At 49.9% G+C, this 130,453-nt stretch overlaps 6 protein-coding genes across 9 annotated transcripts in view; 2 read left to right on the top strand and 4 right to left on the bottom strand.

Moving 5' to 3' along the window:
* MOB3C (MOB kinase activator 3C) overlaps positions 1-23,369 on the bottom strand; it is a 25,195-nt gene extending 1,826 nt beyond the window's left edge. Inside the window, exons 1-5 of one of the 3 annotated variants that reach the window (XM_074598491.1) lie at positions 23,244-23,369; positions 22,540-22,600; positions 21,887-22,034; positions 14,105-14,605; positions 4,045-4,247 (exon numbers count right to left, since the gene is read on the bottom strand). In XM_074598491.1, the coding sequence (XP_074454592.1) occupies positions 4,045-4,247; positions 14,105-14,525 (624 nt within the window). In that variant the 5' untranslated portion in view covers positions 14,526-14,605; positions 21,887-22,034; positions 22,540-22,600; positions 23,244-23,369. Of the gene's footprint in view, positions 1-4,044; positions 4,248-14,104; positions 14,606-21,886; positions 22,035-22,539; positions 22,812-22,911; positions 23,082-23,243 lie in introns of those variants that run through there. The other 2 variants (XM_074598493.1, XM_074598490.1) reach the window with 2 other exon arrangements.
* Positions 23,370-29,966: 6,597 nt separating this feature from the next.
* On the bottom strand, positions 29,967-42,475 carry ATPAF1 (ATP synthase mitochondrial F1 complex assembly factor 1). The gene is made up of 9 exons (XM_074599239.1): positions 42,218-42,475; positions 41,023-41,131; positions 40,412-40,462; positions 39,640-39,702; positions 38,119-38,169; positions 36,276-36,323; positions 34,098-34,193; positions 33,425-33,532; positions 29,967-30,748 (listed from the first exon to the last, which is right to left on the bottom strand). The coding sequence occupies exons 1-9, from the start codon at positions 42,400-42,402 to the stop codon at positions 30,554-30,556; spliced, it is 906 nt and encodes a 301-aa protein (XP_074455340.1). The 5' UTR covers positions 42,403-42,475; the 3' UTR covers positions 29,967-30,553.
* An 18-nt stretch (positions 42,476-42,493) lies between these two features.
* EFCAB14 (EF-hand calcium binding domain 14) lies at positions 42,494-62,508 on the bottom strand. Its single transcript, XM_074599238.1, has 11 exons — positions 62,111-62,508; positions 61,108-61,256; positions 57,646-57,791; positions 55,623-55,721; positions 51,130-51,240; positions 50,297-50,377; positions 49,252-49,443; positions 48,486-48,566; positions 47,171-47,282; positions 46,185-46,316; positions 42,494-45,358 (listed from the first exon to the last, which is right to left on the bottom strand). Exons 1-11 carry the CDS (start codon positions 62,290-62,292, stop codon positions 45,183-45,185), a joined length of 1,461 nt encoding a protein of 486 aa, XP_074455339.1. The 5' UTR covers positions 62,293-62,508; the 3' UTR covers positions 42,494-45,182.
* A 122-nt stretch (positions 62,509-62,630) lies between these two features.
* On the top strand, positions 62,631-75,928 carry LOC141747658 (cytochrome P450 4B1-like). 2 transcript variants are annotated; one of them, XM_074598279.1, is made up of 12 exons: positions 62,631-63,453; positions 67,497-67,641; positions 68,297-68,341; positions 69,025-69,152; positions 70,707-70,831; positions 70,949-71,100; positions 71,670-71,776; positions 72,257-72,447; positions 72,968-73,101; positions 73,748-73,812; positions 74,354-74,436; positions 75,171-75,928. In XM_074598279.1, the coding sequence occupies exons 1-12, from the start codon at positions 63,274-63,276 to the stop codon at positions 75,337-75,339; spliced, it is 1,524 nt and encodes a 507-aa protein (XP_074454380.1). In that variant the 5' UTR covers positions 62,631-63,273; the 3' UTR covers positions 75,340-75,928. The 2 variants fall into 2 exon arrangements, with proteins under 2 accessions (XP_074454380.1, XP_074454381.1); XM_074598280.1 differs by lacking the exon at positions 69,025-69,152 and having other exon boundaries at positions 62,683-63,453.
* A 12,658-nt stretch (positions 75,929-88,586) lies between these two features.
* LOC141747216 (cytochrome P450 4B1-like) lies at positions 88,587-97,748 on the top strand. The gene is made up of 12 exons (XM_074597176.1): positions 88,587-88,948; positions 90,102-90,243; positions 90,949-90,993; positions 91,675-91,802; positions 92,683-92,804; positions 92,899-93,050; positions 93,257-93,363; positions 94,158-94,348; positions 94,619-94,752; positions 95,256-95,320; positions 96,043-96,125; positions 96,812-97,748. The coding sequence occupies exons 1-12, from the start codon at positions 88,763-88,765 to the stop codon at positions 96,978-96,980; spliced, it is 1,524 nt and encodes a 507-aa protein (XP_074453277.1). The 5' UTR covers positions 88,587-88,762; the 3' UTR covers positions 96,981-97,748.
* A 7,526-nt stretch (positions 97,749-105,274) lies between these two features.
* Positions 105,275-112,778, bottom strand: PDZK1IP1 (PDZK1 interacting protein 1). Its single transcript, XM_074597416.1, has 4 exons — positions 112,644-112,778; positions 108,433-108,541; positions 106,369-106,467; positions 105,275-105,825 (listed from the first exon to the last, which is right to left on the bottom strand). The coding sequence occupies exons 1-4, from the start codon at positions 112,714-112,716 to the stop codon at positions 105,753-105,755; spliced, it is 354 nt and encodes a 117-aa protein (XP_074453517.1). The 5' UTR covers positions 112,717-112,778; the 3' UTR covers positions 105,275-105,752.
* Positions 112,779-130,453: the final 17,675 nt, after the last annotated feature.

Genomic DNA, 130,453 nt, shown 5'->3' on the forward strand with positions numbered 1-130,453 from the left:
TAGCTTTGCGAGCAGTCCAAGGAAAGAGCATTGGCTGAGATGTTGAAAGATGCAGGTCCATGCTGCTGACTCAGCCACGGAGCAGCCAGACAAGCCAGTGCCATTCTCAGAGCCTCCGTTTGCAGCCGCAGAGGGAGACGGGACACGGAGCTGCTCCCAGCTCTCGCTCTGGGAGGTGACAACAGCTCACCCAAAGGACCTGTGGTTTTGTCAAGGGATCCCATGGTCACACTGCAATGCAAATGAGTGCTAATAACAGAGGGCTGCAGGAAACCTCCTGCGAGAGCGAGCTCTGTTTAGGGTAGAGTATGTTTTCTTTAGCCAGGATGGCGTCACGCCAGCTGCATTAGGAAGGTGCCCAGCTTTCAGCTGGTGGAAGATGGTATTTGTCCTTGCCTTGAGGAGCTCAACTAATAGCTTGCAAATCCCGTACATTGCTGCAGTGAGGAAACTCTGTGATTCCCTCTGGCTCATCAGGTTCATGGCTTGTGAATCTGCGTGTGCACACAGACCCCCTCACACACCCCAGAGAAAGGTTTGCACATCACAATGTACTCCCAAAATAGATCTGAAGTAGGACTGGTCTGCAGAGAAGGAAGGACAAAACTCTGAAAAAAGGAGAACTAGAAAAGCAGTATGATTCTTGAGTAACCCTATAAAAGGCCCTTTAGTGATATAATCAATGGGGACAGAAGCTGCAATCTCTGCTCCTCAGTGCTGAGAGCTTTGTTTTTAAAATCCATCGGGGGAGAGTGGCAAAGACAGGGCTTCTGTGTAGGAGTAACATGCAAAATCACTCGAGCGCAGAACCCTGCCGTCAAATGAAAAGCCGATGCTCTGCTACAAAATCACACTGCAAACGGGAAGTGTTTGCAAACATCTTGGAAGGACAAAGAAGAGGGGGGGTGAGAAGACTGTGAATATCTTCTTGCAACAGCATCCAGCCCACCCCCGTAGCACAGCACCACGCACAAAAGTAGCCTTGAATAGGATGGGTTGGGGTGGCCAGTGGACTGCCAAGCCACCCACGAGTTCCTCAGGCTGGTCCCAAATGTCCAAGGCATTCTTCACACCCTGGAAATCCCCACAGCTCTGGTTTAGTACGTAACCAGATGGACCTCTGCCAGCGCTGCTGCCCAGCACCATGACCTGCCCTTGTCAAGGAAGCAAGTGCACAGCTTCTCTCTGCCCCCATATTTCTCGATTTGTTAAGAGTGTGAATCACTGCCTTTTGCTCGTTCTGCCTGTAGAAAGAACTTATCTCGTTCTCTGTGCCCAAGATTTGCTGCTAAGAAATCACGTCCCAGAGAAGCTTGCCAAAAGGGAAAGCAGCAAAGGGAGATTCAGACAAAGGCAGGCTTAGAAACCAAGAACTCCTTCATTCCACAATCCCTGTAATTTTTCTAAGATATTTGGGCCTAACAGGATATTTTCTGGCTGAGGAGGTGCTGTTTTTTCTTTCTTCTACTCCTCACTCTGAAAACTCGAATCCTAAGTAGAAAACCCACATCTGGAAAGCTCCAACCATAATATGGCACTCAGACCTGCTGCCCTGCTCCAGATGTGCTCCCTGCACATGCTTGGTGGCCTTCCATAGTCACGTGCATGGAACAGGCACCTCTGCAGGCAGGAGTCTCCTCTGTCACAGGATTCATGTGGACTAACTTTGGCCATCTAAATTCCAGGTTAGGACAGTTGTCTGGGCTTATGAGGCAGTCAAGAGAGACTGAACCTCTCAAGGACAGTTCATCTCATCTCATCTCATCTCATCCCTATTGGGAGATTATTACCTTTCCACAAACCTTGAGAACTTGCAAAAAGTCTTACCTGAAAGGAAGGCAGATGCAATGCACTGTCCTTGCTTAAGTGTCAACCCAGCTGATGAATCCTTCAGGACTTAAAGACACTTAGGAGCCAGGAAACAGCTACAGTGCAGCCCAGTTAGAAGGGGAATGAGGAAAGCCAGTCACTGATGCTCTGTCCTAGTTTGGGGACAGTAATCAGCCACAGGAAAGTGGACTGAGGTCAAGTGGAAAGTGCTGAAGAGGTTGGATGTTACTATTTGTGCATCCTCACAACTGCTGCTGAAGCAAAGCCAGAACAGCATGAACACCGGGCTCCCCATATGCTCCGCAGCACAATGAACTGGAGCCACGCCAGGTCCCGGGGGCTTATTGAAAAGCCCCTGGAATGCTCATGAAGAAACTTCCCGTTATTGCTTTCCCTGCCTACAGCAGAGAGAAATGCTGTTGGAAGCTACTGGCTCAATCCTGATCCATGCAGACTTACGGACTGATGGCAGTGCCAAGCTGCAGCCTCCCTGGGGGAACAGCACAGCCAGAAGGACCACTTTCAGTTTTTGAAAGTTGTTCGTAAGCTGCAGCAACTTCTCCCTCCCTCCTCAGCTCAGCATTGCGTCCTGGACACAGCCATCCTCTAGTTGCAGGACACTCACACACACACACCTACAGCAAGTCATCACCTTGGGGAAGGATGTCTCACATGTGGTTACGTGTGCTGTAGGGCTCGGATGCCGGGTAATGGGCACACTAAGAAATTAGAGGTAAATGTGTCTCATTTCCTTGTAGTTTAACCCTGGTTGCATCACACAGGAAAATCTGTTCGTCTGAGATTCATCCAGACCCATAAATCATCCCATGTTACATGTGAGTCATTGGCATTGAAAGCCTATTTAGCAATGTCAGCCTCTGCTTTGGCTATTAGGTGTTAATTATTTACATTAGCAAGCATCAGTCAAAGGAGATGACACCATTATGGGCTGTATATCACTGCTAAAGAAGTTTGTCAAGAGGAGCGGTGGTAAGGGAGACTAACAGAGGACGGAGTGACGCTGAGTTGCCATTTTCTGGAGCTGAGGGCCATTATGATAATATAGGTCACAATCAAACTCTACCAAATAATGAATGTAGATGCTGCTGTCATTCAAGTCTCCCCTGATCAGATCATCATCTCTCCATCTCCCCAGATCACTATCAGAGCAGACAGGCAGAAAATTGACTGAGACAAATGAAAGCAGAGAAGGAGCAAAGCACTTAGCACTTAGGGGCAGGGGCATATACCCCCATCCTTCCCCCCCGATACTCCTAAGCAGGCAGCTCATGCTGGGACTTTTCTCAGCTATTTCTCTCTCTGGGATTAGATCCTCTCAGTCTTCCCTGGCTCTCTGCCGCTGCATACGGCCTTTTCTGTAACCCAGCCCTTATCACAGTGTGCTAACTACTGGGCTCCCTATTAATTCTTCCCCCCATTGCAACGTGTCCTCCCTAGGTCAGACCACACTCAACCTTGCCTGTGACACACTTGCTTCTCTTACAAAACTAACTCTGTGCATTTTCTAGTTTATGTGCCCGAGCTGTCTGGCCTCTGCTTCCCACCAGTCCTGCTGTTTTCAAGGACTCTCACTCTCTGCCTGGCTAATTGCTTCCCAAGGGAGGCTGCAGAGAAACTTGGAGCTCCAGGGGGGCCTCTCCAGCTTAGTCTCTGTAGCTGTTGTCTGGAGCTGCGTGTCCTGTTGGGGCTTGCCTTCCCGCAGCCTCATTGTAATTCACACCAGGATCTCAAGCAGGGACCTTTGTCCATTAATAAGAAAACTCAAGGCTGTGGAGAGGAGACTCGGGCTCAAATCTGACCCCTGAAGGCCACGTGGACACAACTGGCTGGAAACACTTTGATGTGCAAATTGCATTAGAGCTACCAAGACAGTATAGAGGGACACTACGTTACGGTGGTCCTGAGGATACTGAAGAGTGATTCATAGACATGGCAGCAGAGGCAAAGTTTAAGGTGGGTTTTCAAAGGGTTAACAGTTGCCTCAGTGTTGCTGGGATGTTCTTGCTCAGAGCACTAAGGCTGATGGTTACAGGACAGAAAACATGGGTGTGCTTCTGAGGTAGGGTGGCTGAAAGAATCCAGAGAGGGTGACTGCACTGCTCAGAGTCCAACCCCAACCTGACTCTACCCGTGCTGTGTTCAGCCCATGCCACTCTCACCCCCTCTTCCTCCCCATCCCTGGGGCATCCTTACCAAAGGCTCCAGCTCCCGATGGTCAACGAGGCTGAACTCCCTGATGAAGTAGTAAAAGTGCTTGTAGCAGGTGTTGACGTGAGCCTCAGCCCCCATGTTGATGATGCTGTCAAAGTGGTGGATGTAGACATGGACAAAGACACGGAAGAGGCGGGTGAGGATCTTAGTGCAAACTTGCTGGAACTGCTTGGGGAAGGGAACACCTGCAAAGTAGAAGCAAGTTGGAAGCCATTTGACCATTTCCAAAAAAAAACCAGCTAGCGTTTAAATGTCACTGTCACGCTTAACAGGCAGTCATGGATGAGGAGCAAGGACTCCTTTGGGTGATATCAAGAGTGACAGCTCCACCAGGGCAATGTGCCATCTAGCTCTCCCCACGTACTTCTTCATTGCCCAGCGAGCAATTTCACACAGGCGGCACGGTCTGAGCATTTGGGGAGTTGCCCTAGGAGAGAAAATTTCTCATCCAGTGGAGGAGACCACGTCTCTCCACATCTGGCTCTACCCAGAGCAATCTGGCAGAGCATCCTTCTGCCCTCTCTCCCTGCCTTTTGCCTGCAAGCCTGTGCAGGCACAGCATAAGTTAAATTCTATTTACACAGGTCCATGAACAAAACTAAATCTCCTCCCAGCAGAAAAAAATACCTTCCCTGGTCCTCTGAATCAAAAGCATGGTTCATACTGTTTTTCTTCCTCCACACACCCTCAAACATCACTTCTGATGCATCAACAGAAACGGGTGGGGTTTCTACCTGTTTTCCTGATCCTTCTTTCAATGTCTCATTGACAAATGTCTCATTAAAACAGGAAGAAAACTACCCATCTTAATGATGTTTAGGTTGTAATTTCATTGCACCTGTAAGATGCTCCCTCCTGAGATGTCCTCCTAGGTTGTTCAAGAATGGGACGCACCACACATTGCTCTACACTTTTAGTCTTGTCCCACACCAGGACGCAATTTCATACTCCACATTTCCATCCTTGTCTAAATGCGCTGCTATCACACTTGAGAATCTCAGAGGTGTGATACAGCCAGTGTCAGCAAGCTTGGGGTAAATCTCTAAAGGAAACATGGCTTTGAAACCCCGAACGCTTGTTTTTTTGAGAGGAGGAAAATGAAACAACTGGAATTTGTTTTCCTGAGGCTTCTTCCTCTCCCCGGAGCAATTCAATGCAAATTTGCAAAGAACAAAATAAAAACATCCCTTCCAACGGTTTACCAGCCTCCTCCCTTAGCTTCTTACTAATGCAGCACATAACCTCTTAAAAATCTTTCCGGATAATCTCCACTCAACCATGGCTAGCTCACACATTTTGTGCTGCGGAAAGCATCAGCAAATCTCTTCGCTAAAAAAATTAAAAATGGTAATTTTATCTTTGAATCTTCCTCATCAGCCTGGCTAGGCAATTAAACTGTTTTTCCCAAAGGCTCCTGGCAGTTTTGTTTCCCAGCAGGGGTGCCGTGCCCCTCTCCTCCGTGGGTGGCAAACACGAAGGATCTGTCCCCGCAACATCACGTGTGGAGCCTGTGTTTTCAATGCCCGCGGTTCAGTATCGCAGCACTCGTCACAGAAAATGATCTTTGGTGTGAACCAGCGTCCCCCTCAGCCCAGCCCAGTCTTGCTTTGCTTCGTGCACAGCGTGGGTGCGGCAGGCAGGGCAGAAGCTCGTGTGCTCGTGCCACAGGTGGATGTCCCAGCCACCACTTGGAGGAGGACACGTATCTCGGCTCAGTGTTCCGTGAACACCGAGAGGTGGTTTTGAGACTGAATCACGGCCGCTGCTCTGCATAACCCCCAGGATGCTGAGCCACAGGGCTGCCCCCACAGCAGGGACCTCAGCGTGACCTGCTTCACTGCCAGCTCTAACAGATCGCATTTTCCCATTTCTGGGAAAGGTGCTCGCATCTGGCAAAGGACTACCAGGTTGTCCCCATGCCAGCAGCTTAGAGACAGTACTGGAGATCTGCTTCTACCCTGCGCCCTTGACTGCAGATCTCTCTTTGCCTGGCAGTCTGATAAGGGCAGGGATCAGAGAGAGAATCTCCAGGTTTCCCTGCACTCAGGAGGTTCACAGTGCTTTATCAACAGCTTCATTTGAGCTTTATGCGCTGAGTGAGAATTTGCTGAGCAAATAAAAGCCGTAATCACCCAGCTGGGGACTCAGACATGCCGTTAGGGTGGCCCCTGCAGACCAGCTTTGAAGAACCATTCAAGAAACTTTTTTTTTTAATAAAGAAAAATTCATCACAGTAAGTAATTTCCGATGAGCGCACATGGCTGGGCCCCGGCTGGGGAATACACCCTGTTCTGAACAGCCTGTCTCCCTGGGAGCAGAGGTGAGCAGTCGCTGCCGGGATCTCAGCCGTCAGACAGCAATGCATTTGTCGCCTCCAGTTTGTCACGAGTCCCACTTGCCTAGTGCCTCCTCTGCTCAAAGCAGGCAGCGAGGAAGGAATCAGACCTGACCAGCCACCAAGAGTTTATCACCAAACTGCGAAGAGTGATAGTGAAGGAAAGCAGCAAACCCCAACCCAGTCGGAGCTGAGAAAGAAATAAGATCAGACAGTGAACGGCAGATCAAAAGGATCTCAGACTCCCAGGGCTGACAGCATCTATGGTTCAGATACTGCTGTAGATGAGCCACCTCCAGCGCTGGCAGATGGTGACAAGTGGCTTTCCACCACTTTTGTCCTGAGGTTAACCAGAAACCGTCTTGTCCTATGAATCAGTTACCAGCAAGTCTTCATGGACATGCTGGCAGCTGAGAGAATTAGAGGGGAGACGCCTCCAGCTATGTCCTGGGTTCTCCAAAAGCAGCTTCCGCATCAGGGAACAGAGATTTAGCATAAATCATAGAATCGTCTGGGTTGGAAGGGACCTTTAAAGGTCTCATCCAGATCTCATGGCCGTTGGCAACTATGGGAGCTGCTGAGCTATGCTGCACCTAATGATGCCTGGAAGGTATCACCAAGCTGCCAGGACCTACAAGTACCCTTCTTGGCTACCCCACCACTGTGCTTTCACAGGAACCCAGCAGCAGAATCAGCTCCTGGGAGGTGAAGCTGGGCTGCTCTTCTTTGTGTCCATCACAAGGTGTCAGTGTGTGGCCATCCCATCCAGACATGGCCAAGCAGTAGTGGTGGCTAGCAGTCACGGATGGACTTCTACAGGTCACGCCTCACCCTACCATGTCATGAAACCACCACCCACTGAGGTCCTTTGGGTCCAAGGACCACTGGGGTCTGGCTCTGGCTCTTTCTCGCCACATCACCCCTCTCACTCACACACATGCCCAGGGAAGCACGAGCAGTCCCAGCAGCGCAGGACACTACCCTGGGCCACTGAGTCCTGCTTCCCCTCCTCGTGCTGCAGCCACATCTGTGCCTCCTGTGCCAAGACCCTCCATACAGGCTACAGATGCTCGACTGGACCCTGCATCTGGCATGGGGGCCTGCACCAGTTGATCAGAGCGCTTCCCCAAGGGAAGGAAGCAGGGCGGATATCTGATAAGCAGGTTGCCTCCACCAGCAGCAGTCCTGCCTTGCTGCTGATCTCCAGTGGCTTGGAAAGCAACACACGGCAGCCCCAGCAGGCACTGGCCATGCTGGCGAGGAGCTGGAGAAAGTCCCCATCCCCTCGCCCAGAGCTGCAAGGAAAGGGCTCTCCAGTAAAGGCTGTATCTGAGCAAACTGGGGAGAGCAGCAGAAGGATCTGGCATAAACACAGCTTGCCCTGGGTCACGGCTGCTGGTGCAGCGGATGTCCAGCAGACAACGCATGTGACATCCTCTCCGGCACATGAGGGGACACAGTGAGAGCAGGCTGTGCCTTCTCCCTACAGCCAGGCATGCATTGCAGCCAGCACATCCCAGCAAGGGAAAAGCCCTGGGACAGGGATCTCTGCACTGGCCATGCACCTATCCTGCCCTTCCAGATATTTAGCTTTAAACCAAGCAGCCAGGTCCCCATACGTTCATGTTGGAGCCGTCCTGGCTGCTAGGAGACGTCACCATGACAGCAAGGAGGGAATCCATTCCCCAAGCGTGTGGGGCAGCAGGCTGCTCCCACCATGGCTCCCACCTCCCTGCCAGGCTGGGCCAGGCAGATTGGCGTTACAGACGGCGGTGGAGAGACCCCATTGGTGGCCAATGTGCCGATAAGCGACACTTGGTAACAGGGCAGTGGTGGCCCTTGCTTGGGGGACTTCCTCCATCTCGGAGATGGCGCATAGTGGCACAAAGCAGCAGGAGGTAGCAGCTTGGTGAGCCGAAGGGATGAGGCTGGTGGGACTGACTCGGCATGGCTGAGATGGCCTGTTAGCAGAAGTATGTCAGGTCAGGGCAAAGTCAGGATGGAGCCCCAAGTTTTGACAAACCACCCTGTCAGGGTGATGCTGCTTGCGTTTGCTTCAGCCTCCCAGCCCTACACACCTACAGGGATGCAGCAACACCATCCCAGTGCATCCCACCGATCCTGGTCCCACCTGCCCCAAGGGACAGCAGAACACCACAAAACCCACCTGGGCTGAACTAAAGGCATCGAAATTACCGTTACGTTTAATTCACAGACGCTCACCATCCAGCAAACCTGGAGAAAGCAGCAGCAACCCCACAGTCTAGCAGCCAGTAGCCCCCCTCCAACTCTTCTTGCGTGATAAATGATGAGGAGGGGACCATGGGATGCAACGTGAGCTCACTCAGATGCCGGCAAAAACATTTATACACAAGGTCACCTCTTCTTCTCCACCTGTGATCACAGGTATGTGCTACCCAGATGCTGCTTGCAGACCAGACGGCTGGCGGCTGGGAGCTCCTCCTGTCCCAGGGCAGAAACCCAGCCCGATCCCAGGAGGAGTGGAGCAGAGCATCCATCGACAACAGCGGAAGAGGGAGAACCTTATCCATGCTCCAAGCCAGGGCAAAAGCTGTAAGTACAGCAGGTACAATTTCACTCCCTGCAACGCAGCCAGGGTGCTGGCAAGTGGCGTGACTCACAGCCCTGAAATGAATTAGCACCTTCAGTTTATCTTGGATGTTTTGCTTGAAAACCCCAAGATGTGATTTAATGCTCCGAGAAATCTGTTTTCCCCTCTCTGTGCTGATTTTCCTTCAAAACATAAGGAAACCATGTGGGACCAAGTGTAAAAGGAAATGAAAATGAGACGTAACAAAGTGCTTGCACTTACGTTAAGGGACTGAAAATGGCTCTTGGATCTTTCCTGCCATCTCTCCTGTCCCTAACCCTCGTGCTCCAGCCAATTTAATTTTTTCATGATGAATCAGTACCGGGAAGCTATTTTGCTTCTTGGCAATTGTATTTTTTTCCTCTGCAAAAGCAGTAATTCAGTGGACTACGTGATGAATTATTGTTGTTGTTATTATTTCTCAATTCCATTTTGGCCACCGTGGTGTTCGGTGATTCATTTTTTCCTAAAAAAAGGTCTTTAAAGCCTTGGTTAAAACTAATGGCATGATGGCAGCTGCAAGCTGGTGTGGTGTTAATTTTGGAAGAAAATAGGCAGAAAAAAAAGACAAATCATATAAAAAAATAGTCGGCTGAAAGAACGGCAATAATTAGCTGAATTCTGAACATTTTTCTCCTGTTGTTATGGGGAGAAAGTATTGGATAATTTTGCACCAAGTTTTCTCTGATTTTTATAATTGCTTTGGGACCATGCTTGAAAGGCAGAGCTTGAGTTTTGAAAAGCTTTCCAAGAACTGTTCCAAAATCTCCTGTGACTGATGCTCTTTAGAGCCGCAGGCACATTTGGCAGAGAGCGCGGGGTGTTTCCGGCGCTGGGTCTGGTCCAAACCCTGCGTCCGCACTGAATTAATATCAGAGAGGTTTCAGCAGCCACGATGGTGCTGATGTCGGATGCCTGGCCTTGTGCAACCAGCAGCTGGCCTGACTGGTGCAGACACAGCCAAGTGACTGCCACGGGCCCTGCAAACCCCCTCCACCCAATCCTCCTCCCCAGCGTGCTGACGCCCAGCACCAGCTCCCTAAAACCAGGCACCACCGGGCAGAACGATTACCAGGAGTCGTCAATATTTTCCAGGTGGTAGTTTGTTCATGTGGCCACTCACTGAAGAAATTTACTGATATAGCTTTACCAGCTGCTAAAAACGCACCTGTAGAATCATTTATTCTTTTCCCTGCATGGGAACAATGCTTATTCTTCATTTAAATGTATTTTTCAGGGCAGCTACATTGGTTGGAAGAGTGGAAACAGAGCTCTAGCACATGCAAACTGATACGGGTCGTCTGGGAAAGCTGCTGCTGCTGTAGATTTATAGAGATCAGGTTGGCACAGCTCCCCCCATGCAGGGATTTGTCTCATCTTGACCAGCAGACAAACAGGTTTCCACTCCAGAGGAAGGATTATACAGCAAAGCCTTTCAGTGGGACCGAGCCCTGCAGGTGGGTTTCCCTGGAGAAGACGCAGTATCACCCCCTGCCCCTTGCTGTGGTACGCAGAGGGTTTGGCAGCCCATTAAACCACCATAGGGATTTTTCTACTGGTGCAAGCGTGCCGTCGGAGGGCTGCGGTCCTGCTGGTGAGCTCTGCCAGGTCACAAGCTGTCTGCTGGCATCAGGCTCCCTTGCTGCCGTTTCGGATGTCGGCTGCCCCTCCGGCCTCGCTGCAGAGATGGCACAACCTCTGCATCACGCAGTTTGCCTAAACCGAAGGTGTTTGTCACCCAGGTCACTCAGCTCCCCTCCCAACTCTGACATATGCTGAAGGACCAGATGCTTTAGTGGCGCAGATCAGCCCAGCTCCGGTCTGGACACTGGAGTTGTGCCCATGTAACCCAGCCAAGGTCTCCCCCGTGATGCCAAAGGACCCTGTGAGCCCACAAGCCAGTGAACCATCTCTGCTCATTTCCAGCTGAGCCTTCCACCTCAGGGTGAAGGATTTCCCCAGTCTGACCCCTGAAATACCTCCCCGTTAACTGTCAGGACAGCCGTGAGCCCTGCTGAATCATGTGCTGCTTCAGGCTTTGTAGCTTTTGGATGGAGAAGGATGCTGAGGTTAGCCTCAGGCAGCGTTAGCAAGTCTGGGGAACACTTGCTATTTCTCAAAAAAGAAAAAAAAAAAGTCTGTTTTGTCTGTGGTCAGGTGGCCTTAGCCACGGAAATCTTTGTGCTGGGACAGTTTTATTGCAAGTGGCAAAGAGGGGCCAGGAGGGAAAGCTGAGATGCACCACATCTTGAAACACCTGCCGAGATGGTGGTCAGCCGTGCCGGTGGACCTCTCTGGCATGAGCAGGAGTGGAACAAACCTTCATGCTAAATCCCATCTCTACAACTAATATTGAAGCGCCTCACCTCAAGCCCAAAGCATGAAATTTATTTTTCGCTCCATCACCTTGTCAGACTTCTCCCCCTCCTTAAAACAGCTGTCTTCTCCCCTGTGTCCTCTCAGTGTGTTATTCCCCTTGTCCTGGGTCTTTTCCCAAGGGGCTGGCTCTGTAGGAGGGAGGATGAGCATCTCCGTTATCTCGCCCTGGCCATTGTCCCTGAACCCTGTTTCCCTCCCGGTCTGTCCCGCAGCCTCCCCCATCATCCGGCAATGAGGAGCAGCCAGTCAGGAAGGGGTGGATGTGACATTTCCCTTCGGCCAAACACCTCCACCTTCTGAAATGCCAGAGCTGCCGAGCAATTACCCAGCGCGAAAGGCAGGCCAGTGAAAGGCAGTTAATTGGGGGCAGACTGACGACAAACTGCCATCAGCTCCCTCCTCCCCTTGCCTTCCACAGCAGCCTTTCATGTGTTTTAAAGTACAATCTCAGGCTAAGTTCCCTTTTACATGTCCGAGGCCAGAAGCACCAAGACACACCAGCAAGGGGACTGAAGTCACTCAGGGACATGAGGGTCACCCCTCGAGAAAGGGGCTTGGAAGAGGGACTCTGGGAACCGCTTTGGAAGAGAGAAGAAATGGGTTTGCCCCACAACCGCCTGCAGCCAGCCTGGATCTCACCCAGAACTACCCCCACGCCGAAACAAAAGGAGAAGTGGAAACCAGAGGTAACAGCCATCCCTCCCCACGTCGGGATGTGCTACATCTCGGAGGGAGAAGTGCCAGAAGTGGGGTGGAAACCAGCAGGACCACGACTGTACTTGGCTTTTGCACCTCAGAGGGAGACATGGGAGAGCGGAGGGTGCTGCGATGCCACCATCCCTCCATGGCTGCCTGCTTTCTGAGGTCTTAAGACTTTCAGCAGCTTTCAAGCAGCATCACATCCCAAATCCCACCTGAAAGGCACGAAATTGGACCAGGACACTCTCCTTTCTGGCCAGAGGCAAAACGGAGTAAATCCACGTCTGCGCCCCTGCTTTTCATGGCACACAGAGCTTCTCCTCGGGAACAAGCTGCCTCGGGAAGAGGAAGACCCAGCCTGTACCCTGTGGCTGATGTCTCGCCCCTTGGCAGCAGCGAGCCCGTGCCCAGCTGCAGCCAGAATCAACAGGGACTTTGTTGTCCCCAGCAGAGCTGGGGCTGCCGGCACGGAGCGTCCTGCACCGACACTGTCAGCTAGACACACTTCCAGCCTCCTCCATCCGCTGGGATGTGTGAAGCCTACTGAACCAACGTGGGCAGGATGCCTCCATGGCACAGGGAATGGCCACGGTGAATCCCAGCCTATCTGCCTGTCCTCCGGCACGAGGATCTGGCACTGCGCTACCCGGCCTGCCCCAGACAGCCGGCGAGGGGAAGAAGGCAGGGATTGCCTGCAGGTCTTGGCTTCAGGTGATGGAGGGACAGAGAAAGAAACCCCCGGAAGGCGAGTTGTACTACCCTAACCCCAGGCAAATCAGTACAGACAGGTCAGACCAGGGGTCTGGGGGATCACCCCATCCCAGAAAGCTGAAATTAAGAGTTTGGCACAACCTGGCCGCAGGCACCATCACCCTTTTTGCTTTCAGAGAGCTGTGACCCCTCCGAGCCTCTGAGGGCTGGAGACTTTCGCGGAAAAGACACACAAGCAGATGTTGCAGCACAGCCAAATGAAGTTATGACAAAAAGTGGCAGCCAGTATTCCCACACAGATCATTCTCTTCAGTGTTTCCCAGTGTATTAATGAAAATCCTGAGCCTAAACTGCACTGATTTCCTACGGCTCTCTCAGCTGTGCTGCTTGGGAAAACAGAAAAGGTCAAGCAGACTTGCAAAGCGAGGCATTCCCCCCAAAGCTCCTTAAATCTTATTTTACATTGAAGTAGTTTTGTGTTTCATCTGAAAAGCAATAGCTCCGAGGCATGACCTGAGGCTCTGGCAGCCCCACCAGCCAACGCATCAGCTCCAGCCCTTGAACTCATCTCCCCAGACTACAAGAAAGCAGCTAAGCAGCAGGGCTAATATCAGCCCCAGCAGCTGCCAAGCGCTGCAGGTCAGCAGCAGAGAGGTTAGTTTGCAAGCTGTGTTGCCTTTGGCAGCTGCTGCAAGCTCTTGAGGCCAAACTTTTTGAAGGGATGCATCGTACACGCTGCGGGTTGGCAGCTGGAAAGGTCAGATCCTGGGTCAGACATCTCTGCTTGGGCGATGCCTCAGGTGAATAGCAAGATGTGATGTGTAATCAGGGCTGAGATGAATTAGCAGAGATGGAAAGGGAGTTGAGAAGTGGAGCAGTAAGGTGGGACGAGGGTTAGACCTTGGGAACATGAACCTACCTGGAGAACCAGAAAGAAATTCACTTGGTTAGTCAAGAGAAGAGCACACTGCAGATGCGTGATGACCACCTCCAACCAGCCCTGCGGCTCAGCTCCTTGAAGAAGGGCAAGGAAGCTGATCTATCAGCCCTCATTTCTCACAAGCACAGAATATGGGGAAAAATTCAAGCACAGAAAAGGAGAACAGTGTTTTCAACATCTCCTATGAGCCAGACGAGGAATCTCAAGCTCAATTTGCAAGGGGGTGTGGGATGGACACTGAGGAGGAAAGGCCACTATCCTTAGGATTACCAAGTTCAGCAATACCAACCCTGAGGTGCACTAGTGGCTTGGGAAAATGAACTGGTTACAATCCCAGCCCTCTCGCGAAGAACCAGAGCACACTCACCTATCCTGGTGGGGAAGATGTCCTCATTGTTAATGAGCATCTCGATCCAGTCCATCAGCATACACATGTACTGCGGGGCTGACAGCTTGGTCGGCTTCTTGTATTTGCTATCGTCCTGCCACCTGTACTCGTACTTGAGCCCACCCGACATGATGGGGCAGCTCTTCTCCGTGCAGTACTCCGACATGGTGCCGTAGATGAGGTTGATGCGGTTAAAGAAGTCCACCACGTGCACGGCGATCCAGTCATTGATGCTCTCGCCGGGAGGCAGCTGCACCACCGCTTTCAGGTCCAGCCCAGACTTGAGGGAGGCCTGGGCTTTCTTGTAGAGCTCGAAGCGCTGGGTGCCCGGCTCAAACTTCTTTCGAGGACGAAACGTTTTGTCTTTGTTGAAGACTTGCTTGAGACACAACGCCATCATGGGCAGCGCCGGCCAGGGTGAGGGCAGAGGCTCGGTGCAACGTGAAACCCAAAGCTGGGGATCTTCAGGGTTGAAATTTTCTGAGAGGAGAAAGAGAAGTTTGGGTCACCTATGAAGGCAGCTGCACATGTGGGCATGCTTGGAGGGACAAATTCACACCAGGATGCTGGCTGGCCGTGCTGCTGCGGCAGCACATGGGGATGGAGATTCGGGGTGAGCTCCTGGCCCCTCCACACCCACCAGGGTGTCCTGAAGCAGCCGCTGCCACCTCACACAGCAGCTCCCAGCACTGGAGAGGGCGAGCGCAGCCACACATGCCCCGTGCAGAGCTCGATGTCAGACAGAGCCCTTCCCTCCTGCACGCACCAGGAGCTCACCAGGCTCCTGTCAGCCTCTTACCTCTGGGGCTTTTATCAGTAACTGCTGCGATAAAGTGAGAGCCACGATATCAGTGGAGCTCACCAGCCCGGACAGTCCCAACCTTGTGGCCCTTTCCTCTTCCAGTAAAGGGGAAGCATCTCTTCCCCAGGGATTTCTCACTACAAATAACCCCTGACCCTGCCGCAGCGGCTGGCAAGCGATGCCCTGGGGACCGCGCTGCGACCACAGCTGGCTGCTGGTTCACACAGCCCCAGCGCCGAGATCAATGGGAAAAAGCGGGGGGGGGGGATTTATTTTTGTTGTTCTGCCCTGTGTGTTTGTTTAAAAAGAACAAAACCCGCATGCAAAGAAGGGAAACAGCAGCCCAGCACAGTAACGTGACGTGCCAGGATGCGGCCATCCCTCCCGGCATGCACACAATGCACACAGGAGCTGGATGGGTGGCGAGTTGATGCTCCGGGTGACTCGGTCTGGAAGTCACCGCTCTGCAAAGCGCTGAGCTCACCCCTTCCTGCCCGGGGTTAGCAGCACAGACGAGGGCTGCGGTATTTCCCCTTTTTTTTCTTTTCCTCCCTGAAGCTCCAGCGGGAATCCCATCCAGCCCAGGCTGTCCCAAACAAGCTGAAATACACTTGTGCCTTTAGTTACCTGCGCTCATCACTGGTGGTGGTAACGCAAGATCAAGGCCCCCTTGTGCTAAATGCTTTGATAAAGTTTAGGGAAGAGAAAGGTCTCCAATAGCCTCCCCTTTGACGGGAGAAGATGGAGAAAGAGTTAAAAAAAGAAAAAGAAGAAAGATTCACGGAAAGGGGAAGTGACTTACCCAAAGTCACGAGAAGGAGGGAATACTGCCCAAGCAAAATGTGGGTGCACGTTCATCATTAGCAAGATAGCTTTTAACCAAAAGCTTGCTATATAAACTCTGTTTTCTAAACTCAGTCCTGAGCCACAAGCAGATCCTACTTTGTCCAGCAGAGACCCGTTAAACATCTTGCAAGAGAAACCCTATGCTCTCCTCAAATCCCACCCACGGGGGCATCACTGGGATGCAGCAGGACCTAGTGACCACCCCAAACACCAGCAGGATCTGCCTTGTGGGGGTTTCTACACCACAGCCAGCACGTGGCTGTGAGGGGAAAACCCTGGTGTGGGTGCAAGTGCAAACCCCGGCGTGGGTGCAAACCCTGGCGCGGGTGCGAAGCCCGGCGCGGGTGCTGTTGGTGCACTAACCACAGCCTTTCCCGCAGGCCGGAGCATTGCTTTGCCATCGATACGTAGCTCACAGCATGGTGGTACCAAACCCCGCCGTGCTCTGCCGTACCCAGGTACAGCCAGACCTGAAACCGTATGCTTTTAAGTGCTTTTTGCCCCAAGGAGGATGTCACAGCCATCACGCAATGTTATGCAGCAGACTAATACTGGGGTGTCTGCAAACCTTCCCCAGACCACATTGCTGGGTGGGATTATAATGGCACCAAGCCTGTTGTCCTCATTTATTGCCGAAGGGCAATGACTGGGGGATATTCCTTGGATGCTTTTTCCTCGCCTGCCCCAAGCAGCTGGCGCCAACCGTGTCAAAGAGCTTGTTCCCCACTTGGAAAAAAAAAAAAAAAAAGCACGAGCTCACCAAAATGCCAGTGGAGGGAGGGAGCTGGCGTCATGTCATGACGCCTACCTGTCCCAGGGGGAAGGGTCTCTGGTACGGCAACCCCGAGGGAGACCAGTGGAGGCCAGGGGACTCTGGGCACACAGAGGCTGTAAAGAAAAGCCCTTATCTGGGGCTTCCCACCCAGCTGTCACGTGTTGAAGGCACATCCTGTTGATAACACCTCTAAAAAAAGCCTCTCAAGGAGTTTGCATGCAAACAGTTTCTAAAATATGTACATATACATACATACATATTTATTCATATATAACTACTGCAATGGAGATCCTAATCTAGTAACGTAGGAAATGCTGGGACGGCCTTCGGGATGAGGCATCCAGCAGGGTCTGTCCGTAGGGAGGTAGGCGCGATGGGGCTGAGCAGTGCCTGGCCCTGCAGCCAGCGTGGGGAGGGAGGGGGCCAGCACACCCTCAGACAAGGATTATTTTTCCTCTCTCTCTCTCCCCTGTCACCAGCCAGCAGCAGAGGGCTCTGGTTGAAACATAAAAGCCCTTAAAACGAGCAAAAATAAAAAAATTACGCACCTAACAAGAAGTCAGGATTTCCCCATCTGACACTTGGCAGCTTCCCAGGACAAGGATGATGCAGCCCCCACTAATCCATCCTGCAGCTCCCTCATCCCCGTCCCCAGCCAGTCCTCGACCCCCGACAAAGCCGAGTAGCCCCTTGGCCCAGCACCCAGGTAAAGCCCAGTGACTGCCAGCCGCCAGGGCTGGACAGGCATCGCACAGCCCTGCGCCAAGCCCATGTCCTCGGTCTCTTTGCCGGGTAGACGGAGGATGAACAACTCAGTTATCCCCGTGTTATACCAGCCCGATCCCACCAGGCCACCCAGTCCCTCCAGGCTGACATCAACACAAGCAGCGACTGGGACCTGACGCAGGAGGTTTCCCTGGGACTTCAGCGAGGCAAGTTGTGCCAACTGGCATTTCACTGTGTCACTGTTTCTGCTGGCCTTGGCTCTATTCGCTCTGCTCCAGGAGCTATTGCTGTTTGCAGGCTCTTCCATGCAGAGACTGGGTTGTTCCGGGGTGATGAGAAGCCACCCTGGCAGATGATATCCCATCAAACACATCACTTGCAGGCCATCAGCAATGAAATCTGTTCTCTGTGAACACGGGGCAGTTCCCATGGTCCCGTGCCTCACGTTGAAAATCCTCTGCAAATATTGAGCCACTCACTGGGAAACAAACTCTGCGTCTCATCTCCCAAAGCCGTCCTACTGCCCCGTAACTCATCCCACAACTGCATCTCTGCATCATCCACAGCTGGATCTCTGTGTTACCCTGCAAGCTGCTCTTGCTCATCAGGCAGGTGGGAATGTGCTTCATGCTTCAGCACCACCACTAATAAAACATCGATTAACAAAACAAAAAAAAACAAAAAACAAAAAAGAGCAATAAACCTGCTAAACATCTGCCAGGTGTTTTCCTACCATGCATCTGTTAGAGATTCCCAGGAAGGGGGAGCAAAACCTGTTGCTGCCCAAGTGCTCGGAGCAGACCTGTCTCCCAATCCCATGGGATGCTGGCACGGCACCGCAGCCTTTCTGCTCCCCGGGCAGCGGTGCACGCCGGAGTAACACAAGTGGTTTTGCTTTTGAGATCCTCGCCAGCATCGCTACCAAATTACCAAGTCATTAAAAAGGCCTTGTGAATCTTTACTGGAGAAAAATGTTCTCCAGAAGTTAAATTTAACACAAAGCCAAAAACACATCCTGGGATTTACAACCCAAAGAAGCAAGGAGAGGTGCCAGGCCAAAAAACAAATTTGTTCTCCACCTCGCTCCAAAGCTTTCACTGCGGAGAGAGACCGATGTGCAGGGAAGGACATGAGCGGTGCAGGGAGGGAGCTGCACAGAGGCTGGACGGGGGCTTTAAATACCAGCTATGTCCCTCGTAGCTGGAACACTGAGATGGGACATACCACCTTGGAGCAAAGAGTCTCTGCAAAGTCACTAATGCCTCAGTTTCCCCTTGGTAAGGAATCCAGCCCCACCCATGCTTTCTGGGAAAAAAGGCAAAATCCTTTGGGAATGGTCCCAGATGCATCCTGAGTCTAATTGGTGGAAAAGGGCATCAGCAGTGAATGGAAGACCAAGTTTTCCCACTCTCCACCTTCATGCATCCAACCTGGCTGGTGCTCTTCCGTCATCAGCCGAGGATTTGGGACAGGTCCATATAAAGAGACAGAAAATGGGAGATCTTCCAAGGTTTAGCTGCAGTGCGAAGTTCAGCTGACGTTCAGGGCTGTCGTGTTCCTGGAAATCAGACCGTGGTCCACTGGGGCTTGGGGTGGGACGGGAGACCCATCCAAGTCCAAATCGCTGCTCATACTGCCCATTTTTGGGAAATCTGAAGGGCGAGCTGCCATTCAACAAGCTTAGACAGCAGTTTCCTACAACATGACTGCACACATCCCACTGCTGGCCCGTGCCGGCGGGGTCTGGACCGCTGCCGCGGTGGCAACCTGCAGGTCTCTGCTTTCGGTTCCCACGTGCGAAATCAAAGCTTTCCCGAGAGGAGCCTTGGCAAAGGCTGCATCCCTTGAACCCAAAGGCTTCACCGCGCCGCAGTTCCCATCACGGGGTGGTGCTGGCACCCCGGGGGCTCACACATCCTTTTCTGAAGCATCTGCAAACCCTCAAATCAAACCTCATCCTGCACCCAGGAGCAGATCAGGAGTGAAGCAGGCGGCCGCGGAGCCGGAGCCTTTCCCCGCTGCCACCCCGTGTCCCCGCTGAGGATGGTCAGAGGAGGATGAGCAAAGCTGCCGGGTGGAAAGAGGCCGCCGCTTCCCATGAGACATCCACGCCATGGTGTATTCGGTGCTCACCCCCATGCGCGAGCCCAAAATAGCCTTGGCTTTGCAAAGGGTTGGCTTCAAACCCAGCTGAATGGCCACAAAACCCCGTCCGCGGCTGTGAAGGCTGCTGGCATCAGTATTGCCCCTGTTTTTACCGGTGGCAGCAGAAGAAAAACTCAATTGGGTTTAGCAAGAACCAAATAAGCACAGGGTTAAGCTCTGCAAGAGCAAGGCAGAGCCACTGCCAGGGATGTAGCAGGCAGAGACACGTGAAAAACTGATTTCCTAGATTGCTGGTAGGTCCAGAGATGAAAGGAAATGAACTGGATGGGGAATATGTAAGTTCAGGGTCAAGCTAAGCCGCTAATTTCAGATTTGAGAGTTGTTTTGGTTTTTTACTTAAGCTTTTTTTTTTTTCTTTTCTTTTTTTATCATTTGAAAACCACAGAGGAACACAGCAAGGCAAAGGCTTTGTTGTAAATTAAAAACAACTCTGAAAGGTCTGTTTAGAAAATGGCAAAACAAAAGGGGAAAGCAGGCAGAGCGGCGGGAGGGGGGCTTCCTTCCCCGCAGTCCTACAGGCACGAGGCAAGGTCACCAACAAGAACTTCCATTTTTGACCCCAAATAAGCTTTAGTCAGAAACCCAGCAGGAAGTATCAGACACACTGCTGGTCTCCAGGGTGATGTGCACTGGGGATGGGCCTGCGCTCCCTGCCTCAGTTTCCCCAATTTCAAAACCCTCCCTCCCCACGCTGCCTTTATATTAAGGGCTGCAAAAGCAGAGGCTTCAGGGGGAAAAGTGCTTTGCAAGTGCCTCTGGGAAGCATTAAAGATTGTGGAGGGGAAGGAGAGGAGAAGGCTCCGACACCAGCACCTCCGGTGCCAAACGCATCCTCTCTGGATCCGTCCCGAGACAGTTACACACTCACACAAACATCTGACTGGAAACCGCAGGCGGCTGCTTTAGCAGCACGCTCCAACCCTCGCCGGTGGTGAAACAGCCAGGGAGCACAACGAGGGGTCCAACGCCATGGGCAATCCGCAGGGAGACTCCTGCTCTGGGAAGAGGCCACAGAGGGAGAGCGCAGATCCACGTGGCTCCAGGCACCGTAGAGCAAAGCGGAGGTTAAATACCACCAGCTCTACACATCCCCCTCGGGCTTCCCCGGGGCATCTTGCCTTCGGCCACCCAGTTGTCTACTTCTGCTTCCCTGCTTTAGGGGATTCCCTTCTCCCCACCACAGGCAGCGTAGAAGTCCCGTCGTGCCCTGAACCCGGTGGAGGAGCAGGGCAGGCATCAGCTCAGCCACCGTCTGCCAGAGCCCCGAAGCAGCCAGCCAGCCTCCAGATGGACAGTCTGACCAGAAACCAGCTGGCCCCGGGGCTCGGCTGGCTTTTCGCTGCTCTAGGAAGCATTACTGTCTGGCTGCTGACTCAACAGCCCTGTCTCTGAGCCCTAGATTGGTCCTGTTGAAAAGTTTGATCTTCAGTCTGTCCTAGAGCATCTTTGCAACCAGGGTTTCTTCTTGGTGGACGTGAAAGTACATCAGAAGCACCCCACAGGCCAAAGCTGCCTCTCCCGAGCATCCCTTGCGCTGCAGCCACCCCAACCCCAATCCAGCCAGGAGCTGTGGGCATATGGGGCTCCTAGAGAGAGAAAGTATCCCCTCTTTTCCAGCCTTTGCAATAGCCACGTCTGGTTTTAATCGCCCAAGGAAGGGGGGTTGCAGAAGGACAATGCTGTGGAGTACGGTCTCGGGGCGCTGGCCCCACTCCCTCTGTGCTTCCTGCTGGAGCCAAGCCCCAGCTGGGCTGTCCGTGAGAAACGGGGTTATTGGCTGACGATCCCAAATATAACCCAAACGATGGAAAATTCCAGGAAACGAGCCAAGACAAGATGCCGGGAGGGAGATCAAGGCCCAGCACGCGGGCTGGGGGAGTTGCGGAGAAGCCCTGAACTCTCGGCGGTATCTCCCTGCCGCCAAACCCTCCTTGTGCAAATCCTCCCAGTGCTGCAGAGACCCATGAGAGGTGCGAGCATCCTCCGAGACAGCCCCCAAACACCCGTCTCCAGAACAGCCACCCCCGCAGCAGCTGCAGGACTCAGCCCCCTGTGCCCTGGCTGGGGACAGCTGCCAGTGGGAAGCCACCCTAGTGCTTCCCCCAGCTCGTCTGATGCTCGGAAATCCCCAACTCGTGTGAAATGGACCCAGCATGGCTTCCCGGAACGGGACCGCACACACCTTGACTTTCCCCCTGGCCAGCCCAGCCCCACTGTCCCCTGGCTCTGTCCCACTCCTTGTCCTCCCTCCCCACCACGCCACCAGCAAAGCAGCAGCTCCCTGAGGACCATGGCCTGGCCCAAAGGCACCAAAAAAGTTTTTACTGAGTCACTCAAGATGCCTCCAAACAGAAAAGCAAAGCCCCATCTCTCCAGGCTAGAGCCAGCAAACCCAGTTCATTTTGGGGGTGATGCCCGTGTGGGGTTGAGGGCTCTTTGGGGATACCTCATTCCTGGGGGCTGGGATGTCGCTGCTGCCACCACTGACTTGCTGAGAGCCTCCACAGCGCCCGACTGCTCTGGTTCAGTCCCAACGGTGATCACTCCACTGTCAGAGCCGTAATCCCAAACACCGGGAGCTCCAAGCCTACGAGCTTGGGGAAGAAGAGGAGAGGAGACATGCCAGCTGCTGAAAACCCATCTCTGCTGATCAGTCTCACCCAGTTTCCCCCGCCCACAACTTTCTGCCCTCCCTCTGACACCAGCAAAACCACTGCCGGGACTGTCCCACCCGGGAAACGGGTCTCTGCCCCCACCGTGAGCTGCCGGCAGGGCCGCCCGTCCCCCCTTCCCCTGCGTGTCCCCCCTTCCCCTGCGCACCCTGGGCCATCTGCACTAATCCCCTGCCCCGCCAGCGGCAGCTCCCGGACCCTCCCGCATCCCCAAAACAGGCTCCCTCAGTATTTACACACTGGCAGCTGAGCAGAGACATGATGGAGGAAGGGGAAGAGCCTTCTGCAGGCGTCCATGCCCCGGCTGGAGGAAGGATTGCTCCTTCCCTGGCTAACCCCGACCACGTCTTGCCCAACCCGTGCCTAAAAGCACCCCAGAAGCATCCTTGGGGGTGCGGCACCGGCTTTTTCCACCCCCAGCACTCACCTCATCCCCCGGCACGCCTGGCTTCCAGCCTGAAATCCCTCCGCTGCACTTTCCGCTCTTACTGGGGAAAAAACAAACAAACAAACAAACGAAAAATTAGGAAGAAAAGAAGTCCAAGCCAGGCTCCCCGTCGGGACTGTCGGCGGTTTGGGGATGGCAGAGGCAGGGAGAGCCGCCGCGCTCCGGCGCTCGACGGGGTTTCGTTACAGAAACCCGGGGCCGAGGGTTTTTCTCCGGCAAGTGATGTCATGTCCTGACCCTGCCGTCAGCTCCAGCTGTCCCTGGAAAACCTGCTGGAAGCCGGTCTGCCGGTCCCCGCCACCCACCACAGCGGGCACCCACGCTCACGGGTGGGCACCCACACCCACGCACCATTCCTGGACGCTGAGGTCCCTTTGGCACACAGTCCCGCGCCTCTGGCTGTCTCCAGGCTTTCACGGGACAGCAGCGCGCTGGGGAAAAGGAGATAGAATCCTGATGTATTTTCCCCCCCTCCCGTCTTTTGCACAGCCCCTCTCCCTTCATCCTCCCCCGGGCTCTGCATGCACACAAAAATCAGCCGGAGGTTTCAGTGCCAGGCCAAGCTGGACGCCATCCAAAACAGAAAAGCCAGAGAGAGGGGAAAGAAAAAAAGAAAGGGAAAAAGAAAAAAAAAAAAACCAACAGAAAAACTTTCACTGCACGGAGCAACGGAGCAGACTTACTTTCTGTCGGTCTTGGAGGTGGGGTGAGCTCTGAAGCACGTTGCGGTATTTAAATACCGCTCAGCGAAAGCGAGCCTGCGCCGGCATGCTCAGCGCCCAGAGGGGCGGCCAGCCAGCGTGGGATGGCTCAGCGCGGGCTGGGACTCGGTGCCGGGGTTCAGACTCCCAGGTGGGGATTTAAAATTCGTGGAGCACCCCACGTGCGATGCTTACGGGTGTTGCAGCCAGGTGGGAGGCAGCAGCACGGCCCTGGTGCTCATGGTCGCGTGTCTTCCCCAGGGGAGCAGCCCGGCTCAGCCACGGTGGGATGAGATGCTGGCGTTGCCGGAAACGTCTGCAAATTCATAGAATGATAGAACTGTCTAGGTTGGAAGGGAGCTTTCAGATCGAGTCCAACTATCAACTCACACCGACAAAACCCATCACTAAACCATATCGCTAAGCGCTACGTCTACCCGTCTTTTAAATACCTCCAGGGATGACGACTCCACCACTTCCCTGGGCAGCCTGTTCCAATGCTCGATAACCTTCTCAGTGTAAAAATTTTTCCTAATATCCAATCTAAACCTCCCCTGGCACAACTTGAGGCCATTTCCTCTTGTCCTATTGCCTGTTACTTGGGAGAAGAGACCGACCCCCACCTCTCTACACCCTCCTTTCAGGCAGTTGTAGAGAGCGAGAAGGTCTCCCCTCAAGCCTCCTTTTCTCCAGGATGAACAACCCCAGCCCTCTCAGCCATTCCTCATAAGACTTGTTCTCCAGTTGTTTGGCCCTGGGACGGTTGTAGCGAGGGAAACATTTCTTGGCTTTGCTTAAATGTGTGTTGAGCTCAGGTTCAGCCCAGCATTTGCCGGTGATGGGGCGAGGTGGGGGGTAAAGGAGCAGCAAGAGTGTGAGAAAGGAAACCACAAACCCAGCAGCCCGAGGCGATGGGAGGAACTGGCCGCTGCACGAAGCAGGAGGGCTCAGGTTTGCCTCCCCGAACCCCACCGGGCTTCCCCTGCTGTGGCCATGGATTTTACCTTCCGACCCCACGGAGACTGTGCACCCCTGGAAGGATCTGGACTCCTTCCCTCGTAACGGGGCTTCTCAGCTCCGGGTGACGCCAGGGTTTGCTCTTGAGGAACAATGTTCAGAGACAGTCTTTGAAAATAAAGTTACGTGCCCAGCGATGGCAAACACCCTCCGTTTTCCAGCAGCCTCCCAGAGCAGACGGCCACGATGGAGCTCAGCCCAGGCCCTACACGGCATCTGTTCTGCCTGCGCTGGTTTCATGCAGGTGCAATAGAAGCTATTTGTCACCTGCAGCAGCATCTTAGGAGCAAAGAGGACCTTGAAGCACCCCCAGCATCAGGCAGTAGCAGATCACTTTTGGCCGGAACCAGAGGGAATCGGGGTTTTGCGCACCCCAGCAGCCCCTTGCGTTCCTGCCTGTCCCCATCTGGGATATGGCTGAAGGGCAGGTTGTCAGCCAGGTGACGGAAGGACACACCGAGGACATGCAGGATTCACCTGTGCTTGGCACCCGTTGCAACGTGAGACGGCTGAGATGTCTCAGACCTACAGCATGTTTCTGCAGAAAAGGTAAAACCTGGAGGCGAAGTGCCCTGCACACTCGGCTCCTGGGTCAGGAGGGAAGCACGAGGTGACAAATTCATCTGCTTGGCTGCTTCCCACCACCATCATCAGCTAATTCAGTACAACAGCTGTAACCCCGAAAGCTCGGCTCTGGGTGTACATCCTCCCCAGGACCTGAGGGCTGTCTTGGTGGAGGCAGAGCCTTTTCCACATCAGTCTGGCCCTGCTCCTGAGCAAATCCCTCATGGTCATTGCAGATGGTCTCAGGTCGAAGTAACACCCCCAAAAACCATGATCTGGCCCAAGGAGCCCAGCAGGCTCCTTCAGGCTGCTGGGGAACCAGCCCCATGCCTGGCTCCAGCAGGTTGAGGCAGTGGCAGCAGCTCTGCAAAGTCTTTTGGCACCTGGGGAGTGTCCCCAACGCTGGATGCTCCCTACTCGCACGTCACAGCTGCCCTGAGACCCAGCAAGGGCTGAGCAACGCTGCTGTCCTCCATCCCAAGGACCCAGCAGGCACCAGCGTCCACGCTCATCCCCAAGCGATGCAGGAAACCACCAAATGGCCTCAGACCTCGTGAGCAGGAGGCAGAGGTCTGCAGAGCAGATGTGACTCCTGACAGCTAATGCCAAGCCAGGAGGAAATTTTCAACTCAAACCCCAGCAAAAAACGGGCACAAATCCAAAACTGAGGGGGTTTGGCCTTATAGCAAAGATCCCAGAGGGAACTCACGGCCAGGATTTACATCCAGGCAAGATAGAGCCAAAATACTTCAAGGCAAGATGGGGTCCCTCCCACCCTCAGTGGTCTGGAGCCAAAGGAGAGGGGCCAGGAAAAGAGTACGAGGGCTGAAGTTGCATCAGCTGCAGCCCCGCAAGTTTGCAGGAGCGAGCAGCATCTCCTGAGGAGAATCAGGGAGATTCCCCCTCGCACGAGGCTCTGGGTTTTGGAAACCTCACAGATCAGAAAGCCTGCGGTCCCAGAGCTGCCTGGGGTCCCAGCTGTGAGGAGGGAGGGCAGGAGTCGCTTGGGAGAGAGGAAAAGGTCCAAGGGGCAGGTTTGGGGCAGGGTGGATGTGTTATTGTGAAGAGGGCATTTGTCTGCCCCGGAGAAAGGAAACGGGGGGTTGGCCCCACTCCTGCAGGCAGGTGCATGGCTGAATTTATCCAGGAGGAAGGAAGCAGGGAAGGAAGCGAGCCCGGAGTGCTGGATGGCTCCCTTGGACCTTACGGGCGGTCACGGAAAGAGGCCCAATGCGCGATGTGGCTTCGCACGGCTCGGCAGGACACAGCTGCACCGGGGGGTGACGGTGCAGTGAGCCCCCCAACAGCTGCGGTGCCAGGCCGGGCTCTCTCCGGCCATGAGATGCCCTGCAACAGCGTGCACCCCATCAGCACGGCACCCCACTGGCCAGGGGGACGTTTGTGCCCAGGCAGGGTTTGAAGGCTCCACGTGCCTGTGCAGACCACAAGACACAGCAAAGGGAGCAGTGGGTTTGCTCCGGTTATTCCCAGAGAGGCAAAGGACTTGCCCAGGAAAGTCTGCCTTGGCTACACAGCATCAGGAACAGCCGGTTCCCCCTCCCTGCTCCACCGAGTCCTGCGCAAGCTCAGAGATAGGGAATGGGAACTTCCTCAGCCACAGATCAGAGGAGACTGGAGTCTTGCTGTTTTCTAAAGCACAGGGGAAAAAAAAAAAAAAACCCAGGCGCAGATGAAAAAGCAATGGAGTCAGCATTTTAAGCGAGGGTAAGAACATCATCCTTCAATCTGCACTTCCTTGATTGCTGCGACAGCCACGTTTCACAAGCCAGGGTGTCTCCCCGGGGAGTGAGCCAGGCTCTGGGTTTCCTGCTGACGTGGGGGTACACCTCCCCGGGGCGACAGCGGTGGGTGGGCAAACCGGGTTTTTTTGCTAACAAGAGCCTCTGGCTGCAAAACTTGCTCCACCACTCCTAGCAGGAACCGCTGCCACATCCCTAGCCCCGGACTTTCCCCCAGCTGGCGGCAGGAGGAGGGAAGGAGGTGGCTCCTGCAGCAGCAGGTTCAGCTGTGAAGACCCTGGCCCACATATGGCTGGAAATGGGCAAAGCGACATGGAAAACTATAGTGGAATGTTTGCCCTCCCCAAGGCAGCTCGTCTAGGATACCAGGCTAGGGGAACTGTTGGTCTAACTCAGAGGAGCCCACCACGTTATTGACCATACAGGAGCAGCCTGGGCATTTAAATGGTTTTTAGCACAAAACTCACCCGGAGCTCACAAAGCTGAGCGGACAGGCTCCTGCAAACCGTGTGTGTGCCAGTAGCTCAGAATAAGGAGACAAACCTTCCCTCTAGTGGCAGTACAGCACGTAAGTCTCACAGTCATCTCCTCTCCCCATGCCAAGACTAACAGCGTTATTTTCACCAACTTTTAGGCTCAACACAGATCCTACGTGCATCCAGTGTCCCACAGACATGCCGAGGCCAGGCAGCCACCAGCGCAGCTCATGGACAAGTGCATCCCAGGCACCGGAGAAGCCCCACAGCCACGAAAGAACGCTGGCCTATTTCTGCAGCAAGGATGGTTTGTGGGGCCAGTTCTTCAGCTGAGTTACTCCCCCTTACAGCAAGCATTTAGTGGGATGGAGGATCAGGCCTGGAGTTTCTCCAGGACCTTTTTATTACAGGTCCTTATCCCAGTTTCAGCCTCATCGCCGCCGCAGCAGCAGTCAGAGCAGATCTCACTGTGCTGCTCAAATCCTAACTGCAGCGCAAGCACACACATTAGCACATCCATTTCCAAAAGGACTAAAGAGTTTCCACTTTTTCAAATTAGGGAGCATATTTGCACCCTGTCAAACTTGCAACCCTATAACTGGGCCACCGAATATTGAACGAACTCTGTTGTCCGTGACCAAGATGCTCTGATGGTGCAGCATCTCAGACTACAGGGCCATCTGCTGTTACAACCGGTACTCCTACACGACGTTATCATCTGTAGGAATACAGATTATAATCTGTATACAGATCATACAGCAATAGAGTAGGAAATAGCTGTCTGAAGCTTCCCTGCTCGCAACAGCGTTTCAGTGGCACAGTCCATCGGACTGGCTTGCTGGAGAAAACACAGCAGTAACATTTTCCCAACCCCGTCCCCAGCAGCAGATCTGGGAACACTTCCCAGACCGGTGTGCAGCTTTCAGCTTCATAAACCCTCCGCTATCTCCCCACTATGGCACACACATGCACGTACAAGTCTAGCCAGCTCTTTGCTCCTCGGAGAGACGCCATACAGCACCACCGACACCAAGTCAGTCATTTCTGTGCCAAGTGGTCTCACCCTGACACAAGAGTTAACATGTTATGGCGTGCACTCCAAGGCAGAAAAAAAAGCCCTTGTTCCCTCCATCAGTCCATTCCACCTCTGCCAGGGCCACAAAATGGTTGCATGCAGTACAATCAATTTTGCCTTTTCCTTTTGGGTCTTACTTAAAAACCCTTCCAACGCAAGCAATGCAAGAAACGTTTCCTTTTCTTGGTTTTGACATTTCTCTCTGTCTTAAACCCTCGTAGAAGTTCTTAGCTTGGGATTAATCACATGATGCGTTGAAAATAAACCACTCAAAATTACAGGTAGTGTGACTGCCACAGCCTTTACTAGAGATTTTTGTCTTTTAAGCTCAGAAAAAGGCTCAGGTGTAGGTTTGGAAGCTTTGAATTTCACTCCTGTTGCCTACTACTCTTATTATAGCTGATTTAAAAATGAATGCAGCAACTCTGACTTCTTCAAAGCAGGAAGTGAATAATGAATCAAAACTGCCCTTATTTCAGCTAAGAGAAAATGATAAATGGAGCACGAATGCTATAAAACAGAAGTAGAAAGGCTCTTTAATAAAGGTGATTTGCCGTTCAGATTATAACAGCCCTATCCACATCTCCTCTGATTATTCCCCTGCTATGCATAACACTCACAGACCCAACGCAATCGGAAACAAAAAGACGACATTACCAGGGAGCAAGACCATCTTCTTGCAGCGAAGCCCCAGGAGAAAGCGTGCCCTCTTGTAAAAATATTCTGTAATTCCCTGAATGGACAAGAGTTCACACTCAATGTATAGGAGTTGCTGCTGAAATAGACCCCAACAATAAAACCTCACTATCTACCTTTAGTGCTTAGCTGGACACTGTTCGTGTCCAAAGAATGGGCTGAGAAAGTATGGAGTGACAGCGAGTATACAGCAAAAGGCTTCTACAATTACACTGACAAACAGGTTGTGTAAGAGCCCTTTATAACTAACCGAACCTCTGTATCAGGTCATGGTTAAGGGTAGCACAGAAAATCTGTTACCAGCCCTGCCCAAAAAATTCGTTTTCCTCTAACAGACAGGTGGGTTGCACACCCTTCTTGCCTCCATTTCTTTGGCAAAGGAGGGAACGCTTACCAGCTTCAGCAGGCTGATATGGCCTGGACATAATGGATAATTAGTGCCAGGGATTCGATGTGGACATGGGAAATATTTCGGCGTTGCTCCTGCAAAGCTCCTAGCTGACTTCTGTTTACTTGTCTACCTGTGCAGCGGTGTTATGCTGATAATCCACGCACAGGCTGCACATCACTTAGCACTGCTGCAGTATGCCCTTGTCCACAGCCACGCTGCCTCTGCTGGGAATGGAAACAAGAGGAGCTAAAAGCACAAATGCTTTGGAATTCTTTTGTTGAAGATAGGTTTAGAAAAACCAAACCCGCTGTAGTCCTTAAAAGTCAGATTCTTACCAACGCTGCCGTGTTAAAGCTGCTGTGCACATTCACACCAATGCATTTTTTCATCAGTTGTCACTTAACAACTGAGAAGCCGGCTGGTGGCTGTAGCTCTGTTACTACGCTATTCCATCTTGCTTTTACTATGGATAGTGCCTTTCCTGAAATGGGAAAAAGAGCTATTTTCTGCCTTTTCAAATACCATTTGTCGAGTTGGCTGACTAGATGCCAGTCTGAGAAAAAAATAATTCTGTAAAGCATACAATAATTCCTCTACACTATTCAAAAATATACAAAACTAAACCCATGTTTATAATATCCTACTCAGGAAAAACATCTCTAAGACAGAAACACAGCAACAGGATAAAATCAATGTATCGGTTAAGAACAAACTTCCCAGGACAAATCTAGTCACTCTGTTTTTTAATCTTGAGGAAAACACAGGCCACAGTATACATCTGTGTAAGGAACCTCACACACAAAGTAACAAAGAGGAGTCTGTTTCAGCCCATCGGTCCTATTCTCTTTTCTTGATGGACAAGCCTGTATCAATTCCACACCGATGAAAAAGCACCGGACCATGCAATTATAATGGCAGAGGGCATTTAAAATGCCTTTACTGAGAAGAAACATTGATTGTTACCTCTCTTCTGATGTCAATATAGCCCACTACATAGCTCCCCTTCTGTCACTTTATTTCAGATTTCTAAAATACAACATGCAACAGCGAGTTACAGGACGGGAAAGTTGCTCATTCTGATGAAGTTGCACTGAAGTACGGGGCTCCATTTTGGCAATTAGTTATTGTTGTTCAAATGGCCTAAGTCCTCATCTTGCATCAGTGCCAGACAGGCTTGACTATCACACTCCCAGGATGTCTCCAGATCCTTTCTGTAGTCAAACCAAATTCCTAAAACAAGAGACAGGACCACTCCATCTAGGAAACCCCCTGCCTGCTGCTGGCTCTCTTCACCCTCTATGACTTGTCAGGTTCTACGACTTGTCAGAAACCTGAGCAGGTCTTAGTTCTCGTCCAAGTCCGCTTTGCTCAAGCTCTGCTATAACCGACATATATTTAAATTCACTAGATCTGTGGTTGAAGGTCTCCACTAATTCGTAGGTCTCGGAACGATCCGTCGCATAGAAAAGCTGCACCTGATTCGCCAAGCACTGTGCTTCATGGACCACCTGCAAGTTAAAACAAAGCATTTGTTACCATCGGGTTTTGCTGTATTTGAGTATCCCCTTGAAAAAGACTCTTCAGCAGCTGAAAGGCTGCAGTCCTACTCATCAAATGACTCTACTCCAAGTCACCTTAGTTTTGCAAATCTCTTAACAAACCACCTCCCTCTCGTTCCTGACCTACTTAGGCACTTCAAGCACTGTGCCTACAAGCTGCTCTCCTGCTGAGCACACACCTCAGAGGTCAAAGATGTCTTTCATGATCCCTGGCCACCCTAAGGCATTGGAGATGCCCCATCTTTCCCATCTTCCGGTTGACCTATTTGCAAAAATCAATTGTTTGCACTGAGATACAACAGGGCACACGCATTACCAGTCACTCCCCTGTACATAGTTTCGGAACTGGTGCAAAGTAGGTCAGTTAAAGGTGGGAAGCTTTAGTTATCTTGTTCCACCAGTATAATCCCTAGTGCTATTAGTCCTAGCACCGTACTATTACAGATATGCAAATAACAGCACACCCACACAGAGGGAGAAGAGCAAAGGCACACAGAAACCTAACATAAAGCTCCGGAGGTCTCCTGATTTAATGAGGAGTATTAAACTTCACTGTTTCACTTGTTGGCAAGTAGCAACAGCTATAATTTAAATTTGAATTTGCTTCCATTAATAAGAAAACCAGAAGCATTTCTATTGTTTTATAACAATAAACTATAATACACGGGGGGGGAGAAAAAACAAACAAACAAACAAAAGAATGACCTGAAATCACCAGACAGCCAGACTGATTATTTCCTTCTAGGTTTCCCTGGTATTAAGTATAGAATCATAGAATCATAGAATCATAGAATCATAGGGTTGGAAGGGACCTCTGGAGATCATCTAGTCCAACCCCCCTGCCAGAGCAGGGTCACCTAGAGCAGGTTACACAGGAACATGTCCAGGCGGGTTTTGAATGTCTCCAGAGTTGGAGACTCCACCACCTCTCTGGGCAGCCTGTTCCAGTGCTCTGTCACCCTCAGAGTAAAGAAGTTCCTCCTCATGTTTAGGTGGAACTTCCTATGTTCAAGTTTGTGCCCATTGCCTCTTGTCCTGTCCCCGGGCACCACTGAAAAGAGCCTGTCCCCATCCTCCTGACACCCACCCTTTAAGTATTTATAAGCGTTGATAAGGTCACCCCTCAGCCGTCTTTTTTCCAGACTGAAGAGACCCAAATCCCTCAGCCTTTCCTCATAAGAGAGGTGTTCCAGTCCCCCAATCATCTTTGTAGCCCTCTGCTGCACCCTTTCCAGCAGTTCCCTGTCCCTCTTGAACCGGGGAGCCCAGAACTGGACACAGTACTCCAGGTGCGGCCTCACCAGGGCAGAGTAGAGGGGGAGGATGACCTCCCTCGACCTGCTGGCCACACTCTTCTTGATGCACCCCAGGATGCCATTGGCCTTCTTGGCCACAAGGGCACATTGCTGACTCATGGTCATCCTGTTGTCCACCAGGACTCCCAGGTCTCTTTCAGCTGAGCTGCTCTCCAGCAGGTCAGCCCCCAACCTGTACTGGTGCATGGGGTTGTTCCTTCCCAGGTGCAGCACCCTACACTTGCCCTTGTTGAACTTCATAAGGTTCCTCTCTGCCCAACTCTCCAACCTGTCCAGGTCTCTCTGTATGGCGGCACAGCCTTCCGGTGTGTCAGCCACCCCACCCAGCTTGGTGTCATCAGCAAACTTGCTGAGGGCGCACTCTATCCCCTCATCCAGGTCATTGATGAATATGTTGAAGAGGACTGGACCCAGTACTGACCCCTGGGGAACACCACTCGTCACTGGTCTCCAACTAGACTCTGTGCCCCTAATCACAACCCTCTGAGCTCTATCTTTCAACCAGTTTTCTATCCACCCCACTGTCCATTCATCTAACCCACACTTCCTAAGCTTCCCTATGAGGATGCTGTGGGAGACCGTGTCAAACGCCTTGCTTAAGTCAAGGTAGGCCACATCTACCGCCCTCCCCTCATCTATCCATCCAGTCACGCCATCATAGAAGGCTATCAGATTAGTCAGACATGATTTCCCCTTGGTGAATCCATGCTGAGTACTTCTGATAGCTTTCCTTTCCTCCACGTGCCTTGAGATGACACCCAGAACGAGCTGTTCCATCATCTTTCCAGGGATGGAGGTGAGGCTGACCGGCCTGTAGTTCCCCGGCTCCTCCTTCTTGCCTTTCTTGAAGACTGGAGTGACATTGGCTTTCCTCCAGTCCCCAGGCACCTCGCCTGTTCTCCAGGACTTTTCAAAGATGATGGAGAGCGGCCCAGCAATGACTTCTGCCAGCTCCCTCAGCACTCTCGGGTGCATCCCATCAGGGCCCATGGACTTGTGAATATCTAGATGATCTAATTGGTCCCTCACTCGCTCCTCCTCAACCCAAGGGAAGTCGTCTTCTTTCCCTGTTACTTTATTCAATGCCTGGGACTCCTGAGGGCTGGGCCGAGCAGAAAAGACCGAAGCAAAGAAGGCATTCAGTAACTCTGCCTTCTCCACATCCTCCGTCAATATTAGGCTAAAGAAATATAGTAAGACCACTCTTTGGGACAAGGTCTTTTAAAGACCTCTACTTTGGTTTTAATGCAAAACTATAGGAGGAGTTGCAGCATAAAATGAAGAAAGCCAATGAACAGATTTCTCTTACCAAGAACTTTGAGTCCATTTCTGCTGTCATTAGTACTATCCCTTTTTCTTCCTGCAGCTCAGGATAATGGTACAAGACCAACTGGCTAGGAGCAGTTTCACCTTGAGTCTGAAGGAGATAAATATCCCATAAGTATCCCATAAAGAACTTCAGCTCTATTACAGATTTGCAGGCTTGACTACAAAATTTTTGAGCATTAACTGCTACGGAGGCAGTCATTTTTCAGGGCTTAAGGGCCAGTTCTAATTAAAAGGTCATTATTCCTGGTATTTACAGAAAACAAGGGATTTGCAGAATTAGGTTGAGTTTTTTCTTGACTAAAGACAATTTTGCATTTAAAAGAACCCGCAATTTCCAGAAAGACATTTCATCTTACAGCATCTACTCGTATTTTAAGTAGCTTGCAGAAACAGTTCTAAAAAGTTTGGCTCTTGCTTCTATTTTCAGACTGTTTGACTTCTACCTCATTGTCCTTTAGATTAGCGTCACTTAGTACCCATAAATTTATTAAGTACCCATAATTAATGGCAGTTTTTCCCTGACAATTATTTTCAAGTTAAGCTAGACAACCTGTTCATTAAACTATTTACAAAATATTATATATTGTAATAACCTGATATTATATATTTCTGGATGCTAAGCCATTTTTGGACTTTTTATTTCAACCACTCACCTGAATGTTTATTAGGGAAGTGAAGTGCAATTCTGTTCCCGACCACTGCCCCACAAAGAACTCATAGCCTTCTTTTCTTGGCAAAGCATACAGGAACTACAGAGAGACGATACAAAAAAAAAACAATTCTCCCTTTCATAGAACAAAATGATGCCTGTATCATACTGGCCTCCAGCATAAATGCTTTAGCGAGAGAACCACAACAGAAAAAGGAGTTTCTTTGCCCCACCAGGAGGGACAGGGCAGCACAAACCAGACTTCAAAGCAGACAATAAACCAGCATTACCTTATCAGTATTATTTTGTTAGCAAGTATGTTGGCATATATTTTTATCAGTATTATATGGAAAGGACCAAGGAAAGGATAGGTCAAAGGAAAGGACAGGACGGTGAAGCACATTCAGACTCTGATCTTTTTTTTCAGTTCTAGAAAATTAACAGCAGAAATGGTCAAATATAAGATAAGGAGTATTCAGAGTATTTAATCCTGTAATTTCACCAACTGCTCCAGAACAGGTAGCAACTATTTTCCCTCTACAGATTTACGGTCTGTTTGGCTCCATAAGCTAGGGACTTGCTCATTTTCCCACACCAAGGAAATGGACAAAATGGGAGCAGAAAAACAAGCAGGATACCTGACTAAATGCCAATGCACTGTACAGAAACGCACTTAAAGCTATAAATAACATTCCAAGCTCCAAGTAGCTCAGGAAGCCAGATATATTTCATCTTGCTCTTGCCAAGCGAAATACACAGGACTGATCCATCAATCCAGTAAAGTCTCCCATTCAGATCTACAAAAGCACTCTTCTCAATGCAGTGAAGTCTAGCTACTTTGTTTTCACAAAGGAGTGAAGCATTTCATTTCTGTCTCAGGACAGTGAAATTTGCACAAAGTCCATCCTTCAGCACACAAATTGCTGTAAGAACACATTACTTGCCACAGAAAACAAAAATAATCAAGCAGCATGTGGTACAAAACCACATAAAGATAACCTTCAGCTTGTTAGCTGTTATGCTCTTTTGCAGTTTAACTTCCTCAAAGCAACAACCTGCTCATTCACACAGGAATCTTCTAATTGAAGCTTACAAGATACCCACCAACCCACATGAGAAACAGTGAACCCAAATCTTGTGAATCCACTCTTATCTGAAATAACTATAGTAAACATTGTCAGTATTCTACGCTTTGCTGTGCTGGCGCACACCTAAGATACAACCCACAGAGCGTTTACTCTGTATCTGCAATAAAGTGTTTGACCACACCCAATTCCCCCCTTCCTTCCCCTGTCGCAGCTGTTGAATTACAATGCTCTGCAACTAAACTTACACTACGCCATTTTGCACTGCATGCCATACAGTCTTTGTTGACAACTCACACTCCCATAGAGACAGAGATGCATTGTTTACACAGCATACTGCCTACCCAGTTTGGCTTCCACACAAATACTCATATTTGCTTACCAATATTTACCTATCACAGATCACCAGCGTGGTGAAGAAAGCATGGCTACGCACATTTATGACCAGGAAGAGCAGACTAAGAGATTACAAGGTTCAGCTCATTCTGTGGACAGAACCTGACATACTGATTTCTTGCCTTTTTCCCTTCCAGGTACTCCTGCCTGTCTTCACTGCCAGTAAACAAACATAAAAAGAAGGAAGAGCAACTCACACCAACCATAAGACAAGCGAATTCACTTTCTCCATGTACATGCAACGTAACGCGATGGTGACACATAGCTATAGCTAACAGCAGTTCATCCAGGTTAAAGCAAGGATGCTTTAAGCAATCAGGAGACACACGCAGGAACATCAATGAGGCTGCCCTGCGAGGCTTGGCTCTTCACAACACTGCACAGAAGAGATATGACCACAAGACATCCACTAATGGAAACCGGAGGCATGTAGCTAAATCCATTCCCTGCGAGGTTCTGTGCTCTCGTTACTAAATGCTATGTCTCATATCTAGATATCTGATACCTAGATCAAACGGTTTAAAAGCAGTGGTTATTCATACGCATTATCTGAACACTAAGACAAGTATTTGAACACGTAGATTTTACTAATCAAGCTGAGTCTGAATACAGGAGGGTCAAAAGTTTATGAATTAGGCTTTAGAGAGGAGAAATGCATTACAGCTCTACATCCATGCATTGCGAGCCTCTGCCATACGTACCGATGGACATTTCTGGGCTCTCTTCCATATTAAATCAAACTTTTCTGCCTGTGGGGAAAGAGAAATTCAATTTTTCATAACAGAAACGTGGATGCAAAGTTATTCAGAATCATCTCATTAACCTTTACAGGGTATAACTTCTATCTACAGAAGGTCTCACTGCAGCAATGGCTAACAATGACCCCATGGAAAACTGCATTTAGTTCTTAGTTACCTAAATGTCATTGGTATCCTGTTTTAACAATGCCGTCTCTAAGATGCAGCAGCAAACTCCTTGGATCCAAAGCTTTATTCCTTGGAGGTGGGGGGCCCATGTTTTAGGCTTACCTTATGTACTTTTTCAATAATAGCTCCACTGCACCATGTGGTGTCAACACTTGAGCAAGTTGACATATCCCTGGCCTCGCATTGTAGATTTTATATCACAGTCATCTGTTCTTCAGTATTCAAATGCAGCACAGATATTTACTCAAATAACATACTTATTGCTTATTGAAACCACAAACTTATTTGGTCATCCCTGATGAAACCCGGCAATCTCATTCACGTGCCCTCTGCGTTCCCACAAATCTTTTGCCTGCTCTTGTCTTCCCAGCACCACATATTCATACCTACTCTAAGGTGTTCATGAAAGAAAACATATGCCATTCATCAACACAAAATTCCTTCATGTGTGCTTTTGAGCACTGGAGAATTATGTGAGGCCTTTCTTCCAGCCAACAAAAAGCTTCTGGCAAAAGACGTAGTTTCTTTCCCCGATGACACCATGAACTACTTCCTAATGTGCCTAGGATCTGGTTTGCATTAAAGCCTTAAAAACTTCCAAAGCTCCTCTAAAACAGCGCACCAAAGACCAGTGCCAGTCCCACTAATGAAAGACCTACACCATCTTAACTGAAGTTCCCGGCTTTGGCCCTCTGCTACAGTAAATGTAGCAATTCAAACCATTTTCACAGCATCCACATGTTGGGAAAGCTGAAGCACGAAGCTGCCTGACTTCAAATCCCATGCTGCCATTTTCAGAGCATACAGCACTTCACACATTTAGAATAAAGCCTCCCATCGACTTCAGTTGCAGCTCAAAGGGCCAAGTGCAATTGCAAATCAGATCCCAAATCTAAATGAGGTTTCAAGAACTCAAGGAACACACAGTTCGTGCCCAGCTGTGAAAAGACAGATTTAAGAGATCACGATCACATAGCAACTGTGAAGCAAAGAATAAAAAGAAAACCCAAAAGCGAGAAAAATTCCTTCAGCCTAACGCAGATTAACAACAATTAACATCTGGTAAAGCTATCAGGAATAAGAAATTTGATTTTATCACAGGAAGCACCATGCAATCTCAATGAAAGACCATGCTGCCAATAATTTTAAATGTATGAAAGTCAGTCATAAGTGATTAGCCACATGCAAGTTATTAGTCAAATGCTCTAACACTGCCATACTAAACTTGACTTCGCAGTCCGTGCTGCAGGGAAGAGGGGAAAGAAACGAGCAACTCTGAGACAAAATTATTTGAAAATACAAATGCTGCCTTAATAGATACTAGGGTCCTGCGAAGAGTACTGGATAGTCATAATAAAAAATGCCATGAAATTCAAGCCAGCTGTGCAGAAAAAGGTGCTAGCTTTATTGAGACTGATGCGAGAAAAAAAGGGATACACATCTTTATAAACAAAAGCCTTTATTTGGGGCAGTAAGATCACTCAATCCGGAAAGAAAGTTTGTTCTTGAAACCTCATTTTCCTTCAACTATTGCTTTTAAAAGCAACAGCATCACAGTTAGAAAGGAAAGCTTTGCACACTGGCCTTTCAAGTGCATAACTACAAGGGAATTACTTACAGGAATAACAGCATAAACCGTATCTTTTGCAGAAAAATACTGATTCCAAATCTGTAGGAAACAAAAGAGATGAGATGCAGTTAAAATCAAGCACCTAGCAGTAACATTAAATGTTTTAAAAAGAATACCATTTGTCAACTAACCTTTGTAAGCACTCTGAGGAGTCGTTCTTGAATCAAGCCTCACTGACCTTCCTGCTAATGCAATACATTTCTCCCAACATTCCAGAGTACTTGTACCAAACAACCGACTTCAACTAAACATAAATAAGCAGTGGGCTCAGAGGTGGCTCAAGATTAACTAGCCATCAGGAGTGCTTCTTACATTTTTCCCAGTAACAACACTAATGATTTAATGATTTCTAGAGGGTTTGAGTTTTTGTGGGGTTTTTTTTGTTTTTTTTTGTTTTTTTTTTTTTAATAAAGAACATACAAAACATTTTCAAAGGAAGACAATACTTTGCATAATGCTCCTCTGTTCACAATCTTTTTCTTCACCACAGCAGGGTGGCAATACCTGCATAAAAGCTCAAAGTCCTTAACAAATGGACAAGTACATGTAAAAGCCCAGAGTTCAGGACTTTTTCAGTTGCCCTTCCCCAGTCCTACATAACTAATAAGCATCGCCAGTAAAATGTTTAATCAATGAAACAGAGGAACTTGAAGGAAATTCCTGAGTTATCAAATCCACTCCCTGCTATAACTGGTTGCACGCAATGCCCTGCAGAGCACATAACCACTTCTATAATGTTCTCAAGCTATCAGGAAAGCAGCTGGTTTTCTGCTCTCTAAGTCGTGCCAGAAGGCTCTTTCGTATGTGCTGTCCCCCTTAAATGATCATGCCTAGATGAAGATTCTTGGCATACAGTCTGATAAGGAAAAAAGAAATAGCAGATCCAACTCAAGCTACAGCAGAAATGTGCAACAGCTGTGACTTGTAACCAGATAAAAGGGAATACAGTGCAAAGCCAAGCAGATATTAGGGAGAATAACTTGATTCACACTGTTCTTCAAACAAACAAACAGAACCACCCACTTCCTTCTTACTCTAACTGACTTTAGTATGAGTCCATGGGCTCTTGAATGACAGATAATGCAAACAAAGGTACAAGGTGGCAGAAGCTTTTTTTTTTTAATTATTATTCCTGCAAAACAGATGTAGCATAATCCACATGAGCTACCGCTCAGGTTTCCCTTTACCTGGCTACAAACCTGACAGGAGGTTGCCGATGCCAATTCAACTGCTACACATTAAATGGCAACAATAAGAATTACAACAGAGACAGTTTTTGAGTGATCAAGTCCAGATGTATTATTCATCAGGCAGCTACATCCTAGGTGGATTTACCTATATAGAGAAAACTGTATCTTCTACTATTGATGTGTACGTGAATGTGCTTTTTATAAATATACATCCATAGCCATGTTTTGTTTTTCATTCTAAGTAAAATTTCCACCCTTGCATGTAGGTTGCTATTAAGCACAGATGTGGAGCAAACTTTATTGCATTTAAATCCATCACCTGTTTAATCTCCTCCGCTGATTTTTCTTTCACCATCTCAACATTAAGAATCGAATCAAGCGTCTGCAAGAGAAATCATAAGGAATTTGGCATGATGACAGTTCTCTGATTCAAGTGAGAATCCAGAATGAATGGATGCAATTACAGAGAACAAAATCAAGCTGGAGCAACTTAATTCAATTTACAATGTGACTTAGTTCTCTGAATTGCCAAAGAAACTAATAAATCATAAGTAGTAACACACCGAGAAGTATATTTACACACTGAGGGAGAACAGAAGAGATCTGTCAGGAAACAGAATATACTTTGCTCCAGTTGTGCAGATCTCTACTGAAGCTGCAAAAGGAGCTGCAGCCTTTCCCCTTCAGACGCAGGCTCTGTTGGCAGATTTGCACAGAAAGTTTGCCAAAATACAAGAATGCAAAAGAATAAAACCATTCTCTTGTCCCTCTGCTGGCTGATCCTTGGAAATGCTCTAAAGGCAGCTTAACCCTTTCAATTTATTGCTGTCAGCATTCCGTACAGATCCTTTAACAAGTAGGAACTTCCAAGATGTCAAGAGAGAAAGAACCGGAAAATAAAACAACAAGTTTTAAGATTTGGAAGTGATCCCAATAGTAAATGAGTACCTTATATTCAAATGCAGCCTCAGGAACATTAATTTTACCTCAAGAAGCTCTAGGCTGAAGCAGTGATGGTAGCAATACAAGTTAATCTACATCCATGATTTGCCAGCAAGTCCTCTCCTAACACTTCGGTTCGTGTCCCTTACCTTATCTTTTGTGAAGCCTCCCTTTGATGTCTTTGTGCCCAAGCCTTCTGCCTAGAAGAAAACATTCTTCTTTACTTTTTATAGCTGATGTTTTAATACCATTTATTTGCCTTCCCTTCCACGCATAATAACATGCCTGCTGACAAGATGTCCTGAGTATGAGCTCAAATTTAAGATACTTAGAGATTGCTGCAGTGCATTTCATTAAAATAAAATATTGATTAGGAGAATAAGAAGGTAACTCAATGTGAATTATGAATTTCAAGATCAGAAAGGATTAAACCAAACTATTATGTATTTGGATACAATATTATTGAACAGCTTGCTTTCATTCGCTACAAAATAATAAATACAAGATCACGTCACTCCATCTGGCCAAACTAATCTGGAACTAATTAAACACTTAAATAAGGCCTCAAGCGCAAAATTTACAGCCTAAAGTACAGCAAAATAATACACTGGAATACAGAATAATATTTTTAGCCACCAGAGAGAGAAATTCTGGCGCTCTTTACTAACAGGAATGCTGTATCTTTGTAGCATTACACTAATCTTATATAAATGACATTATAGCTTTAATATATGTTAACTACAAAGAAAATTGGCCTTGCCTTTTCCTCCATACATTTGATAAATTCTCCTTGCTTGGAATATCCCACGGGCTGCTTTTTCACTTCATTTCTTTTTTCCATACGGGATTCAAACACATCTGGACTGGATCTGAATCAGAAAAGGGACGGTTACCAAAACTGGGTAACGTGATTAATGTCATTTGGACTTTTAAAATGTTTACCGTGGTTCTGATTTGTGTCCTTAACTTAAAATTTTAACTTCTTATTAGTAAAACTATCTCTTACCAAGCTGAACCTTGATAGGGTTCAGCTGGGACCTGGGAGTCCTGGTGGACAACAAGTTGACCATGTAATGTGCCCTTGTGGCCAAGGCGGCCAATGGTCTCCTGGGGTGCATTAAAAAGAGCATGGCCACCGGGTCAAGGGAGGTCATCCTCCCCCTCTACTCTGCCCTGGTAAGGCCAAGTCTGGTGTGCTGTTCTAGGCTCCCCAGTTCAAGAAAGACAGGGAACTACTGGAGAGAGTCCAGCTGAGGGCTATGAAGATGATCATGGGAACGGAATATCTCTCTTACGAGGAAAAGCTGAGAGACCTGGTCTGTTTAGCCTGGAGAAAAGAAGACTGAGAGAAGATCTCATCAATGCTTATCAATATCTAAAGGACGGGTGCCCAAGGGATGGGGCCAGACTCTTTTCAGTGGCGCCCAGCAACAGGACAAGGGGCAACGGGCAGAAGCTGGAACACAGGAAATTCCATCTCAACATGAGGAAAAACTCTTTTACTTTGAAGGTGCCAGGGCACTGGCACAGGCTGCCCAGAGAGGTGGTGGAGTCATCTTCTCTGGAGATATTCCAAACCCACCTGGATGTGTTCCTGTCCAGCCTGCTCTAGGTGACCCTGCTTTGGCAGGGGGGTTGGACTAGATGATCTCTGATGGTCCCCTCCAACCCCTACCATTCTGCGAACATGTTGGGATATGACTCTCGTTGACTTGGCAGCGATATATGTGAATTTCCAGTCTGCATCTGACCTAAATCAATTTCCTCAGGAGGGCACAAAGCTAAAAGTTACCTCCCTCCTCCCAAAAAAACGCAGCAACTCCTTTTCCTCAAAAAGCAGCACACCCACACCCTCTCTGCTCCCTTCCTTCCCCTCCGGGGCCCTCCCCCGCCGCCATTCCTCTCAGGGCCCGGCCCCCGCCGCCATTCCCCTCAGCGCCCGGCTTCCCCCTCACCTCCTCAGCTCCTGGATTTTGTGCCGGTACTTCCCGTAGAAGGGATTTTCCTCCAGCGCCGCCTCTCCCGACCCCGTCTCCGCCAGCTCCCGGCACGGTGGGGCCAGCAGCCCCAGCGGGCGGAGAGCGGCTCGGCTCCGCAGGGCCGCCCCCAGGCCCCAGGCCTGCAGCAGGGGCCCCGCCATGGCACCCGCTCCCTCCGCCGCCGCCGCCGCGCTCCGCCCGCCGCCCCGCCCCTCCGTTCCGCCCCCGGAATGAAACCGCCGGAGCCGCGCATCTTAAAAAAAAAAAAAAAAAAAAGAACTTTTATTGAGAGATTTAAAAGTGGCGTTACATGGTAAAAGGCGCGGGGAACCGTGGCTCGGACCAGCGGGGCGGGGAAGGGCGACGCACGGCGCCTCGGACAGGCCGAAAACTGAACAGTACACAGTGGTCCCCTACGCGGGGGTCACCCAAAAAACCACAAAGACAGCCTGAAAGCGAACCCGGGAATCGCAGCGTAACAAGCAAGTCGCAGCTACAGCCCCCGCTGCCGCCCACAGACCCCTCAACTCGGCAGAGAGAGGATCTGGACAAGCGTATTTACAACAGCCAGGGCTGTACGCCCTCTACCACCTGCAGCGGGAATAAAACACGGGGGAGGAATGGCCCCATCCTTACCCAGCATGGATAAAGGCTTTGGAAAGCGTGCGGGATGGAGACCAGCAGTGTAGCAGCACGCGGGCAGGGATGGGACCGGTGCTCCCAGCCCGCAGCATGCCAAGCAGCTACCCCAGCCACATAAGAACAACCACTGATCGGATTTTGTTAAATTGGTGGCACAAGTCCCCCCTACAACAGCGGTGACTACAGCAATTAGCAGTGTGCTGTGCTCCTGGCACGCAAATTAAGCGGCACCACTGGAGAGCTGTGCCCCAGTGCCAGTTACTGGCCAGCTGGGCTCCTTGGCCGCCACGGCACACGCTGCCTCTCGCCTTCTAAACGTAAAGTAGACCGCAACAAAACAAAACGCTAATAGATTCACACAGCAATACAATAATCCCTTAGATTTTAAGGTAAGTTAAACTCCATACAAATCAAGCTTCCAAAAATATTTTGCAAACTCTGGCATATGGCTATGATACAGTATGTACAAATAAAATACCAGAATGGTTACATTTTATTGCTAATTGGTTGGTTTGTTGGTTTTTTTTTTTTAATTTTATTTGGTTAAGGACTTACACAGTAGTGTATAAAAGGGTGTGGGAAGTGGCAAGAAGCAAGTGTCGGCTTCTTGTCCTCTCAAAAGCCAAGGTTGGTTGGTTGGTTTTGTTTTGTTCAAATACTGTATTTTCAAATGTCACATCAAAAGCATCACCATATTGGGTCACATCTGCATTACCCAAACAGGACAGAAGAGCAATGCTGAAAGAAGCCTAGGCAATGGGTAGAGGATTCCATTTTGCACATTCCTTCACTGATTCATACTTCCAGAATACAATTATTCATAAAACTATAAGCATCCAGTCCAAAGTTTTTATATAAAAAGTCAACAATTATGAACCAACTTTCACATAAACTGATGTTTTGGCAAGGTGGGCAACTTCACTACTCATGCAAAAACACTCCCAACAAGATCAGCGATATTTGTGAGCAAAATCACCCAGCTTGGCTCTTATCTAGCCTGCAAAAGAATCCCTTCTGCAAGAAGTATTTTTTGTTATGTTCCAGAAGGTTGTAAATACGCTCTGTGTTTAGATCTGGTAGTATAAACAAACCCTGAAGTTCCTCCACAGTAAGGAAACCTCACAAAGCACACATCAGTAGAGAACGCTGATGCGATTGCACGCTCCTATCCTGCTTTTTATATCCTTTTGTTGGCGACAACACAAAAGGTTAAGGTACCAAGAAGCAATCATGTTCACATTAGTCAGGAAACAGCCCACAAGTCTCCTCTGGGCCTTTCCCATCTGCTTATGCTCCTCTTGACCAGAAGCTCTACTCAGGGCACTTCAACTGTGACCCCAACAACAGCAGATGGAAGAAACCCAGCAGCACCAGCAATCCTGTTTAGAAGATCTCCAGGGACCAGTCAGCAAGACCTTCAGTACACCACTGATCGTACCCAAGGCATGAACTATTCAGGTGCTACTCTGCAGGCTGCATTGTGGACTTTGACCTCTTAAGCATCTGTTAAAGTTATTCAATACTATGTTTTTAACAACAGATAGGCTTATCTCACAAAACGTAATCTGGACGCAATACAGCAAAGCTAAAAGAATGCTGAAGTGAAAACCCAAGCACTTGGTAGGTAATTGCTCCTGTAGGCTCATGATATAAAAACTTTCAAACTCTTCCTTCTAAAAATAAATCCTGCTATAGATGGGCATGATTTACCACTCCTGCTTTCCTCTGAGTCCAAATTCATTCATGGTTATACTTAGTCAAAATTTAAAATTTAGCTGAAGCTCCTAATCACCCCTTTTAGGCTCAGGCTCTCTTAAACAGCTTACGACCAACACAGCCCCTGACACAAACTTCTCCTTAAATATGCATAATTTACTCTAGCTCAAATATTTACAAGCAGAAGAAGCCCATCTTTACAAGACAGATTTCTTTCTGCTCTACATAAAGTGCAGCTCTCTAATTTAAGGCAAATTTCAGTGAAATATAAAACCATAGTTTTATTTTAGTATGTACACATTTTAAATTAAAAACAAGAACTTCCTTTGAAAAGGAAAGAATGAAAGGAGTGTTTGGGAATTTTCTGGATTTTAACACAGTCCCAATATTATGTCCTATCAACATATAAATTTGTAAATTTTTTTTCCCAATAAATGCAAGTGAAAAAAGAGGTGGCAATGTGTACAGTAATTTAGCTCCGAAGACCAGTAAAACACCGGGAAAGTGCAGACGTAGTTTTTCATGTCCCGTAGTTTCCTTTATCTACAGTAGCATCCACCAATATCACATTTCTAAATATATCCTATACACCTAAAGCTAATCTCAGTTCTTGTAATGAGTATTTCTCATCTCCATCTGTGTCAAATTTCTTAAAGCTCTGTGACTCTTGGGCTGCAGAGCCAAGCAGCTTTTGAAGATCTTCATATGATAGTTTTCCATCAGCATCTTCAGTTGCTTTTTCAAACAAATTCTGAAGCTCTGCAAAGAGAACAAGGATTTAAAAGTAGCTCCTTTAAGTACACAGGAATATCCTATAATCTGCTCTTCCAGTTTTACTGCGCTGTGTCTTACTACCTACTAATTCAATAAAGCATCCCCACATACGTAGTTTGCCTTCTGCGCTGTCGCAAGCTCTTGGTAACAGTTTAGGAGAAAAAAGCAGGAACATTTCTGGATTAAATTAAGATTAAATGTGAACAAAGTAATCCTGATTTCCGGCCACGACTAATAGCCCGTTCTACAACCACAAACTGCATGCAGACGCAGTTATCCTCCACAAAAGCAAGCTCTGAATGACTGTTGCTATACCAACAGCACAGATGATATAAAGGGAAAAAAGTGTCTTTTCATTTCCTGATGCAAAGCATTGCCCTTTCAGTAGCTGAAGAGAGTGAGCAGCAAGATCCAGAAACCATTCATTTGACCAGGCAGTGTTCTCTTAAAAAAAAAAAAAAAAACCACAAGGCCATGCACACTCACACCTACTTCACTTTCATTCAGCACCCTAATTCTGTCCTTGACTTCTCTCTCAATCTCTGGGGCATTCAAAACAATTACAGTTCACATCCTGTTTAAATCCCAGTTTCTTTTCTTTTACACACCAGTCCTTTATTTTAGTTTGTTGCGCTTTTTAATTATTTTTTTTAAAAAAAAAAAAGCCCTTAGTTCTCAAGCTTTTTAAAATTGACTTCACTTCTCCCAGAATGCCCAGACACGCTATCATACTTCCAGTTATGCTTATTGTGTCCTAAACATTTACACGAAATATTCAGAAAAAGAAAGGGTCAGCCTAGAACGGACATACCTTCAATGCTGGAAATTCCTGGTAAGGACAGATGTCTCAGCTGCCCGTTAGTCTCTGTGTTGTCAGCAGCTGACCTTGAAGCCAGCCTTGAAAGGTCTGTGGGCTTCACTGTAGTACTCAGACTATTTTCAACTGTTACAAAACAATTTCTATTAGTCTCACTAATTCCACACAATTACAGTTAGCAGAAACAAAAAAAAATCCAATGAAATTAATATATTTTTTCTTTCACAGATGCTGTATGGGATAAGAACACTGCAAAATCATTTCAAGATACAGCGGTGTTGTCCCCTTTTACCAATAACTAGAAGAAGAGAAGGAAGGAAACTTTTTCGGACAGTTATACAGCTTTAATCTTTCATGCTGTAGTAGGAGATGTTTATTTGTAAACCCCACACAATGAATGACTTGAAAGTGCTTTCTACTTCCCAGCCTGAAAGCACTGAACAAGCTTTATTTAGCAAATTACATCTGCCCACCTGGGTTGTTTTCACCTTGTCAATGCAGGTATCAGCAAGGTCTAAACTTCCAAGTTGCTGCTTAGCAAATTAACAACAAGCACATTTCTACTGTAATGAAGTATTTCAGATCTTATCTTCAGCACTACCTGAATATACACAGCAGAAGCGCAGAACTGAGACAAGTCAGCAGAGACACAGACCTTTCCTCTATGTCACACATAGATTTCAAAAAAGTAAAAATAGATGTTACTGGGTACAAATTTCTACAGGTAAATCACTGTATACCTTTCAAATACAAGCTACTGAGGCATGTGAATCCTGCTATTCACATGGAAAGTCACCTTCAAGCTTTTGTAGTTGTAGGTAGTTTTCTGTTTTAAAGCTATCAGTTTTCTACCACTTTAACTGAAATAATCTTCACCAAAATCTTAAGGAACAGCCTAAATTATGCACCTTCATTAGCTGTTCTTTGAATTACACAGGGAACCTTCAGGTTTATGGATTACTATTATATGACATTCTTACCATTCTTTGATGTCTCAATGGGTCTGTCATTTTCTGGCTTGCCTGTGAGAGCGCTGATCAGCTGAAGCTTCTCTCTTAGTTTTGATACCTGAGAATCTCTAGTTCCTGTTTCCTGCACACATAGAAAAAAAAAAAATTCTTAAGAAGCACCCCTTCAGTAGATGGAGAAAATCAGGAAAAGTAGTAATTTAAAATATGTAAGTACTTTTGGGTGACTTGGAGATCTCCAGGGTAAATCACATTTAAAATGATAAACAAGAATTAAAAATAAATAAAATTTTAAAATCTACAGAAAGATCTAAGGAATAAATTCACATGGTCTGTAAGAAAACAATAGAATCGATACCTCAACCTGAAAAGTAGGCAACTATTTTGCAGACACCAATTTCAAAAGAATCTGACATTTAATTGCCGTATTTCTTATATAAATGAGCAACACTGCAAAATTGTAATATAAAACAGTCAAACACACTTGGAGCGAAGGCTTATACATTAATTGAATTGCATAATTGTTTCAAATGTTTGCCTGCAGTCTTGACTACCTTAGTGCAGGAGTCACTGTATCTGTGCCAAAGTAAAACCACCACATTTATTAATTTGGAGCATCTTTGTTCTTTTAATGGGTAGATTCCAGCTGATGGGTTGAATTCACATCAAGCCAAGCCTAGACCTCACAGTGTAGCCAGTTCACTCACCTGCCTGCTTTCCAGCAGATGGAAACTAACCTCAGCAGCGTTGCCTCTTATCCCCAGCCCACAATTTGGCCATTCAGTCTATTAAACTCGCTCCCAGCCAGCCATCACGTCGTTACTGAGAAGTGGCTTTCATCATTTCCTAGACTCCACTAGTGCAAAGTTTCTCTAATTCAACCCCAGAAAGTTTTTAAGCCAGGATAAATGCCATAACCCCATTTGCGGTGTGAAGCCACGACAGTTGGGCGAGCTTTGCTGAGAGCGTGGCAAAGGGCACTCCAATGAGCTGGCTGCCAGAGTCCTGTCTTCCATCAGACCATGCTCTGAACCTCCCCAGATTCTTTCAGCTGCAGGGAAGGATAGTACAGCAGCTCTGCTATGTTATCCTATATGTAGTCAGAATGGCAAGACTTTAATCTATTACAACTTTTCTTCCATCCTAATTGACTTCCCGTCCCCAAAATGGGGTGGATAAGATGTCCTTCTACTCTGGACTTTTAAAAGAAACTCGACCAGATTAGCCTGCTTGCAGACTTTCCTCAATTAAGTCTCACTTAAAACACGATTATAAAGACAATGACAGGCTCTACTAATCCTGTGTAATTTATGTTTCCTTACTTTACCTTCAGTTCTTTATTTGAATGAGTTTCATTATCTAGTTGATCTTCATTTTCCACTTTTCGAGAGGTAGCTGCATCATTCCCCTACAAGAAAAATGGAGGACAGCCAAGTTTATTCATGTTCTTATTATTTTCTACAACAGAGTTTCTTTCCTCCAAATTTGGCAGGCGTGAAGCAGGAAAAACACTGGACAAATACATGCCAGAATAAAAATGAAGAGAGTGGGTTATGTAGTTTACCACAGCAAGGTCAGCATGTTCCTTATTCCTAAACATACAGAGCATGTTCTCAGAGACTGGCCCTGGTATGGCATACAGAAAGCACTGGAAGGATTTGTGAATATATTTAGTATTAATTTTTATTAATTATTTTTTTTTTTAGCATTGAAGCACTGGTGAACAATCCAGAGGCCCACCTAACTCCTAAGTGGTTTTAACAGACCCATGCCAGAGCGCCTTCCTAAAACACAGTTAGAGAGGTTTGTGAATCCCATCCCATTAAGCAGCCACCCGAGTCTTAAATGTCACAGTGTTTTGGACATTTTTCTGTAGATTCTGCAGGGAAGAGGTGACCTACTTCAGAGATACTCTTGACATTAGTTATCCATTCAGAAATACAGAGCAAATTCCAGCCTTTTAAAATTAAGTTTTAAGTGTCTCGAGTTTCATTCTGACATCTTTGGTTAGGTTTGAAAAGCTGTATCTGTAGTGTATAGAAAGTATTGAAACTACTCGCCTGAGTAGACACCCGTAGTCATCAAATACTTACCACGCTGGTAGACAAGTTCTCTCTCTTGTCCAGATTATTCACAGCAAGGGGAGAGTTTTCTAACAGCAGAACCCCCCGGCTAAGGTTACTAATGGCTGAATCCACATTTAGAAGCTTAAGGTCATTCAACTTTTGGTACGCCACTACAGTATTATTTAGCTCTTCCAAAGCTGCACGCAGTGACTGGCTTTCCTGAAATATAAAACCAGCATGTGTCAGTTTACTCAACCTCTGCAGAGCTCTTGCTATTAACAGCATGGTGACTGACCCAGTTTAACTGGGCAGACTTCAGACTGGCTCTCCACCGGCACCGTTGGAAACATCCAACTGGAAGCTTCCAGAAAGTTATTCCAGCTTTCAAAGGTTGAAACAGAGATTCTTCCTCAGGGCTAACCTCTTTGTTGCTAATGCAATCACTTCAGCTGTGCCAGCAAACACAGAAAGCCCATTCATCTAATTTTCCAGGGCAAGCTTAGTCACCATACCAACTATTTTTCCCCAGAAAGCATGTATTAGGAATATTTATACACAAGATTAAGTTTTGAGGAAGATATCAACTGTACCAAATGTAAATAAATGCAGTCATTCCGTTCCAACCCATTCATCTAACCACCCACACATCATTTTTTTTTTTGGTTGCTGAATTCCTGCTTTCCACACCTCATGACTCAATACACGCCACTCCCAAATTTGTTCAGATTGGCAAGTACCTGCCATAAAATCCATTCCATAAAAATCCTTTAACTCATTTCCATTTGCATGAGCAAAGTACACCTACAATTTTTTGAATATTCATTTCAGTGTTTTTACTCCTTACCCAGTTAGAACACAAAAAAATACTCTCAGACTAGGGTACTTTCCTGTTTGCACATATGCAGGAAAAAACTACAGCAAAGTTACCTTATATTTTGTTTTGAAGGATGCTATCTACATTGTATTGATAAAAAACATAATTTTTTGTACACTACAGTACTGCAAAACACACACAAAAGTTATGTATCAGTGATACTTGTACCAATGTTCCTTATGCAAGGGAGAAAAATACCTTTTTGCAATTTTCTGTCTGATTTCTCTCTGTCCTTGGCATAACAGTGGAGGGAAGTGAAGGTATCTGTTTTAATTCCTTCTAAAAAAAGAAGTAGAAAATTATGTTACCAAACGCCTGTAAAAAAAAATACTAAGCTTTTAATAACTGGCAGGCTGCGGCTAAGGATGTTTTGCTACAATTATAATCACTCATGTCTGTTGTGCATGCAGTATTTTAACTAGGCTAATACAGAGTTTTTTCTTTCGAACACATAAGGTTGAAATTTATTTTACTTAAACCCTCCTAATTAGCTCTTCTCCCTTTAGTGAAGTGTTATGATACAAATTTCACTGCTATCATAGACACTCCCATATCTGCAATGTTTTCACAGTATCCACTGGCTGAATCAAGTTTTACAATATATCTGATTTAGACTTTAACTGCAAGTATTCTTATTAAAGTATTGCAGGTTAGCGGAAAAACTTTAATGATTGGCTCAGTTTAACCCCAAGTGAGAGGTCAGTATAAATACAGTGAGTAGTTTCTGGTACAGATGGTCAGTAATTCCATCCTTAATTCAGACAACGAACTCTATCGCTTACACCATCCCCAATCCTAAAACAGTGCAGAGAGTTACCATAAGCATCACCGAGAAGCAGATATTCCCAAAACCATACAGGAGATGCCACACAGGGATTAGAAGATTAGCTTATTAATGTACCAACTAGCAACTACTGAAACTTCAAAAGTATTTTGAAGGCATAAGGCAGAACTCCACACAGTTCTTAAACTTGCTTCATATTAGGCAGGTAACCACTCAAATGCAGCGTTAAATCAGTACATTTTCTTACCACATCATTCTGGAGTATTTCTGTGGATTTCTTGTATTCTTCAATAGCTGTCTGTATATTTTCAACATCGTGAGAAACGCTGGTAAGCGTGCTACCTATGTTCGCTACGGTCTGGAATAAAGAAAATGACAAAAATCTCAGCCTTCATCAAACTGCATCGTCCCAAAGTTTCAACCTGCTAAAGACAATGCTTTGTTAGTGAAACCGCAGGCAGACTGCCACAAAAATATGCACGCGAATTTGAAGTATTCAGAACTTTCTTCGCAGCCAAAACTGCAAGTTATACCTATCGCATCTCCAGGCCAACATGCAAAAACACACACCACCACGAGAGCTTATGCTAGATAACCAAAATTACACATTTGCTACTCCCACACTCAAAACAACACAAACCTTCCGTCATTGATTAAAAAAAAAAAATAATCCTGATATGAAGACATCTTAGCCCCTCTCTACATGGAGTATCTGTATTGAATACAAGGATCCTGACATCACCGATTTATCCTGCCCTAACTGTCTTTCAGGGCTACCCATCAGACACATCACACACTGCTAAACTAGTCTGCCAAAGGTTGCAGATTAGATTTTCAAGCAAGTATTCCCTTTTTTAAAATGAAAGAATAGCTCTGAAGCAGCAGGAAAGCCCCCGTGAATTCTGCAGGAACGGCCAGCGTGCTCCGACAGCTGCCTTTGCTTCTGACCGCTCACGTCTCATCCTTCCCTTGCCTTCACCGGTGTGAACTCCCCCTGCCCTCAGCTCCAGCTTTAGAAAGTAACTATTCTGTAAAGCTGCGCTGGTGGTTTAGCAGCTGCCAGCACAGCACCCATCAGAGTCAGACTGACAGCCAGGACATCCACAAACACTAGTGGAAGTTACAGTAATGGGACAGAGCACGCCCCTACGCTTCTCATTCTGTTTTTAATACCTTCTTCAATCGTTAAAGCAAACCGAACCCATCTAAAACTCCCCTTTTTTCTATGACCCTGTGATGCACCTAAGGCACTGAAGTGACCCTCTAGCTACCCAGACTACATTCCAACAAAATCCACACAAATCTTCCTCCAGCATTTCATTTTGCCAGCCCGAACACAAGTTTACTAAGCAATCCCTCTGTCCTGGAGGGCCTCAGGCCACCTTCAGCACCTTTCATCAGGCTGAACAAAAGCCACTGTCCAGGAGGAACTCCCTCAGTAATCCTTCAGGACTCTAACACCAGCAGGCAGCTCCCCATTGTCAGGAACAGTACCTGCAGGGAAAAAGGCTTAAGAAAATCAAAATCCTCTTCTAAGAATAGCAGCCTTTTCACAGAATCATAGAATCATTTAGGTTGGAAAGGACCTTTAAGATCGTCAAGTCCAAATATCACTGCAAAGTCCACCACTAGACCATGTCCCTACGTGCCACATCCACACATCTTTTGAATACCTCCAGGAGTGGTGACTCAACCGCTTCCCTGGGCAGCCTGTTTCAATGCTTGACAACCCTTTCAGTGAAGAATATTTTCTTAATATCCAATCTAAACCTCCCCTGGCACAACTTGGGGCCATTTCCTCTTGTCCTCTCGTTACCTGGGAGGAGAAACCGACCCTCACCTCGCTACCCCCTCCTTTCAGGCAGTTGTAGAGAGCAAGAAGGTCTCCCCTCAGCCTCCTTTTCTCCAGGCAAAACAACCCCAGCTCCCCTCAGCCGCTTCTCGTAAGATTTGTTCTCTAGACCCCTCACCAGCTTCATTGCCCTTCTTCGGACACCTCAATATCTTTCTTGCAGTGAGGAGCCCAAAACTGAACACGATATTCAAGGCGTGGCCTCACCAGCGCCAAGCATAGCAGGACAATCACTTCTCTAGTCCTGCTGGCCGCGCTATTTCTGATACGAGCCAGGATGCTGTGACCTTCTTGGCCACCTGGGCACACTGCTGGCTCATATTCAGCCAGCCATTGACCAACATCCCCAGATCCTTTTCTGCCAGGCAGCTCTCCAGCCACTCTGGCCCAAGCCTGTAGCGCTGCGTGGGGTTGGTGTGACCCAAGTGCAGGACCCGTCACTTGGCCTTGTTGAATCTCATACCATTGGCCTCGGCCCATCAATCCAGCCTGTCCAGATCACTCTTTAGGGCCCTCCTACCCTCAAGCAGATCAACACTCCTGCCCAACTTGGTGTCATCTGCAAACTGACTAAGGGTGCACTCAATCCCCTCATCCAGATCGTTGATAAAGGTATTAAACAAAACTGACCCCAATATTGAGCCCTGGGGATCACCACTTGTGACCGGCCGCCAACTGGATTTAACTCCGTTCACCACCACTCTTTGGGCCTGGCCATCCAGCCAGTTTCTTACCCAGCAAAGTGTACACCCGTCCAAGCCATGAGCAGATAGTTTCTCTGGGAGAATGCTGTGGGATACAGTGTCCAAGGCTTTACTAAAGTCTAGGTAGACAACATCCACTCGTCCCTCTCCAATTTCCCTCATCCACCAAGCGGGTCACCTTGTCATAGAAGATCAGGTTCGTCAAGCAGGACCTGCCTTTCATGAACCCATGCTGACTGGGCCTGATCACCTGGTTGTCCTGTACGCGCCACGTGATGGCACTCAAGATGATCTGCTCCATAACCTTCCCCAGCACCAAGGTCAGACTGACAGGCCTGTAGCTTCCCGGATCCTCCTTCTGGCCCTTCTTGTAGATAGGCATCACATTTGCTAACCTCCAGACAACTGGGACTTCCCCAGCTAGCCAAGACTGCTGATAAATGATTTCTTCCAAGAAAGGCAGGTAATTCCAAAGACTGCTGGCTGCAATGGACCATTGAGCAGGAGATTTTTCACCAGAGCTATCAAAAGCCAGGCCACCCACCTACACCCACTGAAGCTCTCCTGTGCGACAGGAGGTAGTGCAGCACGCACACAGAGGTCAAAAAGAAGTCCAAGTCTTGAAAACTATCACTTCTCATTAACGTGACACTTACAAACCATTAAAACTATTGTATTTAAACCTCAGAATAGTTTTTTCTACACTCAACACCTCACAATATACCTCCTGGAAGGATTCCAGCTCTGTTTTTATTAAATCAACCTTCCAAAACATAAATGCAAGCAAGATGGCAGCATTTGCACTGCTTGCAAAAAGAGAGCAGTGGAAACAGATGCCACATCTACCACCCTACTGAGACTCAACAGCAGAGACTGGAAAGAACTGTAAAGTTCCCAAGATCTTTGATTTTCATGAAGTGTGACCAAGGATGGACTTATTTCAACATGAAAAATCCTTGCTGTTCAGCACATCACTGCAAGTTCAAACCTGTCAGCCCTAACGCTTTGCCCTGACAGTACTGAAGGCACCAAGACAACAACAAGGGTTTTCTATATTTTTATTTATATATATATATAAAAAAATAAAGTAGGTGCAGGTTCCAGACTACGTATTGCCTTAAAACTTACTTCTGATATGACACAGTGAGAATCCAACATGCTCCTAACAGCAAATTAGAAGCTTAGGAAATAGTTTTGTACTCCTCCCAAAAGAAATCCTAGCAGCCTGATCAGCAAAACCACACTAATTACTTTGCATATGACTAGCTCATTGATTATACAGTAATTTTGAAGGCGTAGGAAATTAGAAGTGGAAGCCCATAAAAGCCACAAGGACTGGACTGACATTAGGTGTTAGCGCAATATAAATGTTTATTGCTAAATAAACAGAACTGCCATGGAAGAGCCGTGGAAGTTTCAACACGCCATTCTTTTTAACAGAATAAACAGGACAGTTCTTTGGTAAAGAATGCTCAGCTAAGGCACATGGTAAGACACTGTATTAGCTTTAGAAGAACTTCAGAAGAACTTTAACACTTTAGAAGAAAGTTTGTGTCACCCAGTAGGGCCCATCTTTCAAGGGATTGTCAGAAAACCATCCCAGTACAATTCATGTTTTGCTGTGCACGTACTGAACACCAAGAAAGCTGCCACGCTAACGTTCCAGGCCCACGGCTTCCAGGTGAGACCCCTGCCTGCTTCAAGATGCTAAATGCAGAGTCAGATGTAGAACTCTATACTGCTCAAGATAAGGGTGTTTTCCAGAAAGCAACCCATTTTCTTTTCCAATTAAAAAAGCTAAACAAACCACCTATTTGCAAGCAGACCTGTAAAACTGCAGACTTTTTGCAAGCGTCTTAAATGAAATTAAGATTAGCAACCTGAAGGAAAGCAACTAGAAAGATCAGCTCTGAGGTAAAGAAGTGACATAATACGAACAAATGCATCTCCAGAAAGGGACAAACAAAGGCCTTCAATTTTTTTTTTTTTTTTTTTTTTACCTGCCACACATTATCGTAAGACCGTACAATATCAAGTATATGAAGTCCAATTTAAAAACAAGAGAAGCAAATATTCTTCACATGCAATTCAGGTAACTCCTGTTGTCACTGCTGTCCCCAGGAGCCCAGCTGCAGCTTAGCAGCACAGACCGCGTTTAGCAATAGCCACATTTACAGTACTTGCCTTCTCTAGTTTCTCTACTGTGACAGGAAGAGAAATCAGATCAGAAGCAGACTTTATGTTGTTTTTGAGATGATTTACTGTTGAGGTCAATAGTGATATCTAAATAAATTAAAAAAAAAAAGAATGTTTAGATTTAGTCAACATAATCCTGATTCTGACATTTCCCAATACTAATGACATAATTTGTAACATTAAAACATAAAGCAAGACAAAATTATACATGTTTACACACACAAAACACCCCTGACTCTAGGTTAGAATGCCTGGCTACATTAAAAATACTCTGCCTCTTGCAACAGAAGCAAGATTTTTAATTATTTTTTTTTTTTAAACTGAATAAAAGCCATAGAAGCCCCTTCTTTTCAATGAGGTACCCTCTGCCCATTTTACATTCAGCCCCTTAGAGAGGGGCTGTTACCCAAGAAAAATTTAAGAAATTGTGCAAGAAGCCCTTACACGGAGAAGAGTCATCCCTTCTCTATTTAGTAATCAAACCTGCCTGGCAAAACCCAGCAAAGCCGCGCAACTTCTCTAGCTGAGTGACAGGCAAAGAAGTTACACTTACTACCCAGACCTTCTGCTACAGAAGCGTAACACTGATGATCTAGGTACAGCAGGTTGGCTCACTTTCTGACAACTGTTTGACCCAGACAGCAAGTTATTCAGTGGGCCTTCAAGATTACTTGTTCATTCCAGCTGAGAGGTTGTAAAATAAATTAAAAACAGCTACATGCTAATCATTAATTGCTAACACTGTCACTTTAAGATCAATTTGTAGCTAGCAGTAATCAGAATGAAGATAAAAAAATTTCTTCTCACATTTGACAACACAAAAGTAGAGCAGATAAAACCCACTTTCCTCTGGATTTATAAAAAAAAAAAAAAAGTTGTTTCACAATCTAAGGAAATGGGCAAGATCCTAATTTTACATTAGGCCAACGCGGATCAGCTTGCAGAGTCTCTGGTTCCACAGCTGTGAATACTGGCTGAAATAATTCTGAGCAGCACATCCCAACAATTCATGGAAAAAAACCAGTAACTAAATTTTGATCCCCAGAAGAGCTGGCTCAGACTGTAAACAGACCCTGAAGTAACTTGAGGGCTGGCAAGAACCATGTGCAAGTATCTTTCATGTCCAGGTGCAGAAGATAGTATTTTGAAAGTCCAATGAAGCACCTAAATATCTGTGGATAATGCATACTGTCAGATGCCAAAGAAAGCAAGGCAAATTTTCAAATATATTTATATGCCCCATTAAGCGCTTAACCACTGCATGGGACTGAAGAAAAAACAATCTGAGCAGGCACCTCAGTACTCTTAAAAGTCAAACCCAAAGCACTAGCATCAGGGAGGGTTCCTCACACCCACCTCCAGATACCACGAACTGTGGGCAGCTCTGAACTTTTACCCTCTGAGGCAAGAATTTCAATGAGAGCCTTGCTGGATGCTTTGCTTGAAGCATGAGTTAATACAGCAGCTGAGGAAGCAGCTTTCTGTTAAGTGGCTTAGTTCTAGCCATGTAAACAGAGGTAAGATTTACACCCGCTCAGATTCCAAGTGTGTATTAACAGATTTTATATTCACGAGACACCAGTACTTCATTTGTAGCAACGTGAACTTGCACTGATTCAGCTGGCTCTTTTCCACGCTTACAAAAAGTTTGCAGACGCTCTCAGAAATTTGAAACTTCAAACCTCTCATCATAAACATCACGATTATTTGTCAGGAAAATTAAGAACTGCACAGTTCTCAGGTTCTTCTAAGTTCTGCCTGAAGTCTTTCCACCAGTTGAGTAATTTCTTCTCTTTGTGATCAGCCTCCAGTCCATCTGGATGCTCAAACTTTTTTTGCTTGTTTAATAATGAGTCTTGTACTCCATTTTAACTTTAAAATAAAAGTTTAGCATATGGGCACAGAAGTCCTCAGATAAAAGCTCAGCACTGACTTGAAATTAATTTCTGTAAAAATAAATTTGAATTTAATATTTTATTATTTTTCAAAACCAAGCGCTGATCCCTCTCACCTGTTTATTGATCTCTGTGATATTTATCCAAATTTTACTTAGCCCCAGTTCTCCAGTCTCAATTTGTTCTAGTTGCTTTTGCTTCTGCACCAAATCTTCATTCAGTTTAGGAATTTCTTGGAATGATGTCTTTTGATTAGATTCCACTGAAAAAAAAATAATTTGCTTTAAAAAAAAAAAACAAAACAAAAATCCAGGTAAACAATGTTGAAAGACGAAAAAAACAAATTACAAGCAGCAACGTCTACAGCAGTGAAAGAAGGCAATAACAGTTTCTACATATGGGTTTATTGCCAATTCAGAATTCGGTGTTTGTTCAGAATGACAGCTCTTTTTTGTTTTAAGAGTACTAATGTCTGCAGAGAGAACCCAGAGAGACCATATTGCAATAGTACTGTCATTCTGACAAGCCTCAGCAGGTCTTTATTTAGTGCAATTATTTTACATTACTTTCACAGAGGGACATGAAATGGTAACGGGACTGTAAATAAGAACTGCCAACAGTACGAGGGCAAAGCAGGCACGTGAAATGAACCTCAGTGCCCTTTCCAAGCCTGCAAAGGGTCTGCTGACGATGAAGTGAATTCCAAAGAGATTAACATGATTACAGCTGTTCCACGTGACAGAAAGACAACTGGAAAAAATGTATAAGCTCACACAGTAGCATCTGTTGGTAAACAAATCAGTAAACAAGGTCCTTGGAAATAAAGTCAGTTATTACTGCAATTAATACTTCAGGAATAGGGAAACTTGCAGCTCAGACCCATTCAAGCGAGCCTCAGAAATGCAGCTCTTCCAGGTCTGCAGTGACTAAGCTGTTTAGCTGCAAGTGCTGTTAGGCAATCCTAAATCCCTAGGTTTGGAAAACAAATAAGCAAAGGTTTTGAGACGGAGATGACAGCATTCTCCAAAACCTGCACCTCCACCCTGTAAGGCATCACCGGAATGCTCCACAACAAACCACCACCGTTCACACCACAGACCACCCAGAGCAGTGGGACCTACGCGGTACATAGCTGACGGCTCCCACAACAGATTTCCTTGCGTGACCCATCCACTTAGAAGGGGAAGCCTTCGGGAGTGCTTCATGCCCGTAGAGTGGATGCCCGAATACACACAACTGGAAAGCCATGCATCTTCAAAAACCTACTTCACTTTTCTTGAGGCAAGTCCTAAAAGCCATTTCTAGGTACAGAGTAATCTGCATTGATCACTCAAGATCCAAATAACACTTTCAGTTAAGTAAGACCTTGAAAGGCGTATTTCAGTCAAAACAGACGGAGAGCTAACTGTGTGTTTGACACAAGCAGTTCACCCTGAATCTGATGTTTCAGAGGCTCTTGTAGACAAAGTATGTTCTGTTTTGCCGCTCTCACTGTGTACAGTGAGGCCCCACCTAAGAGTTTTTTGCAGGTCTAGGAAAGTTAAGTGCCATAAGCATTCTTACCATCATTACTAGCAACCGAAGGGAAACACTACAATAACTTTCCCCTCCCCCAAACATACTAGATGCAAAGATGCCTTATTTTTAAAATGGCACTCATATCATACCCAGTTTGTTCAAAGGATGGCAGAACACTAACAAATACCACCACGGGAATCTGCTCTGGATGAAGATTCAGAGGGGGATGACTCTTTTTCCAAATCTGCTGTAGGACAGATGGATGCCATGCCATTGTTTCTCCATCCACATCACCAAAGCACAATGTTACCTTTCGGAACTAGGTTGTTCTTCCTGGTTTTTTTGTTGTTGTTTTTAATGCTGTGCCTCACTATAAGACTCCCATCCAGCTTTTAGGCATGTTATTACAGTGGCAAGGAAATCCCAGAGTATTTTATCACTAGACCAACTATTAAACACACAGCTTTTCCATCAGAGCTATTAAAGAGAAAACAAGCACATCTGTAACTGCCAGACAGTAAGCTCAGAGAGAACAACCCGTTAACAAAGAGGTCTATGTCGAACAGGAACGACGAAACTTAACTACACCAAAGCCAACAAATGTTGTCATCGTGCATAACTTTTACTGCCAGCACGTACTTAAAGCAAACCAGCCCATGAAGAGCAGCAGTCAGCTTACCCAGAACACAGAAACAGCTACTGCAGAGCTGTTGGGTACCCTCACAGCCACAGAGCAGCGCCTGTAACTGAAGGTATCCTCTGTAACTGGTTATGGACACCAGTTATGGCTAACTTCCAGAATTCAGTACCAGTTAATATAAAAGCACATCTAACAGCAACGTTTTCTCTCACTCCCAGCCAGCCAGCCGGCTCCACCTTGACAGACAACTCCCTATCTCACAGCAGTTACACACACGAACAGGAAGTCCTAAACACCAACAGCAAAGAATTTCTACACACATTTCCTCAATACCTTTTTTACCATAAGCAAATCAAGCCCTCTGCTTACCTCCAGCCCCAGCAGCCCCCTAATTTTTGAATTGATTTCACCAGCCTTATTTTTAAGGCCACCTCCATGTCCCGGGCACAAAGATTCTAACATGAAGATCAGAGTTACGGGACAAAACCCACAGTCAACAACAGTGCTGCTCAAGCAAAACACTAACTACTCAGCTTTCCTGAAACAGCTGGAGACTACCTGAATGCTCAAGCTTCACTCTCTTCTGCTCCGTTCACACAGCTCCTCAGCTTATCCTTGGCTTTTTCGATATATAGAATTTTAAACACTACTAAAATAAGGCACCAAAACATATCTTGTGCACCCAGAGGTGCAGAAGAACCGAGAGCACACGTTACATGCACATCTCACCATTTGTTACACTACAGGAGCTGTAATATTGAACTCTTATGTGGACAGGGAAAACCTGACACCTACAAGCAAAATGCTTCACACTAACTCCATACTTCAAAGTATTAAAGATGATGTAACTCCACGCCATATGCAACACAACATGAAAGCTGAACAAGAACAGGGCAGCGCAAGCAAGATAAACATTCAGAGGATATGAATCAAAAACATAGTACCAAAGCAACATTCAAATTGCAGGAACACCACAGCAAGTATTAGAGGTTTTTAAAAGAGCTCAAGACAAGAACATTGTTTTCCTTTTTTTTTTCTTTTTTTAATTTTGAAGAGATGCATCAAAATCCCCTACGCTGCTTTTACAGGGCTGATAGGAACTTTTTCTTTTTAAACTGGGGCTTCCTTCGCAAGACAGTGCTCTAAAGACCAAAGTGAGGAATTTTAAAAATGTATGCACAAGCAACTACAGGCCCACCTAGTCCAGCGTCCCTGCTCCTCAGGAGATACAGAGCAGGCAAGAATATTTAACATTTGCCTTAGATTCGCCCAACCTCCAAGTGTTTTTGGCTCACGGGACTCCTCAATTCAAGGGCAGTTTTTCTACTCAGTACTTTAAAACTTTGAATAAGCAGGTAAGCAACTAAAGCTCTTCATACTACACACAAATGTGAAATACATAGTTAACATTTGTACTTACTAGTTCGAAACTTCTCCTTTATTGCATCGAGATCCTCCTTGAGAGCCACCTGCATCCAGACCAAGCCAACACACGCTACCACACAAGCGGCAAGAATGACAAACGCACATAACGGGTAACAGAATTTGCAGCATCGTAGATAGTCTCCCCTGGGTAAAACAAAAATAAAAGATTGCAAATATTCAACAGTACCTAGAAAAATTTTATTGTAAATGCTGATCTATCGAAGTAAGGGACAGTACTGGAAAAGCACACACGTTTTGGCTGACAAGAACCAAGGAAGAGCTTTTCCAAGAATAAATAAGGCTATACAGTGAGATCAGGGCTATTACTCCCTGTTCAGTTCATCCTCAGGAGGCACATCTGGCACATTTAAGAGCAGCTGTCAGGTTTCTCTTACTAAAATTTCCTGCTCTGCTCACATAAACTTATGTTAGGAACATCTGCTTGATAGCTTGGAAAGCCAGCTTCACGGAAGCGTACTGTCATAATGTTACGACAAGTATTCCTAGATTATCCTAAACTGCAAAAGTCTAAGTTTCTCTGCAACGTGCCTTTTTTAAGTTATTCTTAGAGGCCTATTAATAACACTGTTACTTAACTGAAAAGTTTACCTACTGGCAAAAAGCATGTCATGTCCGTGACAAAACCAGCACCGCGTCAACTCGCGGGTACAGGACTATGCCACACGGAGCAGACGGGGACAACAGCGCCCGACATTTCAAGCAACTGACCCCCAGCTGCCCTATGGCCTTGAGCTGCTGTGAGCTTAAAATAGAGTAAAAATTCCCAAACAAACAATAACAACAATAAAAAAAAAAAAAAAAAAAAAAAAAACAAGAAGAAAAAAGCCTAACGATGGTTCGGATCTACTTCTACCCCCAGCCAGGCGACCTGTTGGGCCAGACACACTCAGCAGAGCTCCAGCTCCTTCCTGGCATCCTCACTGGCCCCGAAGCTGACCCGCTGGAGGCCCCGCAGCCCGGCGGCCCCGGGGACTCACTTGCCGCAGCGGCCCCGCGCCCCGGCCGCCGAGAACTCGTCCTCGTCGGAGCTAGACTCGGAGTCGGAGGCGGGCGGCTCGGTGCGCAGCAGCCGGTGGCCCGAGCCCTTCTTGGCGGGCTTCTTCCTGCGGCCGTCGGCGGCCAGGCCGATGAGGGCATTCAGCTCCTTCCGCTTCTTCATCTTCTTGTGGGGGGTCGGCGGCGGCGCGGCCGGCGGCTGGCTCCCGCCTCCCTCCTCCGCTGCCGCCGCCGCCGCCTCCAGCGCGTCCCGGCTCGCCAGCCTGCGGCCCAGCCGCGGCTACAGGCGTTCCGCGGGGCCGCGGCCGCTGCTCCCCCGCCGGCCCCGCGGCGGCGCGTCCGGCCCCACAGCCGCGGCCGCCCGCCCCGCCCGCGCCATGGCTGCTGCCGGCTCCGCCGCCGCCCGCCCCCTCCACCTGCCAGCAAGCCGCGCTCCCATTGGGCGGCTCTGGACCGCCCCTCTCCGGGCTTAAAGGCCCAGGCGCGTCCTCCGCGGAAGCTGGGAAACGCGAGGAGGAAAGGCGGGTTCGAGTCCCGCTCCCGGCCGGTGGGAGGGGTGGTGAAGGAAGCGGCCGAGAGGAGGGGGCACAACCCGGCCGGTGCCTCCCTCCGCGGTTACATCCCGCCCCCGTCCCTGCGCCCATCGGGCTCGGGAGGGGTCCTCGCTCCCAGTTTTCCCGATTTTCCCGGTTTCCCCCCCCCGTGGCAGCGCCCAGGCCAGCAGGCGGGGCTGGGAGAGAGGGATGTGAACGCCCCCCGAGTCGTGCCGGGGCAGCTCGGGGTGGGCACAGGCAAGGGAACGGCGGGGCGAGCAGGGACCAGGCGATGCTCGGCACCTCGCCCTCCCTCCGCCGGGCCGGCAGCTCTTTTCCTTCATCCCCAGCCCGCATCCCGGCGGGCTCCGGCGAGGTGCGGAGCCGGCAGCAGCTCTCATCCCTTTTCCGCCGGCGAGCGGTGCCTTCCCCCAGCCCCCGCGGGATGCTCTCCCTCCCCAACAAACCCTGTCGTGATTTGGCAGCCGATCGGACTCTGAACCTGCCTCTCCGCCCTGCATTGGCTGAGGGCGACCGGTGCCGGGCGGTGACACCGGCCTTCGTCTGAGCCCGGCGGCCAGTGTCCGCCGTCGCCGGGGCGGGGGGGGGGGATGAAGCTCTCCTGGCTGGGGGTGGATGTCTCCCGGGTGCTGCACTTGGTCGCCGTCTTCTGCCTGACCTGCGTGCTGCTGAAGGCCATCCAGCTGTACCACCGGCGGCGGGAGCTGCTGAGGGCGCTGGCCGAATTTCCCGGCCACCCGACACACTGGCTCTTCGGCCACGTCCATGAGGTAGGGCGAGACACGGGGATGCTCTGCCGGGGGTGGGGTGGGGGGGGACGGAGGGAGCCCCGGGAGCGGTTTCCCTGAGCAGCGGCGGGGGATGATGCAGTGGGACCCGGCAGGGAACGATGCTGGTGGGACCCGGCAGAGAACGATGCTGGTGGGTCTCGGGGGGGAGGGAATGATGCTGGTAGGACCTGTCCTCGCAGTCCGGGAGAATTGCTTCTCGTAGTCCCCCGGGGTGAAAGGGAAAGGTGGGCATCCTTTTTCCTGGCCATCCAAACCGCTTTCTCTGTTTGCGACGCCCATAGAACGGCACACGCTGGCTGCTGCAAAATGCTCGGTGGAAAAAGGTGGCAGGTGACTCACGAGTAAAGAAAGCGATAATATAATGTGGCGTGGGCAAGGTCGTTCCGGGTCGTAACCCGGCATCGGTGCTGGAGGCAGCAGAGCCACCCTGCTCTGTCCCAGGGCAGGCTCCGCTGTCACCTCTCTGCTCCTGTGAAAGCCAGGGCACGGCCGCCGCGGCTGTCCCTGAGGAGATGCACACTGATCCCAGTGTCCGGAGGCGCCTTCTCTCCCTTGCCAGCTTGCACCGGCTTCACGGCCAGGTGAGCCAGACAGGGCATTGATCATTTTGAGCCACGTTGCAGCCACAAAACACAGCCCAGGTATAGCACCCGGCACAGGGGCCACGTATCTTTTTAAGGTTGCATTAAAGCCATGACTAACCGAGCCCACATGTATAAGCAAGACTTGCTCTGGGCGCTCGTGGCGTGGATGACTGTTCCCCGAGGTATGTCCTTGCCCGCACAAATCAACGTGGCTGCCTTGGCAAACAGATTTCCACAACTCATCGTCAGCTTTGCGAGGAGTAACAGCTGCTCGATGTGAAAGGCTTTTCCATACAAGCTAAAGGCTGCTTAAAATCACCTTGATTTCTCCTGGCCTCTGCTGATGTCCTGCCCTGGCCAAAACTGTCACATTAAATAACTGGCACCCTGAAAAGTAGCTGGGAAATCTGGAGTGGATCTCCTAGGGCCCGTCTCTGTGCCATGGCAGCCCCAGTTTTCCTGTGCTGGATGGGACAATCAGTCTTTTGGCAACGAAAGCATGAAGATGGGCCAGTTTAGGGATTTGTTACGCTGCCAGTTAGACTTTAAAACTGCAATTAAATAAAGTATGTTAGCCTGTTTATCGGTATTTATTTATCCTGGAACGGGTTTTTAACTGTGCTGATAACGCGCTCGCATCATGGCTAGGTTGTTCACAGCTCGACTTTTGCCTCGGATAGTATTTTTTAAAGAATTCCTGTTTTGCAAATTTGCTGATTAAATGCTGCTGAATTCCCCAGAACCCGACAGTTCACTGTGCCAGGGAGGAAACTGGCAATGCCCTGAGCACATGCTGAATACAAAGTTTACGGGCACCTCGGAGGAGGACCTGAGACCTGCATTCAGGGAGAGCACTGACGTTTCCTCTTCTGTTGATTTAAAGTGATTAACTGCTAGTTTTGTTTCAGGTCAATTTAGTATCTCAAATATATTTGCCATGCCTTGGGTGGGTCTCCTGGGTTTTAAAGCCTTCTTAGGTGTTAGTCTCTGCTTATGCAAATCACTTGGTAGAAGTGACATTAAAATATCAGGAGAGATTGTGCAGAGCTGGTCAGTCTCGCTGCAGCAGCACGACTTCGTTAAAGCCCGGAGTGCCATCCCCGAGCTGGCCAAACCGACTTCCCAAGGTCAGGGTCGGTGGGAAGCTGAGGAGAGCAGGGAGCTGCCCCACGGGCACAGGGGGCTGTCGGTCCCTCGGTAGCCCATTGCCCACGTCCGCCCCGTGCGGGCGGCTGGTGGAGGGGAACCAGCCTGGTTCTGAGTGAGCACAATGCCGCTTCGTGCTCAGATTTCAGCTCCTGTGTTTCCTGTTTCGTTTGCTTTTGGTGCATACTCATTAAAAGCGCCTTTAAGCGCCTCTTCCCAGATGCTTTTAGTGTTGGATCCATTTCAAAACTTGCATTTCAGCGTGAGGTCAGGCTATTACCTTTCTTCCTTAGACTGGAGCGGGGGTTATACTTTTCTTTTCAAGCCCCCAAGGGAGGAAGAAGGACAAGCGATGGTCTTTCATGCAGAGCCTGGTAGCTACAGCCCTGGTTAAGAAGCAGGAGCTTTCCATTCCTGTTCCTCCGCAGCCCACAGGACTTTACACCGGGGAGTGCTCAGGACAGCAGGCAGAGGTTATTCACCGTGGGGGTAACTTCTCCGCTCAGACAAATCCCTCCCAACCCTCTGCCAGCGCAGGGCAGATAGCACAAACCAAGGCCGGCGCTCCGAAACCAAGGTTGGATGCAAAGGCTTCTAGCATTAGGACTCCTGCCAATGAGGCTTATTCAGCATCTCCCAATTACTGCCATTTGTGCGTTCTGTGATTTCATGACGGGAGGAAGCTCAAGCAGGCGTATCAAAGGGACTTTCATGTGTTCAAGTGTCGCTCAGCTAAAGGCACTGTGCCAAGCCCTGCCTTTGCTGGCATTGCCGAAGGGGTGGGTGCTGAGTAGGGCTGCCTCCTTTTACCCCAAAACGTGATCCCTGCAACCAGAGAAATTGATGGTTCTCTTTCATAAGTCCAAAATCTTGAACTGGAGCAAGAGCAGTTGAACGGTAGCTTTCTACCGTAAATGACAACTGGATGAAGTGCATAATCTGGTCCTACTGAATGTGAGAGACACACACGGGATGTGCTGCAGGGACCTCCCTGGCTCGCAAGGAAGCCGACTCGGCCTTGATGCATGTAGCCTGGCCGTGTCCCCACGCAGCCTGGCAGATGCCCCGTGGCTCCTGAGCATCCTCTCCAGGACAGGCCTGATGTGGGTGATTATTTGAGTCCAAGCCATCTCCTGGGTTGAGAAAAACTAACCAAACTAAAAGCTGAGCTGAGCTAATTCAGCACCAAAGCGACTGAGCAAATATTCACTTGATTCAGTTGACAGGGTGGCTTTGTGGCTGATTTCTGCACCAGTATGCAGATGTAATTAAACTTCAAGCTTCAGGTCAAAGCAGCAGCAGCTATGTCAGCCCTAGCTCACCAAAATCCTTCCCCCTGCATATTGTGGCATAGTAGTTTCTGTTCAAAGAAAAGAGAACTCTTACACGGTTTTGTCTCTGTGATCTTTTTTTCTCTGCCTGTGACTTTGTATCTTTCCACCAATCTTTCCACTAGTTCTTTGGCTATTGCCTGTTTAATATACAACAGCACTAGCTATAAAAGCAATAAAACAATCACTTTCGAAGAACAAACCCACCCGTGTCACTGATACGAATGCTGGTGCTCACATTACTCCTCAGTGTGCAGCTTCCAAGGACCAGAGATGAACGTTTCTGGGAGCACCAACTCTTCATTGCCTATTAAATTAAATTCCTGGAAATCAATGAAGTCTTTATCTGACATTTTTAGCCAGTGCCCACTTCTCTGTACACTCCATCGGTGACTGTGGTCTCATCCTGTTGATTTTTACCTGGACACTGGCCTTCTCCACCTAAATGGCTGGATGAAGCTGTGGCCCAGGTTTCCTGGTCAGGAGGCATTGTTGCGCTGGGGCAGATATAGCAGCGATGCCGTTAGCTGCTGTCAAAGTGCTGCTGTATTTTCTCATGACCACAAGGGTGCTAAGTTCTCAGCCATGTGCAAGTGAGAACATATTTGCCCGCCACAAAACGCAGATGCTGTCTGGGGCAAACCTGAGTCTTCTTTGGGGTGGCCATGGAAAAAAGAGCAGATAACATACATGGACTGATAGTCACCACCACTGTCCCTAAGGGTGTTCTCCATGGTTAGGATCAATTGATAAGGAAGAATTATTTTATATGAGGTTTAAAAGTAACAAGCATCTCTACTTCCCATGCTCTGCAAACCCAGAGGGACAAAATCGTATTTGCGATCACCTGGTTTTGCGATACAGAAAGATCTTGAGCTTTTTAAGAAAGTGGCTTGGGAGATTATTTTTTTTTTCTCTGTATCTAAGTATTCTTTCTCTTTTTACTTCCCCACAACTACAGTTTCTCAAGATGGAAGAGGCGCTGGACAAGGAGGAGATCTGGGCACAGAAGTACCTATACGCTCACCCTATCTGGTTTGGGAGTTTCTCGGCATTCCTGGTTGTCACCGATCCCGACTATGCCAAGGTTCTGTTGGCCAGAGGAGGTGAGGAGATGATGCCCTCCAGCTGTGGAGCAACAACCACAGCCTGCAGATTTCCTGTGCCAGCCTGAAAATTTGCAGCAAGGCAGGGTTTCATGGAGAGCTTTCCTTGCAGAAATGACCTAAAGGCATGGAGAGATATCCCTCCTTCGTGCCATGCCCTCAGTGCTTCAGGCACAGGGCTGCGGGGGTGACCGGGGACCCTCCAAATCTGGCAAATCAAAATTCCTCAAGTGTTCCTTGAAAAGCTATCTTCTCGGTGCCTGACCCCAGCAAGGAGAAGAAAGCTGGAAGCTTTTTTTCTCAGCCCGTACCCCTGGCTCCTGCTGTGGTGCCATGTCTTCAGTGCATCCAGAGAGAAAGGTGCTAAACAGTGCTGTGCGGGAGCTTTAATCATTTATCACACAGCACAGACTTTGGACTGCCAATATTCTTGTTTATGCCAGTGTGGGCATCTGCTTTCATATGTATTTCTTGTAGCTGGGCCAAATAGCGTTGTTTTGTTGTGAAATACCGATGAATTCTGCAGGGATGCCACCGATTCTGCTTCATACCCAACCAAAAGTGAGAACCCAGAGGGAGCTTTCAGGTGCAAACCAGTGGGTTGATGCTACTGAAACACCATTTTATTTTCTCTTTCTTGATGATTTTTTTACAGATCCCAAGGATAACGTCAGCTATAAACACCTTGTGCCATGGATCGGTATGTATTCCCAGGGCTTTGCCTACCAGGAATGATTCTGAAGCTAGTCAAGAACATGCTATAAATAAGCATCATTATATTCGTTCCTTGATGCAATTGTAGCTGAAAGTTTCCTGAAATTATTATGTTTATTGAAAAAGGTTCTAGAAAATGCTATTTGTTGCGATTCGAGGAAGGAAAGTTCAGACATAGTCATACATACAAATGAGAACCACTTACATGTCCGTAGTTAGTGAAGGGCGGTGATGGGAGAAGCTCAGATTCAGTAGAGGACTGGTGAAAAATCATCATAGTATCATAGAATGGTTTAGGTTGGAAGGGAGCTTAAAGATCATTCAATTCCAAGCCCCCTGCCATGGGCAGGGACACCACCCACACACCACCTACTAGACCAGGTTGCTCAAAGCCCCGTCCAGCCTGGGCTTGAACCCTTCCAGGGATGGAGTATCCACAACTTCTCTGGGCAACCTGCGTCTGTTGATCTGAAATTCTCAGCTCCAGCAGTGATGGTGTTTCTTTTCGGAGGCAGCGCTGGGTGGTTTCGGTGAGCAGGGCTCTGCTCAGCCCGGGGAACCCTGGAGCTGACGGCAACATTTGGAAACACTCTCTCACAGCAGCTCAGACAGCAGATTTAATCGTGCTACTTGTGCCCAGCAAAACATACCTTGCCTGTGTTTCCCCAGGGAAAGGGTTGCTGATCTTACATGGGCCAAAATGGCACCAACATCGAAAACTCCTGACTCCGGGGTTTCATTACGACGTCTTGAAACCATACGTGGCCCTGATGGCAGAGTCTACTAACGTGATGCTGGTAGGACTCAGATGTGATGCTTTTCTCTCTGCCCTGTTTCCGTTTCCCTGATCCTGGCTGGTTAGTAGGTAAATGCTGGAGCAGGGTTTCCTTGCAGTGTCCTTGCTTACAACCTGGTAGTGGTAAGGACAGGCTGTGTCCTGGTGGTCGAGCTTTCTGAGTCACCACAAATCCCTGCCCGTGAGTTGTAAGGAATGAGCAGGTTGAGCCTTCCCACAAGGACTATGTCTCTGGTACTGTGTTGGGCGCTTTGGCCAAGATTTGAGGATTAATGTTACTGCCATCCTCAAACTGTGCGTAGTCTCAGTCCCAGCTGCTACTTCTTATGAGGTTCTTTTTTGTAAATGAAGAATTGAAGTAAATAAAGTTTCATAATAAATCCCGAAAATATAAAGGCTGGAGCAGAGCTGAGAACTGTGACCTAAGGTTAAAGGGTATCATTTGCTGTCAACATACCCATGACTGGATTGCAATCCCTGCCTTGCCTAATACACAGTGAAACTCCACTCTTCCATCCATCGGTGCTGGGCACGATGGAAACCAGTGGGAATTGCAAGTGAGGGGCACCAGGCTTTGTGCAGGTAGACCAGCAGGAGTCTGGGTGCCAGATCTATTCCTTCTCCTTTGACTCCCTCCATCCAACCTCCCCAGCAGTTCTGCATGGATTCTGGCTGTTCTCCCTCCCGCTGGCCCAGGCAGCAACCAGGAGCTGGGGGTTGGAGAGCCAGGAGAGCTTTTGCAATGCCCTCAAGTGCCTGTCAGTTTATAATTCCTTGCTAACAATGCAAAGTGCCTATTGTGGGAGGCCATGCCACCAGGTGGCAATCATTGTATGTGCTAAGGACATAAGTCTGTCCATAGAAGCCCTGTTCCCCAGCCTGGTTTCATGCTGTGGGAGCTCTGATGTGACTGTGCTCCTCCATCTCCTCCATTTCTCAGCCTTTGAGTCCACTGGATCCTTACAGCCATGAAGGGACCAAGGATTCAACATCATTTCATGTCTGCCAGGCAAGAGAGACACTGTTTATACCGTCTCTAGGGATCTGCTATGGGAAGAGTCGAGCAAGGGCTCCTATATTATATGCTGGAATAACACAGTGGGTGAGAGATCGTGAGAGGGAAGCTTGCATCTTAGACACTAAAGGCACCAAAGTCATACGTGCTTGTGAGAGAAAGACAAAAACCACAACCTCAGTAAAGCCCAATGCTGACATATGAGTGTTTTGTGCAGGAAACACACTGTACCCAAGAAAGACTTTGGTAACATGCCCCATTACCCAGTGGTGTGCCATCCCGGGGTTCTCCAGGGTGCCTTTGCCCCAGGGTAGGGTGTACCAGGGCTCACAGCTGCCAGGATTCGAGAGTAGCAAACAAATTTTGTATTAAGCATCTCTCTCGGCTTCCGTTCTCCAGGATTTTGACGGTAACTAAGAGATTCTCTTCTTTTTTCAGTTTCTCTGGGATGTATCCCTAACTGAGCACTAGAAGGTGCATGCAGATCGTGAAGAACTGTCCCTTGCCTTCTCATTTCTATCTGTCTCCTTCATGCCCTAGGATAAATGGGAACAGCTGATCACAGACGGGAAACCGGTGGAGCTCTTTGAGCACGTCAGCTTGATGACGCTCGATAGCATCATGAAATGTGCCTTCAGTTGTCACAGCAACTGCCAGACCAACAGGTCAGTGCTGGCTGCCCCAAACCCCGGCAGAAAGTTTGCAGCTCAGAAGGGAAATGAGCAAATCGCTTGCCATGATGCTCCCAAATTTACAAACTTCCACCGTTCCCCTCTCCCCAGGAAAAACACCTATATCCAGGCTGTCTATGACCTATGCCACATGGTGCACCAGCGCCTCCGCATCTTCCCCTACCACAACGACATCATTTACTGGCTCAGCCCCCACGGGTATCAGTTCAGGAAGGTCTGCCAGCTCGCTCATGACCACACAGGTATTCCCTGCCTCTCCCAAAGCTTTCGAGCAGGGTGAGTGATGATGGCTGACCAGAAGCAGTTGAGTTACCTCCTTGCCTGTGATCCTGCCCAAAGGCTTGGAGCTGGAATCCAAGTAAAGCATCATCTTGCAGCAGTGGTCTGATGAAGGCATGAAGCAAGGGGGTCTGGGTTATTAAACTGGACTAACGCAGGAATTCCCCTCTGGCAACGCTCCTGGTAAATGACCAGAGACTGATGAGACACGGGATGGGTGCTGCAGGCAACACCAGTGCAAGGAATGATTTACTTTCCAGGCCAGGCGTGATTTTAATGCAGGAGGGGTGGGTAAAATAGGCCGAGGAGTCTGTGGTGGACAAAGAAGTTTGCAGAAAAGGATGCCAACTTGCCTGAGATTTGTTGCCGTGCTGCTGAAAAAGCCAAACTGCCTGGAGTGCAGAAGCACCCCTGTCAGATGAATCGTGGACTGAGTGGTGGTCACCCCCTTGGGTGAGCTTTGCATTGTCAGGCTGATTTTGCAGCTTGACCTTTCCTGCCCCTGCTGAACCTGTAACTCCTTCTTCCCCAGACAAGGTGATCCATGAGCGCAAGGAGTCCCTTAAAGATGAACGGGAGTTTGAAAAGATCCAAAAGAAGAGACATTTGGACTTCTTGGACATTCTGCTGTGTGCCAAAGTGAGTGGTGAGGAGTGGGTGTGCGGCGGGGCAGCAGGATCCAAAAGCCATCAGTCTTTGCAGGGGTGCCACAAACCACCAGAGACCCTCAGCACTGCACAAGCCACTAAAATAAATTAGCCCAGTCCTGCCCAGTTGAGGAGGGGCCAAGGTGATCCAGTTTTCTGTCACTGAAACGTTAGTAGCGTCTGTTGGGGAATACAACACGCAGAGGGATTTCATAGTCCTGGTGGTTTAATATCAGGGGGATAAAGGGATTTATAAGTGAAGGAAAAAGGGCCCTGAATTCAGTCTAAACAGAGATTGATCTTGTTTATACGTATCCCAGCAGCACCACCACCCCCCTTTGCAACAGCTGAAAGAATAAAATGTCGCCTTCTGGGGTATTATGTTTTATATATGTAGATCTGTGCCACTATAAGATATATATATTTATATGTATATATATATGGGCCATTGAAAGTGTCTCTGGGTTGTTAGGATGAGAATGGAGCTGGACTGTCCGATGAGGACCTGCGTGCCGAGGTGGACACGTTCATGTTTGAGGGCCACGATACGACGGCCAGCGGGATCTCCTGGCTCTTGTACTGCCTGGCGTCACACCCCGAGCACCAGGCACGGTGCCGGGAGGAGATACAAGGGATCCTGGGGGACCGGGAGACGCTTCAGTGGTAAGGTTGCACATTTCCTCAGCTGGTATCTTTTTTTTCCCATGTCTGGTGTTTCTAAGTGTACAACGTCTTCAAGACCTGAAAGCTAGGATGCTAAAGGACTGATTTGTAACGTTGCTGTGTGCACAGGGACGTCACAGGATGGAATAGATACTGCATCCTTCACCTAAATCTGCCTCCCTGCCCTTCAGGGCTTCAGGGCTCCTATTGCCAGGGGAGACACGAGAAAAAACCATCCCAGACCAGGAGAACATGCTGGATGCCACCAACATTGCCCTTTGCTCTCTCCTGTTTTCTCACCACAGGACGTTGTAGTCATGGCTTTTCACCTTTTGCTGTCACTTTGCACTTGAGCTTGCTCAGAGGTGTCTTGGGGTCCCCAGCTTGCAGCAGCCCGTGGTTGGACATTGTGGGTCCCTCCGTACGCCCTGTCTGTTGCAAGGGGGTCTGCCCAGGGGCTGATGGCCACGGGGCAAGGGCCCTTCTGGGGCTCAGCCTGCCTCTGTCTCTGTCCCGGCAGGGAGGACCTGGGCAAGATGACTTACAGCACCATGTGCATCAGGGAGAGCCTTCGCCTTTACCCACCAGTGCCCGGTGTGTCCCGACAGCTCAGCAAACCCATCACCTTCCCCGATGGACGCACCTTGCCAGAAGGTCTGTAAATCCTATTCCCACTTCACAAAATCATGCTCTCGGACGTCAGTCCTATCCTTGCTGCCTGCCACAGAGCAAAGGCGACAGCCCTGCCTCTGTGACCTGCTCCTCACTGACACAGATGTTCAGATAGACCTGTGCAGATATCGGCATTCCGTTGATAGACTGAGGTCTGGGCTGTACGGTGGCATCCCCATGACATCCTTCCTGCCACCATCGCTATAGGGCAGCCGTGCCTGTGCCAAAAGCCCCTTCTCTTCCTGGCCAAGCACAAGCTTGTGGTTGACCCATTTTGGCGAACTGCAGGAGCAGGGGGACAGGGACTGGTTCCATCCCAACCTGTGGTGTGGGAATTGCCCTGTGCTGCTCCATTCTTTCTCTGATTTGGCACACAAGCGGGCAGTGTCAGGGTGGGGACGACATGCCTATGGTGCCGGTGCCTTCCTCTGTTCACCTTTTGTCTGCTTACAACTAAACAAATGGAAAATGTTTAGTTTTCTCTGAAGCCAATGACAAAACCCTCATAGGTTTCCAGTTGACAGATGAGACCATGATGATTTAGACAGACCTTTGTGTGAGCAGGCTGCAACCTCCCCTATAGTTTCTTTGTCACTGAGCCCTTTTCTCCTTCTCCATTGTTTTACAGGCAGCATCGCTGCGATAAGCATTTATCTCATTCACAGAAACCCCGCGGTATGGAAAGACCCTTCGGTAAGTTTCCATTTGCCTTTCTTTCTAATCATTTTTCCCCTTTATGTGCCTCTTCAAATGCCCTCTTCACCCGTTAGCGGGAGAGCAGAGACCCCTCCTTGCTGCTGAGCATCTTTGGCCATGGGAATCACGCTGAGAGGTGACCATCTTGCGTTATTCTTGGCCAGCCGTGGCACAGCGCGGTCAGACAGCAGCGTTAGGGCTGGGTGCTGCCCAAAACAGTAAGACAAAGTGCTCCGAAGATCTTGTTGTATTAGCAGGCGAAAAGGTGATTTTTTTTTTGCTCAGGCTACAGGTGGAGGATTGAATCCCGGCTCCTTGGTTTTCATCGTATCTCTGTCTGGTTTATCTTGGCAACACCATTGCCAGGCTCAGGGCACAGCAAGGGAGTCTGGTGTATGAGTTTCTGTCCATCTCAAAATGAATTCTCTCTCCAATGGGGTTATTCAGAAATTATGGGGTGTCACATTTCTGAGGGTACCAGTCAGTACTGTGTTCTTTAAATAATCGCTTTTTCTTGCTGTGAACTCTTAATTTCCAGGTGTTTGACCCTTTGCGGTTTTCCCCGGAGAACATCTCTGGCAGGCACTCTCACGCCTTTCTGCCTTTTTCTGCTGGAATGAGGTAAAGCGTATTGAACACTGAAGGAGTAGCAGGGGGAGAAAATATGCATCCCTGGAAACTGCTCAGCCGGAGAAGCGTGTGCTGCTGCTATAATTGCTTCCAGGGAGGCACTCACAGAGTGCTTGCAGAGACCGCCGCCAGAAGTCCTGGCCCTGCAGCTTTAAATAGCTCAGGAGCGCATAAGAAGCGTTTGTGCCGCAGAGGGGTTCTGGTACCAGCAGGCAAAACGGGAAGGAAACATCGCCAGGCCCCTCTTGGGGATAGGGAATGGGGTCCTAAAACTGCTGAGAATCCTGCTGGCATCATGCGCGAAGCCTGCAGCATCCTGGCCTCCCCTGCTCTCCTCCTCTCCTTGATACAGAGACCCCATCCCACCTCCCCGTCCTTTGATTCCCTGTTCTCCCCTGCTCCCAGTCCTTCCCTACGCCCTGCACTCACCTTGACAAGGCAAACATCTCCTGCTTGGAGACCTGCCGCCTCGCCTCTGATGGCCTCTCTGTTGGCTTCCCCACCTCCCCCCCTCTCTGCGCTCATTGAACACACATCCAGGAGCTCCTGATGCTCCACTGCTCAGCCCGTTCCCCTGCTTTTGCCACCCAAAACACCGCCTGAGATCCCCAGAGCTGCAGAGGGGAAGGGTTGTGGGCTGGTGTGAGGGGAATGGGACCCAGCCATGGGGTTTTGCTGTGCCCAGCACGGAGATGGGGTGGCTGAGCTGCTCTGTTTTACCCCAGGAACTGCATCGGGCAGCAGTTCGCCATGAACGAGATGAAGGTGGCGCTGGCCCTGACCCTGCTGCGCTTCGAGCTCTCGCCCGACCCCGCCCAGCCGCCCTGCAAAATACCTCAGATCATCCTCCGCTCCAAGAACGGGATTCACCTGTATCTAAAGAAAATCCGCTGATGCTCAAAAACTCCTGCCTTTGCCGGAGGGAGGGACCAAGCAGATGATGGGGCAATGTTTCTCTGGGGAAAAAGGTGCAGGGCAGGATTTGGGGATGAGGATTCCTGATTTCTGTGCTTCCTTCACCAGCTGAAAGCCCTTTTCGTCCTGGGCCCAGGTAGGCTGGATGGCATTGCACAGACCCATTGCCATCTGCTCCACGAGTGCCCATCTCGGAGCAGCCGGGCATAGCCATGCCTCTTCACTGGCTGTCCCCTTGCCCTGCCGTAAGGGCTGGCCTGGCCTGGGAACATCTGTAGGTCCCACCAGCCTCCTCCTTACCAAATCCTGCCTTTCACACTCATGTCCTGGCCAAATCCATGACCGTTCCCAGCCCTGCTCCATCATCAGCACCTTCCTCAGTGCCTAGAGGTCAGCCCTCCCCTCCTGCAGCAGGGACAGCCCATGGCAGACCTTTCTCTCTCTTCTCGCACTCAATGTGTCTCTGTTTCATTGAAAGCACTGATTCTAGTTTGGGCTCTGACATTCTGCCTAAACTGCAAAATATTCTGTAATTTTCGTGTTAATAAAACAATAATTATTCCTGTAACAGCAGCTGCATCAGTTTTTATTGCTGATGGTTGCCTGCTTTGTCACAAATACCGTGTAAAACCCCTTTAGAAATGGGAGATGGAGAGGAAATCCATGAGCAGCAAGAGACAGCCCTGGGGGTGTCTGGCTGGGCCCCTGCCCACAGGTCTCCAGCCAGAGCCAACACAGCATCTCCTTCCATGGGCAACCCCTTCACAGGGGTCCAGTGTGCAATCTTCATTTAAAGCTGCAAGCGAGGAGTTCTGATAGTTAAAAAGGGGGGGTTTAATCTCTTCTTCTTCTTCTTCTTCTTCTTCTTCTTCTTCTTCTTCTTCTTCTTCTTCTTCTTCTTCTTATTATTATTATTATTATTATTATTATTATTATTATTATTATTTTCCTAAGCTGATAAAGGTATGAGAGTTGTATGCTTGAGGGACACTGGAGGACACTAGCGAGATGGCCTCTGCAGGAATCATTATTGGGGTAGAAGGTGTCAAACTGGGAAATCCCAAGTGCTGCTGTTGCAATTAGTGTCGTGGTGACATTGATTGCGGTTCCGGTGTCGTGTCATACAGCTCTCATCTGCAGAGATAAGGCAGATAGAAAGCAGCGGGGGAAATAGGAGGGCCTTTTTGTGGGGTACGCTGTGCTACATTATCAACACTACTGCCAAATCACTGGTGAGCCCCATAAACAGAAGGTTGTATCAAACACGAAGTTCTGTCCCATTTTAATTTTAAATACATAAAGGGTGCCCACAATGAGTAATGGAGATAACACAAATAACCTCTGTCATCTCTCACTCTGAGCACATTGCCAATCCACTGCAAATGTCACACCAAAGGTGTCCTCAGAACAGCTGTAACTGAGAAGCCACAAAAACCAGGCCAGTATATTGTGCAAATAGGGTTGCCCGTGGACCTCCTCTGCCCCATCTCCCACACCTCCTCTAATGACAGCTGTATGCACGGCTACCACCAAGCCCCCCACAAAACCCTCCCGTGTCCTCGTCACTTACCTCCATGCCAGCACATCCAGCCGCCATCCATAAATCCTGCTTGCTGTGGGATGCTCACTTAGCCAAACAGCCTCGAGAAGATACATCCATCAGCCAGCATCACCTCCTACCTCCATACCTCATGGTGCTCCAGGCACCCTAGCCACAAATTAGCATCTCCTGTGAGCAAAACCTCCAGGTTGCCCTGAAGCAACTGCTGTGATTCAGTAATAGCCCATTTCAGAAGAAATGGTAAAAAAAAGAAATCGCCTGTGTGCGTGGGTAGCACGAAGGACACAACTGCGTCATCCGGCTTCACCCTGAATTCAGTTAGAATTTTGTTAAGCCTGAGTACATGAAAAAAATACCAAAAGATTCCCGCCCTGCCATGGATTTGCATCCATAGTTTGCGAGTAGAAAAACTTGGGTCACTCCATATCCTGGCATCAGATAAAGGAAAGCAGTGATTTATCCCCTCCTGATGAGGCTCTGGTCCAGGAGGAAAGCAGTAAATACACCTGGCTCAAAGCTGCTCGGTCACAGCCTCTGGTGAGATGGCAAGTAATAAGCTGACAAAAGCCAGTTTCTTCGGTTATGGTCAATCATGTTTCAGGGTCATTGGGTAAAAGCTCATCGGGCGAACGCCGCAAACTCGCCTCACTTCGGTTACGAAACTGGGTCTGTTCCAGCTACAGCAGCTGAGGAGCTGCGTACCTGGGGTGATGCCAGTATTCCCATACCAACCCACAGTCGTGGGTCGCTGAACAGACCCATCGTGGTGGAGCTCAGCATAGCAGAACCATGCAGAGACCCATCACAGCAACAGCAGGGGTGCTGTGCGTGAAGCACAAATGGAAATGGCTGTGTATGAAGGCACTGGAAGGAATAAGATAAAGCAAAGATTGCAAAAAATGGCCTGCGTCGATGACCAAGGACACAAGGGTGAGCACTAAAACTGGCAAACGCTGAAGAAAGCGTTGTTTACATCGAGGCAGGGGGTCCCCATGCCAACGGGGCCACAGTGCAGGTGACCCAGCAGCAGAAGACCTGCGCTCTGATGATAGGAGGATGGAGCAAGGTTGCATCACCCGTGCCTGCCATTCCTCTCCCTACCTTTAATGGAATGTAACCCTTTAACTTGCCATTTCAAGGGAGATCTGAGCCACAGATTGTGACCTGAGACCATACAGACCTTCCAGGAGAGATGAGGTGCCAATAAAGCCCCTTTCCTCTCTCCTCCTGTGCTGAGACCTGAAGCTGTCCGTGATCAGAACACCACAGCCAGAGACCAAATGAACAAAACTGTCTGCAAATAGAGCCAACCCTGGGCTGTGACCCGCCAAAAACTCCTTTGCTCCTTACGCCCATGGAAAATGTACCCACGGGAACTATTTTGCAGGACCCTGGCAATACACAGACATCCCACCAGTGGGAACAGGGGCAAATGACAAGTGCAGTGTAAAATTTGCAGTTAGACTTTGCAAAGGACAGAGGATTTAAAGCTAAAGAAGGGCTCAGGGGCACCAAATATCTGGATTCAGAGCCTAAGTTTGACATGCAGGACGGTGCAGAGCTCAAGCCAACGAGGTGGGAGGACAACCTTTCACTGTCATCATCACCTTGCGAAAGCAGCTGGGAGAGCATCCGCCGGACCAGGCAGTTCAAGCGTCCTCAGCGCCAGGAGCCATCGGCAGCGCTGGAAGCACCCTCCAGCCTCGTCCCTCCTTCACGCACCTCGAGAGCATTATGTCTGCCAGGAAAGGGTTTGCAGGGAGAGGAGACCAACTATTTTTTAGGCAAAAGACTTGAAAATCTGTGATGATGAATTGATAACTTTAAAAAGAAGAATTAATAAATTGCTACTAACAATGAATAATTTTAAAAATAAAGTGTACAACAGCTTTTCATGGGAGAAGATGAATGGAGCTTGGGAAAGCGGGGAGCTCAGGGGCCAGCCTGAGCCATCGAGGTTACCCCCACATCCCTTAACTGGTCTGGGTGGGTAAGCAGGGATTTCAGAATATGGCAGATTATTCTATATGCCATACTACCTGGCAAAAAAGCACATGAAAAAACAATCATCAGGCCAGACTTCAGTCTAACCCAGTTATTATTTTCTGAGCTCAAAAGCAGAAAAGATTCAAACTGCCATTTCTGTTTTCAAACTTTGAGTTCCTTTTGAAAACCAAGACTTTTCAGAGGTCAAGTCTCCCGGGAAGAAAAATATTTTCTGGGGAAAAAAAATCAGTAACTTGTAGAACCCCACATCATAATCTGAATGACGATTCTACTCCCTTCCTTTGTAATGAATTCCACCAAAAAGAACGAAACTGAACTTATAATGAGAAAGATGCATTTTGAAAATACGTTTAAGCTTAAGCGTAAAGGCAGTCCTTGTCAAACGGCAGGTCAATCGGCACACAGCCTTAGCAGTTGCTCTTGTTTATATACATAAGGATCAGGACTCTAGAAAGCAAAACGAAAACAAGATTTCTCAGTAAATGTGCTTTTCCATGTGCTTTTCCATCTCTATTTCCTGCCCTTCAGCGATGTTGGCTTTCCACCTCTGTCAGGAAAACCAGTTCAATTTATTTTTGCTTCCGAGTTAATCCAATTTATTTCGGCGTAAGCCAGCTCCTCTCAAAGGAGCAGGAGCGTCGGCATGACGGTACGTCGGCCACTTTGCAGGGGATGGCGGCGGCGGCCGCAGGCTCCAGCTGCCCGTCCCCGCTTCGGATGCGAGGTGCAGCTCTCGAGTTGAAATCAGAGGCATCCCCGCAAGGGAGAGGGCCAGAACACGCTTATTAAAATGTTATAAAACCCTGAGACACCGCAAGCACTTTGGCGGGCGGTGTCAGGATTTGAAAATTATCTTGATGAATTGAAAAAAAAAGCTGAAGTGTATGGGATGCGAGTCCGTAAGCGCAGGCACGAAGCACAAGAGCGAGCACACAAGAGGGGAAATGATGGATGGGCAGAAATCTCTCCAAAAGGTATTTTGTAGATATAGAGGCTCACAAAGGTAACGCGAATCAATAATATCCTGCTGTTGTAATCAAAGCAAACCTCGTACTTGGATAGATAAATACAAATATTTCTCAGAAATTTTTTCCTTTGCACCTCCTTTCACTAGATGAAATGAGACAGCGTCCTTCAACCCTGTGCGGAGATTCAAGTAGAAGGGCAACTGCATTTACTCCAAAATGTACCTTGCCTACATATTCTAAAGTGTAAAATGAGAAATTTTTTAATCAAAATAGATGAAGTCACTAGAAGCAAACGACATGCATCTCTGTGTTAGATTCAATTTTCTTTTAAGATAAGATTCGGAAAAAAAATGCCATCTAAAAAGGAGTAGATGGACCTTGGCATGCAAATGTGGAAGATTAAAGCAAGCACATCTGATGAGCAAGGGCACAAGGCCGAAATCATGTGAAATCAGTGGGAAAAGGGAGAAGTAAATGGGGCTCAAACTAAGGGAACTTGGCATAACAGTCCTCATGTAAATAAATGGCAGCCGCTAAATTGCATTTAGGTAGATACAGATTACATAGCATAAAGTATTTCCTAAGGTTTCTTAAGCCCTGACACAGGTTGCCCGTGAAATCTGCATTTTCAGAGGTTTTAAGAGCAGGTCACCATTTTTGCTGCATAATCCAAAAGCCTAAAGAAGGCAATGACTGTGGTGTAAGGCTACAGCAGGGGAATTCCAGCCTGGTTTTTGGGAGCAGACTGAACTGGGGGTAGAGGAAAGGCTGCACTGACGCATTCTCAGCTGGATCATCCAATATGTGCATGGTTCTGGCCCTGGGACTGAACAACCAGGCTGCTCCTGCCTTCGCCCTGCTCGGCCACTGGCCCCCTCATGGCTTTTAGGATTCATTAAAAATCTACCTCTGGATCCACTAAAAAATCTGAAGAAGAGGAAAGGTGCTTTGCAGCATCCTCATCCTCTTCTCTGCGTTGTGCCTGTGGCTTCTTCCCCCTGCAGTCACACCCCCGGACCAAGCATCAGATCTGCACACGAAGCTCTCCTTGGTGCCAACACCCTCCGAGGCCAAGAGCTAGAGTCACACTCTTCCAAATAACTCCAGGCATGGCAGCCCAGCTCCCGCTGTCCCCGAGACACGTGGGCCAGCACTGCACGCCAGGCCAGGCAGCCCGCGTCCTGCATCCTGCATCCCACAGACCTGCATCCCGTATCTCACATCCCGCATCCCGCATCCCGCACCATCCCACGTCCTGCATCCTGCATCCCACAGACCTGCATCCCGTATCTCACATCCCGCATCCCGCACCATCCCACGTCCTGCATCCTGCATCCCACAGACCTGCATCCCGTATCTCACATCCCGCATCCCGCACCATCCCACATCCTGCATCCTGCATCCCACATCTTCCGTGGCTGCTCTTGCTTTTGAACTGAGGCTGCGACAGGGCTTCTGGGGCAACCGCGTCCCAGTGCCGGGGAGAGACAGATCTTTCCAGAATGTAATTTCTGAGAGCGCCTGCCCCCGGTTACCTTTCCCCTCCTGGATATTAGAGACACGGCAGTAATAAAAAGACCCGGTCACATGGGATGTATCACTCAGAGCAATAAAGACAGTCAAGGACTGGATGCAGAGAGGTTACCTCATTCTTTAATCCTTCCCCACTTTCTGCTGAAAGGGTAATTGCAAAGACGATGAGCTGACCTTGGACTGCCTGAACCAGACCTTCAGATAACTAATTTAACAGGAGTTTGGGAGAGGGGTCTATGCAGGGTGCAAGGGGGTACGTCTTTGTTTCGGTTTAAAAGATCTTGGATTTTTTTCATTGCTGCAGCTTGGCAGAGCAAAGACACCATCTATTCACGCAGTTATTCATTTCCCCGCAGAGACTGTCGTAAGAGCTGTACAGCCACATCCCGGCCATGTGGAGGGTACCCTCCCATCGCAGACTGCTGGAGGAACTTTCTCGCACGCCGCCGAGCGCGACGGGAGCAGCGGCACCAGCATCGAGAGCATCTTGCTCGCACCGCCGAGGGATGCGGTCCCCTACGCCACTCTCCGGGCAAACCCGTTATCAGATGGTACCAGCAATTCCCATCTAAACCCCTCTGGGATTTTACACCGGAAGCAGCTTGTGAATTAAATAAGTATCGCAACATATTTGTAAGGCAGCTGCATTAAATGCTTCCAGATATAAATTCATCCTCAAGACATGTGTGGTCAGATGGGATCCAGGCAGCTCACATTACTCTGGAACACTTGCTGGGCTCTTGCCTTGACTTCCTCATACATCATGTGTTTGGAAGCTTGAAACGTTACTAATTTTTTTTGGCATTACAGCTACATTTTATCTGTCAGCACTAAGCACTGCAGGAACACACAGGGACAGATGGGCCCGGACTCTTCTTCCTATCCGAATAAACACAGGCACAGCCGCGGAAAGCAGCTGCTGCAAGGTCACGCCCCAGGGCAGGCAAAGTACCGATTTGCCAACAAAATTTCACCTGCTCAGTAAACCAGTTCTTCTGCAATGAATGCCAAGAATATGAGTTCGATCAGTGAAGAAGATCCTCTCTTCCTTCTGTTTAGGTGTCTAAACTAAGTGAAGAAATTCCCAGGACCCTGAAAGCAACTTCCACAGCCTGATGTGTCCATGGTTGTGGTATGGGATGGGAATTCTTCAGTGTGTCATGTTTTTTTTTAACATTTATGGCCTGACCTGTCATGACATACACTGCCATGATGTGGACATCCACAGCATCGAGCCAAATGTGCAAAGGATCTTTGCAAATATTTGATGACCTTCGAAGTGTCCTTTAACACCCAGCTGTAGTTTTGCCAGCCTCAGATGTCCAAAAGGTCAAGCTAAGACTCTGTTCACTCTGCCAGACTCTCCAGACCACTCTGGCTGACCGGACACTCTTGTAGCTGCTTCGTCATGCTGACATCTTATTTCGTAATCTCCTCACTTCAGTCAGAATTCCTGGGAGCAAGAGGCCTGTAGGTTCTCCTGATGCTAAGCAGACCATTTCTGGCCTTGTCCCAATCCCTTATGATGACCAGACCAGTGCTGTCCCCTTTCGCTTTTCTCCACTTGTGGCTCTGTGGCTACTTCACTTTCTCTTTTGAACTTCCACAGTTTCTTCCCCTGCAAAACGCCCTGAATTATCATCCCCAGGCTGTGCGAAAGTGTCAAACCAAATGTTCACGCCCTCTCTTGCCGTGAAATCTCTGAAATACATGAGAAAGGCATTTGTCTCCCCTCCACCAGTGAAACACAAAATGCACAGGCTGGAAGCTGGATTAAGCACTCAGTTTTGTTATTACACAAGCTCAGATTCTTGTTCCAAATCCCCATTAATATGGGTTTAACGACTCTGTCCCCTACATCCCCTCCCTATCAGCTCAATGCTTGACATCTCACTTGATCTTCAAGACAACCCATATCACCTTGACTCCATGCTCAACAGTTGTTACTGGTTATTAAATAACTACCAGGGAGCCAGATGGGTAAAAATCCACCCTGCTCAGTAACCCATGGTCAAACCCATTGTCCAGGGACTTTGTCACCAGTGAGAATTTCTGTCTTGCTATAAAAGTTTCATCTGACGCCATGCCAGTGACTTCACCAGCCTGGTCCCTCCACCAATGGGTCCTGGGGGATTTTTGAATTATTTTGTAGGTGATTGCTGAAAGGTACCATCTGGATCCAGATCACATGGTCTGGTAATTGGGTAGGCGCCACAGGACACCCCAAAGCAGCTCCATTGGTGCTGATCAAAGGCTCAACCCTCCAGCTCTTCCTGTGTTTCTTACATGGACCTTGTAAGGCACCCAACCAAATGGCATTGCTGGATTTATAAGTGTGCTGCAGGTCCTCACATGAGGGACCCATAGTAGCAATCCGTCCTTCCAAAATCCTCAGCCCCATGGAGCTCCCTTTCTTCTCCATCCCATCCACAGTCACAGGCAAGGCCAGATGAGAGCCCAGTTGTTTATGAACTGTTTCCTAGAGGGGGGTCTCTGAAAGAGCCTAAAGGCCATTTTAGAGCTTGTTGAGAGGAAAAAAAAAAGCCTGGAGGAGCGACAGCTTTACAGCAGAGTCCATGATGCATTGAAGATGGGGAATGGGGTCTCTTGTAGCATACGCCACTTGAACCTAACTTTGAGGTTAATCCCAAGCATCATGGTAGAGCTGTCCAAAATCTTCCTATGACCTCATCTGATGACGAGAGAAAGTGCATGGTAACATTGTTCTCCTCACACCCTTTGTTTCCCCAGTCTATTTAGGTCAGCCCCATGTTTTGAAGGCAGCCTGCAGAGCCTTAGATCTGGCTCAGGCACCCCACAAGTGGCTCCTTGTGCTGCTTGTTCATCCCCCTCCTCAGGTAGGCAAGAAGCATCAGCAGGACCTTCCTGACCAATTGCAACCCAAACACTTCCCGGCCATCTGGCCAACCAGCCAACTGGCCAGCCAGCCAACCAGTCTGCACTGCTTCCTCTTCTGATGGGAAGCCCATTAATCACGGTGCTGCAGGACAGGTGGAGGATCATAGGAAGAGCTAGAGTTACTAGATGTGTCTCCTACACCTTCCATGACTGTGAGGTCCCTGGAGTCAGGTGCTCCTGCTCAGGAGCGTGAAGTTTTCATGGAAGATCAGGTCCCTCTTGCTCTGGCTACAGCCGAAGCCTTCACTAAGAAATGCCAAACCTGACCGACTGCAGTCTTCTGCGTCCTAAAGAACAACCTTTAACTCTCCTCTGAACTTTCACACAGATCCAGCCAGCTTGGCATAACGAGATACATTTAGTCTCATGATGGCGGCCAAGTGTGTGAAAAGCTAATGCTGTTCAGTGCCTGCCAGGGATGTTCTCCAAGGCAACAAAAGGGGTGTCAGTGTGTTCTTTAAATTTTCAAAATGTTGATGGATGTGGCTTTAATGATTTACCAGGCTCTGGCCCAAAGGATGTAGCATAACATCAACGGTGAGAAAGCAGGATGACAAGGGCCAGCAAGAGGATACAACTCCTCCTTCTTCTTCTTCCTAGTCTGAAGAAATAGAGGCACCATCTTAAAGTAGGTTACAGTGGTCCAGTTCAGGGAACAGTCATGCTGGGGAGCTAAAGAAATGTGCTAGGACAGGGCTCATACAGCCCAAGCACCTGAGTCTGAGGAGATATAAGAGATTTTTAGCTGTTTTCATGGCTCTTTGCAATACATCTTCCTGCCATGCTAACAAAGGCCCAATGCCTTGTGGACAGCTGTGGTGTTGACTGGGTCACTTTATTCCAGCTGAGGAACTTATGCAATCATTATTTCTAGAGAAACGTCAAAGAAATTTAGTGTTATAGACAATGTTGGCAGATTAGCAAAAGGGTACTTGCAGCCCAGGAACGACTGAGAGTAGATCATACAGTTGACTTCTTTCAAGAGAAAGGTGTTTTTCTAGAGCGGTCTTCTACCACCAGCATGAAGAAGTAAAGAAAAGACCCCGTCTTCAGCCCAAACTTTAGCAAGCATCTTGCCGTGCATGGTAGGAGCTGGCTGTTATCCAGCTGCCTCTTGCACCCTGGGAATCTGCAGTGGCAGGTGTCTCAATGTCAGCGTTCTCATCCCATCTTACGTGGAAAAGTCCAGGCTGCCAACCCCAGGATGCAAACCCAGAAGTGAATGAGGACCTCTGGAAATATTGTCACTGCTGGAGTTGGAGGCCGCTGTTAGGAACTGCCACTTCCAATACATCATGTCTGAGCATTTGCAAAATATCTTATCACCACCTGAGAACTAGGTGATGATGCACATGACAGAGACCATGTACCACACTAGCTAACGTCAGCAGGGGGATCAATGGTCACCCAGAAAATCCACAGCCGAACTTCCAAGACAAGACACAAGCAGTGGGCTGCACAGTCAAACATCCCTCCAAGGGACGTGAAAGTGGAGCCACCTGAAGCCACCAGGTCCCTCTGTGAACCGTTCAGCTGCAAGGTTGAGCCTTTGTATGGCACTCAGCACCCTCTAGCTGCATGGCAGGGAGGACAAACCCTCTCCCTTGCAAGGACCCACAGGTGACATTGCGGTGGCTGTATTGGACAGAGGGTCAGGCTGAGCCTTCCTGCTCCGTGCACTAGCTTACCCACCCATGAAGAGAAAAAAATGCTGAACTGGGTCGCACATTCCAGCAACGGATCCAAAGTGAAACCGTCCCAAATGCCCTCAGATATGGGGGCATTTGGGACCTTTCTGTGAGCTCCTGAGAAGGGTTGAGAGCTCGGAGACGTTGCAAGCGAAGATTTCAGGTGAAAAGGGAGTTGCTTTAACAACGCCTTTTCTCGAGGAGTGGCGTGCACCACACCTGAAGTCTGTTGACTTTTTTCTCTCAAAGAGCGCAGGATGAGTCCAGCTTTCGCAGCCGGGCACCTTCCCATGCTGCGCCCAAACCGTGACCTTCAGCCTGTTTGCAACGAGCAACACACCACAAGGGATGAGCAATACATCTACAACCCCTCGCAGCGGTTTGCAGCAGCCACACACTTTAAATCTCCCCAAGGCTGAAATATAAATGGTACCGCCTGTACCTAGGGCTTTGTCTTCACAATCATTAATTAACGACTAGGCCAAAAGCCAGCTGAGGGAAAAGTTACTCACTTCACTAACTTTCAGACATTTTTGTGGAGTCAGGTAATTCCCAGACATTGGGTTTTGTAACATTTTTTCCTATATTCTTTCTGTCTAAAAAGTTTAAATATTTTCACTGGGGCTGTGCAGATTCACTTCAGCCAGCGACCTCCATGTCTCTGTCGCTGTAAAATGGACAGATCTGCACAACGAATACCAGATAAACAGTAGTTTTTTCAGTACTAGCAGAAAACATGGGTTTCAATTGGCCGTGTCATAATTTAGACTAAAAACTAAAGGAAGGTGCCCAAACATCAGGAGAGACATGTTAAGTTGAGGAGAAACACCCACAAATTTCAGCAGCCCCTATGTAGTAGCCCATCAGACTACCAAGTTCAGCCGCTGATGACACGTTTGATCTTCATAATATCCTGACATCCAAATGGGAAATGATTTCGACACGTCTGAGAATCCTCCTCTTTGCAATATGCCTGGAAGTCACTCACACGCGGCAGGCTTCCAGCCCGATTCCTCCGCAAACCCTGAAATTCTATCCAAGCCGTCCCAGGCTTCTGCACCTTCAGGACGTCAGCCCAGGTAACGAGCAGGATCTGCTCAGGGATTGCTAGAAGGGGTCCTACCTGGGGACCAACAGAGCACAGCGCTGGAGAGGTAAATGCTGTGATGCGGAGCTTTTTTTGGAGGATAGTGAGGTGCTGGGTAGACAGGGGAAGGAGGACTCACCGGGACTGTAGAGGGAACGCGACCTTGCTGTAACACCTCCCTAACAGGGTAGAATCATAGAATCATAGAATTGTTGAGGTTGGAAGGGACCTTTAAGATCATCGAGTCCAACCTTTAATCTAGCCTGACAAAAGCCACTTATAAACCATGTCCCTAAGTGCCCCATCTACCCTTTTTTTAAACACCTCCAGGGATGGTGAATCCACCACCTCCCTGGGCAGCCTATTCCAATGTTTAATAACCCTTTCAGTGAAAAAGTGTTTCCTAATATCCAATCTAAACCTCCCCTGACACAACTTGAACCCGTTTCCTCTCGTCCTATCATTTGTCACCAGGGAGAAGAGATCAGCCCCCATCTCTCTACAACCTCCTTTCAGGTAGTTGTAGAGGGTGATAAGGTCTCCCCTCAGCCTCCTCTTCTCCAAGCTAAACAACCCCAGCTCCCTCAGTCGTTCCTCATAAGGTTTGTCCTCCAGGCCCCTCACCAGCTTTGTAGCCCTTCTCTGGACACGCTCCAACACCTCAATGTCCCTCTTGTAGCGAGGGGCCCAAAACTGAATGCAGTACTCGAGGTGGGGCCTCACCAGTGCCGAGTACAGGGGGATGATCACTTCCCTAGTCCTGCTCACCACGCTATTCCTGATACAGGCCAGGATGCTGTTGGCCTTCTTGGCCACCTGGGCACACTGCTGGCTCATATTCAGCCAGCTGTCAACCAACACCCCCACGTCTCCCCAGGGTAGACGTGCCCTCAATATTGCTGCAGCTCATTTTACTGCTCTGCTGCTCTCCCTCCCCTTGTCTTATCTATTGACCATGGTAATTCTACTGGGCAGCAGTTTTGTCTCCTGGCTTGTCTACAGCAGAACCCCTTGGAGAACAGGACCACGGTCCCTTGTGTGCTGGTGGGGTTATGTCCATTCTCTTGATTATAGTCTGGTGGCGCTGTGTGGTGTTGATGTCGCTCAGAGCACTGCTTTTACAGATGAAGGTGGCTGGATCTGTCTATCCGGTGTGTCGGGCAAAGGTTCCTCACTTCATGGGGGCAGACGAACGGCTTCCAGACCTGAATTTGTCTGAGGACCTGCTAGAGCCTGAGCCTGGCTGCCTCTTACCTCCTCCCTCCTATAGCTTCATCCACCTGGGGGTGGGTGACTTAGAACACTTCACCCCGGCTGCTGGGGTATACGAGACTTCAAAGAAAGTAGCAAATGATGTCCGGGTTGTTTGTTAACAAGCCGCCTCTACCCACAGGTCGCTGGAAGCAGGTGAAAGGGTGAGGGGGAGCAGCAGGCACTCGGGCTGCCGGCCAAGCTGACTCATTGTTTACCGGGATGTTGCTGCTGTTATAAATCGCTGCCAGCAGCGCTTCACCAGGCTCAGCTCCAGCAGAGCAGGAGGGAGAGGGTTTTTACCTGCACCCGGCTGCCCATCAGGCCCAGGCGCGGGAGGAGCAGAAGAGAAGCAGGCGGGAAAAGGCATTCCGGACGCAGGGCCAGCATGGCGTCTCTGCTGGACAACATAGCCAGGCCTTCTGCTGTCGTTTTGCAGCTGTCTGTGGTCCTTGGTGTCATCTTCATAGTGCTGAAGGTGGCCCAGTTCTACCAGGAGAGGAAGAAGCTCATCAAAGCTCTGGAGGCATTCCCTGGTCCCCCGAAACACTGGCTCTATGGCCACAACCACCTGGTAAGGAGGCAGCTGGGCTCAACCTGGGCGGGCTTGTCCCAACAAATGTGGAAGATATCAGGCAGGATGTGAGGGGACACGTCTCCTGCTCTGGTTCCTTCCTACAGGAGTGCCAGGACTTTTGCAGGGCAAGCAGAAAGGGTGCCTGGATATGAGATGGGCATAATTCTGGTAGAAAACAAAGCCACATTGCTTGGGATCATGTGCTTAAACATGGAGTTAGGTGATTTCTGGGACTTCCATGCAGTTGTTTAAATATGAAAGCTGGAGAGGGACTTTTTACAAGGGCATGTAGTGATAGAATGAGGGGTAATGGTTTCAAACTGAAAGAGGGTAGATTTAGATTAGATTTTAGGAAGAAATTTTTCACCGTGAGGGTGGTGAGGCACTGGAACAGGTTGTCCAGAGAAGCTGTGGATGCCCCATCCCTGGAAGTGTTCAAGGCCAGGCTGGATGGGGCTTTGAGAACCTGGTCTAGTGGGAGGTGTCCCTGCCCATGGCAGGGGGGTTGGAACTCGATGATCTTTAAGGTCCCTTCCAACCTAAGCCATTCTATGCTCCTATGATTCTATAAAATGTCTCCCTTCTGCATTAAACCTTCTACAAAGAGTCTCTCCCTGTACAGCCACCTAAGAAGACATGGCCACAAAAGCAGGGCATTTTATCGCAGGGATTTTCATCCTTCTATAGTGAAGATATTTTTGCTTTCATGTTGCATGCCCACCTTGCACTGCTGAATTTAGAGAACACATGTGTAACATCCCTGGCCCGTTCACTGGGCATCCTGGCATTGTCCATGCCAGCTGTAGCTCCCAGGTGCAACACAGAGCCACTCTGATGCCAGGCCGTCCTAACGTGGCTCGACTGCAGCCAGGCCCCAGCGAGGGACTCTCCATGGAGCTGCCTTGTGCTGCAGGGATGCAGTGGCTCGGGCAGCTTTGCCACCTGTGCACAGTCCCTTTGCCATGCCCAGCATCTCCTCCAACTGCAGCATGGAAAGCCCCCCATGGCAAGTCCACCCACTCTCCCCCCGTTTCCCAGGAGAGGACATCTTGCCTGTGCTTTCCATGAAAGGGCAAGTTTAGCCTCTTCACTCCCTGGCATGTCCCTCTTTTTCTGCCTGAATTCAGTCCCTGCTTAACTGTCTTTGCAGATAACTAGCGATAAAATGTTACATCAGGTGGTGTCATGGGGAGAAAAATACCCCTATGCCTTTCCCAGATGGTTTGGACCAGTCCTGCCTTCTCTAATAATCCACCATCCTGAATATGCCAAAAGCATCCTTGGCCGAACGGGTAAGTGTCTACATTTGGTTCTGGGAATTCATGTCCTTGACAATTCCCTACCGAGAAAATCATGGGGAACTTGCCTGGGGTCGTCCCCTCTGCCAGCTTCCTTCACAGCTATTGCAATGCCTCCTTTGCTCCCCTTCACAAACTCCCACCCCACCCCAGGTTTCATGAAGCACTTTGTATTCTCATGCAAAACAGTGACCACGTGCCTGTTCTTCCCAGTCCGCTGTCTCCACTATTATTGGTCTTACTGTCTTCTATGACTTCTACCACAACAATATCTCTTTTTCACAGTAAAGGCAGTAATGTGGCTGAGCTGGCATGGCAATGGCTTTCAGAAGACATCTCAGGTCTTCTCCTCTGCTCCCTTCTGTGGAGCATCTTGCCTGTGAGTGATACATGAGTATCTCCAGTAACTCCCATCCATTGTTCTCATCTTTGAGATATGCCATGGTCATGTCTTTACCACACACATTTTTCAGTGTACTTTTTTCTGGTTTTCTCAAGTCCATTGAGGTTGTATTTGTAGAAGACCATTTTTAAACACTACTTCTAGTGTTAGAGTATTTCACATACTGAAATGAGACCAATTCTACCTAGTGAAGTAGAGAATAGACTCTAACTTCAATTTATCCTGAATTTTCATTTTTTTATTGTGTTGAATTCATTAGCTATTCATACTGGTTTGGTATCTATTTTGCTTTACAGATCCCAAGGCCAATATACCCTACGAATTCTTAGTTCCCTGGATTGGTAAGTCATTATCTTCCATTATACCTTTCAGCCACATTGCACATTTCAGCGGCTTCTCTCCTGTCTTCCTTTATTTTGCTTTCTTCCATTCTAAAACCAGAGCTTGCAAATGAGAGGGTTTGTTTGAGTGTGAGCATTAGTACCGGTGGCACCCACCTAGTCGTGGAGTGGAGCTCACCAGACGGCTTTGCCTTGGATCACACACCCGGGCCTTCACAAAGCAACCTTCAGTTGCTTTCAGGGTCAGAATGCTACCATGGATAACTGGGGTGAGACACACCAAGGACAGGAGGGCTCATGGCTTGCACACAGCTTTGAGGTAGTCCTCCAGGGTCCTGCTAACAACTGCCAGCGTGTGCTGCAAAAGACACCCAAGTATTTCATTTTGGGTAGAAAAATCCATCTGAGAGAGCAACTCCTGTGCCTCTGCCATCATGGGTTTGGTTTCAGGGTAGATTAGGTGTGCATAGCTGGTTGCAGTGAAGGACACATGGCCATGCTTCTCCATCCAAAGAGCACTGCTGTGAACGGCCTCAGAGAGGCTGGAGAAAAGGCTCCACCACCAACTCTTCCTCCTTCCAGACCCTGCACCCTTTTGGCCTCTGCTTGGCCAAAAGCAGGGGTAAGGCTGTCGGAGCCGTGATCAGAGTCTGGAAGAGCTGATTGTGCCTTTGTCTTCAGGGAAGGGGCTGTTGATCTTGGATGGGCCCAAATGGTTCCAGCATCGGAAGATGCTCACCCCAGCCTTTCATTATGACATGCTGAAATCTTATGTCTCCCTGATGTCAGAGTCGGTCAAAGTGATGTTGGTAAGAATCACCACTCCGGCTACTTTTGCCTTTCAATTGTGCACCAGCAAAAATAATCAAGTCTGGGAATAACTGAGGGGAAGAGACGGGACTTAGGTGGTTCCTAGAGTTTCATTGAACCCTTTGGATAGTTTTGAAGTTCTGAAATTGCTCCCCTCGCTTTCCTCTGGCCACTCCACTTACTCTCTCTTTCATCTGCTTTCCAATAAAATCAACCACTGCTAGAATATCCTTTCCTAGCCCAGTAATGGTAAACCTGGAAAAAGAAATGCACAGAAGATTTTGTTTAGATTCACAGAATATATAGTGATCTAAGGCCTCTGCTTGCAGAAAAAAAAGTAATTAGCAGTGTGGATCTGGGAAGAGGGACAGGAAAATATTACCTGATAAGGGCTACGAAGATGATTAGGGGACTGGAACACCTCTCTGATGAAGAAAGGCTGAGGGATTTGGGTCTCTTCAGTCTGGAAAAAAGACGGCTGAGGGGAGACCTTATCAACACTTATAAATACTTAAAGGGTGGGTGTCAGGAGGATGGGGCCAGGCTCTTTTCAGTGGTGCCCGGCGACAGGACAAGAGGTAATGGGCACAAACTTGAGCACAGGAAGTTCCACCTAAACATGAGGAGGAACTTCTTTACTTTGAGGGTGTCAGAGTCCTGGCACAGGCTGCCCAGAGAGGTGGGGGAGTCTCCAACTCTGGAGACATTCAAAACCTGCCTGGATGCGTTCCTGTGCAACCTGCTCTGGGTGACCCTGCTCTGGCAGGGGGTTGGACTAGATGATCTCCAGAGGTCCCTTCCAACCCTACCATTCTGTGATTCTGTGATTCTGATTGTAGATGGTAGTCTGTCCCTCCTTACCCCTGTCTCCACCACTAGGATAAATGGGAGAGGTACACAGAGAGGAAATCAGTGGAGCTCTTTCAAGACGTCAGCTTGATGACGCTAGACAGCATCATGAAATGCGCCTTTAGTTATAATGCCAACTGTCAGACTCAGAGGTCAGTGCCTGAACTTTCAAATCGTGGGAAAGCAAGCACTCCTGTTTCCCCACTCATGTTGCTAACACCAGCTTTAACCTTGGTCTCTTTACAGCAACTCAGACTATTATATCAGAGCTGTTTATGACCTGAGCTGCCTCTTGAGCAATAGAATCCAGACTTTTTCTTACAAGGATATCTTCTATGACTTGACTCGCAAAGGCCGAGAGTTTCAGGATGCCTGTAAGCTGGCCCATACCCACACAGGTATTTGTCACCCTTTCTCCCCAGCCCGGTCTCCCAGCTGAACCTCTCCCCAGGTGGCGTCTGGAGCAGCTCGGAGAGGGTTGCAGCATGAACTGGCCAGAGGGTTACACATTAAACAGAGTCCAAGCCGCTGACTGAGCAGACAAGTACATGAGCTCTCTGGAGGGGTAGGACACATCTAACAGGTTGATCATTCATCTATGCAGATAAGGTAATAAATGAAAGAAAGATGTTGCTCTCCGATGAGAAGGAACTTGACAAGATCCAGAAGAAGAGACACCTGGATTTTCTGGATATTCTTCTTTGTACCAAGGTGAATGTTTCAAATAATTGTATCAAATGCCCAAGAACATATCTGCATCAGCAGGGAGCTCACCATGCCTGGCTGGAGTTGCTGGCAAACAGCTTCCCCACTCCAGATTTCCTACCTTGGGGAAGTGTGGGTTGAAAGGAAAGGGAAGGAAATACAAATGTGTGAGATGCAGTGATTGAACACAAATAGCTGGGGCAGACTTTCATCTTCCTTGTTCATTTTCATTGAGCACATTAATAATTTAAAATAAGCGAGCTGTCAAAAACCAGAGAAGAATGAGATCTTTGGAAAGGTTATGGGGGGCCACCTTGGCTGTAGTCCTCTTAAGACATTTTGTTTCTTACCTTCTGTAGTTTTACCTTCACAGACATCCTCAGATACCCTGGACTCTGTTCAGGAAGGAGATACACTCTCTGCTCCCTCTGTCATTCTGGAGCCACTGCTTTCTTTTGCATCTCAATCCGAAACAAAAGCTGTCCAAACCAAACTCCTGAAAAATGTAACAGGGACCCTTGGTAGGGAAGGGATCAAATAGGGTGTCTTTCTGAAGGGCTGGCGTCTGGTATCCCACCGAAGCACAACTCCAGTTCTGTTGACTACAGACCTGGCAATCAGCAGGTCTGATGCTTCTCATATATGTTGGATATATTTTCTACGGGCTTACTTCCTAATGTACAAGACACAAGAGATGCCAAATCAGGCCTTTCTTCATCATCATCCAGGGTTATTTTTATACCCAAAGGAGCAAGTCCAGTCAATGTACACTTAAGGATTATATTCTCTCCTCTTGTTAGGATGAAAATGGAGTTGGGCTATCTGATGAGGACCTGCGTGCCGAGGTGGACACATTCATGTTTGAGGGTCACGACACCACGGCCAGCGGGATCTCCTGGCTCTTCTACTGCCTGTCATTACATCCAGAGTACCAGCAACGGTGCAGGGAAGAGATCCAAGGGATCTTGGGAGACCGAGATAGCATTGAGTGGTGAGCTAGGACTCCTTACTCCTTTACTTTGAACTCTTTTCTCTCATCCTGAGACGGAAATTTTATCCACCTTATACTGCATCTGCACTGGAGCATTCTGCTTTTCATGTAGCAATGCTGGCAGCAAAAGGAGAACTAGAAGGAGAAACCCCAACAGGAGATGGAAGACACAGTGGTCCAGCCCACCCAGTTACCCATTGCTGGTGTCCGCATTGCTGGTGTCCTCATTGCTGCCACTCAAACACAGCCTGACCCCTGGTTTGCTTTCAGGGACGATCTTGGGAAGATGACTTACACCACAATGTGTGTCAAAGAGAGCCTGCGCCTGTTCCCACCGGTTCCTGCCGTGTCCCGATACCTCTCTAAACCCATCACATTTTCCGATGGACGCAGCTTGCCAGCAGGTCTGTTGAGTTTGTTTATCCTTCATGCTGCTGGCCATGACAAGTGGTGCATCCGTACTAGAGCTGCTGTGCCAAGGGGCTGGTAGGGCTTCCAGACTCTCCTCTCTCCCCAAAGGGCTGTGAAGGGCCCCCACAGCTCACCATTACATCTCTACTGTAAGGGTGGATGGAGAGTGTCCAAGGACACACTCCAGGGCACTGGGGCGCACTGAGGTGTTCACAGAGCTCACAGAGTTCACAGGGACTTGCAGAGTGTTGATCCTGGCCAAGAGTAAAATTTCACCCACCGGTACCGGTACCAAAATGAGTCCCAGCCCTGAGGCCACTATTTCTTCCATGTGAGGGCTTCAGGAGGTGACCTGTCTGGACAGGCTGGGAATTTTCCATGCCACATCTCCTGCAACAGTGCCTGCAGAGCCCAGGGAGGGAGAGCATCCCACAAACACCTCTCCTGGGTCTTCATTCTGAGGTGTCATGAGCTTTTTCTCACTTTTCTTTTACAGGCTGCCAGGTTGGACTGAACATATTTGCTATTCACAGGAATCGGGATGTGTGGGAGGACCCTGAGGTATTTCACCTTTATAATAAGAAGGGGTAGATGATCTCTGAGCCCAGACATCCGCTCCCCTTGAACAAGGCAGCCTGTGCCTCCCTGCTGTGTTTGGGGTTTTTTTCCTCTCTTATTCCAACAGTCCATACCCAAATGTGAAATTCAATGAAGTTACCAAACAGTCCAAAGGCTTTGAATGTGACAAAAGTCCTGGGAAAGGGTGTTGAATAGTCTTCATGCACGGTGACACAAACACGGTCAGACTGTTTTCAGCTGCCACAGACAGACTTAGGTCCCAGCATGATATGAGAAGTACCGAGCCCTCCAGGCAGTGTGTGATTTGAAGCTGTATCTTAGAGGCTTCAAGGAAAAAAATAGCTGAGAAACCTAAAGGAGGGTGTGCAGTTGCCTCTCTCCAGTGGCTGTCTGGAAAGCCAGGATCAGGCATCTCTGGACTGGAGGGAATCCGGCCTGATCATTGCTGCCACAGATGAGAAAACACCTGCAGGCATCTTGGGTACTGTAGTGGGTGATCTGGATATCTCCAAGGGGAAGATCTGCACAGCCACCAGCACCCTCTTCTCATCCACCCAGTGGCTTTGTAGACTGATGCCTGTCAGCTGCGGCCCCCCCAGGAAGGGCAGAGACCACATCCAGCCACACCTTGGGGACAGGGGAAGAACCTTGTCCTGCTCATCTCAGACCAAATGCTGACCAAATGGCCTTTGTTGCTCCCACAGATTTATGATCCCCTGAGGTTTTCTCCAGAGAACTCGGCACAGAGGCACTCCCACGCTTTCCTGCCTTTCTCTGCTGGATCCAGGTGGGAGACCCTTCATCCCTCTCCTTCCCTGTAGGCTATCTTGCATGGAGGACCTAGCTCAGAGCCAAGCTCCTGAAGCTAATCCTTCCTCAGTTCCCATGAACCAACTCAAGCAGGATTTCCGTAACTGGATCTCCACCATGCACCATCAGCTCCAGAGCGTTTCCCACACCCCAAGCTCTGTGGTCACCGTGGGGTTTCACACAGTGGTTTTGTGGAGTTGTTTACATTTTCTGTTGCCTGCATTGGGAACGTGGGCTCCCTTGTTTAGGGGTGAATACCTGGTGCACCTCAATGTCAAGCTGGGTCCAAGTCTCTGTGGTTCCCGTACTGTATCAGCAGACAGATCCGGGATACTGAGGTCTCAGTAACTTGCAAGAGGACATACTCCACACAGGGCCAAAAATAACCTTTCTGAGGTGTCTGGGATCCATGCAGCACTTCCTAGTGAAGTGAGCCCCAGTTCTCTCAATCTCATATCTTTTTTCATGTTTATTAATAAAAAGCAGCCATAACCCACCGCAGAGCTGGATGCATTTTGGAGTGGCATCAGGAGATTGCTAGACAAGCTGCGGGGTCATCCTCGCAGCAGCTGGAGGTCCCCCAGCTTGTGTGTGGGCTGAGCCCAGCTTGGGGGCAGTCCGGGATGAAGGCAGCAACTGGAACATTTGTCATCCTCTCGCCAGGAACTGCATCGGGCAGCAGTTTGCCATGAACGAGATGAAGGTGGCGCTGGCCTTGACCCTGCTCCGCTTCGAGCTCTGCCCCGACCCAACCAAGCCTCCCACGCTGATACCACAGTTGGTCCTCAGGTCCAGCAACGGGATCCACCTGCATTTGAAGAAGATCCGCTGATCCCGTGGGGTACCACAACGGGGGGCAAGAACTTTCCCAAAGACTGCCCTCCACCCAGAGATTTAAGAGGGGGACACCGAACAGACCCACCATGGCCACCTTGGACCTCTCCCATATTAACACCCTCCGCTGCCATCCAGGGGGGCACGCAGATTCCCCCGCATCACACACACACAGAACCCAGCGGGTCCAGGTCCCCTCCTTGCATGGGGAAGGGCACTGCCAAGGGGGTTTCACAGCACAGCCATGGCTCAGATGGGCATCCTCTGCGGGCATCCTCCGTGTCCTGCACATCTCCTCACCTCCAACCCGCCCTCACACACTGCCTGGTGGGACTTCTGTCACCTGCCTGTCTGTTTGCACCGCCGCCATTTCCCGGCTTGGGCACGGCGATGAACAGTGTCGGTGTGGTTTGTACGGGCGTCGACAGCCTGGATGCTGCCCAAACATGCCGTCCCTTCCTTGCCTCCAGCCTGGGTGTGCCGGGGCAGGAGAGCTCCTCCCCGCAGCCGCACTGCATCCCCACGCACCACCCTCCGCATTATTCCCCTGTAATCCCCTCTGGGGCTGGCATCGTGCCTGCCGTTACGGAGACAAAAGCCAGCGGGTTTTTCTTGCCCTGGAGTTGAACTTCCTTGAGCTGAGGGTGCTCAGGAGCCGTGACACCAGCTAACCTGGAGAAGGCACTCACCGCCCTCAGAATCATGCGTGATCGGTCCTGTCCTCCTCTCTGAAATGAGAATAAAGCCTTATGGAGATACTCCCCAAGCGTGGCTTCGGCTTCCTTTGCATTTGGGGGGTCAGGGGATACAGGAGGAGTCCTGGCAGCCCGGAGGCAAAGCTGTGCCCAAGGGTGCAGCCCTGCGAGTGTTTTCTCAAGCCACAAGGGCTGTTTCAGTGGGTTTGCCCCCCCCCGTTGAGCCTGAGGAGCCTGCTTCCACCCCTCCCATGCCGTGGGTCACCAAGCCCTCACCTCTGCCTCCGGGGGTTTCCGTGGTAAGAAAACACTTGTAACACTGTGGGGGTCAAACAAAATAAAACAGAAATCACCCACACACACACACTCAAAAGGTGGCAGCCAGAACAAAATCAGCCTGCAAAACAAATTAAAAAAAAAAAGCCCCAAGAGGGAGCATAAGTCTGCATCAAGCGCTTTTCTGCAGAGGCTGAGAACTGACTGCTCACTACATGAGTGAGCTGCCCAAGGCACGCAGGCGGGCACTGGCCCTGGCCCCGAGCTCGTTTCGAGGGTGCAGGGACCCACTGCAGACCTTCACCCCAGCTCCCAGGCCAAGGGAGACCATCTGGGTGAGCTGCAGGTCTGGGGTGGGAAACTTATCACTAGGTGGCAGTGGGAGACACAGAAAAACCCAAAGTCCTCCCTGGTCCCTGGCAAAACCCCTTGAGCTTGGCAGGGAGCGTGGCCAGGCCCAGCAAGGCAAAGGATGGGCCACATCCCTGGGGGTGCCTCCATCCCCATCCCGTCCCAACCCTCAGCCATCCAGGGCAGTGGAGCAGGCCCCGCTCTGTCACAGTCCCCAGCAGGATTACCCAAGGCACAGGGAATGCTGGTCACTGCGAGTGCCCAGGCACTCATCAGGCATCAGGGGAAACTGAGGCACAGAGAACTGCCATGGTAGAGACAAGGCCGTTTGTCCAGCTCTCGCCTATGGCAATAGTATCATCAGCCAAACCGTGTCCATCTTTCTGGGCAGATCAACTCTGCTTGTGGCCATACGAGGACAACCAAATCTGAGAAACTGCCCATCTGAATAGACCCCTGCAGCTCCCTGCTCCCCGTCTCTGCTGCTTGCTGCATCTTCAGTTTGAGAAACAAAGCTCCTCTAGGGCTGGATCCGGACGTTCGTTTCGGCTGTGTCGATACCGAACAGGGCAGGGATGCTGTGAATAACCAGCAAGGTGCAGTTTGCATTTATTTTGTAAGGCAGCTGCAGACTGAGTTCCTCTTCTCCCCACTCCCTCCCCTTCTCACCCCAGGAAGGTGCGGGGTGCAGGTTGTGTAGGTGCTGATGCCACCACCCTCGCACCACTGGTGGACTCAGGCTGGTCTCCAGGGTCGGACTCCAGCTTCTCCACAGCTCCAGCACAGAGAGGCCGTTGGAGGGCAGCAGTTTGATGCAGTTTTTCCTTACTGGCCCTATTTGTCAGACATTTCAGCCACCCGTCGGGGAACGTGCAAGCCACCTTGCAGCTCTGCTCATCCACCCTCAGCTTGTGGTCCCAGCAATCACAGAATCATAGAATCATAGAATTATAGGGTTGGAAGGGACCTCTGGAGATCATCTAGTCCAACTCCCTGCCAGAGCAGGGTCACCCAGAGCAGGTTGCACAGGAATGCGTCCAGGCAGGTTTTGAATGTCTCCAGAGATGGAGACTCCACCACCTCTCTGGGCAGCCTGTGCCAGTGCTCTGACACCCTCAAAGTAAAGAAGTTCCTCCTCATGTTTAGGTGGAACTTCCTATGCTCGAGTTTGTGCCCATTGCCTCTTGTCCTGTCTCTGGGCACCACTGAAAAGAGCCTGGCCCCATCCTCCTGACACCCACCCTTTAAGTATTTATAAGTGTTGATAAGGTCTCCCCTCAGCCGTCTTTTTTCCAGACTGAAGAGACCCAAATCCCTCAGCCTTTCTTCATCAGAGAGGTGTTCCAGTCCCCTAATCATCTTTGTAGCCCTTTGCTGTACCCTCTCCAGCAGTTCCCTGTCCTTCTTGAACCGGGGAGCCCACAACTGGACACAGCACTCCAGGTGCGGCCTCACCAGGGCAGAGTAGAGGGGGAGGATGACCTCCCTCAACCTGCTGGCCACACTCCTCTTGATGCACCGCAGGATGCCATTGGCCTTTTCGGCCACAAGAGCACACTGCTGGCAGCCCCTGGCCACCAAGACCCAGCCCAGTCTCCTTGGTGGTGGCTTGCAAAGGAAACTAGGAGGCACTTGAAGATGTCCCTGTGGCATCTCCTGGTTTGGGCATGGGGGAACAAGACCAGAGCAGAAGTTAGACCTGTTGAGGACCCACAGATGCTGCCCATTCCTGCCTCCATACAATGCCCTGCTTGGCCGCCCAGCCCTGTGTTTTGAGGCCATCACCCTCCTCACTGCCATGACCGAGCTGCTCGTTTGTTTTCCAGCAGTCCTCCTGACTGTTACGAACGGCCAAACCCCAACCACTTCCAGCGGAGACCTTTCCTGGGGAAACCACTCTGGGAAACATGCTCAGGAAAGAGAGGCAAATCTACTGCCGTTTTTTATGCAAAATAAAAGGATCATTATTCCAGGCAATTCTGACAATAATCAAGGTAACCTGAGCCAAACGCTTTAAAGTCTTTTCCCACGAAGAATGATGCTTAACCCAAGTTTGCAGTTTGAAGGACCAAAGCTTTTGGGGGAAGATCTCGCAGGACTGATGCATTGCGGAGCCATAACGCAGTGGCAACCAGGAGAAAATTCTTCCACTTTTCAGCTTATCCAGGTCAAACGGGGCAACCCAAACATCCCCCCCGCCTTCAAATGCTGGCAGTTTCTGGACAGCAGCGTGTTCAAGATAACCTCCTCTGCCAAGCCAACGCTAAACGGCTTCGAGAGCAGCAAAAAGCAGCGCGAGGAGCCGGGCAGCACCCGATGACACAGATCTAATCGCCCGAGCATTTGCCCCAAATGTCTCCCTGCCAGACGGTGACATTTCTGCGCTGTCTCGGCTCTCTCCCTCCATCACCATGGCTACAGCAGCCGCCAATCCACGGGCGAGTCCTCCCAGGGTACCACCAAACCCTCTGGGAGATGCTACAAGAGCCAGCCCCTTTGGCAGGGAGACACTCCGGGGACCCTGGGACTGCCCGTAGCACCAAAAATTCCCCTTTTTCTTCTTTCCCTCCTCCTCTTTATTTTTTCTTTCTCTGTCTTTTTTTTTTTTTTTTTTCTTCTTTTTTGAAACACAAACAATGGAGCTAAAAGGTTGGGTATCAGGCCGATAATCATGAATGACGTGTCGTTATTACACACCACACATTCATTATCTCCCACTCCAGCCATGTCACAGGCGGCTGGAGGAGGGCAGATAACGGGGTGCCTTCATGCAGATGGCTTATTATCAGGATGTTCCAGGAGGGGCTTTAAGACAGTTAGTGATGCTGTTTGCCAGTTAAAGATTAGAGACCCCAGAGAATAATTAACAATCCCAAAACCCAGTTTTTCTGCTGGATTCTTCTGCTTTCTCCCCCCTCCCCCGTCCTCTTTAATCTATTCACTCTGGCAGGTGTAATAAAGTGATAAGGACAGGCTCCGGGGATGTTTGTTTGGCTACTACGAGTGCATAAACCAACAATGGATGGTATTTTACTTCTGGCTTTCAGTGGCTTGAATTGAGACCAAAAACTTTGCAGCCCCCTTTGCCCACACACAGCCACCCCTACACGCCACGCTCCCAGCTCCCACCTGGGTGGCTGGGCTCCTTGCCTGGCCCGAAGGACCACGGTGGTGTGACAGACACCCTTTTTGCTTCTAGAGGTCCAAATCGCATCGCTTGGGTGTCAAGGTACCTGGCGTCGAGAAGTAAACTCCAGGCTGCACTGCTCAGGGCCAGGGCTGGAGCTGGTGGTCCTTCCAGCAGCAGTTTACCTGCATATGGCGAGTCTTTAATTAAACCACCTTGGAATAATTCACGTATCCTCAGGACCAGGCAGCGCTGGCCCACCTTTGCCAGTGGTTTAACGCAGCTACGCACATTGGGCTGTGCGTGGACTTCCAAGGAACGAGGTAGGTGTCCACCTGCCCAAGATGCTCCAGGGTCATGGTCACAGCTGGAGCAGAAACATCTTAAACCTCTGTGGCTGAATAGCCTTGCTAACCTCAGGGAGACTGGGGAAGCCTAAGGGTAAAGGTTGGCTTTCAACAAGATGCCCTGTTGTCTGGGGGTCCAAGGGATGAGTTGCACCCTCCTAGGCCACAAAGGAAAGCTGTGATACATCTTGTAACACAAAAAGAACATTCTGAATATCTTCTGCCCTAAAGGAGACCATCCAGTCCACAGCAGGTGCCAAGCCTCAATGCTTTCCTGAAGCCCAAGCTTCAGAGATACTGGCATTATGGAGTGAGGGGTAGGATGGAGTACCCACGGGTGTCCTTCACCTTCATCGTTGGGCTTGGGGTGACTTGTGGAGGACACGGTCACTCCCCATGTTGAGTGGAGAGAGGTGCTGGGGAGGATTTGGTCCCCAGGCAAGTTGGCTCAGGGCCCTTCAGAGAGGTCACCCAGGCTGTTGGAGGTGCCCATCACCTGGGGGCTATCAGGTACAGCCCTGGCTCTGGAGAGCATCCCCCAGCTCACAGGGTCAACGCGGTGTGTGCGAGCGCCACGACGCCAGAAGTTGCCTTCCCGATCACGCTCATCCTGCCAGGGAGGGAGAGACAGCATTGTGCTTTAAACAGCATCCCCGACCCTATCAGGGAGAGATGAGATATCCTAATTATGGCAGTACAGGCGAGGATCCGGGCTGTATCAGCCAGCACAGAAAGGTAAACAAGAAATATAACAATGGACCCTTAACACTCATTAGCTGTGTCAGATAATACCTCACTTTTCTCCCTTTGGGGCTTAAAATCTAATTAAGATTTTCCAACAATAAATTTCATTTATGCTTGCTCCCTTTTGTTCTTTTTAGGATCACAACGAGAAGCATCCGCGAGCCGGCTGCACAGCTTGCGGGAAGGCAGCCCGCTTCGCACAGCCAGCCTCGGATCGTGCTTGACGGACAAGGGAAACTGAGGCAGGACGGCATCACGGACTGTGCGGAGGTGAGGTCCTCCCCAGGGAGGTAACACGGTGGCTCTTGCAAAAGCTGTTTTCCCCAGGAAAGTGAACTCTGAAGGGGCGCTGTCTGGGTTAAGACCAAGCATCAAGGTTCCCTGGCTTGCCCAAAGCACGTAGCGGTAGAGCCCCATCCCTCTCCTTGCTTGGACCTAGGGCCATGGGAGGGTCCCATTGGGAAAGGGACGCCGAGACCCACCAGGGTCACCTCCACTCCAAACCTGCACCCAGGCACTGCTGGGGGAACGTCTTGGACAAGCATCGTGTATTCTGGGTGTGCGCAGGGCAGGGAATAAACTCCTGCTGTTACTCATTATAAGGATGCCGTTTCTAACTCCTTTTGCAACCGAGAGGTAAAAATTAATGGGTTCCCGTCCTCTCGCCACACCCCCAGCCCGAGTGCTGACGCGGCGGGAACGTGCAATGACTAATCCTCCTTAAACCCTGCTGAGCGAAGCATTACCGCTGAACTCCGGGAGCTTGTTTTTTTCCAAACCCGCGTGACGTTTGGCGTCCGCAAGAAAAAAAACATGGGAGCAGCATCCATCAGGGAGATGAGCGGGGAGGTCCAGGACCCAGCCTGGGGCTGGCTCAGCCTCCAGCTGCCCCAGGGAATGTGGTAGAAGGGGGGACCGGCTCTGTCGTGATGCTGGGGACGGCGGCCATCACTCCTCCACACCCAAGGGCTTGACCCCTCTAACCCTTCTGCCTGTTTTCTTCTGTCCCCACGCAATTTCTCAACTGGAGCCGTGATTTCTCAATGCCGAGTCTTGAGGGCATTTTCAAAACGTTTGCCTAAGTGAGGCTCTCAAGGGAGATGCCTTTCAGGGTGGGTCTCTTACTGGAAGGCTCCTGTCTCACTCCTGTGCCCGAATTTTTGTGTCACCACCTGCTAGGAACACCAACAGCCTCAGCTGCAGGAAGTGAGACAGTGGATCATGGCCGGTGGTGGCACCAGGGTTGAGCTCCAGCCCCTGGCTCCATCCCAGCGGGCTCCCGGCGGTGGGAAGTGGCTGAGCTCTCCATCAGGGCTGTCACAGCTTCACTTCAGGGAATACCCGGCAGGTTGCGGTGGTTTAGGAAAACTGGGCTTTTTGCAAGCCAGATGCCTGCACCGTGCTAGGCAGCACCTCCTCCAGGCTCAGGGCTTTTAAGGTCATCGGCTAGAGCAGGGGACCAGGGCACAGCCCTTGCAGCAGGAAAGCCCATTCAGGGTTGAAACATGCAGAGCAGGAGCTCTGCTAGTGAGGGGCAAAGCAGCACCTCCAGCCCCAACACCCAGCTGCCTGTTTCTGGCATCGCTGCCTCCAAACAGGCCTCCAAAGCACCTCCTGAAAGGAGACCAGGGCTCTCCCCAGACCCAAACCCACCACAGCTGCTGGTTCACAGCAGGGCTAACATTTCCTCTTGCCTCCACGCTCAGCAGAAAGCGAGAGCAAGGGGTGGCTGAGGTACCCAGTGTCCTTCTGCCATCTCCTCCCGCCACCTCCTTCCCTTTGTGTTTGCACAGCCCCAAGCACAGCAGAGCCCAAAACCACCCTGCTCCCCCCAAACCCAGGGGCTACCAAAAATGTCCCTCTCATAAATCCCCCATCCCATCCCTCCCAATCCTGCTCCCCGGGTTGCCCTTGACTGCAGAACCCCTTAACCCTTTCCTCGCTGCTCAAGAGGAGGACCCTGCACGCTGCTTGGGTAACTGATGTCCCAGGGAAGGCCAGGCCATTACAGGTCTCTCATTTCAATCTGCAAATGCTGTGTCTTGGGAGCGCTCATTGCTCCCACGGTGATCCCAGCGCTGTCCCTACCAGGGCGAAAAACGAACCCTGGTTAATGAACAGCCCAGCAGGAGCAGGTTGCACCATGGCCAGTTGCCCCAGGGAGAGTCAGCACTGCCCGGAGCAGCCCCCAGACACATCCTGGCAATACCAGTAAGTGATTGCCATTCGCAGCCTCCAGCCCCAGGAATGATCCACAGTTGGCTATGGGTCTGTGCCCTGTGACCAGCGGGATTCAGGGAGTGCTGCCTTTCACCCGTCAAGCAACACTGAGAAGCACTGGGTTGGTGCCGTGCCTCAGTTTCTCCATCTGGCGAATGGAGAGGAATGACGCTCACCTCCCCATATGGCCCCTCACGGCTCTGGGGGGCCCCAAATGCTGAGCAAAAAAAATGCTCCACCTTTTTGTCTCCCCTGTTGACACAGAGACACGCACAAAAGTGTTCCTGGCTTCATCCAAGTGAGGAAATAAGAGATGGATCCAACCCAGGAGGGATCACAGGGGAGATGGGGGTGCTGACCCCTGTCTAAGCACCCTTCCCACCCCAGCACCACCTTCCCCGATGTCCCTCCCTGCCCAAATGCCTGAAGGCTGGGAGTGTTTCAAGAGGACGGAAAGTTCTTTGGGCGATTAGCAAAACAGCCCTCTCTGCTGTGGTATGGGCAACAATTCTCTTTATTGCTCACAGGGAAGATATGTACAGGGGAGAAGGTTTGTTCTGACATTCAAATGCATGGTGTAGGTTGTAAAAAGGAGGGTGAAATGGGGAGAAGGGTGGGCTTTTCACCAGCAGCTCCCTGGAGGGTGTCTGGTGATGTGGGGAGGTCCTGGGAACCCAGTGGGGATCCGTCCATGTCTGGAGCAGGTCAGCATACCCCTGGGAGCAGGAACATCAACCTCGCCAACCAAGTGGGGTGACCGCTGGGCAGGAGAGGTGGCACCTCTAGACCTCTCCTGGGGACTGAAGCCCACATGGACATCGTCCCCCGAGGCAGAAGAGCGTATCCCACAGGCGGGAAGGGAAAAGATCAGGAGATGGTGGTGCCGTGGAGAGGTCAGGGACCCACCGCACACAGGGCATGCTGGTGCATTGGATCCCTGTGAAAATGCCCATCGTAACAGTGGGAAGCAAAGTGAGAGGATGAAGGAGAGAGGACGGCCGGGGTGCCTGCTACATGGCAGTGGTGACCACCTTCTCCTCCAGCTCCAGGTTATTCTCATAGGCATGCTTGCTCTCTTTGGACCTGCGTTGGGAGGGAGAAACACAGAGGTTAGCTTGTCCCCAGCAAGACCAGCCTCCCCGAAGCCACCACCGGGGCCCTGCCCTTGCTGGTGCCAGCCGTGCATTGAGCGAGGGGCAAGGTGGGAAGGGCAGGAGGGGTCCCCCTGCCAGGGTGAGAGCCAAGCACGGGGTGGGAATCGCTCTAATTTTTAGCAAGGACTCTTGACAGTCAGAATCTGTGTGGTGACCTATGGCCACTTTTGGTCGTTTCCCCTGCTTGAAATGGGTGATGTAGGATAAGAAAAACGTGGTGTAGCAGGTTGCAAGGTGATGGATGGACCATGGGGCCCAGCTGCAAGGATGGGACGAGACCAGGGAAGGGGGGGATACTCCCTCACCACCTTCTCCTTAGACCCTGAAGAGGATAAATGCCCCCAGACCAGGTACATGGGACATCTGAGACCCTGAGTGGGAGAAGCTGTGGCTCTACGTGTCCGAGCCATCCCAAGGGGGATGGAGCAGAGCCCAGGAGCCATGGGCAGGGGGTTCTGAGCAAGTCCTTCACCTGAAGTCGGCTGCAGGGGTTACGTATTTCCCTTCATGGCCATTGGACATGACAGCCTCCGGCTTGTCCTCGACACTCACCACCGTCTCGGCATTTTCCCTGCAGAGGGAGAAGAGAGGAGCTGAGACAACAATGGAGGGGTCGTACCAGGGAGCAGCTCGTGACGGTGACAGTGCAGAGAAAGGGACTGTTCCAATGCTACAGAGATAATAAGGGACCTGGACGTGTGATCCTGGCCTCAGACACCCCCTTCCCAGCAGGACAAGGGCGAGGAGATTGCAGCAGGTTTGCAGGGGCCGTGCCTGGACACCAAGTGCCAACCCCCGTCTCTGGAGCTGGTACTCCCAGCGCCGGGCTGGCAGTCAGCACCGCTCATTTGTCAATTCGTGGGATTGTTTTCTCCCGCTAACTGGTTTTTCCAGTCTTCTTCTATGTAATCTGTTGCAAAATAGTCTCCTACGGTCCCAACTGACACCGAGAGGAATTCCGAGGCTCTGCCGGCACCGCAGCCCCGGCACAGGAGGGTGCACACATGCATGTCCATGTGTGCAAAACTCTTGTTCCTCTTGGATGCGAGTCTGGATCGCTCGCAGAAGGAACCACGGGGCAGGGACCGGGTGTTCAACCTCAGCCGGAGCCTAAAACCTCTGCTCTGGAGCAAGACCACGAGCCGAATATCCCTGGGAGGGTTTAGCCGTGGTGGGTGGGTGCAGGCCCACGCTGAGTGCACATCCCTGCCTCTTCCAGCGCTCTCCCAAGGGCGATTTGGGAGGCTTTTCCGAGGAACAGACTGGCATAAACAGGCGGTGGCTTGGGCTGATAGCTGCTTGTCACAGTGACAGCGCGGAGCTGGCAGCGGTCCAGGCTGCCAAGCCTCGCTGACGGCTCTTCTGAAGAGAGGCCAGATTAATTAAAACAAGCCGCCATCCCCCCCTCAAGCCCTCCTCAGCATCCTCTGCCTCCAGGCTGGGAAGAGGCAGCGGGGCACGGGCAGAGGTGGGAAACACCATCCCTGCCTCCCGCTCCGTGGGCTGGGGGCTCCTCCAGTCTGAGGACAAAGGTTTCTCTTTGGGAAAACAAAGACTGCAGCTGCACATCAGGCCATATAAATATATATATTTTGTGTATATCTATATATATACACACATTGCATTATGCATTGGCCCTGAATGCATCCTAAAGGACCCTCTTTAAATGTATCTGAGGCAGAAGCAGACCCCAAGTCCCCACCTCCCCATCCTGGAGGGGCTGCAAGGGATGTGCAGATACAAGAAGACTCCAGCACCTTTGGGTGCAAATCCCAAAGCGCCCGTGCTGGTGCAGAGGAACCGGGAATCAGTCTATAGGGCACTTTTGGTCTTCATCCCCTGTTGACTTTGGTCTCAGATTCAAGATCAAGTTACTGCAACTTAGCCAGTTAGCCTGGGTCAGCTGAGCAGGAGCAGCCACCTGTGGCTTTGCTTGGCCAGCAGCAGGCAAGAGGTAGCCAGTCCCGCACAGCCTTTTTCTGATGAATTAGGCCACCTCATTTGCCTGTGCCATGGGCTCCATGTGGAGAGCACTGCCATGGCTTGGCTACCTCCCTCTTCTCCCAGTTCTTCTCAGCGCCTTCTGCTGACTTGGCCCGGTCTGCTTTGCAGATGAAGCTGTTTGGGGCTTGTTTCCCCATGGATATAAGGCACCTGCGAATTGCACCCCCAAATCCATTGGAAACCAGGCTCAGGCCAGCCCCCCGAGATGCGTGCCGGCGTAAACCAGCCGTGATGATGCATCTCTCCTGTCTTTCTTGTGGTGGCATCTGAGTGCTCTGTTTGGGAGTGCCCCTGCACAGGGAGTAGTGGGGACGGACGGTGTACGCTCGCGGCTGGCAATAAGTAACAGGGAGCAGAGACCAGGACAGCAAGAAGAGGGCAGGGAGACCAGGACAGGGAGTCTTTGCTCTTCTTGCCGGGCAGCGATCACACTGTTCCCAGCCCTGGCATGGGGACGGAGATCGGCTGGAAGTGACCCGTGCAGAGGCAGCTAAGCCCAACCCGAAACAACCCCTGGGGCTCCCACACTTACACTTTCTTCTTACACCAGAACCTGTTGACCACGAAAACGATGGCCACCAGGACTAGGAACACAACCACTGCGATGACACCCTGCGACCACGGCTGGAGGCTGCCTCGGGCTGCAGAAGAATAAGGCGACACGTGTTAGAAATACATCCTCAGGCTTTATCTGCTGAGCTTCTCCCGTCCAGCTCCACCAACGTCCAGCCAAGAGCTCAGTCCCGCAAAGCCAAGCAGACCACGTTGCTATTGATCCAGACAGGCTTACCCAGGCGATAGCAGTGAAATAAAATGCAAATAACAGCAGTTTCACTGGCATTTGCATGTGGAGCGCGATGCCTTGCTGTTTTGGGGGCCCATATACACATACATACACATATGCAGTGGGGTGCAGATGACTCTGGGATGGGGGGACAAAGGGCTGGGGGACGTGGAGGGAGGGAAGGAGGATGTTTGCCCAAAGTGGCAGGGGAAGGAAGGCAGAGGGGTTTCAGCAAACTGTTCATTCTCCTTCCCCAGACGCCACAGATGTCATTTCTGGGTTATTTTCCAAATACTGCCTGGCAAAATAAGGACCCCGCCACAGGGACAGTGTAAAATTTGGTTGTCACTCTCGCAGCAAACAGTTGCCCGCGTGGATTTCGGTAAAATGCACCATTCAACAAGTTTCCAGAGCAGCAAACTGATTTACGACGGGAAATTGAAGGCTGAGGCGTTCAGAGCAACAGCCTCCAGCGCAAAGGCCAGGCGGGGCTGGCGGGGGGCCAGGCGGCTGGGGGGTGGTGGGGGGGGACAGCCTCATGGATTTGTTTTTCTCAATCGAGACCTGAGCAGTGATGCGGCCACGGGTGGGAAGGCTGCGAGATGTATTCCTGGATGTGGGAGGAACTCAAGGGTAGGGCGATGAGAAGAAGAAACCTTGTCCCCGTCCTTGCCGGCATGGCTGCTCCTCGCCTCCCACCAGCTACTGGGCAACGGAGCACTTAGACATAGTCAAACCCGTGCTTAAGTGTTGCCCTGAATATCAGCACCGAAAGGACACCTCATCCATGGGGACACAACCTCTTGGGATTTAATTAGTGATTTATAGAGGGGTAGCTTTTCCTCTTTCTGTCTGTCGAGATGCCAACCCTTGCACACAGGTGAGGTCCCTCTGTGCAGGTGGAGGATGCTCCCCGCCAGCCCCAGCATCAGCCTGGGGCCACTGGGACCCAGCTCCTGCCGCCGGCGCCCCTCAGGCTGAGCTGCCCCAGGAGTGGTGCCTTGGTACTTCAGTCCAGCTCAGGAGCTCTACGCTAGCTTCACATGTCTCACGGGAGATGAATCTCTGCTATAAACAGCAAATAATCTTTACTAGCGGCAATAAAGGTGGGTGGTGCGCTGCTCCGCATGTGCAAACTCCTCGACCGCTGCCAGCTCCATGCCGTCTCCGCTGCTGACAGCCCTCATCTCCTTCCTCTGGTTTTGGGGAGAGGGACTGTCCTTTGGTAAGACCTCCAGCTCCTCGCATCCTTACATCAAGAGGCTTTCATTTTAAAAAGCAAACAAGCAAACAAATGAAACACCACGAAACCCAAAACAAAGATCTTTTTTCCTCTTGGAAGTGGAACCAGCCTGGCCAGAGGACTCACCGCCTGTGCCAGTCCAAAAAAGCGATGGCACCCCGGAGCAAGTGGCCGAAAGAGCAGCCCCAAACAACAGCCTTCAGCCCCCCTGCCTCCCCCCAGAGACACTTGCCATGTTTACTGCACGGTCGCGGGGCCAAAACTCAAGCAGGAGGAATTCAGGCGGAAATTCCCTCTTGTATCAGCGTGTTTTGGCTGAAATCCCATCGCATCGGCAGGCTGATGGTGGGGGTACGTTGGGGCGGTTGCAGTGGGGAAGAGCAGGACTTGGTGCCCTCCTGCCCTATGTGATGGGTAGGGATGCTCCTGCCCCTGCTGCCCACCACCCCTGTGGGTCCAGCCCCGAACGCACCTATTGCCTCCAGGCTGAGCTTTGGCTCGCTTTGCTCCCTCCCTCGCTCTGCCCTTGGCTGTTAAATCTCGGCCAGATTTATTTATTAGTTGTGGTTTATTTTTCCTGTCGGGGCCAGGGTTTCCAGCCTCAGCCTAGAAGGGGATGGTCAGGTCCCACCCCTCCGTGAGCTTTCTGCTGGGGATACGGGAGTTCAAGGTCAACCAGGGAATGAAGTCAGCGATGACTGACAACGCCAAATTCGCATCTCGTGATCTTCAAGCAAAGGAGGCAAGGAGATAAGTGGTAGGAAATCTCCTCCGGAGCAGCCATACTCAGGAGGTACTGTGTGTTTTTGCAAGCAAAACCTCTCTCAGATGGCTGTTTCCACCAGATTTCAGAGCATCCAAAGACAAAAGGAAAAATACCAAACCAAATACCCTCTGGGGAGGGACTCTTTATCAGGGAGTGGAGTGATAGGATGAGGCGTAACGGTTTTAAACTGAAAGAGGGGAGATTTAGATTAGATATTAGGAAGAAATTCTTTACTGTGAGGGTGGTGAGGCACTGGAACAGGTTGCCCAGCGAAGCTGTGGATGCCCCATCCCTGGAAGTGTTCAAGGCCAGGCTGGATGGGGCTTTGAGCAGCCTGGTCTAGTGGGAGGTGTCCCTGCCCATGGCAAGGGGTTGGAACTGGATGATCTTTAAGGTCCCTTCTAAACCAAACCATTCTATGATTCTGTGATTAAAATCAAGAGGTTCTGGCTTTGAGAGACCATGTAGAACCTGCTGCAAGGGGAGATGAGGATGGCAGCGGGAATGGCAAATGCCTCCCCGTCAGGCTGAAATACCCCTGTGGGTGCAGGGAACTTGCACGGGCAGAAGAAAGGAGGAATGGGAACCAGGCGGAGGCAAGAGCTTGATAGCATCATCTTCTCAGGGAGTGAGCATGCGGATGGCAGCCCCCGGGGGCACCACCTGGCTGGAGGCTCACCGGAGCACACAAGAGGGATGGCCGAAAGGATGAGTCTTGCCTGTGGAAACAGGACCGTGTTCCTGGAAAAATGCTTTGCCAGGGATGTCCCTCCTGGGACAGCTTGTTCCTCGGGTTCTGCCACCTCCTCTGTGTTTCACCCCATGGCAATGGTAGGTTTTTCTCTCTCAAACAAGATCTTCTGAGCCAAACTAAGCAATGTGGGACCTGCACCCACAGCAGACATGCGTCCACACATCTGCAGCTACAAATGAGACCAAGCGGAGATGCCAATATAAGCCCTAGCGTGTGTTGTAACTCCATTTCCTTACTCAGCATCTGGTTTGAAAACACAAATCTGCTTTTTGATACGTCTTCCCCGAGTGCTTGGAAAGCATCGGCTGGTCCCTGTCTTTTCCCCTCTCCAAGGAAGCTGAGCCACGCTCTGAATCCTCATTAAAGGTTTCGGTTTTTTTTCTCTTTCCAGGCAACAGCAAAACTTTCAGTCCTGCTGACGGTGGAGACCCCAGCCTGTTAAATCCCCAGCAAGTTGATAAACAAATACAGGAAGAGCGGTCGGGGCTGGGGCATCAGAAGGAGAAAGGAGGAGGGAATTTTCCAGGACTTTGGCAGCATCAGATGAGTTTTAATTACTCCTCGTTATTTGTAGCATTTGACAAGTCCTTCCACAAATTTCCTAAAAATAATGCCCTGGTCATAGGAAGTTTATTAAGTGTTTGGGAAAGGAACAGGAGGGCGATTTGCAGAGGAAAATATTTGCTCCCTCACCTCAGCAATGATCAAAATTACAGATTAACAGGGAAAACTGTGAGCTCGGGGAGTGACCCAGCGCAATGCTTGCCCAGGGACAAGAGCGAGAAGAAAGGAAAAAAAAAGCCTTAAGAAAACAGGTTACTCATCTGGGTGCACAGTCCTGCCGGAGGTAAATCAGAGCTGCTTTATCCCCGCGTAAGCAAGAGAAATAAACCTTGGATGGCAGTTTCAGCCTTCGGCAAAACAGGTAGAAAGTCTCCATGTCCCGGCTCCGGCAAGACCTCCCACCCCACCGGACACCCACCCGTCCCCATCGCCCGCCGACGTGAAGCCAGAGCTGAAGCTCAGCCAGAAGCTGGGATGGTTTTTTTCCTCCTCTTAAGAGGCTTTTTCACAGTTGTCCCTTTTCCCCAAAGCCACCCCACCGAGCAGCTCCCACCTTCCCAGTGCTCGGCGCACCTTCCTGCCTTCCCCCTGCCTCAGTTTCCCTGGGATGCCAGGCAGCTGCCTGCACTTACCTTCCTGGCAGCAGGCAGGCTCCAGCGTCAGGAGCAGCCCCAGGAGGAGGAGGAGGAGGCGGCGGGCAGGCATGGCGGCAGGCAGGGCCACCGGCTCTCTCGGGGCGCGGAGGAGCAGCCGGGCGCCGCGCTCGGGCACGCCGCCCTCCCACAGGAATGAGCGCTCTGGTCAATTATCAAACGCATTAACAAGGGAGGCTAATGCTCACACCTGGTTATTCAAATCCTGCTGCGGGAAGGGGTGGAAGGAGGTGCCTCCTCTCTTTCTTCCGCGGAGGAGGCTGGTGGGGAATTTGGGGCACGGTGGTGGCTTGAACCTGACTGTCCCCTCAGGGCGTGGAAGGGGACTTGGCCACCAAATATTTGCATCGGCCCAGGAGGAAGAAGTTATTTTTCCAGCACAGCTGTGGCACTCGGGGAACGTCGCTGAACAGGACCTGGGTGTCCCCCGAGTCCCCCTCCCCGCAGCAGGAGGGACGGGGGGGGACCAGCCATGCCCCAGCTCTGACACCCCTTCCCACCCCACCGGACCCCGCGTCCTGGGGATGCGGGGAGCTGCCCGGCACGGCTCCCACTTGCTTCCCTGCTCTTTTCTTGTCAGCAAGTGTCATTAACAGCCCAGCAAAACACACTTGCGGCTTAAAAACATCAATTTAATAAAGCCGACTCGATGCCAAGTACTGCCTCCCACCTCCCACACCTTGTTTAATGGAGAGATGGTTCAACTGAGCAAACACGGCGTTCATTTTATTGAGACATCAGGGCTGTTTCCAACAGAAGAAGTAAAAACACCCGAAGACCCACGGCAGATAGCAAAGCTGGCCGACCCTTCACATCAGCTGGGCGGATGCTGCAGGATGGGGAAGGCACACGGCAGGCTCGTAGGTCCCAAATGAAGCAGCTTCCCAGCCCGTGCCGGGTTTGGATGGCTGTCAAACCCGCCCCGCAGGAAGAATAAATGCTATTTGGCTTCACGGCTGCACAACTTCGGTTACTCCTGGAGGAAACTTTGAAATTGTGAGCCGGAGTGGCTTTGTCATCGCTCTTCTCCTCGTGTGTCGTAGCATCTCCGTAAGCCCAGCCCCGCAGAGCTGGCGAGCATCCCCCTCAGCAGCATCTGGGCTCCCAGGCTCTGGGCCTGGTGGTCCCCTCCGCAGGGACCCCACTGGCGCACTGGGTCCCCACCCAGGCACCCGCAAAGGACCCACGCTCAGGAACATGCGACACCCTCAGGAACACATACCCACCCGTGCAGGATTGCCCCCCTTCACCCCTCCTCTTTCCCCTGGACCTAGAATAATGTCATTTTTCCTGAAAATAAGCCGGAGATGGCTTGAGCTGCGCAAGACTGAAGGCCAGTTCCCAGCTCTCTCCCAGATTCATTTCCATGGCCAAATCCTCACCTGCAATGTGGGATAATCCCGTTGCCAACCCTGATAGTTTTTGCTTACGAACTCCTTGGGGCAGGGACTCTCCTGCTGCAACCAGCAAGGAAGTGGCACGACAGGGACCTGCCCATAACGAGGCCCTATAAAAACAATCTAGTCCTGTTACCGGGTAAAAAGAACGGCTTACGAAGAAATAAAAATGAGACTGAACTTTGGGTTCGCCATGAATTGCTTCCACGTTATCTATCCAGGAAAGCAGGCAGAGCTTGCGATCTTTGCTGCCAGTTGTTGCTTGTCTCTTAGCAAAAACTCAGCAAAAAAACCTGGCTCTTTAGAGCAGAAGGCTTTATCAGCAGATCGGAAGTTCTAGAGAAGCCAATCCTGCTGCTGCCCTTGGAAAATTCAAAGTCTGAGACATCTCTCTGATGTTGCTACCCACCCCAGGTCACGCCTGGGGCTGCAGCAGGTTGCTCAGGGGGTTCCTTCTAGTCCTCCTCCACATGTATGCCAGGTTGTCTTCCCACCCCGGAGCCCTGCCCAGCCCAGCTCTAGGGACTTAGGGTCGGTTTTCTGAAGATAGTGACGTCTCGAGGATCCATCCGTATCCTACGGTGTGTTGAGGGGGTGTGTGACAGACCAGACCCCGAGATGAAGGCAGGGCTGCTGTGCCTTCCAGACAGGGGTCTTGCTGTCGGCTCCCTCCTGAGGAGAAACTAACACCTTACTATTGCACATTCCCACAGTGCTAAGAAATTTAAGGAAATTTAATTCTTCTGGGCTTGCTGATGAGGCCAGGGAATCGCTCGTTTGCTTATCTCAAAGCTCCCCTGTGCTCCAACTGTGCGTCTTCTTTAGCCCGTGGCAGCTATCAGGAAGGTATGTGCTATTGTGGCCAAAAGCACCTGTGGCACCTGCTTGGTTGCATATCTCATGGTCGAGCCCGGGGGGATGAGAAACAGCAAGTCACTGTAATGGCAGCGGCCTTGGTGCAGAGGCAAAGTGAGAAATTTCGGCAAACAAATAGCCACCCGGCTCGCCCTTTTGCAGTTCTGGCTGTGGCTTGGGACCCGAAGAGGTGAGAAGCTCAGCTTTTTTGCTGCAACATGCTGGAAATCTTGCTGTCTCTCACATCGACGCCTTCAGCATCGCCCAGTCGTGGTGAGGCAAAGCCCTACAGGTCCATTTTACAGGTGAGGGAAACTGAGGCACAGAAGGGGCAAGTCACCTTGGCGGCGGTGACTCAAACCCAAGCGCAGCCAGACCCAGCCCAGTTCTCTCCCAGGGACTCATGTGAGCGGCTGCCCGTACAACAGGTCACACAAAACAGGTCTTGGGATTTCAGGATTTACACTGATAACCTCCAAAAATTGGCATTTCCCCCTCCCCTCCCCCCCGCCAAGAAATATGTCTTTTTTAGCCAAAATTAACTTTTGCTCAAAGTGACGTTCCTGAGCCTAAAACATGTTCCTGGGTGATACGGCTCAGAGCACAGCAGCCAGTTCCTCTTCGGAAAACGTCGTGTGGCTCTGTGTTTTTATGGAGGTTATTTTTCTTTCTCCTTCACTTCCTTCCTTCCTCTCTTCTTCCTTCCCTCCTTCATCCCCTCCATCATCCCCTCCCTCTCTTTTGGAAAGAGCCATAAAAATAATGCAAATGGATGAGCGCAAGCCTGAACAGCCCCTAAAGGCAAGATTGTATTTTTCCTAGGGAAAAAAAAAAAAAGGTAATGTTGAATTTGTTGCATTTCAATAGTTGCTCCAAAAAGAAAAGAAAAAAAAAAAAACAAACCACAAACCGAATTTTTAATTGCTTGTTTCTTTTAATATTTTCCATCAAAACCAAATATTCCTCGCTTGCCCCAGAATTCTCTCATTTCCCATCGACACGGGCATTCAAATCCAGCCTGGGATGGATGCTGTGAGGGCAGAGCCAGGAGCTACCACTGTTATAAAAAGGGCATTTTCTTGACCCAGGGTGCCACTGTGGATAAACGGCAGCAGAAAAAGGCTTTTTGTCCATCACAGCTCTATGCCTTCACTTTCCCTCTTTAAAAATGCCTTTAAACTGCGATCTATTTTCTTATTTATGTGCCGATGAAAACCCCGATGTCAATGGTGTGACAATAGGGCACGGCCCCGCGCCGTCCCCATCCTCTCCCCCACCAGCCTGAGGTTCTGCTGGGCCGTTTTCTCCCCTCCTGTACACTCACATATGGCCAAGAAAAAAAAAAAACACCTCTCGGCATTTTATTAGACATTTTATTGGACCATTCATGAGTCTCCCAGGGCTGATGCTAATTGCAAGCCTTGCATAAGCAGCTGGGAGCAGCGGGTGGCACGGCAGTGGCCGTGATCCCTCCTGGAGCCTTGTTTGGGGAGGGTGTGGATTTTGCCCTTCTCCTCCCAGGCATCCTGGATGCTCCGGCGGGGTCAGCCAGGACCGCTGCTGGCAGGGCACGCGCTGGGAGCTGGTACCCAGCAGCCCTCTGAGATGGGACACAGACGTGGCACCACCATTGGGCACCAGATAGGGCTTCTCCTTTTTCCCTCAAGATCTGCTCAGTGGCATCACCATGTATTTCGTGGGACCCTCTGGATGATGTTTTTACACCGGTTGGTTTTTGGCACAGGTCCCTTGTCCAGCCGCCATCTGTGCAGGGGCCTGATGGGCGATGCTGCTGTTCTGTACATCTAGGGGCAGCAATAGGCTCTCTCCCCTCTCCTGCTGCCCATTTGCACACAGTTGCCATGATTTGTCCCCTCTGAGCTCCTTGGTCCTCTGTCTGTGGCGTCAATGTCTGCCAGGGGTCTCACAGCACATTCACGTCAGCCTCAGGTCCCCCAGCCTTGAGAAATTAAGCTGAGGAAACCCCCACCTGATCTGTCCCGCCGTGCCCTGGTCTGGGAGGAATCAAACTAAAAATCCCTGAAACGAGAAAAAAAATCCACCCGCCTCCAGTCTGCCTTATTGCCGGGGAAAGAGCCTGCATCTGTGATTCCCCCTTGGCGTTCCTGACTGTTCGGAGGGCACATTGCATCCCTCATCGCCTCTGAGTGCAGGGAAAGTGCCACCGCATTGCTGGAGTGACAGATAGCCGCGATCCCGGCTCGTAGTGCTCAGAAAGGGAGAAGGGAGCTGACTTCGCTCTGGATATTCCCTCCTGCCCAGCAATATCGAATGGAATGAATAATTTACTATCCGATCATCTCTAATCTTTGTCCCATAAAATCAGCAGCAAGCTGGGAGGGTTTTTGAAGCCTCCAGCTGCATTCGCTGATAAGACATGAGGCAGGAAAGATTGGAAGCCCATAAAAATGATAATCTCAGGCTTCAGTGTAACTTGGTGGAAGGGTTTTCTCCAGTCCTTTCATTAAGGATGGATTTCATGATCTTCCTTAAATAACAACAAGCCTTCCCACGAGGAATCTCCCATCCGAAAACTGATTGCATCGTCATTAGGAAATAGGAGTCCCAGCAGCCAGAAAAAAAATAATAGCTGGAGCACAGGTTAGCACAAGGGCCAAGTCCCTGCGGAGCGACCGGCACCTGCCTTTATGGGGTGGGAGAAAAGGGGGCGATCGGAGGCAATTTCCAAACGCAGAGCGAAGCTTTAGGCATCGGGGCTCTGCCTGGGAGAGCCGGGCACCGGCACCGTGCCGAGCTGCTGGCCACAAACCTGACCGTAAGCCCAGCTGTGGAGCAAAGCCCCATCGTCCTCGTCCCGGACCTCCTTGGCACAAAGAGAAACTTGGCGTCTCATTTCGGTCTGGTTTGGTACAGCGTGCTCCTCTCCAGCCCCACATTCCTTGAGACTGGCTATTGCCTGGGAGAAGAAAGAAAAGGAAAAAACCCAACTCATCAACCATTTCCATGTGAATCTCAACCAAGATGGCCAAAAGGAGGAGAAGGGAAGAGTTGGCTAGCTTGGTGGGGGTGGATAGTTTCAGGAAATAATTATCCCAGAGGCCAGAAGAGGAGAAAATTAAAAGTGTAAACTATAATCAGATGTTAAGTTGCTTTTCTTCTGCTAATTGAAATAATGTTTTCTCTGCTACCCACCACTCTACCACTTTCAGATGCTAATCCCTATCAAACACGGACTTACAATTACAAATTCATAGGCATCTTTCCCAGGAGCAGAAATTGCTTTGCCCTGTAACCTCTAAGATGAGGTCTTAATAGGAATTCACGAGCAGTCGCTGGTAAAGCTTCATTAGCCGGAGAGAATAGACAAGGGCAAGTTGCGGTGCTCCCTAACCACTCTAGGGAAAAATTAATTTAAATTACTTTGTAAAGTAACAAGGCCAGATAATGTGTTTCTTTCTCGGATTATTGTTTTCCAACACCCTAATGCGCTCGTAGATTAGGATGCTTTGCCTGTCTTGATGGTGGTCCACGCTAAATTGTGGTTTATGGAGAGCAGAAGCTTTTGGAAGGGGAAACACTGACCCCTCCATCCAACTCTGGATGGAGACGGGCTGAGGATCTGGCTGTTTCTCACCAGGCTGGGTTGCTTGGAGGCTGTTGGGTTGGCAGGTAGCGGCCACCTCCAGCACAACATCAACACAGCCTAGAAGACAAACCTGGCTATTGACGGTGACACTTCAGTGTTTCCCTGGTTGAAAAATGGTCGAAGGCGGTGGAAGGAATCCTGCTGATTTAGGGCATCTCCAGATTTGTTTCCTGGAGGCCAGATCCTGAGCAATGCTGAGCCCCCTGTTCCCAAGGACTGGACCAACATGGGAAACCTCTTCCAGAAGCCACCATCCCTCAACAAAGTTACCGGTATGGGGTTGATTCCCAACCAGCTAAAACCTAAAATGCACTGAAATATGCTAAAAACCAAGCCTGCACCCCAAGGATGGGGGGGGGGCTGTGATTTCTCCATCCCTCCAGCCCCTGCCGAGCCTCCCCAAAAGGAGCTGTACTTCTCTTCCCCTGGCACCAGGCTGGATGCTCTTCATGCTGGGCTTGCAATTTGGTGTAGTTTTATGGAGTTTTGCAGCGAGCCAAGCGAGGGACCGCGGGAAGATGTGGAGATAAGGGCTTGGCAAAGGGGCTGCGACTCTTCCCAGCGCCCCGGGCTCACAGCCGGACTTCGGTGGGCGCTGCCAGCGCCCGGCATTATTAACCTGAGACTTGTCACGCAGAATGGGCCAGTCTGCCTAAATCCTCGGGGGACGCGAGCATCATTCAACGAAGAGACAAAGAGTTCAAAGGGCCTTTCGTCAGCAAATAGCACTGATCATCTCAGCTGATTAAATAGGTTCCCAACCGATCCGGGAGTCCTAGGAGACCAAACCGAAGCTGGGAAGATTTATGGGGAGCTACCTGAATTGGAGAGGGAATATATTGATTTTATTCTTGGCTTCTGAAGGGGATCGCTGGGTTTTCTGAGAGCAAAGATGTGTCAGACAGAGGGATAGATAGGGAGGTTGATAAGAGGTGGATGGATGGACTGACTCACGACCCATCTGATCATTTTCCTGTCCCCACTTACTCAAGGGAAGACAGAGAAACCTCATGGCACCCAGACCTACCTCCTGTCATTCTCCCATCCAAAACTGCAACGCTTAGAAATAGGATTATAAACCCCAAGCACGAGGTTTTGTATCACCACAGCTCCCACAGTCACTTGAATTTCTTTCATCCCCATCAGCAACCCGTTGCCCTCCAAGCTCTGACAAATTCTGTCACCTTTGCTGGTGACAAGCCCGGTGTTTTGACAGCTCCAAGCATGATTAAGGGCACCCTCGAGTCTTGCTTAACCTTACTGTCTCCCAACAGGCAGGAACCCAGCCTCCCGTGTTCATCAGCCTCCTGGAAAGCAGAGGAGCATCAGGGAAGGCTGTGTCCCATGAGGAGGACACCACTGCATGTCCCTCGGTGCAGGTAGAGAAGAGCCTGATCTCAGTAGGACCCCCCTGCTCAGCACCACCTGAAGAAGGTATTTTCCTTCCTCTAGAGCCCGCAGCCTTCCTGAGGCATGGGAAGGGTCCTGGGCAGAGCTGAGGAGCACCCCTAACTCAGGAGAACTGCCTGAGCATCCTTGAAGTGGGGTCCAACCTGCCACAGGGCATCAGCCCTATTTATTTCCACACTCATCATCAAAAGCACTATGTTTTCAGGTGGCATCCCTCTCCTCTTCTCATTCTCAGCACCGGAGCTTTTGCCTGGCATCCGAAGTGGGGGGAAAAAAAAAAAAAAAAAAGAAAAAAAAAAAGAACGGGGCCATCGTCAGCGAGCAAAAGGCATCTAATAACCTCCACTTCTTTTCAAAGAGCTCCAGTTGTTGCTTTACAAGTGTACTCCAGCCCCGGCAAGTGCCAAACAAAAGCTCCCCTCTCCTCCTTGGCGCCCGTTAAACAGCCGTATTATTTCAGGGAGCTGCATCTGCTGGGTGGCAGCCGCGATTACCATAACACAGGGGCAGGATTTGGCCTGGATATGCTTCGCCCTCGATTCTGCAAGAGGCGAGAGCGTTTGGCTGCTTGAAAAATAAAATGAAAAATAAAGCGGGGGGGGGGGGCGGGGGGGGAGGGGAAGGGGGGGTGCGCGGGGAACAAAATCAAATGTATGAAGTCACTTTTCTGGCTGCCACCCAAGCAAACAGATGCAGGTAGCGGTGGAGATGGGGAAAATCACGTCATCTTCTGCTCTGAGCGGTGGCTTCTGTTGCTGGGGAAGGGGGTGGGAGGGAGGTGGAAAAGCCGGAGGGGTTTCATGTGAGTCCAAGGGGTGAAAGGGGCATTTCTCAGGGTACACTGAAGTTAGGGGAGCTTTTTGGGAATCTTAACCTATTCCTGAAGCCTTAGAGGCTGCTGGCCCCTGGAGGATGCTCCTGCAGCCGAGATGAGTGCCGTGAGATGGGGACAGGGAGCCAGGGCTCCCATGGGAGGGACGGGATGGATAGGAAAGGGCTGAACAACACCGAGCGGTGCCATTGTGCCTCAGCGGCTGAGAACTGTCTGCCCCCAAATCCAGCCCTGAATAGATTTCGAGGACAAAAGGTGAAGACCCCTGAGAGATGCTTTTGCCTGGGATTGAGGAGAAGAGGCAGTTTCCAGGACTGGGCGGGCTGTGAATTAAAATGCAATAAATAGCAGGTCATTGGCACAACCACCAGTACTCCCACCGGGAAGCGCGAGACTTTGCAGGGTCATCTTGCCCCTGCCGAAATCCCAGGGGACTCGGCAACCTGCGCTCCCCTGGCAGAGCCAACAGGGAACCAGTGACCGTGAGCTTGGAGCCCATCGCCCCCATGTCCCAGGGAGTGTGGACCCATGGGGCAGCACCGAGGCCTCCAGGGCCAGGCAGAGCTGGGGGGAACACCAGCTGTCCTGAACTTTCACTATGCCCCAAAATACCAAAAAAGAAAAGAAGGAAAGAAGGGAAAACAAGGAAAGAAGGGAAGGGAAGGGAAGGGAAGGGAAGGGAAGGGAAGGGAAGGGAAAAAGGAAAAGGAGAAAGGGGAAGGAGAAGAAGAAGAAAAACGGGAAAAAAGAAGAAAAACAGAAAAAAAGAAGGAAAACAAAAAGAAGAAAACAAAGAAGAAAAAGAAGAAAAAGAAAAACAGAAAGAAGAAAGCAGAAAAAGAAAAATAAAGAAAAAAGAAAAAGGAGAAAAAGAAAAAGGAAAAGAAAAAGGAAAAGAAGAAAAAGAAGAAGAAAAAGAAGAAAAAGAAAAAGGAAAAGAAAAAGGAAAAGAAAAACGAAAAGAAAAAGGAAAAGAAAAAGAAAAAGAAAAAGAAAAAAAGAAAAAGAAAAAAAGAAAAAGAAAAAGAAAAAGAAAAAGAAAAAGAAAAAGAAAAAGAAAAAGAAAAAGAAAAAGAAAAAGAAAAAAGAAAAAGAAAAAAAGAAAAAGAAAAAGAAAAAAAGAAAAAGAAAAAGAAAAAGAAAAAGAAAAAGAAAAAGAAAAAGAAGAAAAAGAAGAAAAAGAAGAAAAAGAAGAAAAAGAAGAAGAAGAAGAAGAAGAAAAAGAAGAAGAAGAAGAAAAAGAAAAAGAAGAAGAAGAAAAAGAAAAAGAAAAAGAAAAAAAAGAAAAAGAAAAAGAAAAAGAAAAAGAAAAAGAAAAAGAAAAAGAAGAAAAAGAAGAAAAAGAAGAAAAAGAAGAAGAAGAAAAAGAAGAAGAAGAAGAAAAAGAAGAAGAAAAAGAAAAAAAAGAAAAAGAAAGAGAAAAAGAAAAAGAAAAAGAAAAAGAAAAAGAAAAAGAAAAAGAAGAAAAAAAGAAGAAAAAGAAAAAGAAAAAGAAAAAGAAGAAGAAGAAGAAGAAGAAAAAGAAGAAGAAAAAGAAAAAGAGAAAAAAAGGAAAAGGAACAAAGAAAAAGAAAAAGGAAAAGAAAAAAAATAAGAAGAAAAGGGGAAAGAACATACTTTATTTGGAAAACACCAAGAAAACATTAAATCCTCTTAACAAACCCAGCCTCCCCAGCACCCCCCCCCCGATCCCGGCGCTCCTCTCCGTCACGGCGCGGCGCTGGCGCGGGGCGGGGCCGCAGGGGGCGTGGGGGGGCGCTGGCGCCCCCTGGCGGCCGTGTGCGGCGCGGCGGGCTGCGGGCCGGCGGGCGGTAGCGGCGGCCGTGCCCGCGGTGCCGGCTGTGGCGGCGGCGGCGGCGGCCCCTCCGGCTCCGGCTCCGGCTCGGTCTCGGGCTGCTCCGGGCTGGCAGGAAGCGCTCCGCTGCGGTCGGCTTTGATCTGCCGTTTATCTGCGGCCAGGGGTTCCCCGAGACCTGTTCAAAGGAGGCGCTGGCCCGCAGGCGGCCGCCTAGGGACCGACAGCGGCCGCGTGGGCTCGGTGGCGGGGCGAGGACCACCCCCCGTGTCACCCCGCGACAGGCCGGCCAGGACCCCCGTCAGGCCACTTGCGGGGACATCGGCTGCGAGCGGGAGAGCAGGCGCAAGCGCGCGGGGTGGCGGTGACGGATGCCACCATCCTTGGGGGGGCAACGCCGCCACCCTTGGGACCACATCACCGCTGGAGGGGACAACGCAGGCCCCTGCTCACACGCCCTTTGTGCTGCCTCTCCAGGGGGCCGTTGGCGTGTGCGGCTGCGGGGTGTTATCCCGCGGCCCCCCCCCCCCCCCGGCCCCACGCCTGCACGGCAAGATAGAGAGGGGCAGCTCGGAGCGGGCACGGAGCCAGCTGGAGGGTGGCCCCCCGGGGACCGGGCAAACAGCCCTCCCATCCAGTGCCCGTAGAGATAGGAGCAACGGCTGTCACCTCTGGGGCGCTGGGTGAGCTCAGCCGTTCCTGCCACCCCAAAAAACACCCCTGGAAAAGCAGGCGGTACCTGCTTTGAGCTCCTTTTCCCATCTTCTAATGGTCTGAAGTTGCGGCAGGGGAGGTTTAGGTTAGATATTTGGAAGAATTACTTTACTGAAAGAGTGGCCAGGCACTGGAACAGCCTGCCCAGGGAGGGGGTTGAGTCACCATCCCTAGAGGTGTTTAAGAAACGTCTAGATGTGGCACTTCAGGGCATGCTCTAGTGGCAGAGATTGTAGGTTGTTTGGTTGGACTCGATGATCTCAAAGGTCCTTTCCAACCATGAAGATTCTATGATTCTCAATGATTCTATGATTCTAGGTCAAACTGTCCCAGAGTTTGTTGGGAGAAGGCAGGGAGCAGCTTGGGAGTGACTTCTGCTGATGCAACCAAAAGCGAAACCAGCCTGGTGGTTTAGGCAGTGGGGACAACCAGCAGGACAGCGTGCAAGGGGCAGGGGACACACACGTGTGAGCCCGTCGTGGGCTTGGGTGGCTTGAGACACACGCAGGACTGCGTGTCCGCATCCATCCAGATGCGTGTATTTAGGACTGCGTCCTCAGAGGTGCACCCACGGACGTGCCCACAGGTGTGGGACGTGCAAGAATGAGCGCGTGCGTTTGTGAACGTGTTTGTGCCCCATCACACAGGTGAGACCATAAGCGTAAGAGCACACGGGCTGTGTGTTTGTGAAGAAATCAGGGCGCAAACTTCCTTGTCATGCGCATGAGCTCCTGCACAGACAGGTAGACGTGGGGGGTGCGAGTATTTTCGTGACTCCTTGTGCACACAAATGTCTGTGCCCATGTGTGACTGCTAACACACCTCCTGTGATGCCCCACATTGGAGCCGCAGCCCCACTTTCTCCTCACCTGCTCCCTGGCCCAAGGGGTATCCGCGGGGCACCGGTTCACCAGCCGCACGCCCACCGAGCACAAACAGAGCCCTCCCGACCCCGAGCAGCATTTTTCCACCCACAGCACTCGTGGTGGCACACTGCTAACCATCTCCGGCCACCCCCGCTGGCCTCCAGCTCCCATTTCAACACCATTCCCAGGGATGGCGCAGACTAAGTCCTCGGAGGAGCGATGCCGCATTGCTGGACGGCTACGAGACACACGACTGGGAGGGTGTTGACGTGTTTTATTTCAGCTCCAGCAGCGCGTGAAGGGATGTGTCGCTGGCGGGGTGCAAGCGAAGCGCTCTGGAGATGGGACAGCTGCTGCAAAGTGTCCCCTTGCTCACATGCCCTCACAGGCAGCCTTGGATGGGCAGCTGGTGAGGACATGGCTGGACCCTTTGGACACTCAGGAGGACCTTGCCTCTGGTTTTGGTGGGATCTGGAGAAGCCCTGGGGCAGCAGGGTGCTGTTCCTGCCAGGGGGCTGTGCTGCGGATGGTGGAAGCAGGACAGCCGCAGAACAGGGCTGGCTCCACTCCTTTCCCCCGAGCTTGGCTATGTCCCCAGCCACCTCCAGGGTTGGATGATGTGCTGTTCCCTGCCACAGACAAGGTGTGAGCAGGGCAAGCAGGTAGCCACGCTCTCCTAGCCACTCTAGGCTGTGATGCTTGGTGTTTTCGGAGCCACTCACTGCCCGCAAGCCCGGCTCAGGATCCCACATCAGGGAGGACCACGGCTCGATGGCACCTCACACGAAGACCTGCCGCCCCCGCCTGCTGCCAACCTGCTCATTTCACACGATGCCGCCCAGGATGCTCTGCCACTTTCCAGACACCCCTGGGCAAGTCCCCAAGCCTCTCTCAGGCTGGTCAGCAAGTCACCTCCTCCTCTTTGTTTCCAGCATCTCTTAAGCAGCAGAAAGCTGCCTTTCGTTTTTCTTCTGTGCACGCACCAAGGAGCACAGCACCACCGAGGCTTTGCTGGCCTCTTCGCCAGAAGCCCTTGGACGCAGGACCCATTCCCACCTCGGCATGGCCAGGTTAAGCTGGTGCCGTGTGGGATTTACCGTAGGGATGGGCACGGGGCGAAGCCCCCGGCCCCACCGCGTGCTGCCGGCGGCACATCAAAGTGCCGGGGCAGTTTTAACCGCGCTCCAGACGCTCCCTCCCATTTCCTGCTGGATTCCCGTCTCACTCCCTGCGCCCACATCAGCAAAACAGAGTGTAAAAATAGAGGCTGGGCTTCACCAAAACACAATAGTAAATTGTTCCCCGGAAAGGTCACCAGGGCGGCTGAGAATAGCTCCAAGAGCAGGGGAAAAGGAATGTCTACCAAGGGGGTGCAAGCTCAGAAGTGCCTGCCGGACCCCCCCCATGGGAGGTTTCCTGCATCCCCATCAGTGGTGTGGATCCCCTCCCTGTCCTGAGCCCCTGGGGTCTTGGAGCATCTTCATCTTCTCCCATCCACCCCCAGCCCTGCCTAGTCTCTCCCAGCACCAATTTTTGGATGGAAACTGATAAAAAAAAAAACCAAAAAACAGAGGAGCAAGAAATAAGGTGAAAGGAGAGGCAGGAGGATCAGAGAGGGAGAAAAGGGCTGGGAGGAGAAAGGGTATCTCGCTGACTGCTCATCTCCTCGCCGCCTGTGACAGCACGGTGTCCCCTGGGCACCTCTGGCCGGCTGCAGCCTTTGTGCGGCGGTGGGAACATCGGGGACGAGCCCCGGGATGAGGAGCATATCCAGCAGTCCCAGAGAGTCATAAATTATTCCCTCCCGTTGTCGCTGGCCTGTAACAGCGAAGAGGCGAAGCTTTCTCATCGTCTTGCCGGGGTGGGAACGTTTGGGTCCTGTCGTTTCTGTGAGCGTATTTAATTCGATAATGTGGGAATGCCCTTAACGAAACAGGTCCTTGCTCTTGGCTCCGGCGGTGTTCCCAGGCAGGGGTGCCAGTGCAGGCTGCCCTCAGCATGGCTTTGCCAGGAAGGCAGTAATTAAAACCAGATAATGAGGCTTGAAAATAAAAGCTGCCCGAATTTGGGGTGATTTTGGTTTTTTTGCGTTTCTTGTTTTATTGTCTCAAACATACACATCCCTCCCACCTTCTCTTTTTTTTTTTTATTAATTCAATTTTATCTCAATGCCGCTTCCCCCCTGTTCTCGCTCCCCAGTATCATCCGTGCAATGTTAAGGGGGACTTTTCTGCCACCGGGAGCCCAAATGTCACCAGGTTCGTGGGACTCATCAGAAACATGGGTGAAAAAAAAAATCCCTTTAAATGCACCTGCTTCAAATTTGAAAGGAAACCTTATTTTCCAGAAAATTTCCTGCAGTAGGAGACAGACCAAAACCCTCGTCACCTTGTGATGCCACCAGTGATGCTGCAAGGGGTGAGAGAGAAACCCAAAGCCCCGTCCCAGCCGAGAGCATCACCACCCATGACACACAGGCTGTCGCACTCCCCCTCTGTGCAATGAAACCAGGACCCTAAGGTGCTTTTCCCAACTTTCTCCTCTATTTTGTACAAAGAGAGAAGAAAACAGGTTGGGTTGGGGGTTTTTCCACATATATCTGAATCCACAGAGCAATGCGCATCCCCCACTTGCCATGCAACGCGATTAAAAAAAAATTACCATTTGATGGGAAATGAATGAAATTTTCCTTCGGAAGACAAGAGTGGGAAGGGCTTTCAAAAATTACTTTAAATAAGAAAAAAAAAAATAATGCATTTGGTGTCTGCTACCTTCTGTGACATTTGCATCTTGGTGGTGGAGCAGCAGCGAAGTCCAGATGCCCCAGAGAGGAAGGTGCTGGAAGGAGGAAGGTCCTTCCAGCATGGCCAACATGGGGCCACCAGCCATGTCCCCAGAGCCTGTCCCAGCACGGCAGCTCCCAGGGTCTCTCCATCACTGGGGTCCATCAGGGGTGATGCGCCTTGGCCATCCCACCACAGAGCGGGTGGCATCGGCACCCTCCCATCCTATACAGCTTGATATTAAATATATATGTGCATGGAGTGGTTTGAAACCTTCACCTTGAGGCTATTCTCCCCTTTGCTGGTGGCGAAGGCCACGTGGCCATGAAGGACGTTTTAATTGAAGAAAATAAAAAAGCAGAAGGGGGAGGTGGAAGGAGAATTGACCTGGCAATGGAAGGAGGGAGGGAGAGGGCCAGGAGGTGGGAGGGAGAGATAAAGGGTGGGTGAGCTATCAGCTCTCCCCCGGCTGGCAGCAGGACAGGGGACGGGGGTTAAACCAGCTGTGAAGCCGTGATCGCCCGACCCCAGATAAACCCCCAGCAGCCGCACGCTGCCCCACGCCTTGTCCCAGCCTCCCCTGGGGATGGAAACCAGCCCGGTCCTGGCTGCGGGGGCTTTGCTCAGCCTGGCTGGGGGGGACCTCCGTGTCCCAAGCGTGAGGCTGTGCCAGGACAGGGCTCCCCGCACCCCCTGGGTTGGAGCCTGAGAAGGGTCCCCATCTTTCACCCGGGGAGAAATGTCACCCAGACACTTTAAAAGGAAGCATTGGCTGCTGGCTGGGGGCAGGGGAGGGGGTGGGGGGGGCGGGTAGCAGCTAGGCTTCTGGGGGGATGCTTTAAAAGAGCGAGGGGTGCTCTAAAAGATGCTGTTTAAGTAGGTAACGACTCTGAAAAATCGTAGAATTTAAAGACAAGAAAATACCTGCAGTGCCGTTCCTGTTCACCTGCTCCGTGCTATGGGGCATGGTGTTGGCCACCATCAGCAGCATGGTGCTGTAGTTATACGTATATATGTGTATATAAATATATAGCGATACACATACACATGGTCAGTGTACCCCTTAGCCTGTAAACGCTCCCCAACTAATGTTACCAGCTCAACTGGTTAACAGGTTTTTCAAGTATTTGTGCACATGGCTGCGAGAACTTCTTTTTTTTTCTTAGGAGGAAAAAAAAAGAAAAGGGGAATTACTGTCGCTGCCTATAAAATCGTGGCTGAACACTTGCCGGGGTGTGAAGGGAAGCAACATTGCCCCCCGGCCACCCCCTCCCCGCACCGTCCCCCTCACCAAAAGAGGGGAAAAGGCTGTCAGAGCTTTTTGGGGGACCTGCAAATAACGTGCTGGGGGCGAGGCGGTGGCAGCTGGTAACGCTTGCCTGCGGTGGGGGGATTGCTTCACCGCCCATCTTCCTTCCTGCCGGCCCCGCGCGCTCTTCCTCCCGCTTGCTCTCTCTGCAAAAGCCCAGCCCAGGCTGGACGGCGTGAGCCAAGCAAGAAAAAATACGAGCAGACCCTTTTGCAAGGTCTTTGCTGCCTGTTTACGGTTTTTGATGGCTGGGGATGGACCATCCTGGAGACCTCAACCCATAACGCCCAGGAATGAAACACCGAAGCCGTGACGGATCCGAGCGATGAGGCAGGAGAGAGGCAGACAGCAAGTGGAGGCTGCTTTGTAAAACTTTATTTAGAAATATTCTTGATATATTCATTATATATATATATTTATATATACACACACATTACAACAAATGTGTTTTCTAAGTAGCACATCCACAGTGGGTTGAGACTCAGGGTACCAGGTCTGGTTACTTCATTTCTGCAGAAAAAATGCAGAAATCCAAGGGGAGGGCGGCAGAGAAAGGGAGGGGGGCTGAAAAACCCAAAAATCGTCAGGTGGGAATTCACTCACACGGTACGACATCGCCGCAAAGTGCTGTTTCCAACAGAAAGGGGGTGTGGGGGGGGAACGACGATGGTCCACACAGCGAGAGATGAAGCAGGCAGGAGGAGAGGTGGGCAGGGGAAATGTACCATTCAAATCACAATTAAAGTACAACTGTACATACCCCAGGAGACCTACGGTCTGCTCTGCTACAGGCTACAAGCAGGCGCGTGTGTGCGTGAGGGTGCTGGGGGGGTTGGGGGGGGGGGTGCCGCCACGGTTGTACCATTTTCCCAACTGTTCAGCTACCGAAGAGATTAAAAAAAAATTAAAAAATGGTGAGGGATGAGGAATTTCTGAGAGTTGGTGACTTTTTCTTGCAATAGTTTAATAAAAAGGGTGCACAACACCCCCCCACACACACACATACCCCAGGGTTATTTTGAACACTAAAAACCAAGAACAGCTTTACCTGTGCGACAACATCCCTCTCCCTTCCCTGGAGGGCCTGCCAGCCCCCACCACCTGCTTCTCCTACCCCTGGCACCGGGAACAGCCCAAACCTCTTCCTCAGCATCACTCCATCACCCGCCGGCACCTCTCCCCTGGCCCAGCCCTGCGGGTAACCCCCTTCAGAAAAAAAACCCGACACCCACGCACAGGCAATCCGGACCCAGGAGGGAATTTTCTTCCTTTTCCCCAGTTTAAGATGAGGGAGGTTGGTGGCTTTGGAGTCTCTGCTGGAAACCCTTCCTCAGGCCAGGACCTCTTCCCCGGCAACTAGTTCCACCTAACGTGCCAACCCACGCGCCAGCCTCCCACCTATTATTTACAAAGAGGCATTAAAACCAAGCGGGGGTGGAAATGATGGGGCTCTGGGTGAAGCCTGGAGGGGCTTGCAGACACCTGCCCCAATCCTCTGTGTGTCCTTGTACCTCAGCACCCTTGAAAAGGAACGAGAGCCGTGGAAGGTGTCCCCACTCAAAGGACTTGTTCCCTTCCAAAGGATGTTTGTGGGTGGTTTTGGTTTGTTTCTTTTTGTTGTTGTTTTTTTTACTGTAATATGGTAGAGATTTCTGTGCCTTGACATCTCTGCAGAGGGAGAGGATGGGCTTGGGGCGATTGCTCCATCAGGCATCAGGTGGTGGGCGAGAGATGGGCCTGATGCAGCGGTGATGGCACCATGTGGTCCTCAGCTCCCAGCAGCAGTCCCCTGCTTCCCAAAAGCCCTCCCAGGAGGAAGCAGGGATCAGAGCATCGGCTCAGTCACAGCCATAAATTTTGCAGCAATTGAAGCGCTGGGGAGTGGAGGCCAATCCCACCACTGCTTTTAGTGGAGGGCTGGGGGCTCCTACCAGCCTTGGGCCCTCCTAACACCGGATTGAATCCAGCACCTGGAGCGCAGCCTGCAGGCATTGGCACAGCTGAACCACCACCATTTTCACACAAAAAACCAAAAAATTCAAAGCATACTATTAAAACCCTTTTATACCCTATGTACACGCGCACTGTTGATGCGTCATCGACTCCTTTTGCCTTTTTGTTGCTTTTTGAATTTAAAAATCCCCCCGTCCAAGGGGATGCTTCACCAGCATTTTTTTTTTTTTTTTTCCCCTTACCAATT

This window comes from Larus michahellis, chromosome 8 (assembly GCF_964199755.1).
Source record: "Larus michahellis chromosome 8, bLarMic1.1, whole genome shotgun sequence".
NCBI classification, from domain to species: Eukaryota; Metazoa; Chordata; class Aves; order Charadriiformes; family Laridae; genus Larus; species Larus michahellis.

Coding starts and splice junctions, on each gene's coding strand:
- LOC141747658 (XM_074598279.1), top strand. CDS start 63,274: ATGAAGCTCTCCTGGCTGGGGGTGGATGTCTCCCGGGTGCTGCACTTG. Junction 70,832..70,948: donor AGCAACTGCCAGACCAACAG/GTCAGTGCTGGC, acceptor CCCTCTCCCCAG/GAAAAACACCTATATCCAGG. Junction 73,813..74,353: donor CGGTATGGAAAGACCCTTCG/GTAAGTTTCCAT, acceptor CTTAATTTCCAG/GTGTTTGACCCTTTGCGGTT.
- EFCAB14 (XM_074599238.1), bottom strand. CDS start 62,292: ATGAAGAAGCGGAAGGAGCTGAATGCCCTCATCGGCCTGGCCGCCGAC. Junction 50,378..51,129: donor AAATACTCCAGAATGATGTG/GTAAGAAAATGT, acceptor TTCTTTTTTTAG/AAGGAATTAAAACAGATACC. Junction 49,444..50,296: donor AGACAGAAAATTGCAAAAAG/GTATTTTTCTCC, acceptor TTTATATTTCAG/GAAAGCCAGTCACTGCGTGC.
- LOC141747216 (XM_074597176.1), top strand. CDS start 88,763: ATGGCGTCTCTGCTGGACAACATAGCCAGGCCTTCTGCTGTCGTTTTG. Junction 94,349..94,618: donor GACCGAGATAGCATTGAGTG/GTGAGCTAGGAC, acceptor GTTTGCTTTCAG/GGACGATCTTGGGAAGATGA. Junction 94,753..95,255: donor TGGACGCAGCTTGCCAGCAG/GTCTGTTGAGTT, acceptor TTTCTTTTACAG/GCTGCCAGGTTGGACTGAAC.
- ATPAF1 (XM_074599239.1), bottom strand. CDS start 42,402: ATGGCGGGGCCCCTGCTGCAGGCCTGGGGCCTGGGGGCGGCCCTGCGG. Junction 41,132..42,217: donor AAAATCCAGGAGCTGAGGAG/GTGAGGGGGAAG, acceptor TTTCTGATTCAG/ATCCAGTCCAGATGTGTTTG. Junction 34,194..36,275: donor GAGCCCAGAAATGTCCATCG/GTACGTATGGCA, acceptor GTCTCTCTGTAG/TTCCTGTATGCTTTGCCAAG.
- PDZK1IP1 (XM_074597416.1), bottom strand. CDS start 112,716: ATGCCTGCCCGCCGCCTCCTCCTCCTCCTCCTGGGGCTGCTCCTGACG. Junction 106,468..108,432: donor TTCTGGTGTAAGAAGAAAGT/GTAAGTGTGGGA, acceptor CTCCCTCTGCAG/GGAAAATGCCGAGACGGTGG. Junction 105,826..106,368: donor ACCCCTGCAGCCGACTTCAG/GTGAAGGACTTG, acceptor CTCCCAACGCAG/GTCCAAAGAGAGCAAGCATG.